General features: G+C 31.8%; 16 protein-coding genes across 32 annotated transcripts in view; 10 read left to right on the forward strand and 6 right to left on the reverse strand.

The window, feature by feature from the left end:
- The window catches only part of LOC137834930 (UPSTREAM OF FLC protein (DUF966)), a 7,708-nt gene extending 3,657 nt beyond the window's left edge, over positions 1-4,051 (reverse strand). The window contains exons 1-2 of the mRNA XM_090302770.1: positions 3,947-4,051; positions 1,679-1,829 (exon numbers count right to left, since the gene is read on the reverse strand). Coding sequence (XP_090158896.1) covers positions 1,679-1,740 — 62 coding nt within the window. The 5' untranslated portion in view covers positions 1,741-1,829; positions 3,947-4,051. The remainder of the gene's footprint in view (positions 1-1,678; positions 1,830-3,946) is intronic.
- A 16,333-nt stretch (positions 4,052-20,384) lies between these two features.
- Positions 20,385-22,576, reverse strand: LOC137834931 (hypothetical protein At1g04090). The gene is made up of 2 exons (XM_068643179.2): positions 22,268-22,576; positions 20,385-22,129 (listed from the first exon to the last, which is right to left on the reverse strand). The coding sequence occupies exons 1-2, from the start codon at positions 22,359-22,361 to the stop codon at positions 20,670-20,672; spliced, it is 1,554 nt and encodes a 517-aa protein (XP_068499280.1). The 5' UTR covers positions 22,362-22,576; the 3' UTR covers positions 20,385-20,669.
- Positions 22,577-23,867: 1,291 nt separating this feature from the next.
- Positions 23,868-28,846, reverse strand: LOC137834932 (hypothetical protein At1g04090). The gene is made up of 3 exons (XM_068643180.2): positions 28,331-28,846; positions 25,859-25,942; positions 23,868-25,624 (listed from the first exon to the last, which is right to left on the reverse strand). The coding sequence occupies exons 1-3, from the start codon at positions 28,449-28,451 to the stop codon at positions 24,087-24,089; spliced, it is 1,743 nt and encodes a 580-aa protein (XP_068499281.1). The 5' UTR covers positions 28,452-28,846; the 3' UTR covers positions 23,868-24,086.
- Positions 28,847-35,362: 6,516 nt separating this feature from the next.
- On the forward strand, positions 35,363-38,877 carry LOC137834933 (beta-hexosaminidase 2). The gene is made up of 2 exons (XM_068643181.2): positions 35,363-36,220; positions 37,787-38,877. Exons 1-2 carry the CDS (start codon positions 35,410-35,412, stop codon positions 38,731-38,733), a joined length of 1,758 nt encoding a protein of 585 aa, XP_068499282.1. The 5' UTR covers positions 35,363-35,409; the 3' UTR covers positions 38,734-38,877.
- A 2,137-nt stretch (positions 38,878-41,014) lies between these two features.
- PNT1 (mannosyltransferase family protein) lies at positions 41,015-47,395 on the reverse strand. Of its 5 annotated transcripts, none has more exons than XR_016521172.1 (7): positions 47,271-47,395; positions 46,489-46,761; positions 45,469-45,651; positions 43,894-44,426; positions 43,412-43,722; positions 41,884-42,607; positions 41,015-41,207 (listed from the first exon to the last, which is right to left on the reverse strand). XR_016521172.1 is itself a non-coding variant. In XM_090302756.1 (6 exons), the coding sequence occupies exons 2-6, from the start codon at positions 46,757-46,759 to the stop codon at positions 41,204-41,206; spliced, it is 1,302 nt and encodes a 433-aa protein (XP_090158882.1). In that variant the 5' UTR covers positions 46,760-46,761; positions 47,218-47,391; the 3' UTR covers positions 41,015-41,203. The 5 variants fall into 5 exon arrangements, 2 of the variants coding, with proteins under 2 accessions (XP_090158882.1, XP_090158881.1); XR_016521171.1 differs by having other exon boundaries at positions 47,218-47,392; XR_016521173.1 differs by lacking the exon at positions 47,271-47,395 and adding an exon at positions 46,849-46,888.
- Positions 47,396-55,813: 8,418 nt separating this feature from the next.
- Positions 55,814-58,572, forward strand: LOC137834935 (small ribosomal subunit protein uS2). The gene is made up of 5 exons (XM_068643183.2): positions 55,814-56,129; positions 56,917-57,179; positions 57,329-57,526; positions 57,685-57,901; positions 58,259-58,572. Exons 1-5 carry the CDS (start codon positions 55,976-55,978, stop codon positions 58,366-58,368), a joined length of 942 nt encoding a protein of 313 aa, XP_068499284.2. The 5' UTR covers positions 55,814-55,975; the 3' UTR covers positions 58,369-58,572.
- A 4,127-nt stretch (positions 58,573-62,699) lies between these two features.
- On the forward strand, positions 62,700-67,029 carry LOC137834938 (ATP-citrate synthase alpha chain protein 1). The gene is made up of 13 exons (XM_068643187.2): positions 62,700-62,991; positions 63,120-63,255; positions 64,158-64,334; positions 64,453-64,614; positions 64,721-64,801; positions 64,985-65,036; positions 65,159-65,273; positions 65,415-65,496; positions 65,760-65,855; positions 65,958-66,059; positions 66,230-66,346; positions 66,437-66,553; positions 66,666-67,029. The coding sequence occupies exons 2-13, from the start codon at positions 63,157-63,159 to the stop codon at positions 66,735-66,737; spliced, it is 1,272 nt and encodes a 423-aa protein (XP_068499288.2). The 5' UTR covers positions 62,700-62,991; positions 63,120-63,156; the 3' UTR covers positions 66,738-67,029.
- A 1,122-nt stretch (positions 67,030-68,151) lies between these two features.
- Positions 68,152-70,993, reverse strand: LOC137834936 (nitrobindin heme-binding domain protein). Of its 2 annotated transcripts, none has more exons than XM_068643184.2 (4): positions 70,673-70,993; positions 70,003-70,143; positions 69,271-69,339; positions 68,152-68,518 (listed from the first exon to the last, which is right to left on the reverse strand). In XM_068643184.2, exons 1-4 carry the CDS (start codon positions 70,847-70,849, stop codon positions 68,399-68,401), a joined length of 507 nt encoding a protein of 168 aa, XP_068499285.1. In that variant the 5' UTR covers positions 70,850-70,993; the 3' UTR covers positions 68,152-68,398. The 2 variants fall into 2 exon arrangements, with proteins under 2 accessions (XP_068499285.1, XP_068499286.1); XM_068643185.2 differs by having other exon boundaries at positions 68,152-68,458; positions 70,673-70,961.
- Positions 70,994-73,253: 2,260 nt separating this feature from the next.
- LOC137834937 (mediator of RNA polymerase II transcription subunit 22a) lies at positions 73,254-75,990 on the forward strand. The gene is made up of 3 exons (XM_068643186.2): positions 73,254-73,541; positions 75,063-75,128; positions 75,490-75,990. Exons 1-3 carry the CDS (start codon positions 73,371-73,373, stop codon positions 75,727-75,729), a joined length of 477 nt encoding a protein of 158 aa, XP_068499287.1. The 5' UTR covers positions 73,254-73,370; the 3' UTR covers positions 75,730-75,990.
- A 2,268-nt stretch (positions 75,991-78,258) lies between these two features.
- Positions 78,259-82,281, forward strand: AGC1.7 (AGC kinase 1.7). Of its 2 annotated transcripts, XM_068643189.2 has the most exons (4): positions 78,259-78,592; positions 79,092-79,170; positions 79,681-80,477; positions 80,884-82,281. In XM_068643189.2, exons 2-4 carry the CDS (start codon positions 79,150-79,152, stop codon positions 81,758-81,760), a joined length of 1,695 nt encoding a protein of 564 aa, XP_068499290.1. In that variant the 5' UTR covers positions 78,259-78,592; positions 79,092-79,149; the 3' UTR covers positions 81,761-82,281. The 2 variants fall into 2 exon arrangements, with proteins under 2 accessions (XP_068499290.1, XP_090158509.1); XM_090302383.1 differs by lacking the exon at positions 78,259-78,592 and having other exon boundaries at positions 79,083-79,170.
- Positions 82,242-87,249, reverse strand: LOC137834940 (isocitrate dehydrogenase [NADP]). Of its 2 annotated transcripts, none has more exons than XM_068643190.2 (15): positions 87,023-87,249; positions 86,385-86,428; positions 86,205-86,314; positions 85,221-85,258; positions 85,022-85,099; positions 84,876-84,929; positions 84,675-84,776; positions 84,397-84,488; positions 84,180-84,283; positions 83,984-84,052; positions 83,795-83,910; positions 83,639-83,673; positions 83,370-83,512; positions 82,660-82,782; positions 82,242-82,559 (listed from the first exon to the last, which is right to left on the reverse strand). In XM_068643190.2, exons 1-15 carry the CDS (start codon positions 87,069-87,071, stop codon positions 82,466-82,468), a joined length of 1,251 nt encoding a protein of 416 aa, XP_068499291.1. In that variant the 5' UTR covers positions 87,072-87,249; the 3' UTR covers positions 82,242-82,465. The 2 variants fall into 2 exon arrangements, with proteins under 2 accessions (XP_068499291.1, XP_090158510.1); XM_090302384.1 differs by having other exon boundaries at positions 84,413-84,488; positions 87,023-87,197.
- Positions 87,250-92,719: 5,470 nt separating this feature from the next.
- Positions 92,720-98,218, forward strand: LOC137834941 (uncharacterized). The gene is made up of 8 exons (XM_068643191.1): positions 92,720-93,065; positions 93,152-93,247; positions 94,708-94,818; positions 94,897-95,206; positions 95,617-95,707; positions 96,036-96,369; positions 96,868-97,016; positions 97,210-98,218. Exons 1-8 carry the CDS (start codon positions 92,820-92,822, stop codon positions 97,721-97,723), a joined length of 1,851 nt encoding a protein of 616 aa, XP_068499292.1. The 5' UTR covers positions 92,720-92,819; the 3' UTR covers positions 97,724-98,218.
- Positions 98,219-101,749: 3,531 nt separating this feature from the next.
- Positions 101,750-107,786, forward strand: LOC137834942 (Acid phosphatase/vanadium-dependent haloperoxidase-related protein). 4 transcript variants are annotated; one of them, XM_068643193.2, is made up of 5 exons: positions 101,750-102,055; positions 102,216-102,350; positions 102,482-102,519; positions 102,804-102,870; positions 107,311-107,786. In XM_068643193.2, exons 1-5 carry the CDS (start codon positions 101,861-101,863, stop codon positions 107,695-107,697), a joined length of 822 nt encoding a protein of 273 aa, XP_068499294.1. In that variant the 5' UTR covers positions 101,750-101,860; the 3' UTR covers positions 107,698-107,786. The 4 variants fall into 4 exon arrangements, with proteins under 4 accessions (XP_068499294.1, XP_090158513.1, XP_090158511.1 ...); XM_090302387.1 differs by having other exon boundaries at positions 101,794-102,055; positions 102,489-102,519; XM_090302385.1 differs by lacking the exon at positions 107,311-107,786 and adding an exon at positions 105,662-105,756 and having other exon boundaries at positions 101,794-102,055.
- Positions 107,787-109,286: 1,500 nt separating this feature from the next.
- LOC137834943 (seed maturation protein) lies at positions 109,287-109,746 on the forward strand. Its single transcript, XM_068643194.2, has one exon. It carries the CDS (start codon positions 109,337-109,339, stop codon positions 109,571-109,573), a length of 237 nt encoding a protein of 78 aa, XP_068499295.1. The 5' UTR covers positions 109,287-109,336; the 3' UTR covers positions 109,574-109,746.
- A 15,177-nt stretch (positions 109,747-124,923) lies between these two features.
- LOC137834944 (ABC transporter D family member 2, chloroplastic) lies at positions 124,924-130,845 on the forward strand. Of its 7 annotated transcripts, XM_090302630.1 has the most exons (11): positions 124,924-125,136; positions 125,625-125,856; positions 126,026-126,093; positions 126,498-126,824; positions 126,933-127,097; positions 127,505-127,733; positions 128,174-128,412; positions 128,533-128,629; positions 128,708-128,836; positions 129,741-130,009; positions 130,479-130,845. In XM_090302630.1, exons 1-11 carry the CDS (start codon positions 125,032-125,034, stop codon positions 130,662-130,664), a joined length of 2,046 nt encoding a protein of 681 aa, XP_090158756.1. In that variant the 5' UTR covers positions 124,924-125,031; the 3' UTR covers positions 130,665-130,845. The 7 variants fall into 7 exon arrangements, with proteins under 7 accessions (XP_090158756.1, XP_068499297.1, XP_068499296.1 ...); XM_068643196.2 differs by having other exon boundaries at positions 125,625-125,861; positions 126,031-126,093; positions 128,533-128,836; XM_068643195.2 differs by having other exon boundaries at positions 128,533-128,836.
- Positions 130,846-135,824: 4,979 nt separating this feature from the next.
- The window catches only part of LOC137834945 (ABC transporter D family member 2, chloroplastic), an 11,087-nt gene continuing 5,143 nt past the window's right edge, over positions 135,825-141,768 (forward strand). The window contains exons 1-9 of the mRNA XM_068643202.2: positions 135,825-136,374; positions 136,629-136,863; positions 137,349-137,416; positions 138,002-138,328; positions 138,457-138,621; positions 139,045-139,273; positions 139,755-139,993; positions 140,084-140,399; positions 141,366-141,634. Coding sequence (XP_068499303.2) covers positions 136,144-136,374; positions 136,629-136,863; positions 137,349-137,416; positions 138,002-138,328; positions 138,457-138,621; positions 139,045-139,273; positions 139,755-139,993; positions 140,084-140,399; positions 141,366-141,634 — 2,079 coding nt within the window. The 5' untranslated portion in view covers positions 135,825-136,143. The remainder of the gene's footprint in view (positions 136,375-136,628; positions 136,864-137,348; positions 137,417-138,001; positions 138,329-138,456; positions 138,622-139,044; positions 139,274-139,754; positions 139,994-140,083; positions 140,400-141,365; positions 141,635-141,768) is intronic.

Genomic DNA, 141,768 nt, shown 5'->3' on the forward strand with positions numbered 1-141,768 from the left:
TAATATAGACAATTTATTATTATTATTGTTGACTTTCTGAAATTCAACAAAATCAGGGGTAAACCAGTTGGAATTATCTTACTGCAATGTCCTAATCAATTCTTAAAATTATGAAGTCTTATGCTTATGATTAAGAAAACATACCACTTTGACTTGGTCAAAAAATTATATAAAATGATATATTGAATGCAGTGACCAAACTGAAACTGTTTGGACCTTTGCCCTTGCATCAAACACACACATTTATATATATAATATAATTAATTAAAAAATATTAGGATAATAATATTTTATTATTATTATTATTACCGTTTTTTTTATGTTTTTTTATAAAATACATTACTTTTTTTATAATTTTATTGTAAAGATGTAGCAACATGATTTGAAAACATTATTTTGTGAATAACTAAATTAATATTTTTACAGACTAATTAATAAGATTTCATTTAAAAATATACAGTTAACGGATACCAATGTTTATTATTGATTAATATAAATGGTTTATAATATGTAAAATTAATTGATTATCATATTAGCTATATTAACTCTCTAAAAGAAATATTTTTTTATCTATTATTCAATAATTTTTTAATACTTAAAAATTAATATAATTGTATATTTTTTTTACATGAAAATGACATTGCTAAATATTTTATTAAGAAAACGTAGAAAATATTTTAAGAATAATTTTAATCACACGTTATCAGTAAAAATTTTTATTTGATTATAAATTATTCATCATTATGAATTTTAAATAATTATTATAAATTAATATCCATATGTTATACATAATAGTTTGTGATTGTGTAACGGAATAAAAATATCATACTCTTTTAATTCTAGTAATATTTATTCTAAAAGAAATGGACATGAAAATTTATTTACAAAGATTTTTTTATTGCAAGAGATATATGATCATTAAATGATAAAATCAATGGATATTTTGACAATTTTATAATTTATTTCAAATATACTAAGCAATTATTAATTTATCCTAAGAACCCTGCATTGCAGGAGATTGGGATCTGTTTTTTCTCTTAACACATTTTTTTTTAGAAAGAAAAAAATATGTTCATTGCAAAAAAAAAGAAAAAAACACCCTATAACTTTAGATCTGATCAACATATATAATTACTGGTTACAATTTAAAAAACGTTTATGCTTTTCTACATATAAAATACTAGTTACAAAATACAATGAAAAGGATATAGAATAAATGAAGCTGTATTAGAAAAACTTTTTCATACTTTTTTTTGAAGAGAATTAAAATTAATTTATTCATTAGTTGTAATTTTTATACAAATTAACTTTTACTTAATGAGCTTTTTGTTTTCTAAAATTTTGTCTAGAAGAAATTTAAATTGTTTGTTTTGCTAACATCCTAACACAAAGATGCACCCAAATGCAACCAAAAAGAAAAGCAAACCACATGCTTAGAAAACCAGTTTGACTTAATTTGAAAACAAAAATTGTTGAAGACAAGTAGATGACAAGAAAGACACAACAAAGTGTTTTTGACAAATTGAAAATCCCAAATGGCAATCTTGGCCAGCAAGTAGTAGAACACTATACAGAATAATCACATAAAGTGAAAATGAAAAAAAAAATATAGAAAAAATGAAGAAAAATTGGAAACATAATGGTCCAAAAAACAAAGGATTTAGTTGAGATAATTGACCTTTTCATGATGTGTAGATCCTCCTTTGTGTAGTGTGGTGATTCCATTGCAATTGAATACATGACACACAAGTTTTGTTTTATCCCTTTTGTCTTCCTTCCTTCAACATCACATTGCAATTTTCATCACAAGATGGCTCATAAATAAGTACCTGCAAATACAAACTAGGAAACTAATAATTCTCTGAAAACCATTCAATTAGAGATTGTCACCTTCAATGACAAGGAATCATATTCCATCTTTATATCATCATCTCTAATATGGCAAATAATTTCTTTCATTGAAGATCAAAACCAAATATCAAACATTTTTTATTTTTTTATATTTCACACAGAAATTTGCAAAATATAAACGTATTTATTGTTCTCTGATTTTCTTCTCTTTCCCATGTGAAAGTTGGTGCCAAGTTACTAATAATTTAGTTTATGGAATATAGTTTTTCCCTTTCTTTTTTCTTTTTGACATTTATGACTAATTAGCTAGAGCACGATCTCTTATTTTTTTCCGAAAATAGAACATTGGGACCATGCTGTTTAATTAAATGAATTGGATGAGCAAGTTATAAGATAAGGTTAGAAAAGTAGTGACCAATATTTATTAAATCATGTGATGGTGAACCTAGCTTGCTAATTCGATTAAACTTTCACAAGGAGGGTCAGCTAAATAATGGAAAAATTTCTGCTTAAATAACAGACAATTCAACAACCTCAATTCATTAAAACATAAGTCAATTTAAAGGTCAATAATAAATTGTTTTTTATGACAAGCATTTAAACAAATAAATTAAACCTAAACCAAGTAGAAATGCCAATTATATATATATATATATATATATATATATATATATTTCACTTGTTGCCCATATATATAACCCAAAATAATGATATAATGAATACAAATACTATTAAAAAATAAATCAATGGACCTCCCTCTACAACTTTGCCAAACTTAATTAATATTTTGGTACTTAGATTGATTATTTTTAGTATAGTAAATTAGAATTTAGATAAAAAAATATAATTATCTAATTCAATAAAATTAATTCAGTCAAATGGTATATATAATAAAAAGATATGAATTATATATATATATATATATATATATAATTACAAGAAAATCATGAAATAAAAACCAATTTTTAGAGACAAAAAATAATTAGTTGCTATAGTGACTAAATTAAAGACCACACCGAACGAGATTCTTTTGTTCACATTTCTCTGCTATTTTGTTGCCACTCTTGTTGTCGCTCTTGCTGCCTCTGTCGCCGCCACATTGCCTCCATTGTCGCCATAGCTTCGTTCACGATCACGCTTCAGGTTAATTTTTTATTTTTAAATATTTTAATTTTAATTATTATTTGGTTTACAATTATTTATATAGATAATTAGTTTTATTATACTATATTTAGAATATAATGTATTATGTTTTAAATTAGGTAATTGTTATATGTTGAAAACACTTTGGTATTGGGTTTAGGATTTAGGATTTATGATTTAGTATGTGATTCTGGAGCACATATTTTTGAATATTTTATTCAGATTTTGGTACATATTATACCGGTTTTTATAACCGGTGTTATATGTAATTGACATTTTACATAGTTGAGATCTACGTCAGTGATGAAACCAGTATTATATGTCTCCTAGAAATGGTATTATATGTGTTTTTTGCACTAGTGAATTTTACCTCTTAATTACTAAAATGGATAAAATTTTAAGAAATTATTGAAATAGGTAAGTCGTGCCAAGTGACACGATTAGTGTATTTGAACTCAAGTCGTATAAAGCTGACACAATTTCAAAATAATCAAATTTTAACTAGTCGTATCAATGTAGCATAATGTAGCATGACTTATCCTTTTAATAATATTTAAAAAATTTACACATTTTTGATAATTAAAAGATAAAATTATATTTAGTAAAAGTTCCTATCATTACCCGAATAAGAGTTGAAATAACCCTTATCCATCTATACAATAAAAATCGATTGACTAAATGACGTTATTACTGTGAAAAATGGATGAGAAATATATCAATGTGGAAACATGCAAACTAAGTATAGAGATAAGATCTCCAAAATTTCAAAACCAGAGAAGAAACAAGTGGAGTTACTCTCAACTGTTTTTGAACCAAACCACTGGAAGTAAAGTGTAATCGAGCAAAGAAAAATGGTTTTTTATATGTGCATGCAAGTGCTACAAAACCATGACAGAAAAGATCAGAACACAGAAATGAATGAGGGAAATAAGGGAAGATATCTCATGCTCACCTGATGATGATACCTCAGTAGGAGGTTTTAGTGGCTGTGATTTTCCATTTTGTTGTAGTGCCTGTTGAATCTGTTTATAACAAGTTTCAACAATGTTATTTTATGAACATTTATATGGCCATTGCATAAAACCAAAGCAGTGAAGTTTGCATTATAAATTAGTAGTAACGTAGAAGGAAATTCTTAAAAAATTCTCCTCTTTGCCTTTCCTTATAAAGAAACTTTGCAGTAAGAGTGCCCCCACTGGCCACTAATTCTGAGCTTCTCTTACAAGAATGGAAATTTTTCTTTACCTTTCTAAATAAAATTCCCCTCATGATGCACTAATGACGAGGGATGACCAACAAAATAGTAATGCACAATCCTAAAAGCTTACAAAATAAAAATGTCTAACAACCATTTGAGTTTATTAATTTTCTAGCAGAACAAATTTTGCAACATGATCATACTTTTTTTATTCTATGAATTTCATAGAAGAGGGAGTTGATTTCTTGAAATCTATTAAGACTAAGCCATATGGCTTGTTAAGTTTATAGAGTAATATTTTTTTTGTATATCATATTATAGTTCTTTTAAATGTTAACTAATTTTGATTAATTTGATAAGAAGATTTTTCTTGTTTTTAATAATTTTTTATTATAATATTTAAATTCATATTTATTTAGATCAAGTGATTAAATCAAGAAACACTATAATTAACAAAATGGTGTTACCAGCAGTCAAATTCCATCACCAAATGAAAGTTATCATTTTTTTAAGAGAAACTTAAACCCAAATTTACTTACTATAACCACTAAACGAAGATTGTTTAGTTAACATATTATGATTTTCATTATTGCTATTAGTATTACAATATTACTATTATTACTAATTATTATCACTAATAATATTATTATTTTAATTATTAATATTATTGTAATTATTATTAATATTAAAATTATTATTATAGAATTTATTGATAAAATTTATTAAAAAAAATTACAAATCCATTGATAAAATCCGTCAATAACAATAAAACATCAATACATTTTTTAGAATAATATTTTTTATACTAGACCAGTCAACACTTAAAAGAGATAACTTGACCAAAATTTATTTTCATGACTTATAGTTTTATAAGTAATGAGATCTCAAGTTCAAATATTTATAAAAGTCAAAGATTCAATTAAAAAAGAAAAACTACATAAAATAATACTTGTACATATTTGGTTATGTGTCTAATTAGCTTAAACCAATGAGTGGTCTTGGAAGGAGAATCACAAATACAAATTCACGGTTAAGTCTACATATAAGTTGCTACAACATACCATCATTTGGGACGATGAAGACGAAGTAGCTACACTTGATAATCTATTTAAGAGAGGAGTCCTTGTCGCCAACCTTAGATGAGTAATGCATGATAATTTATATGAATCTATTAGTCATATATTCTTTATTTGTTGGGTAGCAAAACAAATTTGGAATATGTATGAAAGTGAAACAACCCAGAACCAACATCAATACTGGAAAACAAGGAATCAATAACAAAATTGGAAATGTTTATTTCAGTGAACTAAACATCCACCCCTATCTATTGGTAAGTGCCAAAGGTTCTAACAGAATTAAAGGAAACAAAACAAATGATTCCTATTCTATGCAGCCACAAGAATGAGGGTTCCCATTGATCATGATCTCAATCACCTGTGAAGAAGGTTAAGCAATTCAAAAACAGAGGAAGATACAAGTAAGGCAGAAAACTATTCAGAAAGAAGGAAGGGACTCACGTTTTGTCTGCCCTCTCTCTTACTCTCTACCCCTTATATTCACGTAGTCCTTTTTTCCTTTGGACTCCAACCGTTTCCTTTTGGATCTCCTCACTCCATCCACTTTTGAGAAGTTTATTACACCCTTTTGGCCCACCTATCTCTACTGATGTGTATTTTCATTTTGGGCATATTGTTTCATTGTATCATAACCCCCCTCCATGAAATGGACCTTGTCCTCAAGGTCCACTGATTGTGGCAACTGGTCATGCAATAGTTCGTCTGGTATCACCTGCTAATGTGGGTCTCCAATACATTTTTTTAAAAGTGAAATATAGGATGGATACGGGCAGTCACAGGGAAGCTGTAACTTATATGTCACAGGGCCTATGCGTTCCAGTATGGGAAAGGGGCCAAAATACTTCATACTCAACTTTTGATTTTTGCGTGAAGCCACAAAGATTTGGCGATATGGTTGGAGCTTGACAAAGACATGATCTCCCACCGCTAATTGCACCTCTTTCCTTTTACCATTTGCATAGGCTTTCATCCTTTCTTGGGAGCGGTGAAAATTATGTTTAAGTTGATGCAACAACATGTCACGCTCCTGTAACTGTTGGCTTACAATGACTTCATCATTTGGAGTAGGTGTATACCTTAAAATCTGTGGGGGGTCATGACCAAATACTGCACGATACGGGGTCATGCCTATTGCGAAATGAAAAGCAGTATTGTACCAATAGGCAGCCCATGGTAGAAGCTTATGTCAAGATTTAGGGGTGTGGTGAGTGAAGCACCAAAGATACATTTCCAAACATCTATTTAAGACTTCAGATTGACCATCTGTTGTGGATGGTAAGAATAACTCATAGCTAAGGTCGTTCCTTTAGATTTAAAAAGGTGTTTCCAAAAACTTACGAGTAAAATATTTGTCCCGATTTGAGACTATAAAATGTGGTATGCCATGAATTTTGATGATGTTTTGGACTAAAACATCAGCCATCATGTGGGCTGTATGCAAAGCCATAAGGGGTATGAAAAAGGAAAATTTTGAAAGTCTATCAATGATGACCGAGTACCCATGTGACAAAGGTAATCCTGAATCCATCGCTATATCTTGCCAAATTTGAGTAGGGATGGATAATGGTTGAAGAAGTCCAGCCAGGGGTTGAGTGACATATTTGGTTTGTTGACTTATGGAACAAGATCGAACATACTCCTTAACGTCATGATTGAGGCCCTTCCAAAAAAAAAAACAAGCAGAGATACGGGCTAAAGTACGTTGAATGCCAACATGATCGCCTATGGGTAAGTCGTGAAATTCTCTAAGGAGTAGTTGTTTAATATTTGACTGAGCTAGAATGAATAACCTGTCTTTCCAAAACCATAAATCATTGTGCTTAACCCAAAATTTGGGATCAATGGTGGCTACTGGAAATTCTTTCAAGGGATCATAGTGTTTTAGTTCGTGACGCAATTGGTGGAGAAAGTCAAATTGGAGACTAGAACCAGCAAAGAATGCTCGGGACAGGGCATTTGCTACTTGATTATCTTTACCCCGTTTGTATTCAATTGTAAAATCAAACCCCAATAGCTTTGTAAGCCATGCTTGCTGCTCTGGTGTTTGAATAACTTGAGCTTGCATTTCTTTGAGACTTTGATGATCCATTTTGATAACAAATTTTTGACCAAGTAAGTAATGACGAAACTTGGCAACAGCCTCTGTGATGGCATGCATTTATCTAGCATATGCAGATTTCTGTTGCATGCGAAGTGTCAATTTCTTGGAAAAAAATGCTATATAGGATGATTATTTTAAGCACAACTCCAATCCCAAGAGAAGAAACATTAGGTTTCCAATACAAATGACTGGTTGAAATTTGGTAAAACCAGCACAGATGCATGTGTCAATGATGTTCTGAGAGTAATGAAAGTTATTTCAGTATGTGTAGACCAGCGAAAAGCATCTTTCTTCAATAGATCTGTAAGCGATGCAACAATAATGGAAAAATTCTTAATAAACCTGTGATAATAGCTAGCGAGTCCCCGAAAAGCTCGAAGTTTTTTCACTATAGTGGGAATTGGCTATTGTTTCACAACTGTGTTTTAGATTCATCCACCTCGACACCTTCCTTTGTAACCACATGACCCAAATATTAAATTTTTTATGGCCAAAAGAACATTTGGATAGTTTGGCGACTAAGGAGTGTTGATGCAGCAATTTGAGAACCTGAGACAGATGATCAAGATGAGTAGTCCAGTTTAGACTATAAATCAAAATATCATCAAAGAAAACAAGTACAATTTTTTGCAGAAAATCAACAAAAATAGAATTCATGAGGGCTTGGAAGGTAGCTGGAGCATTTGTCAACCCAAATGGCATGACTAACCATTCATATAAACCGTGATGCGTTTGAAAGGCGGTCTTATGGCGATCGACAGGTTGCACCAATATTTGATGATAGCCAAAACGCAAATCTAATTTGGAGAAGAATTGAGCTCCAAAAAATTCACTCAATAATTCATCGACTGTGGGCATAGGAAACGAATCCTTGATGGTGAGTGCATTAAGGGCTTGATAATCTGTACAAAAGCGTCATGTACCATCTTTCTTTTTCACTAGTAGCATTGGTGAAAAGAAAGGACTAGAGTTGGGTTGGATGATACCTTCAGCAAACATCTCTGTGACCAATCGTTCAATCTCGATTTTCTAACTATGAGGATAGTGATAAGGGCGCACTCACACTGGGGCAGTATTGGGTAGTAAAGGAATGTTATGATCGTGCGTACGAGAAGGAGGTAATCCATGAGGTGGTTGAAAAACAACCTTGTATTTATGCAGCAACACCCTAATGTCGGGGTCTAATGCAGAAGGTAAATTGCACAAGAGAACTCACTTGTAACGTGTATAATTCTCCAATTGCACTAGTCACCTGCAAGCGTTTGAAGTGATGAAACTGAGCTAGACTAGCTTGGCTGCTAGTGTCGCCTTGTAATGTAATTACAACGCCATCCATATAAAATGTAATGAAACATTGATTATAGTTAACCAAATGTGTGTCTAACGTAAGCCATAGAGTGCCCAAAACCAATTCTGCAGCAGCAATTGGAAGTAAATAGGCTAAAACGCGTAAGCAATAACCTTGAATATGAATTGGAATGTTATGAACTTGACCTTCACAGGCCAAGTGTTCCCCATTCCCTACTACCACTTGAAACGGAGGTGCTAGATGAACTGTTAACTTGAGAAATTTGACAAGTCTAGGTTGTATGAAATTATCCGAGCTGCCTCCATCCAAAAGAATTTAGGTTTCTATCCCATTAATATACCCTGTAAAATGGATTGTTCCTCTGGTTGTTGTGCCCTTCAAAGCATGGTACGAGAGGTGATGATCGAAGCCATCATTTGGTGGATTGACTTCAGCTAATTGAGGGTAGTCTAACTCAGCAACAAGGTCGTCCACTTCTTCTGTCGTTTGTAGGAGGAAATAGTGTTTATTGGCACATTTATGAGTTGGAGAATATTTTCATCACATGTAATCCAAAAGCCCTTTTCTCTACGAAATTGTATATCCGCTGGTGATATTTTGTTAAGGTGACTAGGTTTTAGCGGTGTAGGCAAAAAAGGAGAAGTAAGGTTGGATGAGGGAGAAGGTATGAATGGTTTCTGTTGACTTTGGGATTGGGGAGTAGGGTGATAGGTTGATTTCGGGGAGTGGGTAACGAGGCCGAGGTGAAGGAAAAAGAGGAATCGATTTTTCCTCAAAACAATTTGGCTAACGCGACTGTCTGGGATATGGATTAAGGTATCCGGGCGATAACCTCTTTTCGCAGTGGCGGAATTAACCTGCCCACAAAACAATCCATGAACAGCAATTCATCCATATCAACAACTCGATTAACAAGCTCAATGAAAGTATCATAGTATGCACCCACTGAAGTATTTTGAGTAAATTTAAGTAACTCCGCTCGTGGATTGTCAAACTGTGAGGGACCAAATTGAAGGCGAATCGCTGCTGCTAACGAATACCAATTTGGAATCTGATTGGACCATTCCAACATTTGAAACCATGCCAGCTCCTTACCACTAAATTGGAACAATGCTATAGAAACCTTTTGATCGTCGGGGATGAAGTATACTCGAAAGAAACGTTCAACCTTATATAACCATTGGATGACATCATCGCTGGAAAATTTAGGAATATCCACAGTCATGTGAGGTTGGGGCTACAACACCAAAAAGAGCTGACGTGAAGCAGCGTTGGACTGGGAGTTCGACCCATCGGAGCAGAGAGACTAAGAAGTGGTTGCCTTGCCGCGTTGATGTAGCAGAGATAAAATAGAGTCCAGTGTTTGTTCAACTTTCACAAATCTATCATTGTGTCCTAGAAGAAGCGTCTACATCACCTCAAAGGTTTGATCGAATTTGAGAAACTGCGTAGAATGGTTCGTTAGGGCCTCTGTCACACGTTTAACATTTGCTTGAATGTCCTTCATCCGTGTGTTTTTCGCCATGATGGGTCAATGAAAGCACCAATGAAACAACCCAGAACCAACACCAATACTGGAAAAAAAGGAATCAATAACAAAACTGGAAATGTTTATTTCAGTGAACTAAACATCCACCCCTCTCTATTGATAAGTGCCAAAGGTTCCAACAGAATTAAAGGAAACAAAACAAGTGATTCCTATTCTATGCAACCGCAAGCATGAGAGTTCCCATTGATCATGATCTCAATCACTTGTGAAGAAGGTTAAGTAATTCAGAAACAGAGGAAGATAAAAGTAAGGCAGAAAACTATTCAGAAGGAAGGAAGGGACTCACGTTTTGCCTGCCCTCTCGCTTACTCCTCACCCTTTATATTCACGTAGTCCTTTTTTCCATTTGGGTTCCAACCGTTTCCTTCTGAATCTCCTCTCTCCATCCACTTTTGAGAAGTTTGTTACACTTCATCCATTTTCATTTTGGACATATTGTTTCGTCGTATCAGAAAGTTGGCTTAGACTTACCTTAGTGCACCACAATGTTGCTAAAGTACATTATCAAGGGTACAAAAATATTTTCATTGGTTCATAAAAACTTAGGATTGGATTATAAATAAATATCTTAAAGTTGTTTTTTCTTACTTTGTGTGCCCTATAATTTGCATCAAATCTCTGGGTTTTTGTCCTCTATTACACAAACTTTTGCTCCTGGTATGGGTTAACTTTTATCAGGCTTTCTAGTATAGATTTTGTTTCCTTGTATCTCAACTTCTATATCAGTAAAAAAAAGGCATCTCTTCAGTCGGCTATAGCCTCTATGCGACTCCTTCCTCTTGGTTCTACACATCTTTTATGTACCTGCAGCTTGAGGCCTTCCTTGTGGTATAGATTTCAAAATAATACAACTTATGGTCTATGTTGGTTGGAATAAAGGGAGATAATTACATAGGTACGAAGATAGGGGAGCAAATCAACAAGTTCATGGAACACAAAGTTCTGTCATTTTTTTTCCTACTCTTAAGTCTATGAATGTTAAAAAAAAAAACATATAATGGGAACAAGTGTACAATATTTGCTTTAATTCAACTTTTGTTTCATTGATTTGATTTTTGGGAGAGATTAGTTTAAGGAAATTAGCTCTATATACGGATTTTGTTTTCTGCTCAACCCTCACATCCTTTGCAAGCTGTTATGTTGGCCCAAACATCACTAATATGATGATGGATTCTTTGTCAGTAAGTATTATGTCTTTGTATCTTTTTATTTTCTCTAATTTGGTGTAGAGAAAGACTCTCCTTGTTTGTTATGTGTTTTGTTGTGAGGGAGGTGTCCCTAGAAGCGCTCTTGTTAACGTATTAGCCTGTAAAAATATAATATCTTTTATACAATTAAATTTGATATAAATTTTTTGTAAAGCTCCAAGTTAAGATCAATGGATTGAAATTTTTGTATTTAGACTATCCTTAATACTCTCATTCATTAATATTCTTTATTTTCAATAAAAAAAATTAAATCAAAATTCATAATCGATACACAATATACACAAGCACAATGTAAAAATACTTACAATAACTTTCTTTTTTACATTGAAAATGTGAATGAGACTAAAAACAATGCAGCACAACAAAATCAATATAATTACCTTCCTTGACTATTCAATTAGTTTTTCTGTGATATGTTTTTATAATAAAAAAATATCTATTTTTTTTAAAATTAAATAATTTTAAAAATTATTTTACACTATTTTTTCATCAAATAATTCCATATTTTCATCGTACTTTTCTTTCGTTATTTTTTTTTGTCTATTTTCTTTTTATTTCTTCAAAGTGTAACAAACACATTGGTACGTAATGTTGTCATGGTTAATGTAATCATCATAATTGGTTGAAGACTACAAAACAAAACATCCTAACAAAATGTACTAGACTACCAATTTCTTGAAAATAAGTTAGATCAAATTAAACTTTGAATTAAAAATGACCAAGTTTCTTTATCCATCTTAACTTAGAGTGAATATGGCAGATCATAGAATAAACTCCAAAAAATTAAAATATATTTATAAAATTAATTTAAATAAAAAAAATATTTTTTCATGACTAATCAAGCTAATTTCATAGTTTAACTCAATTACTTGACAAGTGGTTTAACTTCATGCTTGAAAATATTGAATTTTTATGTGCCAATAGTTACATATTCAACACAATTTCTATATAAGGATTGAGATAATCTTAAATTTTCTATAAATATATATATTTTCTGATAATTTTTTTTTCTCAAATAGTGTATGGTTGTATTGAAAATAAGAGTGATGGACATATGTATACAAAATCATATTTTACCTTTGAAAAACGGTTATTTACCATCAAACTTTGACAAGGAACTTAAAAAATTGAAAGAAAGAAATAACCTCAAAATTGAAACTCGTAATAGTCAAAGCCTAGGATTATTCCAAATGGACACCAACATGAACCTAGGATCTCATTTGCTCCAATAAACACTAGATAATATATCTTACCACTTATACTCCATCAAGTCAAAACAAGAAAACATAGGGTATATATAGTTTATAGTCCAATGCTGTCAAACTATTATTCAAGTCTTTATCTTGTCCCTTTTGTTTTGTCAACAAGAATCAAAATGCATGCAATATTACTATTCTAAACTGCATGCAGTCTATGATGCACCACAATTATTTTAAATTACTCTTTTTTTCATATTATTCTGCATCTTTCCTATTATATATTTTTATTCATCTTGTCAAACACAGGTGGAGGATTGGTGTGGCACCACAACATATTCCGACCAACACTGCCTTATACATACATGGAATGTGAAGTGGCTGACCATTTGATTATTATATTTTTCCTTCAATTTTTTAAGTAAAATTTGCATTTATTTTTGTCTATTATTTGATAAATATAAAATTTGTGTTGTCGGATAATAAATATATATGTATTTGTATTGTTTTAAATATTAATTAAATATTTTTTTTAAAATAAAAATTTTAATTAAGGAAATATGATATTATCAATGATTAATTATCAAAAGAATATATATATATATATATATATATATATATATTCAATTAAGAAATAATTATATTATATTAAATAATATATAATTGTATAAATGTTAAGTAATTTTAAAAAATTAACAATTGTATATAGTTAAAATTCTTTAACACAAGTATATATGTGTTCTATAAATGAGTTGTTTTGATGAAATGTATATAAAAGTGTGTTTTGTAATGAGTTAATTTTATGAAATTGAGTGGAATGTATGTCTCATATATAAATATGATATTTTAAAAAATATAGCTAATTATATATATATATATATATATATATATATTTTGGACAGATGTTCGGATACTCGGTGTACGAACATGCGTAGGTCAGCTCGGTTGTTGGGTCTAAAGGGTGGGTCACGAGTTTGACCCAGTTATATTGGTAAATAGTTAGAGGCTAATTAAAGTAATATTTTTGTTATATATTAAAATAAGGTTATTAGCACCTGAAGTGGTGTCCCGTTGGTTTTTCTGTTGTTATGTTGTGCTTTAAGTAGAGATAAGATTCTCATGAAAGAAAGTTGTTATAAAATTAGTTATAAAAGGGGCTTGAGTCCTCCGGTAAAAGTATGTTATTTTTTAGACTGAAACTGAATACTTATTTGTTTTTAATAACTCTCACTGACTTGATTGTCGGAGTGTGATCAATAGGTAGTGTCGTCTATATTTCAACGAAGTCACGTTCCAGTACAACAAGAAGACGTAGAACAGATTTCAAATGAGACAGATCGAAGGTGAAACTTCTCACCAGAATCAACCAGCGAGAAAGTCCACCAGCAAACATAGGAAGAAAAAACCTTAAAAAATCCTAAAACATTATACAAAGTGGGAGTAAATAATGGAGCTAGAAATGCATGTATTTGGTTTTATTCATACCGTACCGTTACCGTAAATGTCCTACACTCCTATTACACAAAACTCCATGAAAGTGAAGATGCATGAATGCAAAGTGAGGAGACATAACTAGACCCACTTGATTCTCTTATTTGGTTTCTTCTTCTTATCAATTCTCTTTATCCTTCATCAACAGCCTGTTTGACATTACAACTCAGTCTCACCATGCTCCACTTAGTGAACCACTTTCATGCATCCTTTCCCCCCTCTCAAAACATCATTAATATTCATCGACAATGATCACACCTATAATATATATGTTATTCCCTTCACATACTTATAAATTTTTCTAATCTTTTCTTATATTGTGTGAGAGTTTTTGTACTTTTCTATTAAGAAAAAATTTGAAAGATCAAGGAGAATTAAAAAAGGAAGAGTTGGGAACCAAGACCATCCTCATTCCCTCTTTTTTCGTCTAACTCATTACTATTAAGAATATTGGGTTTTAAAGAATGAGTCATTCTCTATATCTCATTCTTTTTCTCCAATGCATAAAAAATACGTGGGAACTCAAATCTATACGTCGAATTGTAAAGTGAATAATTTAAATAATTGATATAGAAATATTATTTTGTAGATGATCTAGTATTTCTTGATAGTGAAACTTATATGTAGGTTTAAAATTGAGAAGAAGTAAATTTTGTAACTTGTTTTAATGATGTGCCTTGTTTTCTTTTACTAGGTATGAGTAGTACATGCTATACTTCCAATATGTTTAATAGGCTATATGTTTTTCTTTCCTAACTAAATATTTTATTTTATTTTTAACTGTTTTGTAATACTCGCTTTTATTTCTTGTATGGCAGACAACTTGGTACCATTTCTATGTCAAAACATAATCCACGTATACTGGAGATACACCACTCATGTCACCATCAATTCACACAACTATGAAGGAATATTTCACAACCATGACTTCCTAACTTTTTATATATTGGCTAAAATAAAATCTTAATAACCAGTTTTTTAATATTCATTGTCAAAACATATTCATAGGTCAAAGCTTTTAAAAGGTAAAATAAAAAGTTGGAAAAATATTTCTTCCATTGCTTGGGTTCGAGTTCTAGAATTTGATTTTTCCTATTTCAACATTATACACGAATAATATAGTAAACAATATTTTTAATGAATTTAAGATAAAATGTGATTATATGATAGATTATAAATTTAGTTATAATTTGCGGAATGAAAGTTGTCCTTCACTTTTTTTGGACTCTATATCTCTAATAAAGTTAGACTTGGATATTTTCTGCTAATACACTTTGATCAATTGGTTATTTAATTTGGAGTAGGTTTCTTCACCAAAAAAGTCAAGGAATGCAGATAAGCAAAAACTCTAAACTTAATTATCAAGTAATTTCTACCATTTACGTGATCAAGTTTGCATAAGCATTTTCATCTTTCTCACTCAAATTCTATTTGAATTTTAATTGGAAGAACCTTTCACTATGATCGAACAGAGACAAGTTTCATTTTCAATGTATTCTAGATGAAGAAAAGCAAATTGGAAAGAGAGCATGGAAAAGATTATGAAATATCTCAGGAGGGTGTGAAAGAAACGAGTACCTTCTTTTTGCATAATGGAGGAACAAACTCTATCAGAAAGTGATGAACTACTACATATATATTATACTGCAAAAACCAAAAAAATAAAAACTGAGAAAACAAACAGCATTCAGCATTTAAAGTGCAATATCATCTCTAGAAAAAAGAAGGCAGAATGATATGAAAGTGAGTGTACTTGTCTATTGTGCGAAGAAGTTGAGCTCTTATTTGATGTTCTTCCACCAACTTAGGAAGCAGAAAAGGGAATGAGGAAAACAGCAGCAGAGTGTACAAATAACCCAAAAGTGGAGCTTTGTAAGGTCTACTTGTCTACCATGGTCAAAAATAATGAATTCACAACAATGCCCTTAATTTCAGAAGAATAAAGAAAAAAAAAACTTTAGTTAATGTTTTGTTTGTACGACTGAGGCAGTAGTAAAATGTATAAGTTAGATCGTTTAGATTAAGTTAAATAGAGTAAAAATGAAAAAAAAAATTATAAAAAATTTGTGAATAATGTGTTTGGTGTAATTAAAATTTTAATTTTTTTCAATTAGTAAAATATTTAATGTAAAAAATAATTTTTAAAAATGTAAACAAAATTAAAAAAAAATTATTATAAATTTTATATATAAAAAGTTATGTTTTAAAGTAATAATAAATTAATTTAAATTTTAATATCAAATAAAATAATTGATTTCAATATATTATTAAAATAATATAATAATATATGAATATTTATTTATTATTTTAATATTTGTTTTAATTATTTATTTTTAAAGATAATTTTTTCTTCATAAACTAAAATATCTGCCTATATAAGAGATCTCCTATTTGTAAATTCTTTTTGAAGATTGAATAAAATTATCTTTTGGGAGTCCAACCTTAAGAGATTTAAGAGTTCTCTACATTTATATTATATTGATTCTTGTTTTGAGAAACTTTTACAACACTTATTGTTTAAGATTCACCACCAAAATGATATGTTCTTCTTCATTTCTAAATCACAACCCCTTTTTCATTTTATTTTACAACTTATTCTTATTTTTTTTCTTTGTATGAAACATGCCGCAAGTTTTCATATAATAATATCATGTTTGCCCTATTTGTTGTTTCCTTTTCCATGAGTTTTTTAGTTTTCTACACCTTTCTTAATATCCTATTAACATTCTAAGGTTTACATCATAACTTGGTATCGTTCCTTAATTAGATGAAGAGTTTTGCTCGCTGGAATTGTTTTTGCTTTCTTTTTTCTATGTAAATGAGGATGTAGCTCAAAAGTGAGTATAAACCCCCTAAGTATAAGATCACATAGCAAATTAAGTGCATGAAAATTCAAAATTAAGAAATTGAGAGGAAGGTCACATGGCAAAAGAGAGTGAGAAAGGGTCCCACGGTTTTTTTAATCTTAAATGGGTACATGCATGTGTGGGACTCTTTCTTCCTACACCTCCATACCTTATTGCGTTACTCTCATACTAAATGTGAAAAATACTGTTTTATCATTTTTTGTGCCACCCTCATACATAATTCGAAAGATATTTTTGGATCTGGAAGTGTTCTTTAGATTTATAAACTTAGGAACTCTTTTTTGGATTTGAAATAAGCCTATAAATTATGTAATCCGAATATATTCCGGATTACATAATCTAAAAGTCAATTTCATATTTAGAAAAGACTTACAAATTATGTAATCCGAAAGCTAATCACCCATATGAAAAAAAAAGGCTTACGGATTACATAATTCGGAAGCTAATCTTATGTATAGAAAAAACTTCTGGATTATGTAATCCGGAAGCTAATCACAAAAGGCTTTCGGATTACTTGATCCGAAAGCTAATTCTGGATCTAGAAAAAGACTTCGAGATTATGTAATCTAGAATATTAAAAAGGGTATTTTTGAAATACAAAAAACTTATGAGGGTGGCACAAGAAGGTGTGGAAGTGCAGGAAGAAGGAGCCATGTGTGGGGCATCTTGGTTTGCATTTGTTTTTTTTACATCATTTGTATTTTGTTCCTACTAGGGAGATGTGACCTAGAGAACTATTGAAGTCTTCTTCTCCTTCCTTCGGTCGGTCAGGTTGATGGGTGATGAACTGAGGTTCTCCTTGTCCTCCTACTTCTCCTTCGACACTCGGTCTTAGGTGAACACCGCATGGGGGTACCTGCAAAGGCACTCCGATGCTCAAGTCAGTAAAGCGGGTGATCAGTGCTCTGGTAGGTGAACAGGAATAAATGACGTACCTTTCTCCTTGGGATGTGTGTTATTTATATTATTCTAATGGGCTTACCTTGTTGGACCTGATTAGCGGAGTGGGTCTTGCTTAGGGTTGTATTACCTAATTCTTAATAACGGATTAGCTTCACTGACATTGGTTTGAGCGTTAACGGTAGTATGGGTCGATCAGTCGGCCGTGGTGATTCTACTCGTCTCGACCAAGCTTGCCTAGCTTCGACCAAGTCTCTTAGGTCTCAGTCGCCTCGGCCAAGACTCTCAGGACACGGCCAAAAATCTCAGGACTCGACCAGAGTCCCCTGGTCTTGGTCAGGTAGATCAGGTCTCGGGCAGCCAAGTGGATCTCGGTCCAGGAGTTCACGTGTCGGCCTCGTCCATACCGGTACATATTTCAAGTATTGGACCTTGATATTTAGGCCCAATTTGTTTTATTTTTGTTATTTCCACTACCATGCTAATCATTTTATTAAAAATAAATACATTTAATTTCATTTCGTTTACATTGATTTATATAATGTAATCGTGTAATTTACATTACCTTTTTATACTAAAAGTCGTTTAGGTATCCGTATGACTGCACTCATCATCTTATACCTATTGCTTATTATTTAAAATATGTCGTTTGATAAATAAATAATTTTGTTCCACGAATTTTAGATATTCGTACGACCGCACGCATCAACTGTAATTTAATAAAAATAATTCATTTTTTAAAATAAAAATTTAAAAATATATTTTTTGGAAGAAAATTTACTCGAAAGTATGATTCTGTAAAGCGTCTTGAGCATGCCCGCTCGTCCTATCTCATATGTTAAACAACGTAAATCATAAAAAAAAATTACAAAAATACAAAAAAGTATAAATTTTTTTTAAAAAAATATTAACACAAACAGGAAAAATCTTTAACTGAAAATTACGTGATTCTTGTTTTTTCGTTGTTAACGAAAATACGTAGGAGCAAACTTAATATTTTTGGACTCACTTTTTCAAGAAGCCTAGCTCATACAGCTTCAATCCTTTTAAAAAAACATCTTTAATCTTCACAATGTAATTTCTGATTTTTTTTTTTAAATGGAAATACATTGTAGATCAAGTTTAATCCTTGTCGCACCTAAATAAAAAATTCAAAATATATTTTATTTATGTTTTTCGTTTCTATTTTTTGGAAAAATTAAACATTTTGAAACATTCATTTCACGTATTTAGTTAAGACTCTTTGGATGAGAGTTGTAAGGTGCTAATATATTTTCTATGTGTAACCGATTTCCAGAACCTTAATACGGTTTCACATACCATCTTTTTTTTTAGTTTTTTCGTAGTTTTCTATAATAAAGTAAGATGGTGAATCATTCTTTTTGTTTTTCAATTTTTTTTTGTCGTTTTGCTATCATGATCTCGGTTGCGACATTCTTTGCACAATTTCTTTGATAGTTGACAGTACTTATCTCTCCTGGTATGCATGATTTACTGTTATTCAGACTTGGTACTATGAGAGATATGACTACGAGTCTCTCTATAAGGAGTTCATTCTCCCATTATTTTATGTTTTCAAGGGTCATTGAGCTACCTACATGTGGTTGGTTTAGCACAAGTTGAGCTTTGAACTTTTTAGAGAAGGTTAGAAATGAATCAATTAAATTAGGTGGTAATTGTAATGCCACAATGTTATCCCTTTAAGTATTATTTGAAAAATCTTGCAAAAAACAACACAATCGCTACGAATATGTTCAAATAATCATGTAAGACCTGAAGTTCAACCTAACGTTACCTAATCTTGACCTAATGTTGTTGTCGAACAAGCTCCTAATCTTTGACATATTTAGTTTGAATGTTATTCTCATTTTTCTAGTAAACTATATTTGAGTACCGAATGGATTCCAGAATAATTTTTAGAAGAAAAAGAAATCTTGAAGATATTACATTGTGTTCAATTTTGTATCTTATTTTAGACATAATTGAACAATTGTTATTCATTGTTATCAACTTTGATTGTGAACCTATAAGATAATTATATATTAATTATTGTTCTAATTTTTTAGGAATAAGTATTTACATAAAAAATTAGAAATAAAAGACAATCAATACTTATATTTCATTAGAAAAAAAATCGGACTATATAAGTAAATTTGGATGTTATCAAAATAGAATTTGATGCAAATATAACAAGTGAATGTAAAATGTGACTTTCATTATATAACATATTATTGGTATATTATGAAATTTTTTAGTTGTTAGCTTACCCTTTGTGGTTTGTGTTGTATAGGACTATGTTCCTATGTATAGCACGTGAAAAAGTTTTGCTTAAATTTTTTAAATATTTTTTTTTTGTGATGTTTTTATTTAGTTATTAAATTAAATATAAGTTTGTTAATCTAATCGAACTAATATTTTATGATCCTCATTAGTTTTTGTTTTTGCTAAAACATTTACATTTTCTTTTAAAAAGTTTAAATATTTTACAGTAAATATTATTAAATAAAATAACATGTTATAAATTGTTCTATTAATTATTGTTATAAAACAATATTTACAAAATAATATTTAGGTTTATTGGTTGTAAAATAACTCTACAATACATATATTATATTTAAATATAATAAGTGATTCTAGTTTTTATTTTTGATCTAAAATCCTAACTAAGTGGATGAAGAAAAAAAAATAGATAAAAAAAAGAAAGAGAAGTTTCATTTGGATAGATTTTGATTTTGATAAATTTCTTTTATTGTGTTTTTGGAATAATTGGGTAACAATATTCACCTTTCATCTCCTTTCCAGCTATCCTTCTGCTTTGGACCCTTTGGTCCATTCTTTGGACCCCAATTCATCCAATAATTTAACCATGGTGGCTCCCTAATTTCTGACCCCAAATATTCAGCTCCAACTATTTCAAACCCATTTGCCATATCCATCACTGCATCACTTTTAGCAGCATCATTCCTTACACCAAACCTTCTCATCCCCTGCATCACAACCCCAGGTTTTGGGAACAAAGCATGCCCATGCAAGGAAGAATAAGCCACAACCCTATTGCCATTTTGGAACTCCAACTCACTTGCATCCACCCATTTACCCCTACTGTGCTGTGAAAAATAAACCTTCCATAGTTCTCCATTCAAGTTGCTTACCCTTAATGTCACATGCTCCCAATCCCCAACATGTTCCCCCTTTGTCCTTAGTGGAATGTTGGTGCATGCCACTTTTGCCTTTGCTCCCCCATTGAATGGGTAGAAGACCCACATGGCAATGTCTGTGAAAGTCCCACCCATCATTGGTTTAACATGAACATAAGCTTGTGAACTTGCCAAATCTCCTTGCTTTACTTTAACTCTCTTGGTTTCATCCAAAGGAAGGTCCAACCAATAGGTAACTTCCTCATCATTGGAACCACCTTGGGGAAGGTTTGACCCATTTGGTTCTATTGCACTCTCCCTTATGACACCCTTTCTTTTCTCAATTAGCACTGCCCCATTGGTGAAAAACCAATCCACAGAAGAAGGGAGGTACTCTTCCATAGGATGCAAGTACATGTATGGAGAATAGGCCTTGATCATTGCCTCAACTTGGGAGAAATTGGGCATGTAGGAAAATTTAGCCTTTGTGTTTTTCAAACAAACTATAGGTAAAGGTTTGGAGTTTGCCCCTCCTCCACTTTGAGCTAGGAAGGTTCCTACACTTACACCTTGAGCTTCAATGCTTCTCTTCATTGGTCTAACATCAAACACATTAAACCTCTTGTTTTGTGTTCTCCAAAGCTTCTTTGAATGGTATGTTGTGCATTCATCAGTGAGGTCTGATCTAACACACCTGATTTTGTCAAGAGAAGGCTTCTCTTGTGAGGTGGTGACAACATATCCCACAGGTTTGTACTCATCAGGGGCTATTGGTAACCAGATATAACCTTCTCCATCTTGCTTTATTTTCAAGGAGCTTGTGGTCCAAACCAGTTTGTAATCAACTGGTTTGGCTAAAGCTCCATTAGAGATTGAAGAGTTATCTTTCCCCACAAGAACCCAACCATGAAGAGGCATGTTGTTCGGTTGGCAGTAACATCCTAGCATAAAGAACCCTTGAGATAAACCTGTTGGTTCAAAAAAAGTGGCCCCAAGATTATTTGGTCCACCTTCAAAGGTAGTCCAAACTTTGTTGAATGTTGTGATTTGTGACACTAGCAACCCACCACCAAGGTCAATGATGCCACTTGCAAATCCACCACCTACGAAATCCATGACAAGCCAAACCCATCACAAAAAATTACCATAACCAAATGAATCAGAAATATTAGCCATCTTTCTGATCTTATTACAGAGTACATAGAAAAGAAATGAAGATATGCATTATTGAATAATGCTACCTGGTGGCCAAACTGGTATATCAGTAGGAAGGTTAAATGTGGTTTCAATAGGCAAACTTTTCTTTTTCTTGAATTGACCATGAGAACCCACCATTGCTGTGTTTTTAGAAGGTTGAATGTTCTGATATGTCACTTATGTCATCCAATGTGGCTATTCATTCGACATTAACAAAAGCTCTGCAGTTTGCAGCAAGAAAAACATATTCTTTTCGTGAAACTTAGCTACAAAAATATAGTTGTAAAATGGGCTTTAGTAGCAATGTAATGAAAAAAATTCTTCTAATATTACTCTTGGCGTGAAGAAACTAGCCAAGATATTGTGATCCATGCAAGATAGAAGTTATACTTTTGTGTATAGGTGCTAGCACCTTCTTTGCTTTTTCTTGGAGAGATACTTTATTTTCATGAAGAATGAGAGAATCTTCTTTTTCTTTGGAAAAAGTATTTCATCACCAATCAAGATTCTATAGATGCCATTTTTACGAGAAACAGCCAGAAAAATTAACTAAATAAAATGGTCAATGGATATTTATTAAAATAACAATAAATATAAACATGAGATGTAAATAGTCTCTTCATTTTTTTTACTCAATTTTTAGAATGATAAAAATTTAATAAACATACAAAAATAATTTTAGATAAGTCGAAATTGAAAAGAAAAAAAGGAAGTGTAAAGAATAATTAAAAGTAAATATTATTTTATTTGATATGTGAGATTTTGTGTAAAAATGTGAAAATATAAAATCACGTAGTAATTCATTCTATTAATAAAATGAGATATATTAAATAAGAGTCAAATTGAAAAAAAAAATTATGTAAACCAAAAATTAAATGAGATATATTAAATGAGAGCCAAATTAAAAAAAAAAAATTATGTAAACCAAAAATTATCGGTATAGATAAACAGGTTTGGTAGCGGTTCTCTATTTCAAATATTCATTGTCCTTTTGGAATGTTTTTGTTTTGTTATGCTAATAATAAGCATTATGTTATCTTTTTATTTTTTCTGTGATTAATATTTCTTGCTTCCTTATATATTATTCAATTAAAAAAATTATGTAATTTTTCCTTCTATGTTAGTTAGATTTTATTTTAGCTTTCTGTTTACTAGGATGTTACTTCTAATTTAAAAAAAATGACAAATCTTCATTTAACTTGTTTCATAATTATATAAAACATTTAATCTTTATTTCGATGGATTCAGTTAGTTAAAATTCACAAAATTGAATGTGTAAATTTTGTAAACATATAAAAGTGTAGTTGTAAAATATTCAATTAAACCCTTTTATTATTAATCTAGTGGGGACATGTCTAACAAACTAAATAAATATTTTAAATTAAACTAATTAAATTAATTTTATGTGTATAATTCAATTACATAATATATTTATTATTTTATACATAAAAGGAATAACTGCATATGAGTAATATTGAATTTTTTAATTTATTTTTAATTATAATATATTATGAACAATTATTTTTTATTTCTTTTAATATTCACACATTCTACTTATTAATTTACTTCAACATTTTATTTTAAAAAAATTTATAATTTTCTTAAACACATATACTTAATAAAATATTATATTTTATTAGAATATTTATACTAAAATAAATTATTCTTTTATTTTGTTAGAGATGGTAATGAAATCTCTTGTTTAATTTTTGTTATACTACAAAGTTCTCCCATTGTATACCTTAACTTAAGGTCACATTTGTTCAAACTTCAAAAGTAAACTTCCATTTTGCACACAGTAATTACCATTCTTCTAACCAATTTGAAGTTTACAAGATTCAATGGTTCTAAAGTCTAGAATCTTCACCTTTCATCTCCATTCCAATTATCCTTCTCCTTTGGCCCTGTTGGTCCTTCCTCTCCCAGCACTTCACTAGGCAACTTCTTCACAATATTTTCTATGACAGATCTTAGCCTTCCAGGAAAAAGCTTCTCAAGCTTCTTCAACTCATCATCTATGTCATAATCAATTTTAGGACCCCATTCCCTGTAATAGTTCAGCCATGGAGGCTCTACAACTTGAGAACCCAAATACTCAGCAGCAACCAACTGATATGCTATCAAATCCAAGACATTACCTTTATCAGTATCATTCCTTATGCCAACAGCATTTTGCCCTACAAGGTGAAGACCAGCATGAGGGTATGATGCATGGCCATGCAGGGAAGAATAAAACAGTGGTGTGTTGCCAGTTTGGTACTCAATCTGGGAGGCATCAAGCCACATACCCTTACTGTGTTGTGAGAAATACATCTGCTTTAGTTCACCATCAAAGTTGCTTATCCTTAGGGTAACATGCTCCCAATCACCAACATGTTCACCTATCTTCCCCAGGTTAAGGGTAATGAACTCAACTTTGGCTCTTGCAGGTCCATTGAATGGATAGAATGTCCATAGTACAACATCAGTGAATGTTCCTCCTAACATTGGCTTCACATGCACATAACTTAGGGCACTTTTGGAATCTCCTTTCTTGACAATCTCTTGTACTGCTGGATCAAGGGGCAGGTCTATCCAATAGGCACCATCATTGTGAGGATCCTGAGGTAGGTTAGAGCCATTCAGTGTTATAATCTCAGGAATGCCTCCCCCTTTCCTATACAACAGTGCCTCATTGGCGAAAAACCATTCCACAGAAGATGGAAAGTATTCTTCATCAGGATGCAAGAACATGACTGGAGAGTAAACTTCGAGTATTGCCTTGATTTGTTTCAAGTTAGGCATGTGATTTGGAATGGGATTGTTGTTTTTCAAACAAGAAATAGGTGGAGGGTTAGGATTTCCAGCTACAAATGTGCCTACTCTAACACCAGGAGCTTGAATTCCCCTATTGCTTGGTCTAACATCATAAACATTGGCTGTGTCCAAACCCCAAATTGATCCGTTTGTCTCACACTCATCAGTGAAGTCTGACCTCACACACATGACTTTGTCAAGGGAAGGCATACCTGAGGTGTTGGTGGCAACATTGCCTACAGCTTTATACCCATCAGGTGCAATTGGAAGCCAAATATAGATGGGACCATCTTGGTCAATTTTTGTATTTTCACTGCTCCATATGAGTGTGTAGTTAACTGGTTTCTTTAAAATGGGGTTGCTGGTGTTTGCAGACACATCTTTTGCCACAAGATTCCATCCAAAGAGAGGCTTGTTGTTGGGTTGGCAGTAGCTACCCAACATGAAGAAACCTTCAGGTATTCCTGTTGGTTCATACACGGAAAACCCATGATCATCAGCTCCACCCTGATAGCCACCCCAAACTTTGGTTAATGTTGATCTTGATGTTGATGCTTCATACACTTGCAACCCACCCAGATCAATTATTCCACTTGAAAAATTACCTGAATGTAGCAATTCACCACCACAAATAATCAGCATGCATTGAACTAGATTAATCTGTTTGATTAACTTAAAATAAGTATTTCTGGCATAAACAATTCTTAAAATAATCACTTGTTTAAGATGTAGATAGTTTTCTTTAAAGAAAGATAGAAAACTGTTGATTTAAAAAATAAGCAAATCGAACAAACACATAAGAAAAGTTGAAAGAATTTGACCATTCTCATTATGTTTACCTGGACCCCAAGAATTAGAAACATCTACAGGAATTCGGAATACGGTATCAATGGGAAGAGCTTGCCTTTTGCTGACGAATTTCTCTGCAGAGCAACATGAAGTAAGACAATATATGCAAAACATGATTACTATACAATAATAGAGGTTTTTTCAAGAGGTATAGTATATTCCTTAGGGGATAATTTTTGAAATTTTGAAGGTAGAAGGGTCTTCATATGAACATAAAATGCAAGGGTAGCTCCAAGAATGTGTCCAACTTTGCTAAATGGAGAAGATTCTAAACATTGTTCAACTTCACTTATACACCATCAAGATGTTCCTTGTACTAGAATTATCATTATTATTGTATCAGCTTCACTTTTTATAGACAGAGGGAGGAACTAATCAAAAACAGAGTACTCTGTTATGGATTTTTTACTGCATAGTTGTGTTCATTATATTCCGAACTATAATAATAATAATAATAATAATAAATAAAATCTCATATTTTAATCACGTCTTTAATTATTTTTAATCCCATCCTTAAATAATTATTTTTTATCACTATTCTCTCTTGTTCATTAGTTATTTAAGGTTGAATTTAAAATATATATTACAGTTATAAATAAAGTTAATACTATTACTACCTAAATTAATCAACTTTTGTAATCAGTGCAACAGTCATAAGTGACTTAAATTTATGGACAAAAATAGTAAAACACGTGCCTTTAAAATGATTTTCGATTAAATTTCCTACTAATTAATAATTTTTATGTCTCTAAATATAAGACATTGATAGTTAACTTACTCTTAATAAGAAAAGTTGGCTAATTTAGCTAGTAAAATTAAATTTGTCTATAATTGTAATTTTTTTTTTAAATTACTCTTAAATAATTAGCGCGTGAAGAAAGAATAAAAGTTATAAAATTAAATTAAATTCTTCAGTTACCAAATACAGAAAAGATACTTCATAGCATTTATTAAAAATGAAATAAAATAATTAAAGATATTTTGATCAAACAATAACTAAAGCAAATGGGAATTTGAAAATTGTCAGACCAAACTTTCAAAGCAATATCCTATAATTGAGAATAGAAGAAGTATGATTTATTATATAAATAAATAAAAATAAATCATACCTCTATTTCAGCCACACACAACAAGTGTACCAAAACTTTTTTATCTTATAATTTACTCTTTTATTTTTAAATAACATTTTGCTGTTTTGTATTAAAAGAAAATTTGTTAAAAAATAAAAATATCATTGCATTACAAATTAATATTGTTTGCTATAATTAAAATATTATTTATATATTTTCCTAATTTATTGTTTTAGAAGAGCAACTAAAATACTATTTTTTTGGTTGATTATACCATAATATTTGTAGTCTCAATATTCTACAACAAGGTTCTGCTAGATTGAAGAGAAAATACAGTGAAAAGAAATTGATGTAAAAAAAATTATTTTTTCTCAAATAAAAAAATATATTTACCATAAAAAACAAAATAGTATTTTTTATAAAGATTAAACAAGTGTAAAAGTGCATATAAAATATGTTATAGATGACACAATGATAAAAAAGTTAGCAGAGACTATATTTATGTATGGCTTCCTCGTGCCCACAGTCCCCAATTTATTCTCTTGGATGAATTTTTTATAAACTAAAAAGAATTTTAATAGAAACATATCATGAAAGGACAAAGAAAGGCTTTAAAAAAAAAGTTTGGCCATCTATACCCAACTAACACCAACTGTGGCTAATTAATACCATTTATCTATACATTTGAAAAAACTTTGCCATTAATAATAATTTGTCTCTAATTAAACTCCATCAAATAAAAAAAAAGTACTTATTAAAAATATATTATTTTAGTAAATTGACATATTTATTTTAAATTGTAAAAAAATAAACTGTAATATTTTAAAGTGGATAAAGTACTAAATTATACATGCATTAATACATATATTTGATTGTTTAAACCATGTATTACAAAGTGAACTTTAAACCTAAATTCAATCCAATAAAATTGGTTCGTATGATTGAGATTTGCACCCACTTAAATACAATTAAATATTCTTATCTCTAATCGATGTGAGATCTCTAATCGATGTGATTTGAACCGTCACTTAAATACAATTAAATATTCTCATATCTAATCGATGTGAGATCTCTAATCGATGTGAGATTTGAACCGTGAGTGTGAATTAGAAGCAGACCAAAGACATTATGGTTATATTATAAGCAATTTTGTTAAAATTAAAATTAAAATGTAATGTTTACTCAGATACATTAATTTCAAAACATGTTTTCCGTGCACATAGTGTTGATTTGTGAGAGCTATGTACTATGTTTTCTCCTATGCTCTTTCTTATGCAGAGAAATATCTGAACTAAAGAACAGAAAGAAGAAGAAAAGCAAATCCAAATAAGCAAGTAAAACAAGAAAAGAAGATAAGGCAGCAATGGCAGAGAAGAGAAGAGAAGAAAGTACCTTTAGAATGATGCTTCTTCCATGGCACATGCAGCTTCTTCCATGGTGCAACTGCAGGCACCCCCATTGCCTGTGTTAGCAGCAGAAAGACAGCACAGAAAATCCCCACATTGGCACCCATTTGTCACACTTTTCAACTGTTAGTCTCAGATCTCTGAGACTCTTTAGCAGAAGAAGCAAATAGTCAAAACTCACCCCAACTGCAGCAAAAAGAAATGTTTGGTTGTCGTTGGTTGCTACTTCACAATAATCAAATTAATATATGATCTAAAGATATATATATATATAATGGAGGTTTTGTTGGGTATGGGTTGGATTCACAAAAGTTCTTGCCTTTTGGTTGATTGAACCTCTTGTGGCTATGTCTCTTCCTCTTAAAAAAAATTATTTCCAAAAAGTTTAGCATTAATTTTTTCCCTTTTCCCACTTTTGGTTCTGATGATTTCTACTGTTTTTTAAAATCAAAACTTTTTGGTTTTTCTCCACTAGTGTTGTCCCTTCATCAAAGGGGCACTCACGGATAAAGGAAAGAGGCTAATCAATAAAGGATAGTGATAAATGAATTAATAAGTATTAATGTATTCAAATGTTTAAGATAAACCATGTAGTGTTTTTTATTTCACACTTTCATGGAAAATATTAAAAAGGGGATTTATCATAATAGAAATGAATGGATGGATATTTTACATAAGATGAATGAACATAATAGAGGTTGAACAAATTTAATTTTCTTACATAATACTTTCACCAAATCTCTTTTATTAAATAAAATATATTGTGTGCTTTTCAAATTTGTAAGAAATTAAATATATTTACTTTTTATTTAAAATTCTAAAAAAATATTAAAAGTCCATGTAAAGGATAAAAAAAGTCCACGAGTGGATATATACCAGGAAAAATAATAAATATGATTTAATATTCTACATAATAATAATAATGAAAATGGAAAGAATAATAAAGGTGGAATAATATTACCTTTTTAACAAAATATTTTATTACTCCTTTGTTTTACACGTCATAATACAATAAATTATCATAATTATAATAAAATATTAGTGGAATTTTACATTTATTATTTTCCATTTCCATCTCGAAATAATAAATGCATGTGTAAATTAATTAAAGATTAATTAATGAGATCTTAAAATGTTCAAATAATATATAAACAGAAGAAAAAAAATTCAAGAATCTAATTATTAAAAAAAAAGTCATACATTGGGTTATAAGATTAAAGCATCTGTATACATGACAAAAAAAATAATATTTGGATTATAAAAATAAAAAAATAAAACATTATTTTCATCTTATTTATATATATATATATAACCAAACAAAATAAAAATGTTAAATGAAAATTTGGGTTATAAAACCCTTATATTAGAATAAAAAAATAAAAATGATGTGATACAATGAAATTCATAAAAATTAAATTAAAACTTATTTTTCATAAAAACAAATTATTGAATGCTTTTGAAAATTTTAAGACATTAAATATGTCTATTTCTTAAAAACAATTCTTACAATATAAAAAATTTAAAAATTATAAATGAAAATATAATGTGCACACACATTATAAAATGGTTAGATTTTTTTTCTTTTTAACCATTAATATTATAAAGTAAAATACTAAACTATTTGATTTTAAGTTCTCACGTAAAATGACATGATTTGGGAAATTTCGCAGCACAATCATCCAATTAGTGACAGTTTTGCTGCGGAATTCGTAATAACACAAAATAATAAGGTTGCTTCTTGCACAAAATTCGTAATAACACAAAATAATAAGGTTGCTTATTCCCCAAAATTCGTAATTACTACTACTTGTATTTAATCTATGACGTCCCAGTTACACTTTATATTTAACCATCTTAATTCAAATTTGTCAGTATGTGAGAAAATTGTTGATATTTATCAAAATTTGTGTCCAATATTAATGTCATAAACAATAAATATTTATTAGTCTTTATTGCTACTTCTCTTTTTATATAAAAATGTGTCTGCCAGTTAACAACTTAGCTGCACATTTATTTGATTGATTTATAAGTTAATTTGAGTAATACAAAAAGTATAAATGCTTAAATTTAACTTATTTTGAAAATAAAATAAAAGTGTTTACAATTTATTTAATTTTATTTTGTTATTTTTTCTTATACTTTATAATCCAAGTTGCGCATCTCATATGTCATGGTTTGCCTGAACTCTCCCATCAGCTTCTCACCTCCTCATATCTCTTAATCTATGAGACTTAGATTATCAGTGAAGCTCGGCGATCTTTGTTACGGTATCAATACTTAATACACAAACAAACTTCAGTCCATACATTATTCTAAATGTATGAATTCAATTGCATAAATTTTTCATCATATCATTCAAAATGCATCCACAACATTTAAAATCTTATTTAACATAAAAAAAAATAACAAATAATAAGGGATCTTTAGAGTAAAAATGAACTTACTCGGTTTGAAAATCTGATCAGATAGAAATGTATCCTGACTCCTCAGTTACAACATGACATGATCAGATTTTGAAATAAAAGAGATATGGAGAGAAAAAGTACAAAGAATGAAGAGAGACCAATAAAGAAAGAAAATGTGAGTTGGAAAAAAAAGAAGAAAATAAATCTGTGAGTTTTGGGTCTTACATCACTTAACTTATAAACTTTTTTTCTTATATAAAATATTTACGGTATAATAATTAGTTAAATCAACTAGTTTAACTAGTTTTTGTGAAACAAAGCCATAATAATAAATTTTAAGAGGGATATATATTTTTTATCTATCATTTTTAAAATTTCAGATCATATATATTTTTTTTTCAATTATACTTTTATTCTCATTTCTATTATACATTGAAATTTTTTTTAAGAGAGAATACTATATAGCATAGATTACTTATTTAAATTACATTTAAAATAGAAGAATTAATATTTTTCGTAATTTGGGTGAAAACCTTTAAACATTATTTGGACGTTTTAGTTGTAGGGATCATACATAATATAAAATTTAACAGTCTGAGTCATAAAAAAATTGTATTAAAAATATCAATATTATACGAATTCTTGTGTAAAGAGCACAAAAAAAAAATGTTGCCATTATGAATATCATTATTATGGATATGTGATGCGACCAAGAACTATGATTTTTTATAGTCATAATCAAAGGTTATTGTGAAATAATTTGAAAGAAAAATTTCATTCCAATTTGAATTGTTTTCAACATTGTATAGGTGAAGGAAAATGGATTAAAATTGAAATATATGATCCAATCACGTTTGGTGTATCACCAATGCATGTTAAGAAAATTTTGTTATTATACTCATGCATAATTCACTATAGTTAGAATCTAATCGATTAAGTTAATCAATTTCGTTCCGAACTAAATACTGATTATGCGTGCACGCGTATGCATGAGACTGTTTCTTCCTGCACCTCTATATATTCTTTTCTCACCTTCATAAATTTTTAGTATTTTAAAAAATATTTCTATGTAATATTTTGGATTATGTAATCTGAAAGGTTTTTTTAAAATTCTTAACTAGCTTTCGGAATATATAATTTGGAATCTTTTTTTCATATGCATGATTAATTTTCGGATTATGTAATCTGGGAGTCATTTTTAGCTTCCAGATTATATCATCTGGAAGTTTTTTTTCAAACGCGTGTCTGGATTACGTAATCCGAAAGCTACTCATGAGAGTGACACAAGAAGAATAAAAAAGTATTTTTACATTTTGTATGAGGTGACAGAAGAACCTGAGGTGCAGGAAGAAACAATTACCAATAAGGAAGCAAGATGGTCCAATTGTTATGAGCCAAGTATTACATAATTTTGTATATGAGGATAACATTATATACACAAGGTTGGAAGAGTTTGTGTATGCACGTGAATGGCTCACCAATCATCCTTGCATGCATAAGTTAAAAATTTGACCACGTTTTTGCTCTGCCTACAACATGAATGAGAGAAATAGGTGTGTGGATCTAAAGAGAATGGATGAAATGGGCTTAATGAAATTAACCATAAAAGGCTTTATTTTGTACTCCTTCTTCCAGCATCTTCATTACTTCTTCTTCTTAGTTAACCTCATACTAAAATGATTTTACCATTATACCCTTCAATAAATAATATTAAAAAAATACTTTAGCTATCTTCTCAGTTTTCACTTTGTAAAACCCTTGCCTCCCAGTAGACGCACACACCTCCAAAAATCTCTTCCAAACCCTCTCTTCCGAGTATCACCTCCAAGCATTCACCACCAGTACCCTCTTCATTCTGGAACAACACTCCTCTTCATTCATCACAAATTTTCAAAATTTTCTTATTTGTACTTAAGTGTTTGAATTTGAATTTAAATTTCGGTAAAACTATTTTAAACCCGAACACTTAATCCGGTATTTTTCTTTTTAATTAATTTCTAGATTATGTAATTCGATAGTGTTATTTTATTAAAAAAAAAAATTCGACAAAAAATAAATGAATTAAAATGAAACACTTAAGGGGTGTCTCAACCTTTATATAAATATCATGTTGTTAACCACCACAGAGAGTAAACAAATAACTTCCTGCTTAGGCGTCTAACAAGATTTATCCAACTCAAAATAACAATTACAACAAAGCTTGATCAACGCTAGACCACCAACCAATGTCACTAAATACTTCCATCTAGCTAAACCATTAAACATCACAACTTTTGGATTCCTACAACAAAACAAACAACACTAAATTTGCACAGTAAGAATTATCTTACCAAGCACATTTGACTGCTACCTTGATCAGCATCTCCTCCACCAATCTTAATACTCCAAACTACACCATACTTATTGCTAACAACAACTAACACTGCAGAGTAGCACTCCTCATAAAATCCTTTCTTCCTTTCTCCATAATTTCCTCCATCCTTCCTCAAATAAGCCAATCAGGGTGCTCCTTCTTTTGCCTCTGCTTCCCACTTAACCAACAACCATTCCCAAGACTTAGTCTCTGCAGCTTCTTATGCATTGCACTACTATAGAAAAAACCTGCACCAAAAAAACTCAACCTTCCACACCTCTAAGCTAGCTCAAAGATATAAAACCAACCCATAACATTTGATAGTAAGAACATAAGCAACAAATTAATATTTCAATGCCAACAGCACCAAGCAAAGACTAATGAAATATGGAACAAATAGGGCTTTTATGCTATTATTTTGTTGCCATGTTAATACAAGTTAAGGGTAATTTGATTACGTAAACTGATTGTTTGGTTTTTAATTAGGTTTTGTCTTATGTAATTCGTTAGTTTTGTTTTCTTAAATAGGTTTTGGATTATGTAAACTGGAAGCGGTTTTTTTTTTTAATTGGGTTTTGGATTAGGTAATCCAAAAGTTAGTTTATATATATATATATATATATATTATATATCGGATTATATAATTTCAAAGCACTTTTTTATATTATATTAGCATGAGTTCAACTTGATGATTATGTTATCCCTTATCTTATTTGTAAATAATTGAAATTGACATGGTGTTGTGGACAAATATGACTAAAGTAAGAGGTACTGAATCTTAGGGTCACGATCCCACAAGTCTGACGATATCAGTTCGTAGAAGAGACCGAAATGATGTTGAGAAAAGGATTGGTGTTGATTCTGATATTGATAATGAGCTAAAAAAGGATTTTGTGATGATGACCTAGTGGACTATGGAGAAAGGTTTTTTGAAAGACCTTATAATATGTCGTTATTGGTAAAGGAATGGTATAGGAACATCTAGAAATTCATAAATATTTTCTTCGTTTTGTAAATATTTTTTAATTATATAAGTTTTAAATGTGTATAAGTAATATTTGTGAAAAAAAAACTATATGTCTTATTAGGTTCACAACATACTAGATAGTAAATATTGGAGTGTTACACTTATCATATTTGAATTAATAATTTATAAATATAAACTAATTTAGTTTTGCAAGTAAAAGGATCAGAGGAATAATGTATATTATAAAACATGCTTATAGCTTAAAATATGTTGTTCTTAAATGTATATACTGAAATATAATCCTATTTCCAATAAATTTGTGATACCCATATCCTTAACTTTAAAGCAAATATAATTTTTCACAATTTGATTAGGAAGTATGTTAAATTTAATTATTAAACTCCATAATGAATAATCAATTCACATATCCAAACTAAAAGAGCTGGAGTTTTTTTTTACTGAAATCGGAAAAGTAAAATTTGAAGAAATTTTAATTCTTAAATATGTAAAATGGTACTAATCTAATTACTCAGAAGACGAAAAATCAAATTCAACTCCTCGATATATAAAATATACAAATTAGTTCTTGAACATTATAGTTTAATGATAAAAATAGTTTTTAATTTAATTCCAAAAGAATTCTTAACATTATATTCTAGCAGAAAAATAATCTAATAAATAATAATAATAATAAGACATTATATTTACATAAAACGATTCAGATTCGTTTATTTTTCCAATAAAATTTGTTTGTTTCTAGCAACTTTCTTCCCAATGGATCAAGAGTGATACTAAAAAACAAAATGCACTCATTTGACATCACAAAAAGATAAAAAAATTAATTTATTTTTAATATAAAATCATAATATATATTACTATACTATTAAAATTATTTAAAAGTGTAAAATAATTTTTTGTGAGATCAATTGCTCTTAATGCCAATTTTTCCATTGACCAATCCAACCAGGCACACATTCCAAAAAATGGATAAGGTTTTTTTTTTTATCAGCAAAGTTTTCAGGGATAAGTTAGTTACAAAGTTAAAGTAAGTTGAAAACATTATATTATTAGATAAGGTAAAAATTCACATTCTCTTCTTGAACAAACATCTATATCATATCCTTCTTTATTTTCTCTTTATCATATTTTTTTTAAGTTTTATATCTTACAAATCTATCATTTCTCTTTCAACACAAATAGGTTTTTTGTAGATGATCCTTACACAAAATTATGTGTGCATAAATTTTAATAAATATTTTATACAAAAAAAAGTAAAATAAAATCTTTATTATATAAGAAATTCTACTCCCTGAAACTCAAAGGGATCACATTACAGTAACATGATGATGATGCAAGGAGAATCAACCTTGCTTCTAAGATTCTTTCAACTACTTTTACTTTTCTCATGCTTAAGGTTGAACAATAATGCAGAAGCATCAACCAGCAGCATCAATGTGTGGCCCAAACCAAGGAACCTCACATGGTCCCCACCATACCAAACCACCCTCCTCTCTTCTTCCTTCACCATCATCACCACCACCATCCACCACAACAAGCACCTCTCTGCCGCCATCTGTCACTACCACAGCCTCCTCAAATCCGAACACCACCACCCTCTTGTGCCTCTGGGAGTGAGCATCTCCAAGGACCTTCCACCACTGCAAAACCTGAGTATTACAGTGGTGGACCCTCATGCAGGACTTGTTAATGGTGTAAACGAGTCCTATACTCTCTCCATCCTTCCTTCTCATGCCACTCTCACTGCAAAGACTGTGTGGGGTGCCATGCGAGGTTTGGAGACTTTCTCCCAGCTTGCATGGGGTAACCCTACACAGATTACCGTGGGAGTGCAAGTGTGGGATTTTCCTCTGTTTGTTCATCGTGGACTCATGGTGGACACTGCAAGGAACTACTACCCCGTGAAGGACCTGTTGAGGACAGTAGAAGCCATGAGCATGAACAAGCTCAACGTGCTCCACTTGCATCTCACGGACGCAGAATCTTTCCCTTTGGTGCTGCCTTCAGAGCCTCGGTTGGCTGAAAAGGGAGCTTATGCACCTCACATGGTGTACACACCCCAGGATGTGAAAACACTTGTAGAGTTTGGCCTTGATCATGGAGTTCGTGTGATTCCTGAGATTGACACACCTGGTTAGAAACAATTTCTTTTACTTTGGAGGCTTTTCTTTAGAAAAATTTCCTAACTTGAAAACGGTGCTGAATTGATTAATTGGCTGATTACTTAGCTGTTCCTCCCCCCATGTTGGTCTTTTCTAGGAATCAAACCAGCTTTTGGTAAATTACAGTAATTAGAGTAACATGGTATGTTATTGTTGCTAGATAATCAAATTCCTTGTTCATATAGTTTTGCTCTATGTATACATAAGAGTATGGTTAGATGGTGTTACTATTTTAAATAAACTTTTGTATATAGTGAGTAATTGGTTGACTAATTAATCAATTGTAATTTCTTGCAGCACCATTTTCTTGGCATGTCATGTTTTAGCATCTGAAAGGTTATCTTCAAGTTTTGTGTCTGTATATCTGCACCATTTTAATGTCTAATCATGTATGTGGAAGCAGAGATATAGACACAAGGTTTGAACACTGAGAGGATTCATTCTACTTCTTTTCATTTTTCTTAAAATGCATGTTTCTATCAAATTCATGCTGACTTTTACTTTATGATGCTTGTGTGTTTGTAAAAACAACTGGCAAAGTGAGAAAATATTTCTCTCTGTCAGAGTTTCAAACAATTAGCAGTTGAGTTGATAGACACACCCTTAACAGTATAATGATGATACCAAAAATTTATGCATCTCATTCAAGGTTAGGAAGACACTTTCTTTTTAACCAAAAATGTTACAAGTTTAGGAAGATCAATCTCTTCATTCGGCACAACAGAGCAATTTTTGTTACTAATGTGTCTGAACCAGTTTGCAGAGTTTATGTCTGAATGGGGATCCCACTATAATGACTATTGGGTTACTTAAAAGACTCCTCCTTCTTCTATGATCCTTAGCTTCATTGCTGATAAGGCAGGAACTTTACTTTAGGAGTTAGTATTTTCTTTTTCTCATTTTATGATGTTTGGAGAAATGTCTTCATAAGTTCTTCTAGATAAGTAAAATAAGAATGAAAAGTGAAATCAGCTTCTCCAAAAGTTAAAATTAATTAATGCATGCAAATTATAGCCTATTAAAAACCTAATTTAATTTTTCCTTCTTATTTTTTTCTTTCCTAAAAGTGTGTATGGATAAAAATACCTTATATTAAACTAAAGAAGACTTCAAAACTCCTTTTCCTTATACTACAATGTTATGCTTCTAGGAACAGTGATTGAAATATAGTGTATATTAACAAAGCAAGAAGGATCTGAGGATACAACTCACCATAACAATGCTAATTCTCTGGCAAGCGATTGGTGATTAATTGAAGTATGAATTGGCAGAGCAGAAAGGATTTTGAAGTGCAGCTTACCATTAGAATGTCAAATTCTTCGCAGTTACAACCTCACTTAAAAATAATGTAACCATAAGGTCAATATAACTAGGCCTTTTTGTATGATTACCAAGTTTAGAACATTGTTTTAGCAGTGATACCATGTTGATTGAAAACCAAACATTTTCTTTTTCTCTTTTACATAATTTAGCTTCACAAGATAGAAGTTTTGAGAATTATGCTAATTACTGATTGATATGAACTGCATATCTGCAGGGCACACAGCATCTTGGGCATTAGCCCACCCTGACATTGTAACTTGTTCCAACATGTTCTGGTGGCCAGCTGGAAGTGATTGGTCTGACAGGCTAGCTTCACAACCAGGAACAGGACATTTGAACCCCTTAAACCCCAAGACCTACAAAGTCCTAAAGAATGTCATACATGACATAACCACATTGTTTCCAGAACCATTTTTCCACTCAGGTACTGATGAGATTGTACCAGGTTGCTGGAAAACTGACTCCACAATTCAGAAACATCTATCAAATGGTGGAACCCTCAACCAAGTTCTTGAGAAGTATATCAACAACACCCTCCCTTACATTGTTTCCCTCAACCGCACTGTTATCTATTGGGAAGATGTTTTGCTAGATGAAACAGTCCATGTGCCATCCACAATCCTACCAAAGGAGCATGTGATTTTGCAGACATGGCTCAAAGGACATAATCACACTAAGAAGATAGTTTCTGCAGGATACCGAACCATTGTGTCATCTGCAGATTTCTATTATCTGGATTGTGGACATGGCACCTATGTTGGAAACAATAGTGCTTATGACAAGCAAGATGGAAGCACAGGCAACGGTGGCTCTTGGTGTGCACCCTTCAAGACATGGCAAACCATATACAACTATGACATAACATATGGGCTGAATGAGGAAGAAGCAAAATTGGTTTTGGGTGGGGAGGTGGCACTGTGGTCAGAACAATCTGATGCAACTGTTTTGGATGCAAGAGTTTGGCCAAGAGCTTCTGCAATGGCTGAGTCACTGTGGTCAGGAAATAGGGATGAAAAGGGTGTGAAGAGATATGCAGAAGCCACAGATAGACTGAATGAATGGAGAAGCAGAATGGTAAGCAGAGGAATAGGGGCAGAGCCCATTCAGCCACTTTGGTGTGTTAAGAACCCTGGCATGTGTAACACACAGCATTCAGTCTAGTTCCATTCTTCCACTGTCACAAAATAAAAATAAGAATGAATTGAAAATATACTGATGAAAACAAGGCTCAATTCAAAGAAAATACTCATTACACTTAATATCTTTTTTATATGAAAAAATCTAAACTTTGGTTCTTACATGAAATAGTCCTTGCACTCAACAATAGTTTTTGTTTGAGTCCTCTTATGATACAAACTTACACTTCAGTTTGATAAACTTACATTAAAAGATCTCTATTCTTAACCATTTTTATAGGTAAAACTACTTTAACGTTGTTCTAATGTATAAATTCATGTCATATGATATGTACAATTCAAATTTTAAATTTAACCTAAAAATAAAAGTAGGGGCTATTATGGATAACCTTCTCCTAAACTTTATTGAAAGAATAATTGTTTGTTTGTTTGATCACTAAAATCAATTGGGCAGAGCATATGTTTCAATTCAAAAATGTATGGCTGAAATTAATCTAGATACACATCTCAATTATATTAAAGGATTGAAAAACAATTATACATGGATACTTTACAAATTATAAGTGAAGAGAAATCGAGAAATTTCAAAAGCTATCAAATTTTGTTTGCAAATTCTCCGTGCAACTCCATACTTTTTTTTTAATTCCAACAATATTTTAGTATGGTGTAGAGTTCAGTGTTTTTTTCTTTATTTTCAAGTGGTGGTAATTGCTAGTGGTGGCTAATGATAACCGTTGATGGTTGAGATAAGTTTTGTGGTATTTTTATTGGTGGTGGTTGTGTTTTCGTTCATTTTTTTTATAAGTCATAAAATCCAAAAAAACCACGTGCAAAAATGAAGTATAAAACTAAAAAAAAAAATTATCTTCGCACTCCAGAATGACAAATAAAACAAATGTTCTTGTTAATCCTGATGGAAGATGCCCAAGACCCATCAAACCCTCTCATACACGCTCAAATGATGGAATTGTTCCCTCAAACACTGATGCTAGAAGGAAAGTATGGTGATGTGGACGTGTAGCTGAAATTATTTAAAAAAGTAAGGTTATGCTTTAGTTATTTAAAAATATTAAAACTGACTTTTCCCACTTAAAGTTTAAATAGCTGAAGGTATTGAGGTGGAAAAAAATTGCCAAATTGTTTAACATCTAACAAGTTTTTTTACACAATGAGAATGGAACATGAGATCTTCTTTATATGGATCATCCCCATAAAATGAAAGTGTAAACTACCTAACCACATTGTCAACCCATTAGATCGATTCAACTAGAGTATATAAATGAAATATAAACTCATTGAATTAATTTATTAAATTATATCCAAAGTTAAATTCGAAATTTTTCAATGACTATGTAAATTGGATCCCAAATTGACAGAGTCATGAATTAGAATAAAGTAGTCAAGTATTATTGATGTTCTTAAAATATGAGTGTTATCTAATTGGTCTTTGAAATTATTTTAGCGGCACTAAGCACTAAAAGTTTTGAAGTGTTATAACAATCTAGGTCTGTCTCCAAAGAAATCCACGTCAACTTCAACTCCAAGACTAAACCAAATGTGAAGTACAAATATATTTCTTTTTTTTAATATGCCTGAAACTTATGGTCTTATCTTACTTCTTTTTTTTTAATTTAATATGAATATATTTATGAAGCTTACTTTGGTTGTAACGTGAACTATGATACCATATTTAAGTAAACTTTTTCCAAAATCAATTACCATTTATTCTGACTTTGAATACATTTTTAAGTAATTCATAATTTATTTATTGTAACTAACACCCTCAAGTTCAATTTCAACTTATACTCTCCAACAAAACTTCTAGATTCCACATAAATGATTAATTTAACTAAAATCACACTTATATTACTTTTCAAACCATGCTAGGAACAACATGTATGCTTTGTGATAACTTCTCTTCTTTTATTTTTTAAGGTTTTTAACTTAAATAATAAATCATGTTAACAAGACTTAAAAAATGTATCAACATAATATTTAAGAGAAAATATAAGTGAATTGAGAAAATTATTAATAGAATCACTAATTTATCTTTGAGAAACTTTAGTATTACTAAAATTCTTTATAAGATAAATGAGTAGATTATTTTTTTTACATTGTATTTGGATCCAACTATGTATTGTTTAAGCAAAAAAGGGTTCACGTGGGTTTGTGAATAAGGTATGGAGAAACTTTGCACTAAAAATATGTCAAAGCATGCAGTTATTGCATATTGTGTAATGCATCTATATTAAGTATGGTTGTTATAACTCTTAACAAATTTTAACAGATTTAAACAAAGTGATTAGTTATTCCTATATAGAAAACATTATATATTTGTATTGTTTGTTAAGATAATTGTTAATATAAATGTGTTTAGTATACATGATATAAACTATATAAAAAATTAAAAATAGTGACTACCCCTCTATAATTTATCCTGCTATAACGAGGTTGATTGCTACGTGTGGTATCCTCCTGTTCTATCTCCCTCTCCATCATCTAGAAAAAAAAATAAAGAAACCAAAAAAATTAGTCAATTACTGCTTAATCAAAGAATACACGCAAGTTCGTAAACAATATAAATAATAAAAAAGACCAATCGTACTGACAACTTAGTACAGGTTTCTCTCATTTCCGATAGTACACAAATCTAGTTGATTTCTTGTCTTCCTCTATAATAAGAATTGATTACAATGCAGTCCTGAACTTTTTCTATCTAGCTAGAATAGATGTAGTTATTTTAATTGAATATGCTATTTAAATTAGTCATTTTGATCAATGAACAAGCAATTCAACAGAAACACTTGAGATACATTTCATACTCAGTATGGATTATATATTGCCTGAAATTCCATTGTCACTAGATAGTTCGAGTTTTAAGGCCTGCTAATATTTAAGAACTTCTAGCCATCTTTCAAGCAACAAGATTATGCATCCAATAAAAACAAAAATTTCCGATACTTCAAGTTACCCATCAGCATATTTGTCTAAATTTCATCACAAGCATTCATATCAATCTCATCCCTCATTAGTTTATGCTAATATATAGTTAACTGACCATATAAATTAGGAACTACTAAGGTCATTTACACCAATTTGCTAAAACATACAAAATAAAAACATATTGATACCGATCAGTTGTTCCAAAAATGTGAAACTGCAGGAATCATGGTACCTTTTTGGCATTGGAGGTGATTGCCATTTGTCTGATATGACTTCGCTCCAATGGCCTCAGGACAACCTTAGTCTAACCATGCCTTAGGCCTCTAGGGTTTCAACATTAGAAAACTACAAGCTCATAGAAGCAGGTTCCCAACAAGTCCCTTGTTTGTAACCTCACCACATTCTGCCATACACAATCTGCAGCATCAGAAGGCTGGTGGAATATTTGTAGAACGAGCCCTGAAGTTTGGCCACTAATGTTTTCTGTGTGGCTTCATATCAATGTGTGGTCTCGTTTCAACTAAGAGCTTTGCCTGAGCTTGACAACGCTACGGACCAGTACACAAATTCCCAAATGAGAACATCCCTCACCTTTATTACAGGTTGTAGTTGACGAATCTCAGCTACCCTTTAAAGCAATAATAAATCCAAAGAGCAATGACTTGATGTTGTTTAGGTACACCATATCTCACATGGCATACCTCAGATACCATCCTCTTTTTTATCTTCATTTCATGACAATTCTCGTCTAGCATTATTGTTTGGGTAAAATTTCACCTTGTATTACATAGTCCAGTAATCAAGAAAATGTCGCAGCAGTATGAAATTGAAGCCTGAAGGGGTTTGATATGCATGTTTTTGCCATGCTTCCTATTAGCTTCTTTACTCTTAAAATCTGTATCTCTGTTATTCTAGAACTAATAATATATTCAGCAACTGCTCTATTTCCAACAATCCTGTCAATTTAACCATTAGGGATGTTCTGATGTTTTATGTAACAGTGGAGTGGAAATTGATTTTGTTGATGATTATAGCTTTTATACAATAGCGGAATACATTAATAATGTATATTACACGATTAAACTATAAAAAACTACTATCACCTTTTATGGTGGGAATAGTGCATAGAAATATGAGGGAATAAGTTTGCTCAAACTTTCAAGTCTAAATTGATGAGAAGATATATTTTTTATTTCAAGCAATGATGGGTATTGGGTAAGCTACAATTTTCCTTTCCTTCATAAAATAAATTACTCTTTCTCCTTGACTGCAGAGTCAGACAAACTGGCCCTACCATCTACATTTAGGGACAAAACCAGTGAACAAGTTTTGTCCCTTAAAACTCGTTCAGGTTCAGGGGTTACTTGACAGGAATTTTTACCCTTGATTAAACACAAATTTGTAACTGACATGTTTTCAAATACAGCGAAGGGAAAAAAGGAGAGTTTCCCAAAAGATCTTGAGGTCAATTCTACAAGTTCAGATCAAGAACATACAGCTGACAGTGATAAATATATATTCATTGATTAAGATTACGCTTCGAGAAAAAAACTACTGGGTTATCAAAACAAGAATGCATTGATTCACCAATTTGTTCACGTTTAAAATATAATAATCCACAATTTTTGACATGATTGTTGGTTCTCAACTTCTAGTGCAGTCATGAACTTGCATTGTTAACTTCCAAAAACAGAAGAGGGCAACATGTAACAAGCACAAGTATAAAAATTGAAATCATTTACAGTGTCAAGGTCACTCACTCAAGCTTAGCTGCCTTCTTGGAGTTAGCATATTCTAAAGCTTTGAAAACTGAAGCATATTTATGGTTACGAATAATCATGACGAGGATGTATATGTTGGCTGCTAGAAACAGTAAGCTTGCTGCCCAAAGCTGTAAGAAGACATTTTTACCCTTGAACTCAAGCAGGTAACCCCACATCAACCAATGGGTCTGAGCCCCAATCCACAAAAGAATGCAAGATAACCCATCCCATCTAAGTTTCATTTTACTCCAAGGAAGTATTAGGGGCAACAAGCAAAAGAACCAAACAAAATACTGGGCTGTAATCACCTGCAAAATATACAGATATCAGCTACGCTATAATATAAGGAAACATGCTAAAGAGGCCATTAACAAAAGGCCTCCAAGCCTCCAACTACAGATATGACCATGCTTGAAAATAAACAATCTGATTCGCTAAAGTCTACATGCAGGACTTTAATTAAATGTAACTTGACAAACCTTATTGAATGCCACAAAGGCCACGGTCTGCACAAATATGCAAAATGGCAAATCTTGTGCAAAACAGAAGATAAGAACCAGCTGAACCAAAAATTGGGGCAAAAAGGAGATAAGCTTTTCCACCACTGAAGTGTCATGCCCATAATGAAGATATATGTGATAGAAATAGATGGAGAAGTTATGTCTTGGATCAGTTCTAGTAAGATGGTACAACATAGCCTCATGTAGGAATTCCCACTCGTATAAACAGTAGAAAAGACCAGTACAAAAGAGGAAAACCAATCCTGAGACAAGTCCAAATATCAGCCTGTTCCACGTGAATATGCTTTTAAATAGATAGTGTAAATTATGCCAGCCACTCCTAGCTTTGGGTCTCTCTCCCTTAACAGCACTCCAGTTCCTTAAGACAGGTTTCTGATCAGATGGGAAGAAGTTCGGATCAAGAACCAGGATTATAGGAATAGAGTAAATTATAGGATAAATCCTGAAATGGACAACAAGTCCATACCAAAATGCTGACTGTAACACGTTACCTGCAAACCAGAGGGAAAAAGGCATACCATCAAAGCACCAAAAGATAGGCAAATATCTAATGCTTATACCTTTTACGAAAAAAGGTTTCATTGTTGTATCAACCAACAATGATAGAGCCAGAGATTTTAAGCTATGTAGCTCTAAAACTTAGCATACTACCATAGTAAGTATAAAATATACATCATAGTGAAACCATAGTGAAACTTAGCATACTACATATTGGATTGAATGCTTACCACTGGGCCAAAAACTATAGCTAATAGTTAGAGTGCAACTCTTTCTACTTAAGAGCATAGCAATCCAAGTGCCACAATTCGATAATGACTTGGCACACCTTGCCTACTACACCACAGAACAATTGATGTCACTTACAACAATCTCCTCCTCAGCATTTTTCATTTGGGAATCAAACTCATGACCTTGTCTATGATACCAATTGTTGGATCGAGTGTTTACCACTAGATCAAAAGCTAGAGTTGATAATCAGGATTCAATTTTTTCTACTTAAGAGTTAAGCAGGCCGAACACGACAATTCGATTGTGATGTGATTTTGCCAGTGTTATTGAAAATTCTTTATGCAGCACCATGGCAGAAACTAGTGGCGGATTTACAGCTTGCCGCCACAACATGGCTGATAGCATTCTCCTTCTATGGCTTGATTTTCTGCTAAAAGTTAGCAACTAGTTGCTAAAAACAGTGTACCAAAGAATCTCTAGTTTTTTTAGCTTTTAGAATATTTGGTAGAAGATAAAACTAATGAGCAAAGAATGAAATGAAAAGATTTTTCTTTTCAGTGGACAGAGTTTGGAAAAATGGGAAGATGGAAAACTATTTTGGATAGATTATCTATTGTACACTTCAATAAAGATTGTAAAATTTATTATTAAAAGTTCTTTCTTCTTTATGTTGCGGAGAAGGCCACCAGTTAATCATCTAAACTAGTATAGCTCTTAGAACTTAAGGAGTGTTACAGATTAAAAGATGACAAACTAAACAGTCCAACTACATCAATTTAAGCTAATACAGATGCAGAACCATACCTTTCAAAAGACAGATCACGATCCACAATATCAAGGCACAAACAATAGGCTCACAGTTCCCACGTGTTCCAATGGTGAAGGTAAATGGATTAAAGAGCCATGCCATGACAGAATAGTTGCACATATTTTCTGGAACCTTCCGTAGCTTTAGAATATAATATATGAAATATCCCACAAGTATATCTGCATTTTATAAGATGACATTGGGTTAGGAGTAATGACTGGAATATTCAGCATATTCATAATGTAACAGCATATTGATTTGAAATAATGCAAGTGGAATGGTCACTTAAATTCACAAATAATGGAAATTTCTAAATGTCCCAAGTCTAACAATTTTTTTAGACTTTCCCATTATTTTGGTTTTGTTGGAAATAACTTTTTTCTCTTTGACTACATAAGGCTACATTGGTTGCGGTCCAAACGAATGCCTCTGGGCAAGTTATCTCCGACTTTGGGAGTGACTTTGTTTGAAGCCTTAACTCAATTGATCATACTTTATCCAGTAACAATACTTGTCTTATTTTCCTGCCCTCCAACCATGGGTCAGTCACCAGGCTTAATGTTGACTAATAGTAAGCCATTACATTCAATACTTTAAACCCTTTATTGTATGTGTTCCCCATCCAACTCACTTGAACGTCATTACCCATTTGTCTGCATATTGAAGCATACTCCTTGGGTCAGGGAAGGAAGACAATTTGCTACCCTGTCAATAGGCTAGACAAAACTGCAAATTTGTGACTGTTGATTGGAAAACCAATGTCTGAGACTGTGATAACATTCATAGACATATAATATAACAAATCATAAAGTTGTTGAAGTTCACTTTGTTGATTTTTCAATTAACAGTATACCCACTCTAGTCTGCGCTTTTGTCCCTAAAGTGTACCCCCCATTCTTAAGGAGCCAAATTTGTATATCTAAAATATGCAAAATTACTGCCACATATAGTTCAATAATCTTGCTTGAACTAGGTAACTGAAAAACAGTTTAGCAGATTCAAAAGTCTGACCATACCTGAAGCTGAGAAAAGGAACTTTCCCCAGGAGCGATGAATATATGAATTTGGAATGAGAAGAAAAGCAAGCAAGGGGGAATAGCGATAAGTGGTTCTCTTATAGGGGGAGTCACCCACAGCCATTAAAGCAGCAGCATCCGAAAAGACAAGGTAATCAACATCAGTGTATCTAACCTCCATATGAGCATCTTGCCACTCTCCATACACAATCAAAATAACTCGAAAAATGGCTGAGAATACAAGCAGTGAACGAATATCTAAGGACGCCATTGCTGAAAGTTAACAACAAAACAAACATCAGAAAAAGAACCACAATTACCTCAATAAAGCATTACTAGAATATGATAAGAATACACTACTTAGATAACAAGTCTCTCTCGTCCTCCCCACTCTCTCAATAAGACATTTTCGATGTTATCTATAAATTAAACTTCATTAGTTTTTTTTAAAGAAAGTGTCAATAAATATAAATAACCTTGCAATGGTCAGATTAAACTACCAACAACAATGCAAAATATAAGAACATGAAATGAAAACTTCAATTGCAATCTGACGAGTACCCCAAGAAACGGCTATTGTATAACTAAGAATTGTATACAACTGAAAGGGCAAAACGAAGTCAGTTACTACTCGTATGAAACAGAACAAAAACATCTTATTATTCATCATTGATACAATCTAAGATCCAAGCCATAAAAATATAAAGGAGAAAACGCAAAATTACTCACAAATGGTGTTTGAAAACAGAACCAGTAGCTTCAGCGAGAATAGGACTCAAAACCTGAGATGACGAAGAACACTGTTGATCTGATCGGTTCGGTTCAACGGATAGCTTGACCCGGAAACAAAATCAAAAAAATTGCTTCACAGAACTAAACCAAAATTTGCAACCAAAGTACATGTGAAATGTGCTTTTGGTTGGAAAAGTTAAAAGCTAAAAAATTATTAAGTTCAATTATTATTGGACAGTATTTTACAAAGAACTTTTAAAATAAATAATTTTTTCCATGAATTACAATTAATTTATTGATAATCGAATTTGAGTGCTTTTACAGTTTGTCTTAAAGGTTTTTAAGAAAAAAATGAAAAATAAAAACTAAATTAATACTTTCATAAATTAAATTCATATGGTTATAAATTAATTTATAAAAAAAATATATAAATTTTTTCAATTTTTATTTTTAATGAATAAATTAGTAAAGAAAATAAACATTCATCTCTTGCACCATAAAAATAAAAAGGAGAAATTGAGAATTGGAAAGTGACCGTCAGTGCGACGCTTGAAGACGTAGCGTTCCATTTGGAAGTAACAATTTTTCGTGTCGAGTTGAACGTCGGCGACGAGCATCATCAAGATAACATTACCAAAGTCAATAACTTATGAATACATTTTAACTTTATTTATACATATTATCATCATAAGTTTGTCGATCAAGCACTAATATCTTATTTTAGTAAGAAATAATACACAAAAAGGTTAATGTCTTGTTAGGATTTTCACTTGAGCTAAAAAAAAATTCACATCAGCTAAAAATCTTGATGAAAAGAAAAAAAAATTAACTTGTCAGAAATTTCACTTAAACGAAAAATCATGCAGAAAAAAAGGAATTGGCCTCATTTTCATTCCCGCTTTGGTGAAAATCATGCAGAAAAAGAGGAACTTGTCTTGCTCATATTTTCACTTAAGCGAAAATTAGACAAAATCCAAACATGCAAAAGAGCATAAAACATATCCAAAGTTTGCCAAAGTAATTTTCTACCAATTCAACATTTTTCACAAGTTTAAACCAACAATAAACATCACTCTAATAAAGCATTCAAAACTTAGAACATTAATATAACTTAATATGATCATTCTTACCTCAAATTTACATCAGCAACTTCCATTCAAACATTCATTTCATTTTGTCATACATAGCAAATCTAATTGTTTCTATTTCAAGTGCACTCTACTATCAAAATAAATTTCAAGCCATAACTAAATACTACATTCATCTAAACATCTTTATTCTTTTGATTATAAATAACTCAAATACTACATTCATATTATTTTTTAGTTAATTGATTATCTTGATTGGTGGGGAAAGAGACCTAAAAATGAAGATAAAAGTGGTACAAAAATCAAAGTAGAACAACAAGTTGAATTAGCAGACAGAAGAGGAAGAATGTTTCATGTTAATGTTACACAGATTGGCGTAATGGAAACCGTAAGCACACCATTCTTATATGCAATCAAGAGTATTCTTGTTGGACTAACCACTAAATAATGACTAGAATTAGGGAAATGTTGAATACTCATAAAGCAAACTCGAATCAGAAGATGATGGATAAGTGTAGCACCATTTGATGGATAATTAACACTAAAATGTCTAATCATATGAGAATAAATTTGAAGAGTATGTATGAGTTACGTGGTATTCAACATTATTTTGTATGGACAATGCACTTTTACAACCAAAGAAAGGGATATTGTGCTTGATGAGGATCTAAAACTTGCAAATGTTCCCATGTTGAATTGCAACATCATATCATCTCACAACTATTGGATAAATTCATTTACATTTTCTAGTTCGGTAACAAAATATGTGTTATGCTAGACTACACTTCAATGCTGAGTGGAACGAGTGTATGGAAGAATGAGCTTTATTTTTTCATGGAATTTAGGGTGTAAGATGCTTTATCGTTGATGGTGTGAACAATGCAAATATTTAACATAGGGACATCCTTCATCGAAAATCACACACTTAGTTTTTGGTGTTGGTGGAAATAAAAATTGTGAATCTTTCAATAAGGCTTGAAATATGTCTTAAAGCTAAGAAAACTAGGGAAATGAGTATTAACACCTCTAGGTTACACCTTCTTAACCTTCCTTTTAAATTAAAAACGCTCTAAAGAAACAAAGAACACTATCAAAGAGAGTACAAAGAAATCTTACATGGTATAAATTCACAAAGTGAAGAATTACAATGGTTTTGCACTCAACCTAAAAGACTAAATGCTCTAATGGCTAGATTAGACGTTCACTACAACTCTGAGTATCTTTAGCAAAATTACTAGCATATCTTTTTGTTGCTTGGCTTGCCTTACTTTTGTTCTCCACCTTCAATCTCCTTACTTTGTCCTTGGGTACTTGAATTGGTTAAGTTTGTATATTACATTATCTTCATATCTGCTTCTTTTTCATGTTAGACACTCAAAACCAAAAGCTTGGATTTGTGCCAAACCATTGTAATTCTTCACTTTGTGAAGTTATACCCATGTAAGATTTCTTTGTGTTAGAATATATGGCTTTAAACAAGAGGGGAGTGAATTGTTTACAAAAGATTTTCAAAAAATTTTAAAGGTTTAATGAAACTTTGTGAAGAAATCCAGAAAAGGAATCAAGTTAGCCAAGAACACAATTTGTTTTAAAGTGAAACACAGAAAAACAATCGATTGTTTTTTCGAATCAATCGGTTGTTTATACTAGTTAAAACTTAAACAACTTAAAAACAGAACTTAAAGGAGTTCAGAGAAAGAGAAATGCACACAAGCAGTTTATACTGGTTCACTCTTACAACAAGAGCTACATCCAGTTCCCTGAAACCACTGGGTAATCCACTAAGCAATCAAATCGGATTACAAAACATCGCACACCAAAGTAGTGACCTTGAACCCCTCAAGAAACACACTACCTTTGGCAAACCACACCAAAAGTATTGATCTTGAACACCTCAAGAACACACAACACTCCTTGAAAATACAAAAGATTGAGAAAGGATTACACCTGATCAAAGTTCAACTGAAAATAATACAATTGCAATCCTATTTCACTCTCACTTGAAAATCCAAAGCTTGATGTGAATCTTGGAAAATTGAGGTCAAATATGTTAAACTGAATTTCTCAAAACTGTTTCTTACCCTCCAAAAACATATAACTAACTATTTATATTTTCCAAAGATTGGTCAAAACATTTAATGAATGAGTGTATTCAGTTAGAAATCATTTAAGACAAATTTACCATTCAAAACTGAATTCTGTTAGGATTTTCAAAGAAACAATGGGGTTGAAAACACGAAACAACCGATTGATTTGGTTTGACAGTTAAGTCAACCAACTCAAACAACTTTCAACCTTTTTCAAAACCTTTAAGAGCAAAACAACCGATTGATTCGACAAAACAACAGGTTGTTTTTCACTTAGTTGGAAAAACATTTAATTTAGAAAAAATCAATTCACATCAGTTTTAGATTCAACAAAAGAGTGTATCACACTTTATTCTACCCAGATCCCACCCACACAGAGTAACAACATCAGTCTTTCATCAAACACATTGGATTTGGATTCTTCAAAGCTCTTGATCACTCTTGATCAACACTTTGTACTCTCTTTGATAGTGTTCTTTGTTTCTTTAGAGCGTTCTTAATTTAAAAGGAAGGTTAAGAAGGTGTAACCTAGAGAGGTGTTAATACTCATTTTCCTTGTTTTCTTAGAGCTTTAAAACACATTACAAGCCTTATTGAAAGATTCACAATTTTTATTTCCACCAACACCAAAAACTAAGTGTGTGATTTTCCACGAAGGATGTCCCTATGTTAAATATTTGCATGGTTCACACCATCAACTATAAAAAATCTTACACCCCAAATTCCATGAAAAATAAAGCTCATTCTTACATACATTCGTTCTACTCAGCATTGAAGTGCATTCTAGCATAACACAAATTTTGTTACCGAGCTTGAAAATGCAAATGGATTTATCCAATAGTTGTGAGATGATACGAGGTTGCAATTCAACATGGGAACATTGAGAACATTTGCAAGTTTTAGATCCCCATCAAACACAATATCCATTTCTTTGGTTGTAAAAGTGTTTTGTCCATACAAAATAATGTTGAATACCATGTAACTGATACATACTCTTCAAATTTCTTCTCATATGATTGGACATTTTAGTGTTAATTATCCATCAAATAGTGCTACACTTACCCATCATCTTCTGATCCGAGTTTGCTTTATGAGTATTCAACATTTCCTTAATACTAATAATTATTTAGTGGTTAGTCCAACAATAATACTTTTGATTGCGTACGAGAAGAATGTGCTTATGGTTTCCACTGTGCCAATTTGTGTAACATTAACATGAAACATTTCTCCTCTTTTGCGTGCTAATTGAACTTGTTGCTTTGCTTTGCTTTTTTACCACTTTCCACTTTTATCTTCATTTTTAGGTCTCTTTCCCCACCAATCAAGATAATCCATTAACTAAAAATATTTAAATTATATAAGAATACATAATATTATATAATTATATAATAATTTATATTTAAATTATTTGAAAATATTAAAAAATAAATAAATTCAAAGTTACTATATCTTTATTTAGAATTACAATTATATAATTATATAATAAATTATATTTAAATTATTTGAAAATATTAAAATTTAAATAAAAAAATTAAATTCAAAGGTACTGTATCTTTATTCAGAATTACCATGCTCATTTAAATATTGAATAAAAAATAATCCTAATAAATATAATTATATAATAAATTATATGTAAATTATTTGAAAATATTAAAAATTCAATAAAAAAATTTAAATTCAAATTGACATTGTATTGTATGTAAATTATATGAAAAATAAAGTTGGTACTTTATTACAAAAGAAAAAGCATACGTTCCTCTGTGACAATGGCATGTATGGATTTAATGTCAGAGAAAAAAACTTTAACATTGGAACACTGGGAGTGCGAAGGGAAACATTGGGCAGTGCAAGTGATAATAATAAAACTAAGAACACGCGGTTACTTACTTATATGAAGGTCCTATTCTTTCTACTTCTTCTTCCTTTTTTTTTTCTTTTTCTTCTACGTTCAACAATCCTCACCACACCACACCATAGTGTTACGCCACGTTCCAACACAGATTTTAGTGGAGTAACTATTTTGTTCTTTATTTTTGTAATTTTTATATGATTTATAGAGTGTATTTTTCAAATTATGAATCCTTTAAAGGAAAAAATATAATATTTGTTCCTAATTTCTTCTTTTCTTTCTCTAAATTAAAATGGATTTTCTTAAGATTCTTGTATAATTTTTTATTTAACTTATTCGTTTGAGATTTTGTTTGAAATTTTGTGATTTTGTTTGAGATATTGTGTTTTTGTTTGACATTTTGTGTGGAAGAGGTGTTTAAAGAGTGGATCGCGTCCTCTTTGACGTGTCCAAGGAGTGGACCGCGTCCTCTCCGACGTGTCCAGAAACGGGATCGTGTCTGGCCCAAAAAGATGTGTCTGACAACGCATCGTGCACGCATCTGTCACGTGTCCGCGTTGGAGGTGTATCGGAAAAGCGGAAACGACACCATTCTGTTGTAGCCGAGCTTCATAGGGTGTTAATACTCATTTCCCTAGTTTTCTTAGCTTTAAGACACATTACAGACCTTATTGAAAGATTCACAATTTTTATTTCCACCAACGCCAAAAACTAAGTGTGTGATTTTCCACGAAGGATGTCCCTATGTTAAATATTTGCAAACTATAAAAAATCTTACACCCCAAATTCCATGAAAAAATAGAGCTCATTCTTCCATACACTCGTTCTACTCAGCATTGAAGTTCATTCTAGCATAACACATATTTTGTTACCGAACTTGAAAATGCAAATGGATTTATCCAATAGTTGTGAGATGATACGAGGTTGCAATTCAACATGGGAACATTGAGAACATTTGCAAGTTTAGATCCCCATCAAGCACAATATCCCTTTCTTTGGTTGTAAAAGTGCTTTGTCCATACAAAATAATGTTGAATACCACATAACTCATACATACTCTTTAAATTACTTCTCATATTATTAGACATTTTAGTGTTAATTATCCATCAAATAGTGTTACACTTACCCATCATCTTCTGATTCGAGTTTGCTTTATGAGTATTCAACATTTCCCTAATACTAGTTATTATTTAGTGGTTAGTCCAACAAGAATACTCTTGATTGCATATGAGAAGGGTGTGCTTATGGTTTTCACTACGCCAATTTGTGTAACATTAACATGAAACATTCCTCCTCTTCTGCGTGCTAATTCAACTTGTTGTTATGCTTTGCTTTTTGTACCACTTTTATCTTCATTTTTAGGTCTCTTTCCCCACCAATCAAGATAATCAATTAAATAAAAAATAATATGAATCTATTATTTGAGTTATTTTGGACACTGGGTAGTATTTGGATTTGGAGTTTATCAAAAGAATAAAGATGTTTAGATGTAGTATTTAGTTATGGCTTGAAATATATTTTGATAAAAGGGTGCACTTGAAATAGAAACAATTATATTTGTTATGTATGACAAAATGAAATGAATGTTTGAATGGAAGTTGTTGATGTAAATTTCAGGTAGGAATGATCATATTAAGTTATATAAATGTTCTAAGTTTTGAATGCTTTATTACAGTAATGCTTATTGTTGGTTTAAACTTGTGAAAAATGTTGAATTGGTAGAAAATTACTTTGGTAAACTTTGGACATGTTTTGTGCTCTTTTGCATGTTTGGGCTTTGTCTAATTTTCGCTTAAGCGAAAATATGAGCAAGACAAGTTCTTCTTTTTTGCATAATTTTCACTAAAGCGGGAATGAGAAGGAGGCCATATCCTTTTTTTTTCAGCATGATTTTCGTTTAAGTGAAATTTCTGACAAGTTAATTTCTTTTCATCAATATTTTAGCTGATGTGAAATTTTTTTAGCTCAAGCGAAAATCCTAACAAGACATTAACCTTTTTTGTGTATTATTTCTCACTAAAGCAAGATATTAATGCTTGACCGACAAACTTATGATGATAATATGTATAAATGAAATTAAAATGTATTCATAAGTTATTGATTTTGGTAATATTATGTATATGTGTAAGTAATAAATATTGTTAAGTAACAATGATGATTGAAATATTTATGAATTTAAATGATATGATTTAATTATATTAGTGTATAATATGAAGTTGTTGTATTATATAGACTAAATGAAATACTCGAGGATACACATACTTAATAATACAAGTCTTTTAGTATAGGAGACGTTTGTATATTATTGTCTATATCTATTGTTTAATTGTCCTTAGATTCGTTATAATTTTATAATGTACGAAGATAATTATCATATGACAATATATTCAGTAATAGATTGATTTAATTTTAATTTACTAATTTTTTTATATATTTTAATTTATTTTTATTATGATTGTATTTGATACAAGAAAAGATGTATGTTGAAATAAATATCTAAATTAGTTTGCTACAAGATATATTTTATAAGTTTTTGTTGGACATTTAGGTATGTTTAATTAAATGTAACTATATTTGAGCACAAATATGTTTAATAAACTCTATTAAATTTATACTAAAACTCTATTAGATTTATACTATAGCTTATAACAGTATTAAATTTTATATGTTGGGACTAGTGTTTTTAAAATAGGGTGGCAAATCATCATAACAACTTTACCATTTAGAAAATTTTAATCTTTGTTTCAATTTTCACTTTAACATCATCTTCCAAAAAAATAAATAACCATGCGTGTTCTTGTATTTAAGTAATAGTTAATAATTAACTAAATATTATATTTCAATAGTTACATAATACATCTTTATCATTAGTGGTAGTTATTTCTATTCTGTGAAAAAGAATAATTACCTTTAACTAGAAGATTAAGTTTTTTTTTTATATGAACTTAAAAAATAGGCAATAAATAAAATAAAATCGCAAAGGTAACAGAAAGATACCAATAAATAAGGAAGCCTTATATTATACTTAACAAAAATATATTTATCACTACTATAAAAGCAAAATTATAATATAAAATTTATATTTCAAATAATAACCATTGTTTAGAATATATATATTTTTCTTATCTTATAGATATAGATACTTATTTGGGTTGAAGTTGACCAGTACTACCTTTCTTGAAAATAGATTATTAATATTTATTTTATTTCTAAATTTTATTTTCATAAAAGATATTATCACTGCGTTAACCTTACACTAATTTTATTTCTACAATAAAAGTATTATAGTTATGTTTTTTCAAATTAATTTCTTTAAATGGGTTGTTGTAAATAATCTTTTTATCAATGCCAAATAATCCTAGAGAGATTGTATATTCAAATATTTATTTATGATGGAAAGTAAATATTTTAAATCTTTAGACTGTGAAATTCAAAAATTATTTTAAATTACACAGTTCAAAATATATATTTTAGAATTATTTAGCATAAAATATTTTTTAATTTTATGTTACATAATTCAGAAGAGATTTCTACATTATAAAATCTCGAATGATTTCGAAAATAAGGAAAGGGTATCAGCGTCATTTGCTATTATTAGGGTTTTTGTGTTTATTGTTCTCTTTCCCTAATCCATTTCAATAATATAGGAGAACATTCAGAAACCCTAATTACTCAAAATCCTCTGAGAGCACATCAACACCACCAACTCCGCCTCTCTCACTCGCGCAGCCATGGCCGCTGCCGACTCCTCCGCCGCCGCTCCTTTGCGCCAGCTCTCTCAGAAGGAGACGGACATCCAGATGATGCTCGCCGCCGACGTTCACCTCGGCACGAAAAACTGCGACTTCCAAATGGAACGCTACGTCTTCAAGCGCCGCACCGACGGTCACTTTTCAATTCTCAAATTCTCCTTTTTATTTTTATTCTTTGATTCATTCATCCATTTTTTTTAACATTGACCATTTACGTATTCTTTGTTTTTTTTATATAACATAATATGTCTGTGTAATATAACTAGGTTTCAGTTTGATACATAATCATCGTGTTCCAATTAAATTCATGTAGTTATGCATAATCACTAAAATGTAGAATTCTAGATACCTTTGAGAACTTTCTGAAAGGTCAGTGATTTTATGCCTTTTGATAATTGTATGGTCTTTTAATATTCAATTATGAAATATGTTTCCTTTGGTGTGTATGATTTAGGTCATTGAGTAAATTTCTCCTTAAGTATTTACGAAGGAAGAAAACAAGAATGTTAGAATTGAGTTTCTCCAAAAGTTAAATTCAACTAATGTGCTTAACTTTTATAGAAGCTCTTTCTTTTACTTTTCCAATAGTTGAGGTGTATAATTTGATTTTATATTATGGGAGAAACACAATTCATTTTGACTTCGTATTTTGTTCTCCACTATGTGTTTACAAACTAGTCTATCCAAACAAGGCATTAGTTTGACTCTTGTTTTTAAGTAATTGGATTGGATGTGAGCTGTGCATGACCCTGATATTTGTGTAAGGTGTTATTAAGCTGTAAGGTCTAATTTAATTTGCTGATTTGAATTTAATTTTTCTGATGGTTTCCTTTTTCTAGCACCGTTATAAAGTTTTTCTCTTGCTACTGAAATAAGATCATTTGGAGTTTTTGTTGATTTTTGGGGTTATGGTTTTTCAGGTATATACATAATTAACCTTGGCAAAACATGGGAGAAGCTCCATCAAGCTGCTAGGATTATTGTTGCCATTGAGAATCCACAGGATATCATTGTTCAGTCCGCCAGGCCTTATGGTCAGAGGGCAGTTCTTAAGTTTGCTCAGTACACCGGGGCTCATGCAATTGCAGGAAGGCACACTCCTGGAACATTCACCAATCAGATGCAGACATCCTACAATGAGCCTCGTCTTCTAGTTTTGACTGATCCAAGAACAGATCATCAGGTTATTTACCTCTTGTAGAAGTTAGAACCAGAGTAGAGTATTGCGGGCATATTGAGGATGTTTTGAATATCTGATAGTAATTGACATTGATATTGCTATACTGTGCGTAATCTGCCACAATTTCCCTTATGTTATTGATCTCTGTGCAGCCTATTAAGGAAGGTGCTCTTGGCAATATTCCCACTATTGCCTTTTGTGACACTGATTCTCCAATGCGGTACGTTGATGTTGGGATTCCGGCCAATAATAAGGGGAAGCATAGCATTGGTTGCCTTTTTTGGCTTTTAGCTCGGATGGTGCTGCAGATGCGGGGTACTATTCGTCCTGGTCACAAGTGGGATGTAATGGTAAAATACCTGTTGCTTTTCTGAATAGAATGGTGGCTGTTCCATAGCTCTATAGAAGTTTTAGTCCGTTCGTAGATATGTGTACTCTTGTAAGAAATAAGTTTTATTTGGGGGGTTTCCTGGATTAGTAACCAATTATCTCAATTTTTCTTATGCAGGTGGATTTATTCTTCTATAGAGAACCTGAAGAAGCTAAGCAACAAGAGGAAGATGAAGCAGCACCTGCCCAAGATTTTGCCATTGACTTCAATGATGCTGGCATTAGCAGCTTCCCTGCCAACAGACAATGGCCTGGTGCACTTGACCAAGCCTGGACTGAAGAAGCTCCACAACCAATCCCAGCAGTTCCTACTAACTGGACCCCAGAAACAGCTGGTACGATAATGAATTATTGAATTTATTTTGGATCCTTGCTTTATTATGATGATGTTATACTAAATTTTATCTGCGTTGATTGAGGATGAATAAGTTCAGCTTGGTCATTTAGCTTGTTTATTGGCCTAAAATCAATGTCTGGATTTTGAATTTGAGATAATGCAATCTGCGTCTACCCTTCTTTTATAAATTGTATGCAAAAATGGTATTGATCTCTGACTTTGCTATGATGCAACATTTCCTCTTCTCCTGCTGCAAAAGGACAAGAGAATCTTTGACTCTGCAGTGATAAGATGATGGGACATAGTTTTGAAATTTATGTAATCACAATATGTTTGACTAATGTTCTTTTTACAGCTGCAGGAGATTGGGGTGAGTCTGTTGCTGCACCGGTTCCCGCTGCCGCACCGGCTCCACAAGGCGCCGTGCCTCCAGCTCAAACTGTTCCTGCTACTGGCTGGGACTAAGACAAGAGATTTTGATACCATGGTGTTAAAACCATAGTTTTTCTTCCCCTCGGCTCAGAATTTTCCCTTCCGAGATTATCTTACAAAAGAAACATAATTTGCTTCTCAGTAAAATTTTGTTTATTGACATATTGTAGGAAACTTTATCGTTTAAATTCAATAATTATTTTTTTCATAATGGAATTATATACCGTTTGCTATAAATCTTGCATTATCAGTATAAAATTAACTAGAGCTGAAAATAGTTAATTTAACTTGTTATGTTGCATGTATTTGATGGAATTTCTTATCATAAGAATTTAGTATTTGAATGCCTCCCACTAATATATCATTTATTTTTTTATTTTTCAACCCACCATTTTTGTAAGAATTCAGTGTCTCTATTTAGGACCTGAGTTCTTAACTAGGCTTACAAAATATTTCACTTATTTGAGTTCATAAATAAAAAAATCATTTGTTAATTTATAATGATTTATTTTATAATTTTGGTAAAATATAAGAAATAAAAAACTTATTGGAGGTGTTGTAATAGGTGTAACTTAATAAATTTTGTTGATATAGTAATTTATGTCATATTTTATTTAGAAAAAAATATTAGAATATCAGATTAGATTATTTATATTTTTGTATTTTTAAAACACATTATATCCATTTTGATATGTATTGAAGAAATAAAATAAATTTAAGTTAATATAAAAATTTATATTAATAATTTATTTGAAATAAACTTTCAATGAATTTTGGAAAAAGATAGTATAAACATTGAATGTTGTAATACTTATAAAAAAAACTCTATTTATTGTATATGTTTACATTATACATAAAATATAATTTTGACTTTTAGAGAAATTAATTTTCTTTTTAATTTTTAATTTTTTCTAAAAATATCTATAGAATTTTTTTTTTTATATATTACAATAGTAAAACTATGATAGGTTGGCGCAATTTAATGGGTTTACATTGATATTTTAATCTATTACTTTACTTTAATTCGTTTTCTCTAACTTGATTTATATTTTTAACTAAAAATTGAAATAAAAGTAATTTAAAATTGTACCGGTATGGCCGAGAGGCCGAGAGGTCGAGACCTTAGAAGACTTGGCCGAGAGGCCGAGACCTGAGAAGACTTGGCCGAGAGGTCGAGACCTTGGAAGGCTTGGCCGAGAGGGCCGAGACCTTGGAAGGCTTGGCCGAGACGGCCGAGACCTGAGAAGACTTGGCCGAGAGGCCGAGACGTTAGAAGACTTGGCCGAGAGGCCGAGACCTTAGAAGACTTGGCCGAGACGACCGAAACCACTGGAACATGGCCGACCCATGCCATGATGATTTGGCCGATGGCCGACCCATGCCATGATGATTTGGTCGATGGCCGACCCCTATTACAGTTAACGCTCAAACCAAGATCAGTGAAGTTAATCTATCATTAAGAATTAGGTAATGCAAACCTAAGAGGTGTCCACCTCGATAAATGGGCCCAACAAGGTAGGCCCACTAGAATAATATAAATAGTACGCATCCCAAGGAGTAAGGTATGTCATTTATCACTCTGAAAGCTGACCACCCGCTTTACTGACTTGAGCGTCGGAGTGCCTTCGCAGGTACCCCCACCATCCGGTGTTCAGCCGAGGCCGAGGGCCGAAGGAGAAGCAGGAGGACGGAGAACCCCAGTTCACTACCCAGTCACCTGACCGACCGAAGGAAGGAGAAGAAGACTTCAATAGTTCTCTAGGTCCCATCTCCCTAGCAGGAACAAAAATATTCATATTTTTAGTATTTTATTTAAAGGATATAGATATATTAACGTTTCAAATAGTAATTATAATAAAATAATTCAATATATAAAGATAATAATTTAATCTATGAATTAATTAAATATTTATATTGTTAAGTATGTTTTAATATATTTTTTAGACTAAAACGAGGCTGACGTGTGCTGTCTTACTACTCGTAAAGAGAAATGAGAATAATAAATATTTCATACTATTTTGTTTCTTTATCAAATGTTATATTAGAGACAAAAGATAAAAAAAAATAGAGATGATGAACTAGAAAAATAGACATGAAGAACTCTCCATCTTTCGGAACTTAACTATCCACCTCTTCTAAGTCAAAACTCAACCCTTGAAATACTTGGAAAAAATGACTCACCATATGTTTTTCCCATTCAAAAAAACTTCTTCTCCAAACTAGTTGACACTTCCAAACACCATTAGCCCATACCTCAAGCTTGGTCACCTTAGGAGCTTTGAAAGAGCTCAGGGAGAAACCCCTCGAATAGACATTCTTTAAAGCCCCACAACCCGCCCAACTATCCTCGCAGAAGGAAATTTCCTCTCCATTGTCAGTCTTCCACTTGAAAGCATCTTCAAAATTCCTTCCCATCCCTCCTTAAAATCTTTCCACCAGAGAGAGATCTTACTATTTTTCACGCCCTCTCACAGGCTTCTCCAGCCTCTATATTTGGATTCAGGAACTTCCTTCCACAAACTGTCTGATAAATCCATTTTCCTAATAATGTCGTGTTAAATACCCTTAAGTCTAATATTCAGAGACCACCAACCTCGTGTGGCTCACAAAACTTACTCCAAGAAACCCAACGATCTTTCTCCCGTCAGAACCCCACCCCTATAGGAAATTCCTTTGAATCCTCACTATCTCGTTTGCCACCACGAAGGGCATTTTGAATAGAGATAGATAGAATAACATAATAGAAGAGAGTACAAACTTAATCAAACAGATCCTCCTAGCCAAGGAAAGGAACCTATCTTTCCAACTGCACAGTCTAGCCTCCAGCCTTTCAATCACTCCACCCCAGAACGCACCTCTCTTATGGCACCCCCTACCAACATACCCAAAGTAAACAAAAGGGGTTACCATCATGTCGCAATTAAGAATTGTCGCAAAATGTTGGAGCATTAATTGGTTAATCCCTAGTCCGCCAATCCTGCTTTTCAAAAATTCACCTTAAGCACAGAACAAAGTTCAAAATAGTTCGAAGTTGCCTTGATATTAAATACGCTTTTAGTGTTAGCTTCGGAAAAGAATAAGGTATCATCAACATACTGTAACATGTTTACCTTCACTTTCTTCCTTCGAATCTCCAAGCTATCAATCAAGTTTTTCTCAACTGCCATCCTTCACTTTCAAAAAATGAGCTAACGGGTCACCTTGATAAGGCCCCTTCTTAGGAAAAAACTCCTTAATTGGACTACCATTCATAAGCACTGACACTGAAGATGATTCTAAGCAACACTTAATCCAATGAATCCATTTGTCACAAAAACCAACCCTTTCTAACATATATAATATAAACTCCCAACTGACAGAGTCATAGGTCTTCTCATAATTAACTTTAAAGAAAACGCAACTTCATTAGCCACTAGTACACTATCCAACAAACCCCTCCCTTCAAGAAAAGTCGATGGTCTAACATCAATAACTTTGCTTATCACCTTTTTCAACCGTAACGACAACAATTTCAAAAATATCTTATATAAGCATCCAACAACTAAATAAATTTAAACTCGCCAAGTTACTAAGGATTTTCAACTTTTGAAATCAAACATAAAAACAACGTGTTTGATCCGTAGACCATTTACCACTAGCCGCGAAATCTTCTCAAAATCTTTTTTTTATCTCATACATAAACTATTTTTTCTTATAAGAATTTTTTTTTTCTATTGTAGAAAATTTCCTCTCAAACAGAACTTAATATTATTAGATTCATTTTAACTTTTTAAACTCCATAATAATGTCTAACTTAGAAAAAAATATATAATATAATTAACCACAAGATCTAAACTAAAATCTTGATAGAATTTTTCTTGAGCAAAATTTTCACCCACAAAAATGGAATTCTTTCTAGGAATTTGTAAGTAATTACACAAAATGCATTTAAACTCAAGTTTGGTTAAAAAAAAAATTCTGACAACTTTGATTCTTATTAGCACTACACGGTAAGAAAATCACTGTTGTAACTAACTTTTTTTCTTTTTAAATAATCATTGTTATCAAGTTTTAATAGCCATTTATTCTTTTAATTAAAATGGGAAATAAAATATAGTTTTTTCACATGGCCCATTCATCCCATGCGATCCACGAGTTAACAAACGTGACAAATTATTTGAAAATACAATGAGAGATGCACATTCTCCATGTAACCCAAAGTGATTTTTTTTAATCATATGATTTTCATCTAATTTCATAGTAGAATTTTGTAAAAAAATGAATAATATTGTACTTCTTGATTTATTAATAATATATTTGAGAAAAAAAAATAAAACAAATCAATTTTTTTTCTAAATAAATTTAAAAAACTCAAGTGTTGTTCTAATTTCATACTTGCCCCCATTCGTACAGTGAGATGCACGAGTTCTTGATTTAATAGTAAATAAATAAATGATTCAATGTTAAAATGAATTTTCATGGTACTTGTTTTTTTATGATTCCTTTGTTCTTTCTCCAAAGCTTGTGTCATATATATAACATGAAGCCACCAACATCACACTACCACAAAACTTTTCACCCTTTACTGGATCTACCATTCTCCAACCTTCTTTTCCATTGATCCTTCTCTCTCTCTAAAGGCACCTGCATCCCCTTTCTTTCTCTTCACCCACTTCAGTATGCTCTTCAGTTTCTCGTGTTTATTTTTTCTGTGTGATTCTTTTGCACCAAAAATTTGATTTTGATTGGAATTCTAAGGACCCTTAAGCTGATTTTATCTGGGTTTTTCTTGTTTTATGTTGAAGGGGAGACATTTGGTTTTGGCGGTGAGTTTGTTATGCAATGGCACGCAAGAAGATAAGAGAATATGACTCCAAGAGGTTGTTGAAGGAGCACTTTAAAAGAATATCTGGCCAAGACTTGCCCATCAAGTCTGCACAAGTAAGCATTATCTTATGGGTGTTTTTTTTTTTTTAATTTGAACTAGTATTTTAGTCCTTACATTGTACATTATGGATATTTATTTTTATAATATTAAAAATAGCAATGAATGAACACTTCTGAATATATATAAATTATGTTTCGAATTTATAGTGTAAAATTTAAATTGATATATAGGGTTATTTTTAATTATTGATAATTTATTTAGAAAACTATTGAAATTTAACTTAGACATAGAAGTTGAGAGAGTGAAAGCTTCACTCTCCATGTGTATTATAATTTATAATAAAGAAGTCAATTTCTGAAATAGTTTATGGTGGCTTGGCTGTGAATCTTATACCTTAAAAGTTCTGATGGGTTATAATCACATTGAAATCAAAGATTAAGTTTATTTGAAGCCACTGTAGTATCTCAAACACCTACTGAGTTATGTCTTAGATACTGATAGCTGGTAAATCTGGTGCATGCCTCACGAGATTGAACTTCCAACTAGTCTTACTTTGCCTATGGTCACCTCATTGTACTGCATTAATCTGATTAGAATCTTCAAATCTTACAGTAACTCATTGTAAACAATGTCATTATTGTATTACATTTGTTTCTTGAGATGAGTAAATTTAAACAGGATAGAGTATGATTGGTATTACCTCATGATATGCCTTTTGCAAATTATTTGTATAAGTTTATACCTGAATAGGTCTAATCTGAACCCTTGTCAACTAAAATTTGTTAATCCTGTTGATATGGTGTGTCTTCAATCTGAGAATTTAATCACTGTTTTAAGCTGAGTAAGACTATAAGATGTATAACTGATTTGTGGAAAAGAAATTTGTATTTTAATAGTCAGTCAGTGCAATGCATATTAAACATGAATAATAAATTTGTTGTGTTCTGTTCCTCAGGTTACAGAATCCACTGATTTCAGTGAACTACCAGAGAAGGAACCCTGGCTTTTATCTTCAAAATTGGTTGTGAAACCCGACATGCTATTTGGAAAGCGTGGCAAAAGTGGTTTGGTTGCCTTGAATTTGGATTTGGCAGAAGTTTCTTCTTTTGTGAAAGAGCTTCTAGGCAAAGAGGTGTTCTTTTTGCCTTCTGTCCTCCCAAACCTTAGTTTATTTTCCCTTTTCTTAATCACCTTTTCTTTGAACATTCTATCTCTTTAATTGTTTGTTCATATCTTTCTTGATGATCTAGGCTGAGATAAGTGGATGCAAAGGGCCCATAACAACTTTCATTGTTGAACCTTTTATCCCACACAATGAGGAGTTTTATCTTAACATTGTCTCGGAGAGACTAGGGAACAGTATAAGCTTTTCTGAATGTGGAGGAATTGAAATTGAGGAGAACTGGGATAAGGTACCAACAGTCATTTTTACCTTACATATAAATTACTTGAAGTAAATTCTTCTCACACCTTCCTTGAAATTCCCATAATCTACAAAGTGTTTTGTTCATATTTCAGGTCAAGACTGTATTTATGCCAACAGGACTGTCTCTTACATCTGAGAGTATCGCTCCACTTGTTGCAACCCTTCCCTTGGAGGTGTGTTAATCTTAGTAATTTGTTAGTTTTTTAAGAAGATAACTTTCTTACTTTTTTGGTTATTCAGTAGGACCATGGGATTGAATATCACATGCTATTTTGTTGCTGGACATTTTGTTTCAATTTTTCTTTTGATAAGAAATTTGTTTCAATTATTTATAAGTACTTCATTCATGCTTACAGATCAGGGGAGAAATTGAGGAATTCCTCAGGGTGATTTACACTCTATTCCAAGGTATATTACAAAATATGCTTTTACTAACATTAGATGTGCTTATGAAGAAAACTTAATTGTGGTTGTATTTAAAGTTACAGTTTTAAACATGTTCATTTCCTATTTTATTTGTCTTCTCTTAGACCTGGATTTCACTTTCTTGGAGATGAATCCTTTCACTTTGGTCAATGGAAAGCCGTATCCTCTGGACATGAGAGGCGAGCTTGATGACACTGCTGCTTTCAAGAACTTCAAGAAGTAAGTTTCTTTCCTCTAAAGAATATCGACTGTTATTTATAGGATGAATATCATATCTCTGGAGTCTAATTCATCTTGTATAATTGAATAATGTTTCATAGTAAAAAAAAAGTGAATCATGCATGTTATTATTATTTACAGATGGGGAAACATCGAATTTCCATTGCCATTTGGAAGGGTAATGAGTAGTACAGAGGCCTTCATTCATGGATTAGATGAAAAGGTGAACATATGAACTTTTCTTCTGTATCTTCAATCAGATTCAATTCATTCATAGCCTTGTCCATAAGCTTCAGTTCATAATCTTTTTTCTCCCTAGCAAGTACTGTTAACTATTAACACATGGTCATCAGATCTTTAGGTCAATTGAACTCCTTGTACTAATCTTTTATCATAGTATTATGACTTCTAGCAGTGATGAATTCATGGAACTACAAATTATTTTTCTTTACAATTTTATGTTGTTTGTTTATTTTCTGCTCCCAGACAAGTGCATCTTTAAAATTCACAGTACTAAACCCGAAGGGCCGAATTTGGACAATGGTAGCTGGGGGAGGTGCTAGTGTCATCTATGCTGATACGGTGTGTTTCTATTACTTTAAATGTTAAATTCAATGCTAATCTATATTATAATGTAACATTAAGCAAAAGACTTCTTTCTTACATACTAATTTATTAAAACAGGTAGGTGATCTTGGTTATGCTCCTGAGCTAGGAAACTATGCAGAATATAGTGGTGCACCCAAGGAAGATGAGGTCCTGCAGTATGCCAGGGTTGTGATTGATGTAATCAATTCTTATCTCAAACATTATTGATGTATATTTATCATCGATTTATGAATAGGATACATGATCATCCATTCCTTGTTTGGAGTGTGTGAAAATGGTTTATCAAATGGATGCTACTTTGTAACATGATACAGTGATTGTTTCTCTCTACGGAAATCTCTTTGCAGTGTGCAACTTCAAATCCTGATGACCAAAAGCGAGCTCTTGTGATAGGTGGTGGAATAGCTAACTTTACTGATGTTGCTGCTACATTCAGCGGCATAATCCGTGCTCTGAAGGAGAAGGTGAGGACATATATCATCATGAAGCTTTTCTCATGATATATTAATTTGCTCACGGTAGAGTTAATTGATTGCTGGCCTATTACAAACCAGGAACAAAAGCTAAAAGACGCAAAGATGCACATCTATGTGAGGAGGGGAGGTCCCAACTACCAGAGTGGTTTAGCAAAAATGAGGGCCCTTGGAGAGGAGATTGGCATTCCCATTGAGGTTATATAACTAAATGATTCCTTTATTAATTGCATTGAGAAACCATCTGAACTGTTGCTTATAGTTTTTCATAAAGGGAATTTTTCTTATCTATATTTTGGTATCTTTGCAGGTTTATGGACCTGAAGCAACAATGACTGGTATATGCAAACAGGCAATCCATTACATCACTGCTGCTGCTTAATTATCCATTCTTAGGCCTGTATGAACTTCTTTTACAAGTATTGTCATGGCTGGTTTGAAGAGATTGTTGATTCCTAGTTCTCTGTCCAACTTTAAGAAATGATTACTTTGGTGAGTTAAGAGTGTAGGCCGTTATAAATTAGTCATCTAATAAAGTGGGCAAGAGTGTTTTGTATCTTCTAGAATTCTGATAGTACATTAGTGACACCATGAAATGGTACAGGTGTAATTGTTTTATGTTATGTCATGGTTCTCCAGATTTACTTTCATTAACTAAATTGGTTTTCTTTCCACTTTTGCTAACTTCAATTTCCGCTTGAATCTCAGCAAGCTTGTTTACATATATGCAATTATGAGTAAAATGCAAGTCCCTCTTCAATTTTTAAGTAATTCAAACTCATATATAACATATTAGAATAATATTTTATCAATAAAGAAACTCATGAAAAATAGTTAAACAATTTCCAATGTGGATGATGTTGAAATTTGTCATTCTACTTTTTGTGTTTTACCATCAGTATAAAAGCTTATTCAAATTCTTTTGAAGAAAGAAAAATGCATGCTTGAGTTATTTCAGAAGAACAGTGGTTGACAATATACCCACCAACTCCTTATAACAAAGCTTTAAAAGAATCAAAACTAAAAATGTGTAAAAGAAATTTCAAACATGATAAACATTAATTTGGAGTAGTTTGTTTTTAGTCTACCACATGTGTCCCCACACTCAGTGGATGGGTACTACTTCTCTAGCTGGTATATCTTATGACCTAAACATTCCTTACACAAGGAAATGTTTAGTGCAATTTAAATCATATAACATAACAGCTTGTTAAGAACATATTTTGAAAATTTCTAAAAGAAAAAAAAATTGAATTTAGAGAAACCATATAATTTTTAAACAAATTAGTTTATGTATAAACTAATTTTAACTCATGAAAAAATTTCATTCCTTTTATATTTTACTCTTCTAAAAATTCTTTGTGCATAAGTTTCTCCAAAATTCTAACACTAATAAAATTAGCTTATGTATCTGACTAGTTTATAAAAATTATTTTCTACAATTTTTCAAAACTTTTGCTTTTAACTCATGTATAAACTAATTTTAACTTATGAAAAAAGTTATTTCATTTATTTTTCTCTCAAGCAAATAAATTGCCCAAATATAACTTATATCTATTATCATGCATGTAGATTCCCGAGTGATATAGAGAACTATAAATTTAATGCTGATGGTTGCACACCATTTGAACTAAACTAAAAAGTTTAGAAAAACCTACAGAAGTTTGGGGGTTAGAATGAGCAATTCCTTTTGCTGCTGGTTCATCAAATTCAGTAGAGTTTAAATCAGAAATATAGTTTCAATTTGAGGATAACATGTTATTAATTTAAGCATGACAATAGCTTCAAAAAAGAGATTAAAATCAAGCATAAATTATGATGTACATCCAATAAAATTAAGTGATGTCAGATTCTTCAAACTTTAGGTCTTGCAAATCTTGTGTACAAGAGTTTTGAACACCATGTGTGCAGGTAGTGAAAGAGCTCATTTTTCTAATTAACAGAGAATTACCAGGGTAGTCTAAATTGTTGTTAAAAAAAGATTTGGTGGTTTTACAATGCTAATGTGCATCCCTCTGCAAACAACTAGATGTGGTGACTGCTTTAGAGCTTCTTCAGTGTTGCTTTCAAGTGTGGTTGAAGAGTTACTGTGTTGGTAGCCATCTGAACATCATAACAAAGAACCCCATCAACCAGCTGAAAACATCTTCTTATCTCTTTAACCTGGGTAGAGTGGAATGAAGTATTTTAGATAGTGATGAGAAACATTTTAGTCCACTATTAAATGTTGTTTTAGTTGGGGTTAATAGCATAATGCATTGTTTAAGCATGAATTTTGAATAATTTTATTTGTTTTTTATTCATTTTGTCAAACATATTACACATTATGCATAAGCATAAGCATTTTTGGATGAAACATATATCTATTGAGGCCCCTGCACTCTACTTGCAAGTTCATATTCTATTGTTTTATTTTACTTTTTTAGGATTGGACCTAATGTTGTTGAGGCCATAGCTATAAATAAGATTTTTCTTTTGTTCTAAATAAGTATGAGAAATTTCCTTAACATTTTTTCTTTTATGTTCTCTTTAACTAAGTGAGTAATTTTCCCTCATTCTAAAATCGGGCCCAAGCCCTTGACAACTACTAATTTTTAATTTATTTATTTTTGTTCTTTTTAATTTTCCATTTGAACTATATTCCATGTTATAAGTCAATCCTTGTTCATCACATAAAAAGCATAATCCTCATAGATGATGTAAAAAAAATTCTTTAGAAACATTCCCAATACAATTTTTTTGACACATTCATAATATCAGAAGAAGCCCCACTAAAATGGTTGTTTTTTACATGTAACATAAAAGAAGCTATTCAATCATTGCTAGAATGTAATGTATGTGATGAACAATGCAAACATAAGCATGAGAGATCAACATTAGTATTATTGCAGTTGGGAAATACTAATTTAGATTACCTTAGAAGCATTCCCCACCATTTCACTCTGAAGTTGTATCACATTCTCTTCAAAGCTGTATATCCCTTTCTGGAAGCACAAAATCAAATGCCACGTTAATAGCAGAGAAAGGCAGCAGAAGGGAATAAAAAATGAAAAGCAGGAAAATAACTAACCTCGTGGACCTAGAAGCAATTTAATGATCAAGATCTTTTATGTTTAAACAATTAAATAAAGGAAAAAAACTATAAACCAGGCATATATTCGGAAGAATATCTCAGCATGACAACATAAACAGTATATAGATAACGCATTGCTTTACTTGTGCATCAATGCACATAGAAAGAACTTTATGCAATTGCAATATCACTCTTGCAAGCAGCTGGCTACAATGGATTGAATGCAATGTTAGGAAAATTGGGACTAAAAATGTAGCAGAAGAAGTGGACTGTTTTGCCATAGAGTTTATTTGGAGCAAAATACAAAATAATAAACATGTGCTTGTTATAGTTTGACAAGTAACAAATAAATTCAAGGATTTAGGTTGATCCAAAGGGTAATAATTTAGCAAAAATTAATCAAGTCACTAACTTTTTTATTCAAAATTTAAACTGAAGTTATGCAAATTAAGAGTCCATGGAGCTTCTAAACCCATCATTCCTAAAGCATACAGACTATACAGACACCAGTATGAAACCAATTGGTCAAACAGAGTATCCGTGACAAAAACCAAATCAAACTGAAAAATAGTACCTGAACTTCCACAAGACCATTGCTTTGGGCAATCACAACTTCAATGGTGCCATCAGGTTTAGGACGCCAGTATCCACTCTCACCGTGCATAGGCTCTCCAGAGCTGAGTTTCCATGTCTTCTGAGTGTACCCTATCACAGGCTACACCCATTTCAAACACAACCAAACCAAATAAACAAAATCAGTGCACAACCACACACAAAAAAGAGAGACAAGATGAGTTAAACTGAAGTCCTCAACACATATCATCATAAACGGTTAAAAAAAATGTAATTGAAAAACACAAATAATGTAATCCAATAGTTATTGCCATATAATTAAAAGTTAATTACTTTTCTGTAATAATCACTTTAAACATCATGTTTTGGATAACCTTTATATTTTCTTTGCTAGAGTCACCATTGTATTTTACAATAAACAATCTTACTAGTCAGATATAAAGGGCGAAATTCTTCCTGCATATTCAGGATCTGAACTAAGACAACTGGATAAACTGAAAAAACCTCGTACCAGTTGATTTACTTTGAGTGGTGGAAGAATTTTGAATTGATTGACCATGTAAACTATGGTGTATCAAAATGAAATTCTTAAAAAGGAAAAACAACCCAGTAAGAAAAAAGAGAACTTCAAGAGACCCAGATAGTGTTTATGGAGAAAGAGGCAGGAAAACCTTGTTGGGGGAATGGGAGAAGATAAGCTCTTCGCCATAGGAGAAGGAATTTATAGTGGGGAAGCCTCCTTCTCCTTGGCCCCTCCAAGTGCCCAGAAGGAAGGAGAGTGGTACCACCGCCGGGTGTATCACGGGCGGTGATGTTGCCGGCGCCGGAGACTCCTCTCTAGCATCCATTTTTGTTTTTCTTTGGAAAATGTGTATATGAACCTATTATTCTGGAAACCAACATGAGGCCATTTGGATTTATTGTTGTGATTTGACTTGTGTGTTATTTTGTTCTGTGTTTACGAAGACGATGATAGCTGTTCTAAACTTGGTAATTGCAAATTTGCAATTCGGAAGTAATTAAACTAAATCTATAATATATATTATTTTATTTTATAAAATAATAAGTTAAAATTTTATCATAAATATTATACACATTTTTTAAAATAAAATTAATTACTTATAAGTATTTAAATCTTCAAATTTAATTTGTGTCTACAAATAATTATATATTTCTTACTATTTTTATGAAGAAATTGAATCCTAAATTACTTTGTTCTTCTTTTCGCACACACGAAAAAATTTAAACCTTCTTGCTGTGTTTATAACGAAACCACGAAGTTTTTTTTCTGTTTTAAATAAAAAAACCATATTCCTTTACCTAATTCCTAGTTTTTCCAAGAAATGACAAAATTGTCCCTTAACCATGTCATCAAATAGTATCACGTAATTCGTTGTATATTGGCGTAAATCTATGATAGTTGTCAAGTAATTATTTCGATTTTCGGTAACAATACACAGACAACGGTCACGTGGCTGCGCCAAGTTTACAACCAATGATGTGGCATGTAAAATGATTTTTTTATTATACTGTGGGTGGGTCCATATGTTGCGGTGAACAAATTCGAAATATAATTCTAATTAGTGGTTCTATTTGTTTTTTTTTTTCATTCCATTCTGAAAAGTTGTTCTTAGGTTTTGGAAGATGGCGACTTGAATTCGAATTTTTGTGTAATTTAGAGTGTTGTTTGCGGTGTGATTTAGGACTTCAAAAGAGGTTTATTTTTGTTTGATTAGTTTGATTGAGTTTTGATTACGATTTCGTTTGGTTGTGATTGGGTGCCATTGATATCCGATTTTGTGATGTGTCACGAAATAAAAAATTAATGACACTCAATCGGAGATGCCAAAATTCTAAATATCAAAACCAAAATCCAATCAAACAAATGAAACAAAAATCAACCTCCGAATTTTATGAAAAAATTGAATCCTAAATTAGCTTGTTTTTTAAAAAAAAAAAACTTAAACATTCTCGTTAGTTTAGGATAAAATCACGAAAACCTTTCTATTTCAATTAAAAAAATTAATTTTATTTATCTAATTTTTATTTTTTCTAAAAAAATGATAAAATTGTCCTTGACTTATCAAATTGTATTACATAATTCGTTATATACTTACCAACACTTACTAATTCGTTATATATCAGCGCGACTCTATAATAGTTGTGAATAATAATTTCTCCTTCTTAAAAGACTTACAAATCTGTAATTTGCTTGTTATTGTTGATTGGCCATAGATTTGTGAATTTTTTTGAATATATAATTAAAACCTTCTTTATTTTTTCATATATGTAAGAAAAAAAATATTGAATACAACATATCTTAGACAACTATAAATAAAAACTAATTTTAGTTTACTATATAATTTAAAATATATTATAAATTTATATAATTATAAATTGTACATCATATATAAGTTACATAGTTATATACTAAATTTAAAATTATTATATAATAACTATATAAAATTATAAATTTCGTATACTAAATTTATTTTTTTAAAATTAACCAATAATAATAAAATTATTTCATAAATTGAAGTTATGATAAATTATATAAAATAATAAAATAATTTATTTAATTGTATAAATTTACAATCATCTACAAAATTATACATGTTTATTCGATGGTTTAGATTTTACATTTTGCCACGATATCTCAATGCACTCTCAATTTTATTTTTAAGTCTTTAGATACGATCTATATAGCACAGATACTCACGGACATTGATACGACACGGACATGGATACGGAGATAAGTAAAATTTTTAACATGTAGAATACGGGGACACAGATCTATATATTATATAATTATGAATTATATAAATTGACAATAAAGATTTATGTGCACAAGTATGTTTCAAATTACTTTTTGGAACAAAAAGATGTTTTTCATGACTAGTTCACAAGAATTTGTTTCTTATTTTTATGATCATAATAACAATTTATACAATAAAGTTTGAATTTTGAAAAAATTAATGTATTTTTCCTTTTTAAAATTGTGTTATAACCGTTCTAAAATTATTAGAAATCTAACAAATACTTTTTGAATTTGACACTTCACGTATACAATACGAGTATCGGTGTCCAATATAACACGTCATTTAGGAGGAGTGTCGGAACTTCATAGAATACAATACACTTATTAAATCTTATAATATCTATTTAAAAATCCCTATTTAAAAAACTAAAAATTTAAAAATATTAAATTAATAGACAATCTAAAAGAAATTGCAATAAAAAAATCTTAACCCTAGTTAGTTTGTGACCTTGTAGTGAGTGAGAAGCATCAGACACAGTTGGAGGGTTTTCCAACTTCCCAAATCTCAGGCATTTTTGCCACACTCAGAACTAAATACCAATTGAAAGAGAATGAACAAAGGTGGAGGAGCGGGGTTAGGAGGTGGCGCCGGTGCCGGAAGCGGACCCACTGCGGCAGCAGCCTCAGCCGCAGCGCAGAAGCAGAAGACTTTGTTGCAAAGAGTCGAAGGTGATATTGCCAATATCGTTGATAACTTTAGCCACCTCGTCAATGTTGCAAGGGTATTTGTTTTTTTTTTCCTACTTATTTTACTGTCTAAAAGCTCTTCTAAGAAGTTTTTCCAAACAAGATGTTCAATTCACGCTAACAAGATGTTCAATTCATCCAAAGAATTTAATTCATGTTAACTATGGAAAAAACAAATTTTTAGTTTTTCTTTTTAAAAAGTTATGTGTAGGATAAGTCTGAGATTTTAATTGTGTGTTACACCTTGGCATATGGATCAATAGCATAGATGATAAGCATAAAGGTTTTAAATTGATTGTATAGATTCCTTGTGTTACTTGATATTAAGGTTGCCCATGAGAATCACAATGTCATTAAAATTGCAGTAGTTTACTGTTGTAGAGAGTAGAAACACCTAGAAAGGTTGCAGATTTTCTTAATAACCTTGGTTAGAAATGAAGGAAAGAGTGATGGGTGACATTGAGGATGAGTGAAGCTGTTTGTCTAATGGCATGCAATTTAAGGTAAGAAATCGTTTGAATTTTTGTTTCAAAACCAATTATGGTGAGAGATTGTTTGATAGGTTTGGTCACCGTTATGTGAATGTGAATTCGGGTAAACATTTAGGGTGTCAATTTTTGATGATTTTAGTTTCACAAAATCGACTTTGGTTGAAAATGATTTTGAAGTAAAGTGATTTATGTTTAGAAACTTGTATGTTGAAATTGAGTTTGTTGCAAAACTTTCTCAACTCGAAGATGTGTTGTGTTGCTTCTAGGGTGTAGTTATGAGCAAGACAAGTTTGGTTTGAGACAATCAAATATTAATATTTTCCTTTTAGGGTAAATTGCATTTGGTACCCTCATTGCCAGTTTGGCTGTCTCAAACGCCTATCCGGACATATTCTTATTCATTTAGAGGCTGAAATAATGGGAAGTTGCACTTAAGGAATGACCAAAGGAGACCAAAACTTCATTATGGAAGAGTCTCCTGTTAAAAAACACTCTTAAAATAACTTGGGTGATGTCATTACTTGAGGATCTATTATGATTTTATTCTTTTTTTGTGCATACCATAGCCCAAGTAGGAGGCTTTTAGGAGGTTGGGATGGAGTTTAGTTATAAGATAAACATGATATATTGATAAGACAGTAACAAATTTATTCTAAGTTGGTTTACCTTTGGGATAGGAAATTGTGTATGTTTCAATTACAATTTCAAGAAAAAGATAACCGGACTGTAATTTTATGATTCCATGAACATGGTGAGCTGGTCTCTACCAATTGACTAGTTGCTTGTTTACATTTTCTCCTTTAGATGTTGGCAAAGATGATCTTTTTTTTTCTTTAATAGTCACTATTCATCCACTCTTTCCTAACGCACTGGTGTGTGCCAACAACCCTGTGCATACATGGGGTTACTTGGATTATGGATGATTTAGTTTTTAAGCTGACCTAAACCTGGTTCTAATCCCAGGGTAAACAATCAGGAATGTCTTCAATATGTTAACTTACTAAAATTATGAGCATAATTTTAAGTTTGTTCCTGTTATTTGTACTTAACAATGCAATCTTGCAGGTAAATGATCCACCAGTTAGAAACTCACAGGAAGCTTTTATGATGGAGATGCATTCTGCTAGGATGGTGAGAGTGCTTTTTCTGTTCATTCTTGTGCTTTTGAACAAGCATGGTTGTAAAGAATTTTTTTTTTTAACTTGAATTTCATACATCAAAATTTTAAGGATTACTGTGGAGAGAAGTTTGCTTGTGATAGATTGTGTCTGGGAACACTGGAAATATTACACGGTGCAGTTAGCTCTCTTATTATATATAATGCATAGTTAATTGAATTATAATTTGTGTTTTTGTTTTTCACCTTATTAAATTACTTCTTTCATTGTTCTGTTCTGAGATTTGTTAAGTATGGTTAAGTTGACAAGGTTTTGGAGTCACTGAAATCTTTTCTTTTTTTTCGGCTTATTTTTTATATTGATTTATCACACAGGTTCAGGCAGCTGATTCTCTGTTGAAGTTAGTATCAGAGCTAAAGCAGACTGCAATATTTTCAGGATTTGCCTCTCTTAATGATCATGTAGAACAAAGAAGGATTGAATTTAATCAGCTGGCCGAAAAAACAGATCATGCTTTATCCAGAGTTGGGGAGGAAGCGGCTGCTAACCTAAAAGAACTTGAATCTCATTATACTTCTTCTGCACAGAAGACCATGCAAAACCTGCAACCATAGTTAAGAATCTCTAAATGCAGTATGCGTATCATGCTTTATTCAGTATAGTAGTTTCTTAATTTTGGTTTCAAGTCTGTTCTTTCTTTACTGAGAACATGGAAGCAAATAGCAGCACTCATTTTGAGTGAATGTATGGATGTAATTAGCATACTAGAACTAGCAAAGGGTCAAAATCATTTTTCACTTCATATGATCAAGGAATCTCAGATGATGTGGTTGTTGTAACATGTTTCTGTCATATGAAATCATTTAGGATGGAAATATGATAACTTTTCTTTATTGAAATTAAAGAAACTGTATGTTAAAAATATGATGATAAAAAATTGTATATATAGATATAAACATTGATATTTCTATCATATCAAACTTTAAAGGCAAAGTAAATGGAGAGAGAGAGAGAAAGGAAGAATAACTATAGAGGATATAATGGTAATTATAGAAGATATAGTGTGTTGCTATTTTTGTCTTTTAGGTTTTTAAAATATTAAAACTTTAAATTTAAGAAAAAAACGAAAATGGATAAGCTGTGATCATGTCCTTTATAATTTAAGTTGTATTCTATATAATTAAGTTGTATCCCAATATGGTTTTAAACAAATTTGATAAGCACTAGGTGACAAGTTTGATGATTTAATCATTTGATTTTTCCTTATATAGTTATCTAAACTTTGTGTTTTAATATTTATATATTAGAAACTCCACATTTTAGATTGAAATAAGTTTTTCATATTGAAATAAGTTGTTCTGCATGTATGTGAAATGCATCTGTGTGAAATATGTGTTAGTATTTTTGAAAGATTGTAAGATTTTTTTAAAATTTGTTGTTGTAAATTAATGTCTAATAATTAATTCTAAATAAAGATAATTATTAGTATTTTTAAAGATTGTTATTTTTTTAAAAATTATTGTTATTTTTGTTGCAGATTGATGTCCATTATAATTATTTTTATTAAATTAATGAAGTGAAATCTCAAATTCAATACATGTTATAGTGTGAGGAGGAAAATTATATTTAACTTTTTTTTAATATTAATTAACTTTAATCAACATAGACTAATTTTAATATATCCATCTATACAATACAAATCTATTATTATAAAACCATTCAATATAAGTATAAATATTTAAAATAAATTAATTTAAGTACAATAAAATTTAAAATAAACAAGTTTCATTTTTTGTTATTATCATTGCTATTGAATGATTTCCTACTTCTAAATGTGTTGTTATTCTCAATAGTTAAGACATTTAGAACTGGTTAATGTTATCCTCATTTATCTATTATTAATGTATTTTTTAGAATAAATTCATGGTAGAGGATTTTATTACTATTATAAATCCCCCTATCATCATATTCTTTAGATTAATTTATTTTTGTTATCATTTATTTTTTAACATAAAAAATTTAATCAACATTTACTAATTTTAATCAGGTCAGGCTTATAAAAAATTAACCTGAAATTAAAATAAATTCATTCATACATATAATTTGATAGGAGGACACAATTTTTTTTCTCGAAGCACGAGTTAATGTGAAACTTATATACACAATTCTCCTAATTTTATAAGTTTACTTTATATGATTGATTCATTGAAATTTGTGACCATTGTTTTCTAATTTTCTCATACATAATATTGCTCAAAATATTAATATAAATATATATATATATATATATATATATATATATGAGATAAATATTTTTTGCATAGATGCGCACTTTTTTTTTTTTACTTAATTATTTTAAAACTATATAGAAGAACAAATTGATTTTATATCTAAAATAATAACAATACATTGTAGTCTAAATAATTTACAAAATTCTAAAAATATACTATTTTTTTGTACAATCTAAAAAATAAAGAAATGCAAGTGACTTTTATAAAATTTAATTCATTAAAATACATTATATTAATTAATATAATTATAACCAGTATAATTTTATGGATTCTAATTTTTTGTTTTAATATATTTTAGATATATTTTTTTAATATGGTTAGAGATTATAAAATCTGAAATGTATTTTTTATACACTTTAAAATAGATAACACTTTGTTATGTTTCTAACACAAGAATAATTTCAACTCTATCAAATCTGATAAAAATATTAAGAAAATTTGAAAGTGCTAAAAGAAATTGGCTTGTTTGTCTTTCAATAGATTGATATAAGTAAACTTATAACATTAACCAGCACAACATATTTGCTCAAATATGAATAATGTTATATATACTAATTAAAGTAATAACAGTAATGCTATATCTTTCTAATTTATAAAAAAAATCAAAGTATATACATTTCATATCTTTAGAATATTCAAAATTTATCATGCAAAAACACATAGAAAGATTTAAAAAACAGAAAATTATTCCTTTTATTTTGTAACAACATAACCTTATATTATATGTGTTGATGTGAATTTGTGGACAGTGTAAGAGTGGGCAGAGAGGGAGCATTTCCATTTGACAGAGAATATGACGCCTATCCATTCTTTTCCATAATCACATTGATTTTCATATACTTTTGATTTGCCATTTTTCTATATATAAATGTTGGTTTTTTCCTAATTGTGGTTATATTGCTATCTTCTACCTTAGTTCCACAATTTCCTCTCAAGATATCCCAGTGTTTTTGATGATGGGTGGTGGTCCAATCAAGAACTACCTCATTTTCAACACCCTCATGTCATTTCCTGTCTAAACCAACAACCTTCCCCTTTTCTCCCAATCATTTTTCTCTCTTCTTCTGCAAAGGGATCAAAACTGTTATATTATTCATTTGTCAATGCATATGAAACTTTCTTCACTTTGTTCTTGTTGTTGTAGCTCTTAGATAACCAGGGGAGTTATGTAATTTCTGACTTTCAGGTTTTATTTCCCTCAAATCTCTTTTCTCATGGATAATCCTGTCTCTCTCTTCATGTCAAATCAATCTTCAATGTATGTGCCAAATTTGGTTGTTCATGTGCCTTCTGATGTGTAATGATTTGGTTTCTGATCACTAAAAAATATTATTATTCTTCATTTCTGACTTTCAGAATGGTCACCATGTCCTGTGATCTGCATCACATTCCATTACGTGGATGCCATGAATTTAGTTTTTGGTTCTTTATTCTTTTGACTATGGCATCGTGCATGTTCAACAACTTCCCTATTAACTTATATGCATATTCTCTCACAAACACAATTATTTGAGTGGTTACATGGTTTCACAAGGAATTGAGTACCTTTTGTTTATGGAAAGACCAACAACTAGTTTCTTACATTTGATGTAGTTTTGTTTGAATTTTCATGTCATTTAGATTTGTTAATCTTCAATATATAACTAATTTGCATGAGTCTTCTTATTTCTCTTTCTCTTTTTCAGGAGTTCCTCTTGAAGGTTGTTATTGCGTTGCCTATTGATAAGATCAAATCCTGTGAAGATGCCTGATTTACCACCTGAGGTAAGAGTTTCAGCTTTATACATTCTCATAATTGCCTACAAAATGCAATCAGTGGATCCAAGGTCTTAAAAATGATCTTGGCCACAAACATTTCAATACTTCTTCAGAAAGGTCCTTTTTTGGAGTATTTTTATCCCAATTGTGATCACAGTTTTCTAAATTTATACAATGGGTATGCACTAACATGTGTAAAAACTTGAAGGGAGTAAAAAGTAAGAAGAAAAAATAAAATAAAATATTTAAAAAATAAAAGTAACTTGGGCATAAAATAAATAGAAACATTTAAAGGCACAAGAACTTCTATAAATTAGTGTATGTATAAATTAATTATAATTTATTTTTTTCTATTTTTCTCTCCGGAAAAGTCTCTCATGTGAAATATAATATCAAAGAACAAAATGAATCTTTGACCCTATTTATGGCATTGAAAGCATCCATTTTTGGAGAAAAAAAAGCATGACAAAACTGAGTGAGAATTGACCAAAACTTCTGGTTCATCCATAAACACAGATGAGCTACAATGTGTCAGAAGAGGCACACCCTAGTGCTCATAGCAGTTGTGCAAATTCAGGAAAGAACTCACCAACTCATCCCAATAATGTGAACCAAACAGAAAAAGAGACCTTTACAGCAAAAACTGTCCACAATTCAGGAAGTGAAACTGGACACTTAGACCATGTTTCAAAACCTGATAATGCAAAGTTGGAAGGTAGATCAAGGCCCCAGAGGCTAATCCCACCAAACAGGAACATTTCTGACTTCAACCAACACCAAAGTCCAAGGACAACAAAGAAGCCTAGTTCAAACCCTGATCACCATCATTCAAAGACAATGTCTGTATCAACCCCACATGCAAAGACCCCTGGGAGTGGTGCTAGTTCTCGCAGTGACAGCTTAGAGAGCACAAGTGCACCCATTAGGCCACACACTGGGGGTGATGTGAGGTGGGAAGCTATCAACATGGTTTCAAGGTGTGGCCCTCTCAATCTCAGCCACTTCAGGCTTCTCAAGCGCATTGGTTATGGAGACATTGGGAGTGTGTACCTTGTGGATCTCAAAGGGACCAGGACCTACTTTGCCATGAAAGTAATGGACAAGGCAGCCCTCATAAGCAGAAATAAGCTTCTGAGGGCGCAGACAGAAAGGGAGATTCTTGGACTCCTTGACCACCCCTTTCTCCCAACTTTGTATTCTTACTTTGAAACTGACAAGTTTTACTGTCTGGTGATGGAGTTTTGTAGTGGAGGTGATCTTCATTCTCTTCGACAGAAGCAACCTAACAAGTGTTTCCCTGAAGAAGCTGCCAGGTTAGTTAAAGCTCACTGTGTTCTGATCATAATTCATACTGAAAAACTTGTATGCAATTGATAAACAATATAGCAGTATCTTGTACAAGGTTCTTCTTAACAGTTTTAGAAGAAAAAAAAAGATGAAAAATGGAAATTAATTTTAAATTCTCTCTCATTGATGAGTTAATTAATATAAACTCTTGTGATTACTCTTAATTTTTATTTTTAACTTAAGTATAAATTTATTTTATTTTATAAAAAAAAATAATTATTTATTTATTCTTTCATTACCTTATCCAAGGCTGGGGACTCATTAGTATTTCCTGTTTAAATCATTTTGCCATTAACAGGGACTTGTGTTAACCATCTGATTTCAGTCTGTAGATCAATTTCAGTACTTATATGCTTAAAAATCTTGTGATAGGTTTTATGCTTCAGAGGTTTTGCTAGCTCTGGAGTACCTGCACATGCTGGGCATTGTATACAGAGACTTAAAACCAGAAAATCTTCTAGTGAGAGATGAAGGGCACATCATGCTCTCAGATTTTGACTTATCCCTTCGCTGCTCCGTCAGTCCTACACTAGTTAAGTCTTCATCTGCTCATGCAAGCAACAATAGTGGTGGCAACAATGACTCCAGTGGCGTACTAAGTGATGACCAAGCAGTGTCAAGCACTACTCAAGCATCAAGTTTTTTTCCGCGCATTTTGCCTTCAAAGAAAAACCGCAAGGCAAAGTCAGATTTTGGCCTATTGGTTGGCGGAGCACGCCTTCCTGAACTGATGGCAGAACCCACCAATGTGAGATCAATGTCATTTGTAGGAACACATGAGTATCTTGCTCCAGAGATAATCAAAGGAGAGGGTCATGGTAGTGCAGTAGATTGGTGGACTTTTGGGATCTTCTTGTATGAGCTGTTGCATGGAGCAACCCCTTTCAAGGGTGCAGGGTATAAAGCCACACTTTTTAATGTTGTTGGACAACCACTTAGGTTCCCAGAAACTCCCCAGGTCAGTGCAGTGGCTCGTGACCTTATTAGGGGATTGCTGGTGAAAGAGCCTCAGAAAAGAATTGCATATAAAAGAGGAGCTACAGAGATAAAACAACACCCATTTTTTGAGGGAATGAACTGGGCTCTAGTTAGAAGTGCCACACCTCCTCACATACCAGATGCTATAGACTTCTCCAAGTATGCTAGCAAAGAGTCAGCACCCCCAGTGGACAAGAAGATGGCAGATATTGCTAATGATAAAAACAGCACTAATGCTAATGATTCTTACATAGATTTTGAGTATTTTTAGCAGTAAAATTCCTATATGGATATAATACACTTCTTTGACAAGAATATATTGTACAAAGTGTCACCTCTCTTCCCCAAAAGAAAATTGAAGACTTCTATGAGAAACATACAATGTAAAAAAGAATGTAAATTTGTCCAAAAACATTCTTTTTCCCCCATTTTTTTGAAAATGTCTTTAATATTGTTGTAAGGACTTCCAAAGTAGCACTGTTTGCAAAATTCAGTGTTCAGAATATGTTTTGACAATGAAAAGATGTTTGTGGTACGTGACATGAGTTCTTCAATGTAGAATTCTGATGGCTCAAGCAAAATGTGATTTTGGTGATCTTACATAGATTTGGAGTATTTTTAGTAAAGTCATATATTTGGTTAAAAATGCAGTTTGACTGGAATACACTCTACAAACTGTCACCTCCACCTCCTTTCCCTATAGAAAATTGAAGACATTTCTGAGAAATATACATTGTAAAACACAAGGCGTGTAAATTCATTCGAGAAAGTTATTTTTCCCTATGTTGTTTTATTACTGTCTTCAATATTGTCATAAGGACTTCCAAAGTAGCAGTACTGTTTACAAAATTCAGTTTTCAGAATGTCATACACTCTAAAATGTTTAACTGAGAAGCAATAGAATTCCCTCCTTCAAGAAAGAGAAAGAAAAATTAAGGAAATGAAGAACATATAATGGACACATTCATCTTGAACTTTACAGCTTCGATTGTGAAGATAATCTTGTTCGCAGCTCCTCAGCTACAGCATCAATGAACTCTTCCGTATTCAAATACTTGGATCTAGAAACCCTACAGATTAGAAAAAAAGGCCAAGTTTTAATTTGTCATGCATTAAAAGTGAAAGCAATAGCTAGCATTTAGAAACAACAATTCAAATGCCAGAAACTACTTAGGCCCATGAACAAGAAGCGCAAGATCCTTTGTCATCTTTCCCAATTCAACTGTTCCAATGCAAGCTGCTTCCAGTTTCTCCGTAAACTCCAACAGTCTAGCATTTCCATCCAGCTTTGCCCTGTAAAAGTTAGCGTGCATTTGAATAAGCTGAGAAAAAACACATTTTTTTGTAGTTTTAAAATGTGTATGATGATAAGCTTTTAAAAGAAAATGCTCATGATATCTTTATTTAGTTTTTTCCTTTCAAGAAGATACAATTTTTTGTTTATGCTCACTAGTAAAATTAACTTTAGATACTCTACTAGTAAGAAAAGAACATAAGAACATCTTTATAGAAATCTATATCAGATTATAGAGAAATTTGTTTAATTTTTTTATGGGGAAATTTATTTCAATTTTCTTTCATTTTCTTCTCCTATAAGTGTTTATGTAGAAAGTTAATCAAATAGACCCCTAACTCGTAAAAAAAAAAAGCACTAGAAACTTTTGCTTTCGTTTCAAAAAGCCTTATCTAATAATTGTAAATAATTTTAGACAAGCTTTTTTGCTAAAAAAACATTTTTCCTTATAACAACCACCAAACAAGGGCCTCTTAAACCACTCAGCCTTACTTCAGTAATATGAAATCAAATGGAAAACGATCAACTTCTACAGATTCAGGCATAAAGAATAACTAATCAGACTAGTTTCCATTGCAATCCTTACCTGTGTGCAAGACCTCGTGACCAGGCAAAAATTGAAGCAATACTGTTTGTGCTGGTTTCACCACCTTCCTGATGCACCCGATAATGACGTGTTACAGTGCCATGGGCTGCCTCTGCTTCAATGGTTTTCCCATCTGGGCAAACCTGTTGCCAAATTTAGCTTCTTGAACATCATGCTAGAGATGCCATGTGGCAAAAAGAAGGTCCGAAGGAAATACATTATGCTTGAAGAGAAAAGAGAAATGGTACAAAAGGTTAGAAAAGCAATACCAGCACTGAAGTCATCAAGCCAAGAGAACCAAATCCTGTTCAATGGAAATTATTGTTATGAATTTCAAGAAACTTTGTCCCATCCATCAACAGAAGCAACAGAACAATGAATAACTAAAAAGCTAAGTGAAAGTCATGGGCATATAGATATCTCACCTTGAGCTAAGAAATCACTCTGCACATCACCATCATAATTCTTGCAGGCCCATACATAACCTCCATCACTTTTAAGAGCATAAGCAACCATATCATCTATAAGACGGTGTTCATACCTAAGAATTAAGAACATGAATTAGTAGTTATATTATAAAGGTTTCGATTATGCTGATTAGCAATTCAACTAACCATATGCCTGCAGCTTTGAACCTGTGGCTCCATTGAGCCTCAAAAACTTCCTGGAAAATGTCCTTGAATCTTTAACAAAAGAAAAAAGTTCAAAAGGTGCTTGAGGGTTTGATTAATAACTACTGCAATAGCATCTCACTTTAACAGAAGAGAAATTAAATACAAAGAAAGATGATCCAAAAATATACCAGCATACCTTCCATCATATTTCTTTAAAATGGTATTTTTAGTGCTAAGATACAGAGGCCATTTCTTCTGGTAAGCAAAGTTCATTGAGGCCTCAGCAAAAGCTCGAATGGACTGTTTCCAGATCAAATACAACATAAAATTATTATCATCCAAGCAGTAATAAATTATTTGAGAAGAATAATAAAAGAAGAAGAAGAAGAAGAAAATATCATCCAAATAAAAACCTCATCAGTATTATACATGGATAAAGCTATGCCTCCAGCGCCAGTAAAGTTGTAGACCTCTAGCTCTTTAGTTCCTTCACCTCCACTGGGAGCTGTAAACACACAACTGGACACCATAAGATTCTTTAATTTTATAGGCCTCTCTAACTCTTTTATCTATTAGGAATTGAAAGCAATCAAAGTCTCAGTTTTCATTGAGGAACTTTGCAACTTCATCAAGATTGTATCTTCAAACTACTTGAGCCATGAAAAAAAAGTTGACTGGGGAGTGAATTTACCAAACACCAATTTTAGCTTTCCTGGTCCTTTTATAACTGTATCTGTTGCCCGATATTGGTCTCCAAAAGCATGCCTTCCAATGCATATTGGCTTTGTCCAGCCTAGACAATAGACAGAAAGTAATTAACACTTGCTAAGTTGCAATCATAAAGTAAAATTCAAAATTTCAAATATGAAAGGATCTTTAGCATTTTATGAACCTGAAACAAGACGAGGGATGTTTTTACAGATAATTGGCTCTCTAAAAACTGTACCTGTAGAACATAAACATTGAATGTTCCCTGGATGTCAGCTAAAATTCAGAAAACAAAGCAAGGATATAACAACCATTAGAAAGTTTAGTTACCATTTAAAATGTTCCGGATCGTCCCATTTGGACTTCTCCACATTTGATTTAAGTTAAACTCCTTGACACGAGTTTCATCTATGACAAAGAAAACCTTTGCATGTGAATTTCATTTATCATGCATATCACGTTACTACACAACCATAAGTCATGACGTGGAAAAATATGCACCATTCCATCTTAGAAAAACTGTGAATACCTGGAGTTATAGTAGCACATTTGATAGCTACATTATACCTGCAATGAAAAAATTTCCCTGGCATGTCAGGAGGCCTCAGTGTGTAAAACAAGTTTCTCCAATAATTAACAAACAACAGAAAGGAAAGCTACTCTATTCCACAGAATTCAAAAAATGATCAAATCAAAACATAAATTACATTTGTTTATTTGAGTTGATAATATGTAAACATAAACCAAATACACCAAAGAACTATATCCTCTTACTATACTACAAGAATTATTTGTTTCCATTCTAACCTAACTTATTCAACAGTATCGTATTTACAGAATTGAGCATATTGAATATTTAGTCCTTGTCTCCATTTAAATCATATTTTTTCATCAAATTATAAAGGCAGTTTAGGATACACTACTGCCACAGGGACAGAGCATTGCACCCTTTTATACCATCAAACATGTCTGAAGGAATCTCCACACAGCCCCAATTTCCAGAATTGTATAACAAGGAATCTCTAAAGTGGAATTACCCAGGGGACACAACTATATCAGCAAGTCAAAGGGCTATAGGTAGGTAAGACCAATTTTAAGCTTATAGTGAGATGATTGAATGTTGAACCCACCAACAGCTTGGTGGCACTGAAACCTAAGTTCAGTTACCCTCTGCTGAGAATAGAAGCATAAGAGAGTGAAAAACAACATTTCAACCACTTGAGCAAAACATTCATATACACTATTCAGAATTTGATCACAATTTTGGCTAATAAAAGATCTAACTAAAATTTCTAGATTAATGAAATAGCTTAATCAAATCTAAATGAATGAAGAGTTAGCATGAGTACGCACCGAATCCGATTTTTGGCACTAGAACAAAAAAGACAGGTGTATATTTTCCTTTTAACACTATTGCAATTGCAAGTTTTATCTCAATAATAATCATGGAAGAAACAAAAGAGGCAGATAACAAAGACTAAAATTATAAATAATATCAAGAGTGAACACACACTTGAGTGTAGCTTCAGCACTTTCAATGGTAACTCTATCAGCAGTGGCATCCCGATGAGGAAGGCCAAGGTCAAAATACTTAATATTCAGCTCCAAATAAGGAAGAATAAGCTGCAAAAGTAAAAAATGTAAAAGTAAGGATAACTTGATTCCCAAAGATAACTCAAAAAGATAAAATTACCTTATCTTTTATCATTTTCCAAATCACTCGGGTCATTTCATCCCCTACATGCGAAGAAAACGAAAGACTGATTATTCAGATTGAGACACTGAAAGTCAATAAAATTTTAAGCATCTATGGAAAAATCATATGATTCCGAAGACAAATTCTATGAGGATGAGACCCCCAATTTAACTGAATCTCCAATAATGATTAAATCATATGAATAGAAACACTTCATTCAAATATTTTAAATTATTATGAAGTATAAAATTTTCTATCATAATTGTGCTTCAATTTCACAACTTGCTATAACTTTTCATCTGGTTCTAGACAAGTTTTTCATGTTATTTCAATAGTTAGTTTTGCCTAATTAAACGTTTCAACCAAGAAAAGGCATCAAATTTAAGAAAGTAGGAGACCCCCATATGATCTCAGGTCCCAAAATCGCTTGAGGCATAACAGAAAATGAAAAAGGGTGACTGTAATTGACAGCCCAGATGAAAAAAAATGATTAAAAAAGACAACTTTCTCACCCTGATAGAGAACTAAGCACTCACACACTATTATTAACATTCGCCAGAATCGAAAGCAGAAATATCACACACACACAATAAAGAGATAAGTGTGAGAGATGCATAAAGTGATGCGTAGAATACCATCCATTTCGACGATGGGGTTGTCAACTCTTATCTTCTGAAACCCCATTTTGCTGTTAGTTTGGTTGAGGTGAAAGTGGGAACTCAGAGAGGATCAACAAAATTCAAACTCTCTCGCACACACTGAAAGGGAGAATTGGGTTGTGTTTGTGACTATGTGATCATGTGATTAGTTGCTACTAGACAAAGACATCATGGTTGCTTTGTACCTTCCCCACTTCATCCACTTCCGACAAAAATAACATATTCTGAATTAATTACAAGACAAAAAATTTAATTTTATAATTTTATTTCAATTTTACTAATGATTAAGGTTATTAAATATATATTTAATATTTAGTAATTATCATATATGTTAGTTTGAAGAAAAAGAAAAAAAATAACATTAAATAAAGTATATTAACATATTTTTTTAATAAACAAGTAATAATTACCAAATTAATATGTGTGAAGAAACATTAATAATAGAATTCATTAAAATTACAATTCTTTTTATTATACCAAAAATAGATATATCAATATTGAATAAATCAACTGTTTATTCTATTATCAAAGATTTATATTAACTAAAAGCTTAATTAATTTCAATTTTATTATTAATTAATATTCAATTAAGTTGTTTAATTTAAAAATATAACAGCATAATTATTTTTTATCCAATTAACATTAAAATCGTTAACAAATAAATTTCTTTTATAAGATTAACATGTAAAATAACACAATGTGCTATCTAACGTTCTAAAATTTTGAAACTACTTTCTATATCATTATGTAAATAAAAAAATATTTATTTTGTTATAATTACATGACACATAATGTTAATGAACTTATATAAAAATTATTCAGCAAGTTATTAAAAAAAAGATATATTGGTTTTATGAAAATCGATATTTATTGAACATTGTTATCTACACACTATATAATAGATAAAAATTATGATGTCATATAATTAATGTACGCCATCTAAATATAGTTTCATGATAAAAGAATTACAAAATATAATCCCAAAATTATCAGAATAAAGTTATTGTGCTAAAATCTAAACCCAAAAATTATCAGAATATTTTTAATAAAACTTGTAATAATTAAAATTAGTAATAATATATCAAGATTAGTAAATAAAAAAATAATATAGTTAATAAAATTTGAAAGATTAATAAATCAAATTATGATAAATAAATCTCTTATTAATTATCAAAATTTAGGTTCATTAACTTCATTAAGAAATAATTAGGAGACACAACCTTGTGTTTTGGATTAAGAATTTCATTAATGGTCTTAGTTTTGAATTATGAATAGTTCTTTAGATAATAAAAACTGATTAAGAATGTAACAAACTCACTATTACCATCATTACTTTTAGAAGTAAAAGAAATAAATATTCACATAACTACGTATTCAATATTTACGTACATAAAATAAATATAAGGATTTATACATGTGTTTTACACAAACAAATTACAAAAATACATAATTTCACACAAAAAAATTAAAAACACTAAATAATTTTGTTAATGTAAAAGTTCAACATCCTACCATTTTGATTTAGTGTTTAAATCAACAAAATATAAAATTGAGTTTATTAAAGCGAAGATCAAATCATACTAGCGCATCGTTTAAGTAATTGTTGATCAACAACAATGTTTGTCCATTGGAGAAGCAAACCTTCCACTTTGTCTAATAAGCATTTATAAAAAAACAACTAAAATGTTTGATAAAGAAGAGAGCATGAGATGATACACTAAATGAATATTTTAAGCCAACATAAGATCAAAAAATATTCATGAAGCTTAAGTTTAATAGTCAGATATTATCTTTTACATCTGCTCTCGAGAAGACTCACGCCAAATATCAACGTTCAAATGTTTCTTAAGACATGAGGTAAAGTTGCAAGGTCTAACAACTTTCCTGATATAACTGCTTTCAAATTTTTGGCTCAATTACTTATCATTGATGGTGTGCACTTTTACCATGTTAGGGTATAAAAGACTCTACTACCGAGGGAAACATACATGGTTAGTCAACAAGGAGGTTACATAAAGAATAAGAGAATTTAAATATGCATAAGGTGCATTAAATGCAATGGTCTAGTTGAAGCTCATCGAATGCAAGGAAGACACAAAAGAAGTGTTAGAAAAATAAGACGATTTCAAAAGGGGGTGATTGAACTTTGAAAACTTTTTCAAAGACTTAAGCAAAATTATAATGAGTCACTTAATGAATTAGTTTATTAAAATACAAAAATTAACAAATCAAAAAACTCAATTACAACAAGAATAATTTACACTAAGACTTATAAATAAAGAGAAAGGGGGAAAGAAGATTACAGAGTAACTTTTATACCGGTCCACTCTTAAACAAGAGTTACATTTAGTCACTCAGCTAAACAAGATAAGTTAAACATTATAACAATTGTTTATAAGAACAAGACCCACAAATAACACTTTTCTTGAACCATACAAGAGCGTTATTTGACCCCTGTAACACCCTATTACAAAATTACAATTGGAAATCATATCTAGTTAATATCAAACACCACAAAAAAAACTAAACAAAAGAACAATATCACCTTAATACAATAAGACCAAGCTTAATCTGAAAAACTCAGGTGAAAACACATCTTAATCGAAGAGATTGATCTCAAGAACATCACAAGAAATCTCAAAGAAAACACTTTATAATTCAACTGGATAACTCTCTCAGAATGTAACATGTTTTCAAAAACTCAAATTTCAAAACACACTAAAAAAAATCTATAAATGAGAGTTATATAGAATTTATTCAACTAGTTTTAATAGTTTGAAAACACGTTTTAATCTGTTGATTTCACTTACTAGTGAAAATAATGGATTAAATCACTATTTCAATATGTTAAAATAGACTAATAAAGACTCTTATGAAAACAATGGAAATTTCAATATATTAAAAACTTGTTGTAACATTGTTGAAAAAAAAAACTTGTTGTAAGAGATTAAAATATTCACTATAGTCTTTTAGGATTTTAGATAAAAACATTTTAATGGATTAAACTACCTTTTAACAAGTTAGAATTATCCTCTAACCACAAAAAGTTTTAACAACAAAAATAAATCATCTTTCTTAAATATTTATGAAGATCAACCTAATCACCCAAAGGAAAGACATAAAAAAAGTGCAACACACATACACACTCTACAAAACTAACTTTTCAATACTTAAAGTTTCTATTGTCTTTAGAAGTGGATTCATCAAATATAGTATCATCAAATAAGATAGAAAACACAAAATGCAATTTAACGATTACAAACCATGAAGATTTTAGGAAATAAAAACAACATAAAAAATGAAATGCAAATCCCAATTGTCCTTGTCAAACTAAAGTTCATCAATCATGTCTTGAACTACTCTCATATGATAATCTATATAGCACAAAACTTATAGTGATTTTTTTTTATGGTGGTCATGGTGTTAATCCTTGTCAACAACAACTTCTCAAATATGGAATACCATGATCAATAGGTGGAATGTAAGGAATCATCATATTGTCATTGGTTTAATGTCTTGATTGGTTCCAGTGTTGCTAGGTCCAACTTCATCACCATTGTCAGTTTCTAGTGTAGCAATTCCATCTTCATCATCTTTCCACACCTAGTGATCATCCACTTTGATAAAACTCATTTTATGAAGTGTGACATAGGTGATTTCATTTGTGCTTTTAATGATCTTATACAACTCCCCCTCAAGATAAACTCCAAAATGAATAAAAAACTTAGAGACTAACACATCATAGGGGAACTTGTAATATGATAGTCTTTTGGATTTGAGCATGTGATCTTTGATGACATATATTTAGTTAACCTTAATCCTATTTTGGATGCAATATATTAAAACTAGATCCTCTTCATTCAACATAGATCAGTGACCATGGTATCAAACCTTGTGAGCAACATCTTCTCAAATATGGAATACCACGATCAACATGTGGAATTTAAGAAATTATTTTATTGGCATTGGGTTAGTGTATTGATTGGTTCCATTAATGCTAGGTCCAACTTCATCAACATTGTCAGTTTTTGGTGCCACAATTCCATTTTCATCATCTTTGTACACCCAATGATCACCCACTTTGATAAAAATACATTTTATGAAGCGTGACATTGATGATTTAATTTGTGCTTTTAATCAATTCTAACAACTCCTCGTCCAAAATGAATAAGAAACTTATAGACTAACTCAACATAGGGAAACTTGTAAGTTGATAATCTTTTGGATTTGAGCATGAGATATTTGATTACATAGATCCAATTAACCTTAATCCTAATTTGGATGTAGTACATTAAAACTAAATCCTCTTCATACAACATAGCATGATTACTCCCTTGATGTAATTTGCCAAGCAATAATGAAGGTTGACAGTCTCTTTTCAAGTTTCAGTCTTCTAGCATGAAAAACTTAATTGAAGTAAAAGAAATATTCTAACAAATTTTAAAATATTGCACTTTGTTGAAGCTTTTAACACATCCTTCATACTTTAGTCCATAAATTTCTTTCCATATATACTAGGAGTGATTTCAAGATCAACTTTGACTTGAGATCTCAAAACAACTTTTAAAGGTCACGTTGGTGAAAAACTTGTCCTCTTTCGACCATGAAAATTTTAAAGGTGTGTTTGGATTAGAAAGTGAATTTTAGGAAGTAGAAAAGGAAAGAAATAGAGTGAAAAGTGAGGTTGTTTGGATTAAGGAAAAAAATGAAAAATAGAAAGAAAGTTTGTGAATAATTTAAGTGATGTAATATAATTTTTTCGATTATATTTATAAATTAATTTGATAAAAAAGTAGAAGTTAGAATTAAAATAAAATTTAAATCAAATATTTTTTATTTATTTCAAATATAAATATATATATATATATATTTTAAATATTAACCTAAAAAAATTAATTATAAATAAAATGATAATTTATGTAATCAATTCTAATTTCCTCCAAATCCCTTATAGATGCACTTTCCATTCAAATACTCCCTTATAGATGCACTTTCCATTCAAATACTCTTTTTTATGTAAAGAAAATATGAAACAAGGTTTTGTTTAGATTAGAAAGTGAATATGAGGAGTAGAAAAAGAAAGAAATAAAATAAAAAGTGGGATTTTCTGGATTAAGGGAAAGAAAAAAGAAAGTACTGAGAAAATTTGTGAATAATTTGATTGATGTAATATAATTTTTTCTATGATAATTAAAAATAATTTGATAAAAAGTACAAATTGGAATTAAAATAAAATTTAAATTAAATAATTATTTTATTTCAAATATAAAAAAATATTTTATTATTTTAAATATTAACCTAAAAAAAGTTAATTATAAATAAAATGATAATTTATGTAATCAATTATAATTCTCCTCCAAATCCATTATACATGCACTTTCCATTCAAATACTCTCATAGAAAGAAAATATGAACCAATGTTTTGTTTCGTATTTCGTGAATAATTAATTTCCTATTAGTAAAAAATTTGACACTAAAAATCCTCAGTTCCAAGGAAGGATTATTAGTGGTGAGACCGGGATAATTCTCCCATTTAAATTTACATATTTAAAAATTACAATAAATTTTAATTACAGTATATTTTTAAATATAATTCCTATTTTATAAATAAACATTAATTTGATGTAATGTAGAATAATATTTAAATTATAATTTTTAAGAAGATATATTATTAAAATGAGTGTGGTAAGGTTCGAAAAGTTGTTTCCTTAAACCTACACGGCGACCCTTAAACCCTACGCAGCGGGTTTCTTCTTTCTTCTTCATTCCTTCAATGGCTTTCAAAACCTACGCATCGGCCATAGCCGCCGCCGCTGCAAGTGCTGCATTACTGAATCCGAGCAACGCTTACGCAGATGGGATTTCACCGCCGAATCCTTCTGAGAATCAACCTTCTCCGGCGCCGCCAAAGGTGCGAAACGATCATCCGAGGACCACTTCTGCTGGGTTTGATCCTGAGGCTCTGGAGAGAGGGGTTAAGGCTCTCAAGGAAATTTCCACTTCACCCCACGGCAAAAAGGTTTCAGCTTTATGCTCATTTGCCCCTTTCCATTCAACCCCACCATTCCTCTTCTCTGTCGTCTTAACCTGGCTCTTATAGTACAGGTCTTTGAAACTATCAAAAAACAAGAGGAGACAAAACAAGCTGAGCTTGCTGCGAAGGTTGCTGAGTTTAGGCAGATGAAAGCGCTGCATGAGACTGTAAGTTAGTATGATTCTCTTCGTTTTAGTGCACTGGCGAGTGTTGAATTTTGTTATGTTTTTATTTTACTCTCAAGTGTGTTCTGCGAGCTCATTGGAGTTCCTGGAATGCCTATTACTCGAGGGACTGTAACAGCTGCTATCATCTGTCACATTCCTGAGAGAAATGGAGGAACGGTTTGAAAATTGCATTTCGGATAAGATTGAAGTGAAAATTGTGCAATTGGCAGGTGCAATGCCAAAGACATTACATGAATCCTTGAAAGGCACCGTCATTGAACCACTCCAAAAAGTTTTATATCAGAAACCACTGATTAGAGTTAAAACCCTTTTGAAAATGTATAGGAGAAGGGAAGAAAAATAGGATTTAAACCTATTCTATATTTTGGCCTGTTGGTTAGGATTTCTGTTTTGCGTCGGTGTCTGTTTAAGGGTTATAGGTGGATGTTAGTTTATAACAGATGGTTCCCCAACCTGTTATAAACAGGACTTCTGTTATAGAAGTAGAGGTCTATTTCTTTGTTAGCTACATTCTCAAGTCCCTGAACTTTTGAAGTCGTATTCTTGTAGTATACCAGGGTTTTGGTAGTATATATACCAATTGGCTAACATACCGCTGAGCCATTTTTTATTAACATGATGAAACTGATCTCTTAATGCAGCCCACGCTACTGAATCAACCTTTCTTTTGTACTAATAATTAAGATTTGTTTTTCCCCCATTTTCTGCATGGAAAACTAAATCACAATCTTCTGATAATAACCAAGCAGTTCTAATAAGATTTGTAATATGAATACACTTATGCTTTGTATTGTAGATATATAAGGTGACATTTTAGGATTCCATTTTCTAGTACCGTGGCCAAAATGGACTCCAGCTTCCATTATTTCTTCCAAAATTATGTTTGGACAGATTGCAGTTTGAAAGGAGAAATATCTTTTGGCCTGTTAGTCAGGATATCTGTTTTGAGCTAGTGTCTGTTTCAGGGGTTATGGGTGGATGTTAGTTTATAAGAGAAAATGGTTCCCCAACATCTTATAAATAGGACTTCTGTTATAGAAGTAGAGGGCGCTTATTTCTTTTTATGTTACAAAACTGGATATATTCCAGTGTGAAAGGAGAAATATCCTTTGTGTGCTTGTCTTGTTTTCAAAAGACGATAAGAATCATATAGGAACATTTTTTTTTCTATCTCTGTCATCACAGAAATCCTAACTATTCCTGAAGATTCAGAAAAGTCACTACACGCTTAAAATTCACAGTCCATATCTGTCCATTTTGCTTGGGATTGTCAATATTTGAATATTTTAAATCTCTGTTGTTTATAGTCCATTTTGCTTGCTTGGTAAGTTTTAGCTATTGCAGGACGAAATTCATGCAATCAAAGTTCTCTTTCATTGTACTCCAGGATGTTGTGTCTTGCAATTTATTTCTGATATATCAGTTGGTTCATCTTGCAGGAAAGACAAAAAATTATATATGATGAGCAAAAAAAGCTGGCTCAGCATCAGGCACAAACAAAATCTCAAATGGCCAAATATGAGGATGAGTTGGCGAGGAAGAGGATGCAGGTGTTAAACCTTTTGGAACTCAGGATTTCTGTTGCCATTTATTGAGCATTTCTCAATGTTGCATTTTTTTCTTGACAGGCAGAAAATGAATACCAGAGGGGCAGGAACCAAGAACTTGTAAAAATGCAAGAAGAATCATCAATCAGACAGGAGCAAGCTCGACGTGCAACAGAGGAACAAATCCAAGCACAAAGAAGGCAAACAGAAAGAGAGAAGGCTGAGATTGAACGTGAAACAATCAGAGTAAGAGCTATGGCAGAAGCAGAAGGCAGAGCACATGAAGCAAAGCTGGCAGAAGATGTTAACAGGCGAATGCTGGTTGACCGTGCTAATGCTGAACGAGAAAAATGGGTTGCTGCCATAAATACCACTTTTGAGCATATTGGAGGTACATTTCTACCAGATTCACAAAATTCAAAGGCTTGTATTGACAGTCTGATAAGTAGCAATTGTCATTACATATGTGTTTATGGTTTTTAGTGTATGGAGTGAATCATTCCATACATACCCTACTGATTTTGAAAAAAGCCCTTCAACATTAATTTGTCGGGTAACATGTTATTTTATCTTATTTTACCTTCATAATTGGGTTTGCACAGTGAACCATAGCCTATAAATTCCATTATTAATGAAAATATTGTAATTTGAGGGATGCTCTTTTCATTCACTTTTTTCTTCAGCATCTGATGTATTTTAGCATAATATTGATGAACTCCATCAGTATCATTGCCTTACTGGGTTTGGCAAATTGCATTCCATACCGACCTGAGTTAAAAAAACTCTATCCATATGTTGCAGGGGGTATACGAGCCATTCTAACGGATCAAAATAAGTTGGTTGTTGCAGTTGGTGGAGTGACTGCTCTGGCAGCAGGGGTCTATACTACGAGGTAACTAGCAATTATTGGCTATTGATTATATTATTTTTATCATGCCTTTGATTTAAAATTGAGGACTGAGGGGCAATGTAGTAATGAGCTATATACCATGTACTATTTTCCCAGCAATACTCACTTCTGGGAATATTGAACTTGAAGAGCCATGTTTTCCCCCTTTCTACATTGTACATTTCTTATTCCATGTCACTTTGGTATTATTTGCATTCTAGGGTTGCATAGTTTTGTTCATACTGGACCTTTGGTATTATGCACATCAGATGCTGTCAGTGCATGGGTTGTGCAGTTTTATATTCACATCAATTGTTTTGGTCTAACCCAGGGAAGGTGCACGAGTAATTTGGGGGTATATTGATAGAATATTGGGTCAACCATCATTGATTCGAGAGTCCTCCAGAGGGAAATACCCCTGGTCTGGCATGTTTTCTCGTGCCATGAGCTCCCTATCTCGACGTAATGATTCAGGATCTGCTTCTAAAACTGGAAATGGTTTTGGTGATGTGATTTTGCATCCTTCTCTTCAGAAAAGAATTGAACAGCTGTCATCTGCAACTGCAAATACAAAAGCACATCAAGCACCATTCAGAAACATGCTTTTTTATGGTCCTCCTGGAACGGGAAAGACAATGGCTGCAAGGGAGTTGGCTCGTAAATCTGTATGATTCTTCACTAATCTGTTGATCTACTTATTCTAATTTTCAAGTATTTCATACAATTTACGTTCTTCTTGGTTAAAATAAGTAGGTGTATTGTTCAAACTTTGGTTTTTTCCTTTTAATGGGGTAAATTTCATTGTATGTTATTATTCTGTATTAATTGGTGAGAATACATCAGCATACAGCAAACTATCCATACAATTTTACGATTTTGGTCTGTTTAATAATTTCTTCTGGCTATTTAGGGCCTACAATTAATAAATCCCAAAGTATGTTTTAACAGATCTACAAATTTATGCTCCCATACTAACTAAATTCAGTGGTTCAAATATATATTGAGTGCCATGTTTCTTGTTATAGCATGTTTTATGAAACAATAAACTTTATTCTCATCAGTTGACTCTTTATGCTTATCAATTTTATTTTATTTTTTAACACAATCTATACCTTTCAGATAAGTTTTTATTTTATTGAAATTGGGTTTTCAATTTAATGCAGGGATTAGATTATGCATTAATGACTGGAGGAGACGTTGCTCCACTGGGATCACAGGCTGTAACAAAGATACACCAGTTGTTTGATTGGGCTAAGAAATCAAATAAGGGTTTATTGCTTTTCATTGATGAAGCTGATGCATTTCTGTGCGAGTAAGCAATACTTCTTCCACGTTTTTCATTTATTTTCTTTTTGTTCTCTTTGCTCATGACAACATAAGATGATAAAATAACAGCTAGATGCTGCTTGCTCAGGATCACGTTTGTTTGTTAAAAATGAATCTGACAACATTCTTTTTGAGAAAATTGTTTGAAATGGATTCATTGCATTTGATGAATTTTACAGGCGGAACAAGACTTATATGAGTGAAGCACAAAGAAGTGCTTTAAATGCCCTTCTCTTCCGAACTGGTGACCAGTCCAAGGACATAGTCCTTGCTCTTGCTACAAATCGTCCCGGTGATCTTGATTCGGCTGTTGCAGACCGAATTGATGAGGTTCTAGAATTTCCCTTGCCCGGGGAAGGGGAGCGCTTCAAACTTCTTAAGCTTTATCTAGATAAGTACATAGCCCAAGCTGGATCAGGAAAATCTGGTTTTGTTAAAGATTTGTTCAAAGGAAAGCCGCAACAAATAGAAATTAAAGGATTGACTGATGATATTGTAAAGGAAGCTGCGGCTAAAACTGAGGGATTTTCTGGAAGAGAAATAGCCAAACTGATGGCAAGTGTCCAAGCTGCTGTATATGGAAGTGAGAATTGTGTGCTCGATCCAAGCTTGTTCCGTGAAGTGGTAGATTATAAAGTTGCAGAGCATCAGCAGAGAAGAAAATTGGCAGGTACTGATAAACCTATGGCATGAGGAGTTTTAGAGACTGAGGAACCATTGTATAATGTAGGTCTGATCCATTGCATTCTGTTATGGGCATGCTGCTATTTATTGGTTCCCCTCATTGATGAGAAGATTTTGGAATAATTTTTTAGTGTTTCATTTGCGGCTGATAATCACTATTCAATATTCATCACTAAATGTAGCAGCAGCTAACCAGGGTTTGATATCACGTTGAATATTCCTTTTCCCCCTTCACTGGCCAAAAACTAAGTTTCATGCTATCATTGGAACTTACAATGTATTTCCTGAAAAACCATCAGTCTACCCTATTGTGATCGAGTGGAGGCTCTATTTTCCTTTGTAATTTTTTTATATAGTATTAATTACAATAAAAATATATTGTGGGTTTCAATATTTTTGTTAGTATTTAATTGGTGATGATCATGTACACATACACCTGAGTTAGAGAATGAGAATACACAGTTCAGTGGAGGATTAACCACCAATTTTCCTCATTTGCTTCAATCCTGTTACTTTTAGTTTAACTACACTGTTTGATTCCGATATTTTAGTCCATGTACAGTTTTTATCCTTAATTCTAATTTTTTATATATACTGCTCATAATTTTTAATTATTAAAAATAAATCATAGAGATGTGGCAAAATGTGACATGATTATTACTTATCTGAAATGACAAGGGAAAAAAGTTGTAAAAACTGGTTAAATAAAATCTTTTTTGAAGTTTTTTATGTTTATATAAATAACTTGTGTATTTCATTCTTCTTCCATTCTTGTATATATAGAAATCAATGCCACATGCCTTATAATATTTCCGTTATAGCATGTTTAACTCGTTGGTCACCCTCAAAGGTATGCCACTGCAGCATAAAACTGCTTGAATACATTGTCACTTGGTTAAATTGTTTGAAACTAGCACCACTGTTCAATCATTAGAAGTTGCCAATGTTACTTGATCACTGTTCAAAATTTCTGTGGTGAAACTATACTTGAATTTTTTTCAATCAAGCTGGGTGGGTTCTCATTTATTATCTTGGTGTTCTTGCCATTCACATCATTGACATGCATTTCTACTAATCGGCCCCACATTCCTGGTCATTCATTTAGTCTTACTAGGAACCCATCAAGCAAGCAAATGGCTGTGTATTTTCAGCACTTTTTTCAGTGTTGCTGCATTATAGTTGCCATTCAATCTAATATCTACTCTTGAAAAAGTGTTTGTATCATGTTTTATGGGTTGAACAAAATAAAACATGGATAACCAAAATAAGACCGTTTCTGCCTACACCTCCCGTTCTTCTGACATTCCATTCAAAACATTGAAATACTTTTTTACGTGTCACCCCTATATTCTGGATTACATAATATGAAAATTAATCTTGGATTCATAAATAGTTTACAGATGTAATCCATAATATATTTAAAAAAAATGGTATTTTGGATTATATAATCTAAAAGTCTGAATTTGAGGGTGACTTCCAGATTATTTCGGACATGCATTTGGAATTTTTTTTGGATTATATTTTCTGGAAGTTAATCTCATATTAAAAAATACTTCCAGATTATGAATCCAGAAACTAATCATGTATATGAAAAGATGCTTTTAAATTACATAATTCGAAAGTTAATTATGAATTTGAAAAAATATTTATGGATTATATAATTTGGAATATTAAAGAAGCACATTTTTAGAAATATGAAAATTTATGGTTGTGAGAGAAGAATATATGGAGGTGCAGGAAGAAACAATCCCAAAATAAACTGGAACTGTTTGTCTTCTAGCTGATGTAGTTGATGATCCAAGTTTAAATAAGCTAGTGATTTTGATGTGTTTTATGACATGAAATGATTTGAGTGGAAAGGGAAAAGAAACTAGGGTAAATAGAGTGGAAAAGAAAGAAATTATCTTTATCAGTGTAGACTTTGACAAAAGTCTTTTAGGATCCGCATCAAATCCAAAAGTATTGAATGAAGATTAAGCGAGGATGAAAAACAAAGGTTACAGATTTGTTTACCAAATCACTTCTGGCTAACAAGTTTGAATCAGAAAATTGGAGTTTGCAGTTCAAAAAATCAAGAAAAAGTGTTAATTATTGTGTTTTTGTAACTACACATAAATGCATGTAACTGCATAAGACTCTTTATTTTTTCCTGATTCAATTGTTGAATAAATATTTCTAAGTAAGTACTCATAATAAGTAATAAGTAATTAGGAGACACTTACTGCAAATATTATAAATGTAATTGTTAACAAAGATAATAAAATATTTTGCTTTTTTTTTCTTCTATAATGTTTTTGAGACACTAGTTACAAATGGGAAATTGCTCACCAAATTGGAAAAATCTGTACACCTAATTGAGAATCTAAGTGTCTAAAAAGGACAATAAATCAACTTTGAAGTATGACTTATTTTTTGACCATGGTTTTGTTTGATTGCTGGTGTAGTGGACAACTTTCTTGGTTTGTGTCTTCTCTAGAGTCATTCAGCAATAGCCACATGGGAGCAATAAAAAGAAGGTTGTGAATTAACATTAATATCAGTGTGATTTGGAGTTTGATTCCACAATATATTTATTACCTAAGTTTGGTCCCAGAATAAAAGCACTCCACTCTTCTCTGGTCCTTTACCCCTCTCAAAAAGACACTTTGTTTCCTCAGTCATTCATCTTGTCTTGTTTCTAACATATTTGTACCTTTTGTTTCATGTACATATATATAGTTTTGTTATGAAGTACAAGGCACACTAAATTAGTGTTCAATTAATAAAGACAAACGCATTATAAATTTTATTCAAAATTGATAAGAATATTTTTTTGTAATAAATAAAGCTTTTGACTATATTTATACTATTAAAATATAAAAAATGTGATATATATTTCATTGTATAAATAAATATGTTTAGAATTAAAAAAATTGTCATTCAAGTAGTTTAAAAAAATTCACTAAACATCAAATATATATATTTATTTTTTAAATTTTTTTAATATTTTAAAATTAAAATTTAATTTATCATTCTCTTTAATTCAAATGTAATAATATTTTATACAATACTAAATATTTTAAAATTGATAATGTATTTTAATACACAATTTTAAAAACTAAGTATAAATATAAAAATGAATAATTTAAAAAAAATCGTGCATTAGCACGGGTTTAGAACTTATTTGAAAAGCATTACAAACTTAAAAAAAAAGGTAGAACGGAAAATGAAGAGTGCACGATTAAATTAACAAATAGTGATAAACTATCTAATAATTATTACAATCAATACATTTTAATAGATAAGTTTAAATCTTGGCAAAGATAAAAGGTATTTTTATTTTTTTTTAAAATATTCAATATTCAGTGTCATTACTTTTATTTCTATTTTTCCCAAGTAAAAGCTATTTTCATCCTCTATAATTTATTTTAATTTTAGTTTTGATCTTAATAATTAAAAAAATACTATTAATATGTCAAAACTTTTGTCTGCATGCAATACATGTAAATTATGAAATGTTATCAGACATGTCGATAATTAACTTTTATTAGAAAAATTAGTTAATCATTTTTATTGAAAGTTTTATTAATATATCTTTTAAGACGTTATAGGTTCTACTTTGTGCTATTGGTTTAAGAAACGTGTATTATTTATACTATTTAATATATTAAAATATTAAATCTTAAAAGCAAAATAAAATTACATACAAATTTGCAATAAAATAGTAAACACCAAAAAGTTAAACTTATACAAAATCAATGTGAAGATAAATGATTGATATATTTATGTTTTTAGAATACGAAGTTTATGATAATTTTAATTTTATTTTTTCATATTTTTAAAAATACTTCTTCAAATTTGAAAAATATAATTACTCAATTTGACCATTTAGATCTAAAAACAATATTAATAAATCATTTTAATTTCTTAAGTATAGTGTGTAATTTTTTTTAATTTAAAAAATAAAAATATTGATTTTTAAACAATTTGGAGAGAAAAACCAAATTCACTGCAAATTTCAGAAGAGAAAAACATAATTGTTAGAAAAGAAAATTTAAATCTTCTATTACAGAATTTCTGTTGTTTTTTTGACACATATATCAGAATAGAACATGTTTCATGGTTGGAAGTGCAGAACAAGATAGATAGATACCCATAAGATACATAATGTTGCTGCAGCATTCCATGTTCTGTGCTATTCCTCCCTCTCACACTTTTTCTCTCTTCACCCCATCACTGAAACAAAGGAACCCATTTCTTCACCATCTCTCTTTTCCTAGAAAGCCCAAAACTTCCACCTTCAGAATTTCTTCTCTTGGCCCTGGTTTCCTTGATGACATCGTTCAAATTGCTCATAACAAGGTACCCATTTCAAAGTTCAAAGTTTAGATGTCTCACAAATTCTTGGTTCCTTTCAAATTTTGATTTTTTCTTTCTTTTCCAGCAAAACCACTTCGTGTTTTGCCGTTCTATGTGCTGATCTGGCTCTTATTTTCTCTTTCTTTGTTCTTCTTCTTCCAAGGTTCTGATTGCAGCTGGTGTTTCTTTGGCGATTGGTCAGCTTTCTAAGCTGTTCACTTCTGTTTTTCTTTATGGCAAAGAGTTTGATATCAGGGTAATTGTTCAAGCTGGAGGGTTCCCATCTTCACACTCTTCTGTATGGCTTTGCAACCCTTAATCAGTTAATCCTATTTTGATGATGGCATTTGAATTGTTGATTTTTCACCCAGTGGGGTTTCATTTTCAATCTCAGTATCTCACCAAGTTGTTTGTATTTTCCTGGCATAGGCAACAGTGGCTTGTGCAACATTATTTGGCCTTGAGAGGTAAGATATTCATTCGGTTGCCATCTTGGTGTTTGGTTCATAAGAATAATAAATATATACTATTGGATTATATTTGAATGGTCAAGACTAAAAGGTAAACGCACATGACTTTTTTAATGGTCGTGTGCTCACTAAAACATTTTTAATCTTGATCATCCATTTATAATTGTATGGATAGCATTCATAGGTTTTATTTCTCACCATAACCAAGAATTTCACTTGATTTATACGTTTTTATGTATGTGTTCGTCTGATATCTGTAATTTTATAATTTGCAAATGCAGAGGCTTCTCTGATCCTATTTTTGGGCTTGCTGTTGTGTATGCTGGTCTCATTATGTATGATGCTCAGGTATGATCTTCTATCAAATATGGTGCTTTCTATCTAGTCTTTATTTAGAATTATTTACTTTCCTTTATGTATTTGTATTGGATCACGTGAATGTCTTTTGTTATGTTCTTTTAACTGTGTAACATTTCAACTTCGCTTAGAAAAAAGCCACAATTTGTGTGGTTTATTTTACCAACACCGTGGTGGTCCATGGGCTATTTATTTCAAACTTATTTGACAAGTCTTAAGCCGGATTAAATTAAGATCTTGTAAGATATTGGGTATTGTTGTTATGTGATTAATGTAATGTAATCTCTAATGAATGATAAAACTATTTGTGGAATTCTTACCATGGTGGTATTGGTAAACACTACACATGAACAGATTTAATTCCGTATTTTTCTTATGATTTGTTGTTTTATGTGGGATGTGTTGCTTCTAGAACTACGTATGTTGGGAAAGCAATTGGCATAAGCTGATGTGCAGCTGAAACCTAGAACAGAAAATTCTTTGTGACCAATGAAGATTTTGAGGAGTGGTCACAAAAGTTGAACTCTAATTCCAATATATACCCAAATGTAAAAGATATTATAAGATGATCTAATTGCTGAACAAGCAATGTATATATAACAGCTGCTTACCAGCACTGATAATCTATGCATTTACATTTAGGCTTGAAATCTTCTTCTTTTTCTTTTGTTGATAACTGATTTAGTAAAACAGTAGTTTGATTCTGCGCTGAGAATCTTACATATATGGTTAATAAAACTGGAGTTAGAGAAACTTTACATTTCTGAATAGTTGTTGAAATAAAAAAGAGTCGCTATTAGGATTTGCAATAGAACAAGGAAGTGGTAACCCCTGTGTCAGGGGAGGAAACTTGTTGCATCTCGAAGTTACTGACTCAAATTAGGCTTATACAAAAATAAAACAAGACTACCTTTCTTTGAAGACAGTTCTTGTTGGTCAAGCCAAGGATGCAAGGAGGCATCTTTATGTTGTGGCGGTCGATGGAAATCTGAGACTAACTCATGCTCCACTGTATCATGCCATGTGATAAGTGCCTAATCATAGCTTAGGATTTTGGCATTCTATCTACAAAAGTCCCAAAAAATAGAAAATGCAGAAGAAAATAGAAGATGTAGAAGACAAAAAAATCAAGAGATTGATTGACAAGTTGAGGAAGATTCGCCATTCTAAATTTGAAATTCAAAGATAAGAAATTAAAGTATTTTCATAAAAACCTTGGGAGAATTTTTCTCCAAAAGTATAAAGCTTCACACACAAATTAGTCGAAACTAATTACAAAATTCAACAAATACCAATGCTATGGACCAAAGATACTAGGTTCATTCAAGTAATTTGGTTCACCCAACAAGCTATTTAAAATCCTAATAGCCATTAATGTCCAAAGAGAGTTTCTAATTACAAAATAATAGAAACAATTACAAAAGGCTCATCAAAGACCCAATACAAAATTACACAATTCCTAATCTACAATGTAACCCCTCCTTCTTAACCCTTCATCATGTTCCTATTTGTGCACTCATCACACTCTTCTGCTTCGAGAGAATTCTACATCGTACTTGACTCTTTATTACTTAGATTGAATGGCTCAAATTTGAAGTAGTCTAAAATAATACAAGAAAATTTATCTATATGAGATTTGAATACCTTGAAAAGAAAATTTCTTATTGCTTTTAGATTTTCCTTCGGGATCAAATATGAACCTATAGAAAACATCAAACGACACCAAAATCAGAAGATTAATCTCATATTTCATAACTAAGTAAATTTAATGCAAAATATAAGCAATTATATCATTTTCAAATGAAAGATAAAAATTCTGTCAAACAACCCTTTTTGTTTCATACTTTCTATAATCAACACATTGTGGAACACCTAAAACAATATTATGCATACCAAAAGCAACATGCAATCTGAATTAGTAGTTCAAAGATAAGAATCAAAATATCTTCACAAAATCCTACAGAGAATTTCTCTTAGAAATCATAGAGCTTCATATACAAATTAGTCAAAACAAATTACAAAAGTCAACAAATACATCCAACAAGTTATCTAGTAATTTTAATAGCAATTAATGTTCAAACGTCCGATACAAAAAGTCCATCAAGGTCCAAAAACATAGAAATAAATACAAAAAGTTCATCAAAGGTCCAATACAAAATTACACAACGCCTAATCCACAATGTAGTCTCTAGTGTTCTTCATCCCTCGTCATGTTCCTATCCATGTACACATCACCATGCTCTATTGATTTTCAATCTTTCTTTTTATTTCGAACTTTAGATTGCTATTAAACATTGCTCAAAGGTTAAAACATAATGTGTTTCAACTTTCAAGGCTGCTTGTTACTTGGGGTTCATTTCTTGGATTAGGAAGATGATTAAATAGATAGATTTGGTCATTTTTCTTTCCTGTCTCTCTCCCAAAAGTAATAAATAACTATGTGGAAGGGCCATAGAGGATCCAATCCATTTAATGTATCAATCCGCAGAAGCAATTCAAAATCTAAGGAAGGAAGGACTGATGTAACAGATTGCCAATATAGTAAAAGGGTATTTAGGAGGGGTGGTTTAACTGTGTAGATTATTAAAAGAGGAGAGGGCTGTAAAGCAGAAAAGGCAAGAGGATGGTAAAGAGAAAGGTAGAGTGCAGTGTCTCTCTCTTCAATACCCTTTTTTGTTTTTGTTTCAGTATTTACATTGTAAATTCACACCCAGTGGTACTACTGATAGTCTGTTGAAGAATTATACAGAGGGCTTACTAAATATTTTTTATACATTGGTAGCAATGAAGTCTGAAACTTTGATGCAAACTACTCAAATCCCTTACTACTAGCCCAATCCCAATGGATTTGCTGTGTGTCACATTGCAAGGAACATGGTAAAATGTTTAGTTGGACTATGCTAGTCCCTTACTTTGATGGCATCTAAAATATTTTCTTAATTTGGTTTGTTTCATACTTAAGTTAGATTGCAGCGGATACTTCTTTTGTTCTTATTCATATCGGCTCCACTTTGAACTGGGCACTTCATTAACCTTGTAACCTGCAGAATGAGAAGGAATTTAACGAATGTATAAGGAAAATAGAAAAAGGATGCTTGCAATTGGGAGAAAAAATGACTAGGAGATTATTATCAGCCTCAACCTAAGGAAACTTGTTAAATGTATTTTTAGTTTATTGTTTCAGATGCCAAATGATAAGATAGATATCCTACACCAAGCCTGAACTAGTCTATATTGATCATATATTCTAGTCACGTGGCTTATACTTACTGCATGCTTGATTCATCCTATTTTGAGGAAATAATTTTTCAATTTTGCCTACATTTTTTAGATTTGTTTGAAAAAGAAGTTCCCTCAAAATAATCTCAACCAAACATGCACACACTTCACACAAGGAAAAATTGCCTGTTTGCACTTAAAATACGTGGCCACACCTTGTCTTCGTCATTGCATTATCCATAATGTACTTATTTCTTCTCAAAGTTTGTAAGTCTTAGTTTTTTCATCTCTCCCATAATTGTCCTCACTATGACAAAAGTTAGCTGAAATGCGAGTTGCTTAGGCTCACCAGAACGAACATTTGTATAAGATAAATATCTGTCTCAGGTGAAAAACTGACCAGTATGTGTTAATATTTTTCAGTAAAACCTTTTTTCATTTTACAATTTGTTAATATCAACCTTAGTTTAATTTTAGGGAGTCAAAAGTAAAAGGGTTTTATTAGAAGGAAAGAAAATAACTATCTTTTTTTATGTCTGACATAGTAAATGCTTTCTTTTCCAAGTAAAAAAGTGATATACTATAGTAACACAATCTCTAGCACTCTGATACAATTTTTTCCAGTATCGGAAACTCATGTGTTTTCTATTAAGTGTTAAAGATCCTACGTCAGATAAGATTAATTTTACAGTATATAAATAGGAGACAATCTTCAACTTACAAGTTAGTTTTTTCGAAATTAGACTTAAATTCACGATATTTGAGTTTGTCCTAACAAAGTTTATTGAGTATATCGTGTCATTCACTATAAGATATTATCGGACCAACTACCAATATCTAGTCCTACACATGAGATGTCAATATCTCATATGAAAGATTGTGTTAGAAATCTTACATCGATTAAAGATAAAAAATTTACAGAATATAAATGAAGACAATTCTCATCAAAGGCAATTCTCATCTAACAAGCAGATTTTGTAAGAATGAATTAAGTTTAAACCCACTTCCTGGTAATAGGTATTTATGTGAATTTCAACCAATAGGGGTGAGTGATAGAAAATGTGTTCTTCGTACCGTACTCTTGTTTTATTTTCTTAAAGTGGGCCCAAGAAAAACTTTCAGCTTTTTTTTTTATTTGTCCCTTTAACTTGTTTTTGTTATGATTATGACCTTATATAGCTAACAAATGGGAATTTGGCTTGTGATTTTCAGGGTGTAAGAAGAGAAGTAGGTACTCATGCTAGAGTGTTGAACAAATTACTTCTCCAAATGCAAGCCAACTCTTTACATTCCAAAGATGGAGATAGTTTAATCAACTCTCAATCAGGACTATCAAAGCAACTAAAGATAGAAGACTTTGAGAAGTCTCTTTTGTCCCAAGAAGCCACTTTGGAACCACAACAAGCAAATGGAGGTCTATTGGTCAAATCAGGAAGCAAAATAAGTCAAACAGAAGAAGAAGAAGAAGGAATCTCAAAATTGGCTGTTGATGGCATACCCCCATTAAAAGAATCTATTGGCCATACGGAGATTGAAGTCATAGCTGGTGCTTTACTTGGTTTTTTGGTGGCTTTGGTTGTGTATAATAATATCATGTAAAATTCTTTTTTGATGAATGATTTCATAATATATCTTACCTCAAATATATTATTATACTAATCAAAAGAAACCAAGTTGGTACCAGGTTAGTTTATCTTTATCTTTCAGGAAAATATTCCAAATTGGGATATGTTCAGAGAGAACATGACATTGATAAAGATAGAATACCCTTTCAAAAGGGATTTGATTTGTTGGGATGAATAGGAGATTTTTCTTCTTATTTCAAATATAATTTTTAAAATAAAATCTGTTTGATAAAAATGAAGCTCAAATGAATCTATTTCAATTTTGAAACACTCAGGTTTGTCTAATGGAAGAAAAGATATTTATATTTATCTTAATTATAAGTAAAATTTACTATTACTAATAATTGGTTATCCATAATAAATTTTAAAACTTATTAGTTATGAATTTAAATAAGTTTTAAGTTATACCTACTCGTTTTTGTTTGTTTTTATCATTTCCAAACTTTAACATTTGTTTGTGTTTCCATTTTTTAATTTCAGTTTAAGTTATTTATTCATTATTTTAATTTTATTACATAGATATTTATCTTGGATTTAAAAAATGTTTTAACTCTAGTTACTAGTGCAAATTCAGATGTTGTTGTATCTATATCTGTATTTTTCAATATGTCGTCTTATAACTTTTTTATAAATAAAAGTATATGACCTTTTTATAAATAATATATATATATATATATATATATTTATTTTATATGATTTTTTATTATATAAAAATAAGATAATTAAATTTATCATTTATTATATTAAGCGTAAGTTGTAATAAAAAAATTAATTATGCAGAATAATTATTTAAAAAATTACATTATGTAAAATGTGGATAACTATTTTTGTAATCTATGTTTGGAAGTTTAAAGTATCTTAACAAAGCTCAAACATTCCTCTAAAATGGTGTATCGGTGTCCGATATTCGTATCGGATACTGACACTCGTATGACACATGTAGGACACATATCCGTGAAACGTCTAATTAAAAAAGTATGTGTTAAATTTATGACAATTCTAGGACGGTTCTAACACAATTTTAAAAATAAAAAATACATTAATTTTATTAAAATTTTAAACTTTATTGTATAAATTGTTATGATTATAAAAATAATAAAGAAATCGTTGTGAATCAGTCATGAAAAACATTTTTCTGCTCCAAAATATAATCTCGAACATATTTGTGCACATAAATCTTTATTATCAATTTATATAATTTATAATTATATAATATATAGATTTGTGTTCCCATATCCTACATTTTAGAAATTTTACGTATCTTCGTATCCATATCAGTGTCAGAGTCTCAGCTAGGTAGCTTAGTTTGTTTTTTTCCATTATATTTTAATTTCTTTTATTTTTTAACATAATACTTTCTAGGTACTAAAAAGCCAGAAAACGTGGCAGACAACAAGAGTGAAAGTACCATGCATTTGGTACAAGGTTAACACACGTGTAGCTTCATGGCATGTTTGCATGCTACGTGGGTTGATTTTGGTAGACAGTTACATTATCCATATCTTCTCGTTATCTGTGTGTGTCTATATATATATATATGTATATGAAGCCGAAAATAAGCATAGAAAAGATCAAAAGAGTGTAATCATATAGAGATATTAGCATATAGGAAGATGTCTGGGGCACAAGGAGCACAACCAAAAGAGTCAAAGACAGCAACAACATATGAGTCAATAGAAGGAGGAGAGAACAGGACAAAGACTGACCTGCGTTCAAGGGAGGATCAAGGTTGCATTCAGGTCGAAAAGTTGCAGGAGAAGGTCAGTGATCCTGCTGGAAAAGGTGGTCCTGTCTTTGGTGCTGGTAAAGATGAAGACAAGCAAGACCTTGGAGTTACAGGCACAGGCTAAATCATAAACTATGCACAAAACCAAAGGCTATATATAGTGTCTTGTGATAATGGTTCTGCTTCAAAATCTTTGTTTTGGGTGTGAGTGTTTGTGTATGGAACTGATTTGAGTCTTCCTTGTCATGCTTGTACTTTGTGTTCTATGGAATAAAAAGGAAGAAGAGGTTTTTTATATATACTTGTTTCAACTTTCATATATTCCATCCTTCTTCTTTTTATGACTTTATTGTTTTGTCTTGACACTTGAGCAAGGAGTAAATTTTACTGTGATATTTCATCTTCATCTTCATATCTTCATTTAGTTTTGGTACATGTTTCTTTTCTTTATTTGATTGCTAACAGTTGTGAATTAATCTATATTATTTATGTTAATATATATTCATGAAACAGATTTACAGAATTGACTGATTGTTGCAAGTTATGGATGTTAACTAGAACTGGATTCAAATTTATAATTTATCCTTGATGAATACTAAGTATTTATTTATTCCAAGGGTTAAAGTTAATTTATAATTTGTACTTTCTAGGCCGAAAGGTCAACTGAAAGTCTCGACCGACCGAAAGGTTGTACAGCCGAAAGGTCAACCGAAAGTCTCGACGCCGAAAGGTCAACTGAAAGTCTCGACGGACCGGGAGGCTCTGACGCCGAAAGGTCAACTGAAAGTCTCGACCGACCTAGAGGTTGTGCGGCCGAAAGGTCAACCGAAAGTCTCGATCAACCGAAAGGTTGTGCGTAAAATTAAATTAGTGATTATAGCAAAGCCCATAAGATGGACCCAAATATACAGGTGTGTGTTCTCAAAATGTTAGGTGCAAAAAGAAAAAACCTAAGTAACTCGAGGTTCAACTCAAAAGGTAAGGAGAATTTCAATTGATCTGATAAGCAAAAAACTATATCTGACTTTGGCATCGGAGCGCCTTGCAGGTACACACACCCACCTGTGAGGAGAAGAAGCCGAGAGCCCAACCCGAGAAGAAGCCGAGAGCACCTAGGTGAAGGAGAAGCCGAGAGCACCTAGGTGAAGGAGAAGCCGAGAGCACCTAGGTGAAGGAGAAGCCGAGAGCTCTTAGCCGAAGGAGAAGCCGAGAGCACTTAGCCGAAAGAGAAGCCGAGAGCATCTACCTTGAGGAGAAGTCTAGAGCACCCAATGTGAGAAGAGACCGAGAGAGTCCAGCCCAAAGTTCGGAAGATTTGTATAAGAGTTAATCTTGTCAACCTAATTTTAGTGTTCTTGGTCCTTGTTGTAAGAACATTTTGGCGCCCACCGTGGGGCCGAGAAGTAGCTGAAAAAGGTTGAAGACAAGATGAATCAAATGAGAAGAACAAGGTGGAGAGCAATCTGGGGAGCAGAGAGATAATCAAAATTCCATATCAATGGCTATGCTCATGCAGTTACAAAGAGAGTTCGAAACACTAAAGAGAAGCAATGAAGAAAAGTTAAGTATGCTAAAGGCGGAGAATGCGTACATGAAAAGGAAGTTGAATGAAGAGACGAATTTAAACACATCATTTGAAACTGTTCAACCAAGAACACATGTCCACCAAAGGGTACATAATGAGAAAAGATTTGAAACTACAAGGGAGAGAATACCAGAGACTTCTGGTATCTTTGTAGGAATATTTGTCAGGAGGCATCCATTTTTTGAAGCCGTTATAGAAACCTCACTGCCCGAAAAATGGGAAGAATTTTACCATGGAGAAATATGATGGAGGTACAGATCCTGATTAACACATTGCAGTATACACAACGTAGATAAGTTTGTATACGTGGAATGATGCCATTTTGTGCCGAGTATTCCCAACAACTTTGAAGGGAGGGGCTGAGTTGGCATACTCGGTTGCCACCGTTATCCATTGATTGTTTCAACACTTTAGTAAAAAAGTTTGTAGCTCATTTTGCTACAAGCCGACCACATCATCTGACATCAATTGCCTTAGTGAATATAAGGTAAGAAAAGGGAGAATCCCTAAGAACATTTATGCAGTGCTTTGGAAAGGTAGCACTAAGTATCCGCAATCTCAGTCTGAAAGTCACAATGCATCATATGATTACAACACTGAAACCGAGACCATTTGCCGACAGTCTTTGCAAAAAACCGGCAACCAATCTTGACGATTATCATCGCAAGTAATGGCCGGCCGCTCACTACGCTTGCTCGATTAACATCGCAAGTGCCGGCCGAGCGCTCACCAAACTTGCTTGAGAAACATCGCAAGTATTGGCCCAATGATTGCTCGCTTGCTCGATTAACATCGCAAGTGCCGGCCGAACGCTCACCAAACTTGCTTGATTAACATCGCAAGTATTGGCCCAATGATTGCCCGCTTGCTCGATTAACATCGCAAGTGCCGGCCGAACGCTCACCAAACTTGCTTGAGAAACATCGCAAGTATTGGCCCAATGATTGCTCGCTTGCTCGATTAACACCGCAAGTGCCGGCCGAACGCTCACCAAACTTGCTTGATTAACATCGCAAGTATTGGCCCAATGATTGCCCGCTTGCTCGATTAACATCGCAAGTGCCGGCCGAACGCTCACCAAACTTGCTTGAGTAACATCGCAAGTATTGGCCGAATGATTGTCCGCTTGCTCGATTAACATCGCAAGTGCCGGCCGAACGCTCACCAAACTTGCTTGAGTAACATCGCAAGTATTGGCCCAATGATTGCCCGCTTGCTCGATTAACATCGCAAGTGCCGGCCGAACGCTCACCAAACTTGCTTGAGTAACATCGCAAGTATTGGCCGAATGATTGCCCGCTTGCTCGATTAACATCGCAAGTGCCGGCCGAACGCTCACCAAACTTGCTTGAGTAACATCGCAAGTATTGGCCCAATGATTGCCCGCTTGCTCGATTAACATCGCAAGTGCCGGCCGAACGCTCACCAAACTTGCTTGAGTAACATCGCAAGTATTGGCCCAATGATTGCCCGCTTGCTCGATTAACATCGCAAGTGCCGGCCGAACGCTCACCAAACTTGCTTGAGTAACATCGCAAGTATTGGCCCAATGATTGCCCGCTTGCTCGATTAACATCGCAAGTGCCGGCCGAACGCTCACCAAACTTGCTTGAGTAACATCGCAAGTATTGGCCGAATGATTGCCCGCTTGCTCGATTAACATCGCAAGTGCCGGCCGAACACTCACCAAACTTGCTTGAGTAACATCGCAAGTGTTGGCCGAACGATTGCCCGCTTGCTCGATTAACATCTCAAGTGCCGGCCGAACGCTCACAAAACTTGCTTGAGTAACATCGCAAGTATTGGCCGAATGATTGCCCGCTTGCTCGATTAACATCGCAAGTGCCGGCCGAACACTCACCAAACTTGCTTGAGTAACATCGCAAGTGTTGGCCGAACGATTGCCCGCTTGCTTGATTAACATCGCAAGTGCCGGCCGAACGCTCACCAAACTTGCTCGATTATCATCGCAAGTACCGGCCGCTCACTACTCTTTGATAGAGATGGAATTGAAAGATACCACAAGAATCATGGTCGTCATACACGAAGAATGTAGCTTTGAAAGATAGAATTGAAGAATTGATTCAAGTTGGGCAGTCGAAACGCTTTGATAGAGATGGAGGGATAAGGAGCAGACAAAGTCCAAGGCAGTTAAACACTCATCCTTGTATGTAAAACCTTTCGGTCAAGGATGATTTTTCATGTATAAAGAGAGTCTTATTCAAGATTGAAACACTTAATGAAGAAGTTATTCATATGAAGAGTCAAATTGTTAAATCCATCAATGCTTCGCATACTTCAAACCTCTCGGTCCTGGATGCTTTCACTTCAAGTGAAATCCCTCCCGAGAGTGTATCTCGTACTTCAAACCTCTCGGTCCAAGATGTTTTCACTCCAGGTGAAATCCCTCCCGAGAGTGTATCTCGTTCTTCAAACCTCTCGGTCCTGGATGCTTTCACTTCAAGTGAAATCCCTCCCGAGAGTGTATCTCGTACTTCAAACCTCTCGGTCCAGGATGTTTTCACTCCAGGTGAAATCCCTCCCGAGAGTGTGTCTCGATCTTCAAGCCTCTCGGATCAAGATGCTTTCACTCCAGGTGAAATCCCTCTCTCGAGTGTGTTTCAAAAAATCGAAAGGTTCCAATAGAAATCCGAGAGCTCTTATCAAAAAACCGAAAGGTTCCAATACAAAACCGAAAGGTCTTATAAAAAACCGAAAGGTTTTAATACAAAAACCGAGAGGTCTCATTTTTTGCATGGCAGAAAACAAAAACCGAAAGGTTCCAATACAAAACCGAAAGGTCTTATAAAAAACCGAAAGGTTTTAATACAAAAACCGAGAGGTCTCATTTTTTGCATGGCAGAAAACAAAAACCGAGAGGTTTTATAAAAAACCGAAAGGTTCCAATACAAAACCGAAAGGTCTTATAAAAACCGAAAGGTTTTAATACAAAAACCGAGAGGTCTCATTTTTTGCATGGCAGAAAACAAAAACCGAGAGGTTTTATAAAAAAACCGAAAGGTTCCAATACAAAACCGAAAGGTTTTATAAAAAACCGAAAGGTTCCAATACAAAACCGAAAGGTCTTATAAAAAACCGAAAGGTTTTAATACAAAAACCGAGAGGTCTCATTTTTTGCATGGCAGAAAACAAAAACCGAGAGGTTTTATAAAAAACCGAAAGGTTCCAATACAAAACCGAAAGGTCTTATAAAAACCGAAAGGTTTTAATACAAAAACCGAGAGGTCTCATTTTTTGCATGGCAGAAAACAAAAACCGAGAGGTTTTATAAAAAAAACTGAAAGGTTCCAATACAAAACCGAAAGGTTTTATAAAAAACCAAAAGGTTCCAATAAAAACCGAAAGGTCTTATAAAAAACCGAAAGGTTCCAATACAAAACTGAAAGGTTTTATAAAAAACCGAAAGGTTCTAATACAAAAACCGAGAGGTCTCATTTTTTGCATGACATAAAACAAAAACCGAGAGGTTTTATCGAAAAACCGAAAGGTTCTAATGCAAAACCGAGAGGTCTCAAGACAAAACCGAGAAGTCTAAATAAACATTGGCGTATCAGTATCAAGTCCAAAAGTTCAAGCCTATAAAAATAGTCAAAATTGGTCTCTAACTCAAAAATTAGAAAGTTCATAGACAATTAGTTTCGGTTCAAACTCAAAAATTGAAAGTGGACAATCACATCTTCACTTTATCTTTCATGCACATTTGTGATAAATAAAGATTATTCACTAGCAAATAATTGGGATACGTGTAAAGTAAATAGAATATTATATATAACTTGATGTTATACATCCAAAATAACCATCAAGTGGCTGGGACAAAACATGTTACATCCTCAGTGCCACCCTGGAACTTTACTTGGGAGTTCTTACAAATCAACTAAAACAAGCTATTCGGCGCCGACACGTCTAACATCATCAGTGCCACCATCTTCATCTTCATCTTCATCATAAGGAATTTCACTGATGGGCATCAGTTCGTCATTATAAAAATCTTTGCCCATGTCGAAATTTCCAGCATCCAATGGAATCTTGCAAAAATACTCGGCTTGCTGGAGAGGTTTTACAAAACCCAACTTGTGTTGCTGAACAACATAACCCTCAGCTCGAGTAACCCTTGAATTCAACTGGTTTATCACAGATTCTAAACGAAGATTATTATCAGCTTCAGCGAAGTTTCCTTTCAAATGTTGAATCTCATTATTGGCCGACCACTTACCAAATTTGCTCGATTGTCATCCCAAGTAAAGGCCGGCCGCTCACTACGCTCGTTTGATTATGATCGCAAGTAATGGCCGGCCGCTCACTACGCTCGCTCGAAAGGTAAACGGCTCCAAACAATTGTTATCATTTTTCAATGTTATAGGCCGAAAGGTTGACCGAAAGGAGAAAGGTAAACACATCTTCAAACAAAGAAAAAATTATGTTATTCAAGACTCTTGCTGGATTCAACCAACTCTTTATTCAGCTTCAAGATCTATAGCTTCTTCACTTAAACTCATCACTACTAACTTGCTCGATGACATTGCAAGTATTAGCTGAACGCCCGCTTACTCGATTATCATCGCAAGTGCCGGCCGACCGCCCACCAAACTTGCTCGATGACATTACAAGTATTGGCCGAACGCCCGCTCGCTCTATTATCATCGCGAGTGCCGGCCGACCGCTCTCCAAATTTGCTCGATTCATCTCAATTACTTTCCTGATAGCCTCGTTACTCATGTCCAAGAATTCTGTAAATTCATCAGAAATCGAAACAGCTTGAAGAAGACATTATACCTTTTGAGAGTATTCGGTTCAATCTTTCTGAATCAATAAAAACAAAAAACCCTTCCAACCGAAGCGTTACGATATCACAATTATAACTCGTCATGTTAATCGACATAATCAAGAAAAGTACACGAAACAAGGCAATACTTTGATACGGAAGGTATTAAATACAAAATTTGTCCTTTTCATTAGGCATAACATCTTTTTCAAATCCTCATGCCTGGGGGGCTAGTGTACTGTCTAGGCCGAAAGGTCAACTGAAAGTCTCGACCGACCGAAAGGTTGTACAGCCGAAAGGTCAACCGAAAGTCTCGACGCCGAAAGGTCAACTGAAAGTCTCGACCGACCGGGAGGCTCTGACGCCGAAAGGTGAACTGAAAGTATCGACCGACCTAGGGGTTGTGCGGCCGAAAGGTCAACCGAAAGTCTCGACCGACCGAAAGGTTGTGCGTAAAATTAAATTAGTGATTATAGCAAAGCCCATAAGATGGGCCCAAATATACAGGTGTGTGTTCTCAAAATGTTAGGTGCAAAAAGAAAAGACCTAAGTAACTCTTAAGCCCAATAAGAGAGCCTTATAAATAGAGGTTCAACTCAAAAGGTAAGGAGAATTTCAATTGATCTGATAAGCAAAAAATTATATCTGACTTTGGCATCGGAGCGCCTTGCAGGTACACACACCCACCTGTGAGGAGAAGAAGCCGAGAGCCCAACCCGAGAAGAAGCCGAGATCACCTAGCTGAAGGAAAAGCCGAGAGCACCTAGGTGAAGGAGAAGCCGAGAGCACCTAGGTGAAGGAGAAGCCGAGAGCACCTAGCTGAAGGAGAAGCCGAGAGCTCTTAGCCGAAGGAGAAGCCGAGAGCACTTAGCCGAAAGAGAAGCCGAGAGCATCTACCTTGAGGAGAAGTCTAGAGCACCCAATGTGAGAAGAGACCGAGAGAGTCCAGCCCAAAGTTCGGAAGATTTGTATAAGAGTTAATCTTGTCAACCTAATTTTAGTGTTCTTGGTCCTTGTTGTAAGAACATAATTACTCATAAAATACTGCATGAATATTCACCATTTTCTGTGTACAAGAAACTAACCAATTTGCACCATATTATGGAATAACAAAATGTAGTAGTCTAAAAGACAAAATAAAGGGAAAAGTTCAAACGAAAAAAAGTGATGCACTCTTTTTATCTTTTAGGGCTTGTTTGCTTTCAGGGTCGGGATTGTGGTACTGTTGTCGTCGACGGAAGTCACAATACCACCCCGTTTGCATTCATGTCGACGACGGAAGTCACAATACCACCCCGTTTGGATCCATGCATTGTTGCGGATGAGAGTGGAAGGAAAATGAAAGGTAAGTGAATTGTGCTTCTCCTTTCAGACGAAGAGGTGCACTCTGGATAGTAAGTGCCAAGTCATCCACACGAACTTACAATCTTGTCCTTGTTTTTGTCCTGGAATCAAGGAGAACAGTGGCCCTGCATGCATGTCACATGAAAGCATCAGATTCCTGACTTGGTTCAGGAATCGTTTGACCATGTGAAAGTTTGAAAGGTCATCAATGAAGTGGGTGAGGTAGGTGTGGAACCCGGTTTCTTTATAAAACGATGAAGCTGGTTCCTCCATTCACAGATAAGCAAAGAAACTGAAGCCATAGAGTGTGTAATTGGAGAGATTCGTAAGTCATAGTGTGTGGTAGGGGCTTGAGTTACGTATAGATTGTTCATCTCAAAGTGTTGTGTTCATCTATGGGTTCATCTCTGGCTTCATCTGGATTCATTTCTGGGTTGATCTGAGGTGAGTTTATGTGTTTGAATGTTGCTTAATCGATTATGGCTCAAATAACACAGGTGAAATAATCGATTAAGTTAAGTCAGTAACCGATTATCTGTAAAAATTTCGACCCATAATCGATTATCTGAAATGTGTAAAAGGGATCTTAATTGATTATGTATTGTCATAATCGATTATGTTTGTTTTTTGCCTACTAACATAATCGATTATACGTTGATAATCGATTATCCTGTGTATACAAGTGATGGGATAATTAATTATGTTCTAAAATTTGTGAAATAGAAATGTTTTTTAATTTGTTTTATGTTGTTTTCAGGTGTGTTTTTCATCTATAAGTCATCCCTATTGCTGTTCTTGAGTGTTTATCTTCAGATTTTTAAATTTTTTATGTAAAGTTATTTTTTTTTAATTTCTGTTTTATATTTATGTTTGAATAATTATAGTTTTTAATATAATTTGTTTATAATTTATTTTAGTTTATTATGTTAAGGCGTTAGTAAATTAATGTTGGTTGTTTAGCCTTTAGCTTGATTAATTATGTTAAGAAGTTAGTAGATAGTTAATTAAATATGTTAAGAAGTTTAATTAATTAAATTAATTTTTTATTTGATTTATTATTTTAATTTTTTAGATAGTTATTATTTTTTAACATTTAAAAAAAATATTTATTTGTATGAAATGAATGATTTATAGAATGGAAACAGAAATTTGTAAAGTTTAGGTTTTTTATTATATTAAACATAAATTATTAATGTTATAATTAAATTAAATAAAAAATGTTGTTGTGATTAAAGAAAACTGAAAAAGTTTCGATAAATATTGTTTATATTTATAATAATAAATATACAAAGTTAAATTTTTTTTAATATTTAATTATTTATAAAAAAATAGATTTATTTATTTTAAATGAATATTAATATTTTTTTAGATTGGACAAAAATTATTAATGTTGTCACTTGAAAAGATTAAAAAAGATGTTTTTTTAATTTTTTTTATAAGATTTAATTGTTTATAAGAAAAAATAAATATATTTAAAATGAATATTTTTTACAAGTGAAAATAGAAATTTGTAATTTGTAGATTTTTTAAAAAGTAATTGATATTTTAGGAGTGCTATTTTTAATTGATATTTTAATTATAAAAGTAGAAAGTAATTATTTATTTAAAAATAAATTGTTTATGAAACAGATTTAAAAAAATTTATTTTGACAGAATGGAATTCAAAATTTTAAAAATATTTTTATAGGGTTTTTATTTTTATAAATTAAACATAATATATTAATGTTATAATTAAAAACATTATAAAAATCTTGTAGTAATTAAAAGAAACAGTAAAAATTTAGAGTAGAAATATGATTTTCACTTAATTTTTTTTAATTTGTATTTCACATAAATTATTGGTGTTAGAATTAAATATTAAAAAAAGGTATAGTAATTTAAAAAGTCAGAAAAAATTTACATAAGAAATTTGAATTTGTAATAATAATTGTAGATAGTTATTAGTGTTTAAAAATTAAATTGTTTATAAGAAATAATATTTTATTTGTAAATAATATTTTTACAGAATCCAAATAAAATTTGATAATCTGTAGTTTATATTATTTTAGATTGTACATAAATTATTAGAAAATAAATTTATGTATTTAAAATGAATATTTTAGAAGTAGAAATAGAAATTTTAGGTTTTTATTTTATTTTATTTGTTTATATTTATTTGTTGTTTGATTAAATTATGTTATTGAATGGTATAGTAACTTTTATTAATTTTTTTATTAAAATTAATTAAAAGTACGTTTTAGGGTAACTGTATTGGTGTACTTCGATAACCGCGTTCGGTATGAATTCGGAAAGAAATTATGACGAGACAGAGATGGTACACTTTGAGGAAACAGTTGCAATTTATGACGATCTTGTTGCGGCGAACATGAATTTAATTTCATAAATCGAGGAACAAATAAAAAAAAATAATCAAGGTGCATCAGTCATGATTCTTTGTATGATTGCTTTTGGATTGAAATTGTTACGCACAATGCCTACTACAAGCAACTGTATCAGTGATTCCCAACCACAAAAAGAGCGCCGCAGACAAGAATTGATGGAGTACTTGGTTCACACTGAACAATCTCGTCACATTATTCGCATGAGAACGAAAGCTTTCATTAAATTATGTGAACGAATACGGGGAACTGGACTTGTTAAAGATGCATATCGATCAACCGTGGAAGAACAAGTAGTGAAATTTCTGCACATTATTGGGCATAATGTGAAGAATCGAAGTGTGTCATTCTTTTTCCATCGGTCTGGAGAAACAGTTTCCTGTCACTTTCATAATGTTTTGAGTGCAATTTTAAGGTTGGAGGGGGAATTCTTAATTCAACCAAATGGAACGGTTGTAGAACCACACATCCTTAACAACAGTCGATTTTTCCCCTACTTTAAGGTTTGTTGATAATAACATTACTTGAAATTATGTGTAATGTCTTCTTTAGTTTGTGGTTAATTAAAGTTATGAATTTTTGTTTACATTAGGATTATTTAGGGGCCATAGATGGGAGTCATGTACGTGCTGATGCGCCTCGTTTTCGAGGGAGAAAAGATTGGCCAACCCAAAACATATTTGCAGCCTGTGACTTTGACATGAAGTTCACATATGTCTTAGCCGGTTGGGAAGGAATTGCCTCCGATTCAAGGATATTGAAAGATGCTTTGGTACGAGGCGATCCTTTGGTTATTCCAGAAGGTTAGTTATAGGGGATTGGGTGTGCAGAAGAATTAAAAGGTTGTACTAATATATACTAACCCAACTTTCCACAATCTTTGTAGGAAAATACTATCTTGGTGATGCAGGTTTTATATTAAAACGAAATATAATAACACCTTATCGCGGGGTGAGATACCATTTGAAAGAATATTCGCGAAGAGGGCCACAAAATGCAAAAGAGTTGTTTAATCATCGACATTCATCACTTAGGAACGTAATTGAGAGAACCTTTGGGGTGCTTAAAAAACGTTTTCCAATTATAGCCAGTGGGACTGAGCCACATTATGATGTGGATACTATGACAAAAATTGTTTTAGCTTGTTGTATTGTGCATAACTTTCTACGTGGGATCGACAATGATGAGTTTTTGCTTGAAGAAGTAGATAATAAATTGTAAGAACAAGATGTCCAACCAAGCACCACCCATGCTCGTGAACATGATTACAGGATAGGGTGTGATATTAGCAAACGAAATGTGGCAAGATTATGTAAACAATTAATTTCATGAAATAATATATTTTCTACCATTTTTCAATGTTTGCCATCCTAACTTTATTTAAGTTAATTAGATGGATCGTGGAAAAAATGTGGCTTCAAATTCATCAGGTTCTTATCGAGAGTTCACCAAGTGAACAGCGGAGATGGACCTAATTTTGCTCAATGCAATGATTGACGAGGTACGAAAAGGGTGTAGAATTGATGGTAGCTGGACCACTCAAGGATACACTAACATAGTTATAGCTTTAAATTAACTTAAATAAAAAATAATTTTTAATTAATAAAATATTAAATAATAAAATTATACTTTAATTTAAAATTATAATTAACTAAAATATGAAATAGGATTAATCATTATTTATTCTTTTTTTATATAAAGAGTAAAATTGTAATCTTACAAACTTTACTATTCAAAATAATTTATAATATTCTTACAACTATCACATCACTCACAAATTTCAATAAACTTTCCTCACACATCCACTCTAACATACCCCAATCCAAACAACCTCAATTTTCTTCACACTTCCACTCCCACTCACCCTCAATTTTCCACTCCCCACACCCTCTAATCCAAACACATCCTTAAAAAAAAATACAAAATTTTTGTGATAAAAAAGCTTTCAGTGGAATTTTATGATTAAGTACTAACCCTTCAGTAAAGTTTTTTCACGAACATTTTCTGAATTTTTTTAACTTGTTCATTTACTTTATAAATTTTAAGTTTATTTTTTTTTCTTCTAGGTTAAATTTTGGATATATCTACTTAAGTCATCAACAAATAAAAAGGAAAGCTAAGTTGATAGAGGGACTTGTGGAGGAAAAAAATTCATGAAGATAATTTCCAAGCACTTGGTTTAGGATTCTCCACACACTTTCACACATGTTATTCTGACCTGAAACTTCTGTATATATTTTTTTATCGTTTATGTTCTCAATCATTCTGAATTTTCATGTCATAACTGCATACTATATATATGTCAACTAAAGAAAACCAATAAAAAATAAAAATTGATAATAATTCACAAAATAAAAAAGTATATTATTTGAAGTATCTATTCAATATATAGCCCAACATAAGATTACTCATTAGAAGTTGTCTTTTGACATGCAAACTCATTTCATATATATATTCACAAAATAAATGACTCAATATTTTATCCTCTTAGGCAAAGAAATTAAAACTAACTTTAAGCTACATGGGGAATAGAGTACAAAGTTAGTGCACCCTCTTTTCACCTTTTCCTATGGAGTGTTCATTCATGTGAATTTACAAAATTAACCTTGGAGTTTTTAAAAATTCCAAAGCTAGTGCATATCATCCCCATTTCTTCTCTGCATTTTCAGGAACACTGATGAGAGCAAGAATCGATGGTGAGATTTTTCCGACGAGGGGTAGTTGGATGTTTTTGGAAGCATGGTTCATAGAAGAAGGTAAGTCTATTTTTTATTTTATTTTAGAATTGGTAATCCATTTGTGGAAATAATGATTCCGAAATGAGATGGGGAAGGAATTATATTTCAGAACGAAGGAATTACATGCATATTATATTCTATTCTGAAAAAGACAATCCATAACCTCTTTTTTGAAATGACAGTCGATAACCATTTCGAAATACCAGAACAATTTTTTAAATTCCGGATTTACCACTCCTATTATGAAATTTATAAATTTTGGATTTACCAGAGAAAGAATATATATTATATACAAGTAGTAGAAATTTATAAATTTTGGATTTACCAGAGAGAATATATATTATATACAAGTAGGAGCTAAATTTCCTATCTAGCACTATTTACACTTTTATTTCTCTAACTAACATTTTTTGTTTTTATTTTTATATCTAACATTCTTTTGTTTTTATTTTTCTATCTAGCACTCTTTTATTTTTTATTTCCTTATCTAACACCATTTCAAAAATAAATAAATAAATAATAAATTATAATTTTTTTATAATTTTAATTTTAAATGTATTAAAAAAATAAGTATTTTTAATGTTTAAAATAGTTAAAAATATAATTAACGAATAAATAAATGAGTTTTTACAAAACAAAAATAAAAAATATTTAATTTAAAAATATTTTTTTTAAGAATAAAGAAAATAAGAAATTAAACTTTACAACAACATAAAAATTAAATCTATAAACATAAATTAGTATTTATTTTTATTATTATTCATGATGTAATCATGTTAATTTTAAGTAAAAAATACAGGATATAATTATAAAAAATACAGGACATAATTATAAAAAAATCAAATTCAGTTAGTATAGTTAGTATTAATTAATAGTGGACACATAAATAATATTGAAATCTCTATCCTAAATGTAAAATTCTAAAAAAAAAACTAATGCAAATGTTACACTAATGCTTAAAAATGAGAAGAAAAAATACAAAAATAAATAAGTATAGAAAATAAAAACAACAATAATAAAATAAAATAAAAAATAATGGCAGAAAAAAATAATAACTAAACATATATAAGATATAAAATAAAGACAAAACAAAATAAGATAAATATACAAGATATAAAAATAAATAAAAATCTAAACAAGATAAAAATAAGAGATATAAAATTATATTAAATAAGTAAATGTTGATCATAAAAAGAAAAATAAGTGAAAGATGATCATTGATTTAATATTTTCTTCAATGGTACATTAAATAGTTTGTGCGAAATGAAACATAACATAATTAATGACGAGAATTGCACAATCCAATAATGTTGGAACATGTTCTTTTTGTGTGTCCTGGTGTTTGACAATATGAACATTTTTTTGTTCGATCATGTTGTTCTCTTATGTTTATATCAGTCCTTATTCAACTTGACTTAGGTCTCCCCTTTGAAATTATTTTCATGTCAGGACTTGGGCATAATATTTGACCAGTGTATGCAGGTCAATATTCTTCATTTTTTAGTTCCATCAAATAGTCTTTAGTAACATGAAATATCTGTTGCAATGTTGTTGTTTTTATTTTCTATATTTATTAATTTTTACATTTTTTTTAATTTTTTTTTATTTTTAAGCATTAAGTGTAACAATTGCATTAGTTTTTTTTGGGATTTTGCATTTAGGTAGATATACACTTCAATATTACTTGTGCGTTCAATATTAATTAATACTAATTGATTTTAATTTTTTTATAATTATGTCTTGTATTTTTTACTTGAAATTAACATGATTACATTATCAATAATAATAAAAATAAATATTAATTTATGTTTATAGATTCAACTTTTATGTTGTTATAGAGTTTAATCTTTTATTTTCTTCATTCTTAAAAAAAAATTTAAACTAAACATTTTTAAGTTATTACTTTTTTATTTTTATTTTATAAAAATTCATTTATTTATTCATTAATTATATTTCTAACTATTTTAAACATTAAAAATACTTATTTTTTAATATATTCAAAATTAAAATTATAAAAAAAATTAATATATTCTTTTTTATTTATTTTTAAAATGGTGCTAGATAGAAAAATAAAAAATAAAATGGTATTAGATAGGGAAATAAAAACAAAAGGATGCTAAATAGGAAAATAAAAACAAAAGGATGTTAGATAGGGAAATAAAAGTGTAAATTGTGGTAGTTAAGGAATTGAGCCACAAGTAGTACATTTATTCTAGGTTTAACTAAAAAGAGAAAAAAATCAATAATTACGTATAAAATAAAAGTTATTTACTTCTACTAAAAAAATTATTAAATATAAAATAAAGGTTATTTATCTCTATTAAGAGAAACAATAACTGATAATCAAAGAGAAATTGATAACTAAAGAAAAACAACTGATAGTTAGAAATTTTTTTCAATAAATTCTCAATTAATATTAAAATTCTTCAATTATAACTCTGGTATCTTGTACTTCAATAATTTCAAAAGTAAAAAGATGTGTTCTAGAAAAGGTATTATTGAAAGATTTTTTTTGCCATCTGGATTCATATTTCAGAAACACCTTTTACACGCTAAACACTCCCTATTCGAGAGCCATACAAAACTTTCAAGGATAATTTGGATATTTCGAAAAATATAATGGTATAGAAGAAAAATGTAGGGTGCTAGAAGAAACACCCTTACCTCTGCCTATAAGTCAAACCCTCCATTGCATGGCCATGTAACTTAAAGTTGGTTTTAGTGTGCTCACTCCAATTTTGCCACTTGACCACAATGCCCATGTCCAAAGGAAGGCCTTACAGGAGGAGGAGGAACTTGAGCAGGTGTCCCTCTTCATCTGCTGCAACACAGACTCCATTGCCACCCGACCCAGATAAGGTTTGCTCGTGTTGTTCGTTGTTACCTACGATGCACAAAATGTGTTTTTTTTTTATTTGATACATGTCCGGCACTATAATTGTAATTCTGCAATTTTTTTTTCTGGACTCAGTCCTTTTTTTTTGTAAATCTAAATTAAGAACATGTTTCCTGGAGATTTCAGAAAACAAGCAAAATTATAAACCATTGTTATGATAAATTACTTTTTATTATTTATAAATAAGAATTGTACTATGAATCTCATTCTTTGTTGAAATCATCGGGACAATTTTCATTTTGTTTCATCAATAGACAATGCTTCCCTGCTTCTATATTTTTTACATGCATACATTATATGTCTTGAAGCTTAATTGGATTTTAGTAATCTTTCTAAAAGCATGGGTGTTGTATCCAAGAGAATCAATATATACTACATGGTGACGTGATACACATAAATTTTGTGAAGGGTTTGGTTGATGAATAGTTTGAAAATTGTGTTGAAAGTGCAGGGAAATAGGGAAGTGGGGGAAGAGAGTAGTGTAGTTGCTGCACAGGGTCGGAGTCCTGATCTGCAGACACTTTTTAGGAGGTTCTGGAAGGTGGCAGCTCCTTACTGGAATTCAGATGACAAGGTGCAAGCAAGGTTGCAGCTTGCTGGCGTTTTTGCTCTCACTTTGGTTACTACTGGAATCAGTGTTGGCTTCAATTTCTTGGGGAGAGACTTCTTCAATGCACTTGCCAGTAAGGTCATGTCTATATGTGGACGTAGCTGATTTTGTTTATCTTCCATTTACCATCTATCTGGTCATATAATGTTTGCTTGTATTTGAATTTGAGATTTTGTTTTACTTTTTACTTTAGTATGTAGTGGCAACAAGAAACTGAACTGTTTTAAGTTTATTAATGCAAGACAAGGATCAAGAGCAATTCACGAAGCAACTACTGTACTACTTGGTTGGCTTTGCTGGAGGAATCCCGGTGAGCACATTGCTGCACTTTCTTAGGTATATCTCTGCTATACTTTGCTTTAGTTCTTAGAGCAATGTGTAATGTCATCTGATCTAGTGTCTTAGTTGGAAAGAAAAGAGTGAAAATGAGGACTAGATGTGAATTTGGAAGTTACACCTTTTCATGTTTTGGGCTTTATCTGTCATATGAGGACTTAGACAATAGACATCAGAATTGTATTCCTCTTTTGATCCTTTTGGAAGTAGTTTCCTTTCTTAATTGTGTTGCAGCTTTTCTTCTTAATCATTAATTGATATTGAAATGAATGAACTTTTGAATTTAATAAAATCACATGCCCGATTCTTGTTGCTTTGTCATAACCATTTTCAAATCTTCTGAACATGTTTCTAACCTTGCTCATCACTACATTGCAGTTTTTTGTATTGAGAGATTATGCAAAAGAAACTCTTTCCTTGAGATGGAGGTCTTGGATGACAAGCTATTACATGGATCGCTATCTGAAGAATCAAACTTTCTATAAAATTCAGTCACAGTCAATTATTGATAATCCAGACCAGCGAATTGTTGATGATATAAGTTCTTTCACTAGAACATCCCTTGCTTTCTCTCTAACACTCTTTAATGCTGCTGTAGACTTAATCTCATTCAGTAATATCTTGTATGGAATCTATCCTCCACTTTTTGTTCTTCTTCTTGTATACTCGATAGGTGGGACAACTATCAGTGTTTTACTTGGAAGGGTAATGACTATTTCTTTGATAGTTCAAATTGTGATGGTAAACTACCACCTGTCTCCCTAATAACAAAAAGTTCCCTTTTTACTAACTGGGAAGTTGTGAAAATATTAGGGACTGGTGAATTTAAATTTCCTGCAAGAGAAAAAGGAAGCAGACTTTCGTTATGGGCTTGTACGTGTACGGGAAAATGCTGAATCAATTGCTTTCTATAGTGGTGAAGAAAGCGAAATGCAACTTCTTCTGCAGCGCTTCAAAAGCGCTTATGAAAATCTGACTGTGAGATATTTCTTCTTTGTGCTTACCTTTTTTTTCACTTTGAAAACTAATTTTGTACATTATATTGCCAGTATCTATGTTCAAGTTAATTGATTTCTTGAGTTTTACTGCATATACTGCTAGATTTGTATAATCAACATAAAGTGAGCAGCCTTTAAATGCTGCTCTGTCTGTTTTCTTTTTCTTGATTGAAAAACTAGATTTATATATTTATTAACTTGAACATATTTGAAAGCTATATAGCCATGTTCACTGACTAGATTTGTGAATTAAGAAACTTCATCAAATACCAATCTAACCTTGTTGCAGCATCACTTTGGTTTTCTTTATTGAGTTATGTAATGCAGTTTTATCCTCTACCTTGTCATAACATAATGATGCATGGTGTTACTTATTATTTTTTACAGCAATTGTTGATGGCTTCTAGAAATCTGGAGTTCTTCACCAGTGGCTACCGCTATATAATTCAAGTTCTTCCTGCTGCTGTTGTTGCCCCCATGTATTTCTCAGGAAAAATCGGCTTTGGTGTCATCAATCAGTCACGTTCTGCTTTTAATCATATCCTTGCCGACTTTTCTCTTGTTGTATACCAGTTTCAATCTATAAGTGCTTTTTCTGCTGTTATTAATCGGTTAGGTACAATATTTTTCCCTTATCATTCCTATCAGTTTTTAATATGTGCTAATCTGTGAAAGATAATGAGCATGAGTGACTGAGTTATGAATTATACTCTGTACAAAAAAAGGGGATCCATTTTGATAATCTGTGCTTATGTTGGCATAAACACAAATAATAGGTCCCAAAGAAAAAAAGAAGGTATTACAATGTTTTAAAGATGTTATTTTGTAAGTTAACCAACCTTAACTTATTCATGTTACTTTCCGCCTTCCCTCTTTCCTTTCTTTTTTCTCTCTTTCAACATTTTCTGCACTGCAGTTCATATTGCAAGTAGTTATACTCTCCAGTCTGTGATATTTATCTGTCCCACCTGTTGTCTTATATATGCTTGGCAGGCTAGCTTTGTTGCTTTTAATGTAATGAGCTACTGACTAATATGCATTGCATTGCATGCGCAGGTGAGTTTGATGATGTTTTGGACAGAAGCAGCTCTAACTCTCCCTCTGATACTTTGGAAGACATACAAATTATATACAAATATTTTAGAAGTTCATCTGCATTGGAATCTAATGGATCCACTCCACTAGAAAAATACGCAACATTACTAGAGATAGAAGATTTGACTCTGAATACACCAAATGCATCTACACTTGTTAGAGACTTGTCACTGATGATCAAGGAAAAAGATAATTTACTGGTAAGACATCCATTGGCCCCTCACTTACCGACAACATATTAAGAAGTTAGGTTTGTAATTTTATGTTCACAAGACCATAGGATTATACAAATGCTCTTCTTAATATAGCCAAATGAACAGGTTATTGGACCAAGTGGAAGTGGTAAGACTTCTCTCTTAAGGGCTTTGGCTGGTCTGTGGAAAACTGGAACTGGAAAGATTACATACTATGTAAAAGGTGGAGAATATCCTGAACAACTCATTTGTTTAGATGTGAATGCTCCAGTAAATAATGCTCCTGACACATATGAAGCAGATGGAAAATCCGTAAGCAGAATTTTTTTCCTTCCACAAAGACCATATATGGTTTTGGGTACTCTTCGTCAACAATTACTTTATCCAACTTGGGTCGATGATGTAGTTCCTATGTCAGATAAACAAACAAGTATGTGATTTCTAGTTTCTTTTCCCCCCATGCTTAAATATTTTACTTTTATTTCTTATGCAAACTCATTTTTTTAATTAAAAATGGAAGTCTTTTATTGTTCTCTATCTGTCTCGTGTCATGGGCTCAATTGTAATTTTTGGAGTTGTGAGTCTAACAGAGATAATGCTCAAATGTTGATTTATTTCTTCAGCAGGAATACTAAAAACGCCCTTGTAGTTTTTTGTAGCAGCCTGACATGATTTATAAAAGAAATGATTAATTTAATAGGAAATATGATATTATTTGATTGTTACACATAAGTATTATTACTAAAGTTCTTTAAGCTTGCAACTCTAAAGAGACTTTTAGAATAATTGATATATTTTTTTGCAGACTCTGCCTTCAGAAGATAATATAATAAGCAAGCCTAACCAACAGCTTTTGAATCTTCATCCTATTAAAGAAACAACTCTTGAAAAATGAATTTTCATTGCCCTCAGTGAAATGAATCTGTAGCAGTCTAGAATCTTGAAAACGTTTTTAGTTGAATGTTAGCTGTTAGTCAGACAGTTTGATCTTGGTTGTGATCTGAAAAATTAATCCCTTTTTTTTAGGATCATCAACCCAGGTTACAGAGTTCTTATGTATGTGTTTTCCTTTCATGTAGAGTCCTGACTTTATAATCAAGTGAACAAATACAATCAAAATTATCAATTTTGAGCATTGATTTGTAAGGTGCAACAGGTTCTATCTGCATAACAATTGTTACCACGTTGTTATGAATGAGCTGATTTGATCAGATGATGCTGAAAATAGACACTTTTATTTAATGTGATTAAATAGAAAAATCCCTGTTATTGTTTAGTAGTTTGGCTGAAATTGTTTAAGCTTTGCTGATTGAGTGTTAAAAATTGTTATGCAGATGTGCTTCCTTTCTTGTCAAACTTGACAAACTCTGATAACACAATTGATAAGCCTATGAAGCCAACAACAGATGAACTGATAAAGGTATTAGAGGATGTGCGCCTTGGAGATTTATTGGCTCGTTTCAGTTTAGATTCCACACTTGAATGGTCTAGTGTCCTTTCTTTGGGAGAACAGCAACGTCTTGCATTTGCCCGTCTTTTGCTTTCAAAGCCTCAATTGGCTTTACTAGATGAAGCTACAAGTGCACTTGATGAGGCCAATGAGGTACTGTTGAATTCCTAAGTACATATAATAATCTATGGATATTTGATTCGAAACATATGCCTAAATAGAAAAATACATACCCCTCAAGTAAAAAAAGAAAAAAGCAGGAGCTTTTACCACATTCTCACTCTTGCCTCACTTGACAGTGACATATTATTTCTGATACATGAGCTTTTACTCTTTTCCCTGCAAAAAGAAAAATTTGTGCATATGCAGACAATGTTTGCAGTATAAGAATTTGAATAGTTATATCTTGTCTTCTTTTAAGTTCTTATACTCTTAACTAATTTAAGTGTTCTTATATTTTTGTACGGAAATTCTTTCTAGTATAAATGTGTGATTTATGTTAATTTAGGCATCCATTTTGTTGTATCAGTGACAATGATAATATATACAAATTTTGAGTGTATTGTTTTGACTCCTCCAAAATTATTGGTTAAGATGTGCAAGTGCTGGCTTTTGCTTACAGGTTCATTTGTATCAAAAGATTGCAGCAGCAAACATAACATATGTCAGTGTTGGCCACCGGTCATCCTTGTATGATTACCACAACAGGATCTTACGCATATCTACATATGATTCTAACGATGAACAACTAAATTGGTGCATTGGAGCTACTAGGCCTAATTCCTATCTAAAATTTACAAATCTCTGATTGCATGGGGCTTCAGAATTTCTTGCAATGTGCTACTTACCATCTGAAGAGACACATGGTTCAATTTCTTTGAGCAATAATTTTGACATATATGATGCTAATCTATAGATTTTCCCCTGCTACAGCATGTTAGAATCACTCCATTTTCTAATATGATCTATTAAAAATGTTATTGATTTAATTTCATTACTTTAGAACAAGTTCAAGCTTGGTCGTGCCATTTCGGTTGCACTTGCGCAGGGTAAGATTAAAGATAGAAACAAGAACACAATTTTTAAACTGGTTGGATTCTTCTTGATTTACACAGTTCAATACAATTAGTCTAAAATGGATTGTTTCACTGTTCTTGAAAATTCAACATAGTTACATACACACCAAGTAATATGTAGCACATTCAAGAATATAATTTTGTTTAAAATCTATCACAAAAGTAGTAAGAGTGGAGATCTATTACACCAAGACACCAGTTCTAAGTGTGAAAATTAAACAATGAATGATGCCATGAGTTAGAAAGATATAACGTGAATGTAACTGTTTTCAAGAATTAACTTGTTCCAAAATATTTAACTTATTGATGAAACACAAAAGGTATTTTAGAGAGAGACAATTTTTTATATCATGTGATTTTGTAGTTTTAATTTTTATTTGTTTGATTTTAAAAACACCACTACAACAAATAGTGCATTAGGCAACCACATAAAATTGGACATAAAAATCGGGACTTAAAAGTTTAGGCAACTTGTTTATGAGTCGTGGTCTAGGTGAATGCCGTTTGTAATAGACAACTGTTTTTAAAAATGTAATAATTTTAAAAGAGTTGTTTAAAGTATTGACAAAGAATAAATATTCTTATTTATGTCTTTAAACCCAACATTACATAATTAATGTTACATATCTCCAAGTGAGGAAAATATTTTGTACATAGACCAAAATAAATATAATTGAGAGTCCATAATAATATTATATATAGATGTGTTGAAAGTACATAATAAAAAAATTTGTCTTGAAGGATAATGATAAGGATTAAACCTTCATAACTAAACCTACAAACTTGGTTAATAAAAATATCATATACTATTTCTTTATTACATAAGAATAATTTCACTATTATTTAAGATTGTCTTCTGTAAAACGTACAAAAAATATAGTGTTAAATGTTCTAAACATCTTATAAATACAATGAAGTACACACAATACTTTCAATCTCTACAGGTTCACCAACTATTCTAATCTCCCTAAGTACACAGTTATAATCCCCCCGAGATCAAAGACTTCTCAATATAATGAGAAAACAAGGCTCACTATGTATACTTCAGTGAATGATTTACAATGATCCAATTCTAACATGTTGCTCTCTATTAGTAAATAAAATTTTTTAAGCACAATTCTAAACACAACTTTACACTGTTTTTCTTTACACATTGTTGTGTTTTTCACACGTTGCAACTTTAGGATTTCTTCAAATCTTCATGTAGTAGTTGGACGCTCAATATAGAAATTGTTGCTATAAATGATCTTTGCATTAAGGCTTTTCAAAAACATTTTTTTATCTTCCTCAAATATGAATGTTGGCACTTGAATCTTCATAACTTCAATATTTGCTCAATCTGCCATGTTGTCCTTCATCTTTAATGTGTTAGACGTTGTATATGGAAACTTTTGTTCTTGTGTAATTTGTGCTTTTCAAATCTTATAAAACATTTCAAAATATTTCTTTAATCGTATTTAATGTGAACATTGAGGCTTGAATTACTTTTTTCTTTGGATATTTTATTTTTGGTTCTATTCATCATTTCTACGTGTTAGATGCTCAATATGGAAATGTTTGCTTCTGTATGATCTTCATGTCTTTAAGTTGTATTTGAATTTCAAATACTTTCTTCATTTATATGAACTCTGTTCTTGATTGTCTCTGAACTTGGATATATCCAATTATGCACTATTCATCTTCTCTTGTGTGTTAGATGCTTATTCATCTTCTCTTATGTGTTAGACGCTGAATTGGGAAACTTCAGGTATGTGATTTCTTCTCTTGAATCTTCTTCAAAGAACTTCACTTTGTGTATTCCTTTGTTCAAATTCTCTCGATGTTGCTTGACTCTTGATTGATGCAAATCTCATTTGTCAGCTTCATTATTCTCCTATCAGACACCGAGAAACTTTACTTTCGACTTTATGCACGTCTTGAACTCCCTTTGATAGTTCATAGGAACAAATCAAGTATCAATGAACAATATAATTTACAATTTAAATCATGGATATCACTGAAAAATATCTTTCAATATTTGTTCTCAGATATTTCACAGTTAATTCTTCGTTCAAAAGCTTTAGAAAGTTTGAAGCATAATTACTTTTAATATGGATATTAGCCCATTAATTATATATCGAAAAATATTTTATATACAAATAATTTAATTCTATTTTTCGAAAGCTTCATAGTCACGTACTATTTATTTAAATCCTTTCTAAAACATTTAATCCAATAATCTTATTTGAAAATAATGTTTTCTATAATTTAGAAATGTCAAATAAGATTTGGAAAACGTACACACGGTGTTATAAAATATTCTAAGAATATAAAGATCAAATATGGAAACTTCTCTGTTGTCGTGTTTCGTCTAACACTTGGACAATGCTTATATTGTCTGATAAGTAAGTTCCAATCTTATGCTTGTGAACTTGTGCATCTAATTTGTGTTGTCCAAGGGGTTTCATTTGATATTTTATTTTAAAGAGTTATCAACACTAATATTGTCTTATTTAATTATTCTTAACTACATCATTTGATCCTTCATCTGATGTGTTGTTTCTACGAGCTTCGTCTGATACATCCTTTGTTATACGAGAGCTTCGTCTTATGTGATGTTTTTACATGCACAACACTATTTTCTTTTAATCTTCTATTTGAATATCTTATTCATTTAAAGAATGAACTTGAAGACTAGATGAATGTGTATCATTATTTCATCTAATAACTTTTATCTTGTTGTATCATCTATAGATTCTTGCTCTTTTACTCTTATTGTTTTTTGTCTAACTTGTTCTACACATGAGTAAACTTTGTCATATCATAATACACCTTTTAGTATTTGTTATCATCAAAACATATAAATGATCATATGAGATCGTCTGATGGGTATTAGTTTGTCTAACTAAAACTAAAACTATAAGTCAAATAAACAATCATACAACATTATCAGAGTATTTATCAATATATGCACAAGTGGAATCAAGTATTTATTGTAAATAAATCCTTTATTTATTTTAAAAAAATTATTACAATTAATGTTTTCAAAACAACAAGAAAAACTTAAAGAAAAATTATTCAAAGACAAGAAAACTTCAAAAATAGAAACAACAAAACACCTTCGAACCAAAAACATCACTGTTACGGAGGACGAGAAGAATGACTAAAAAAGCAACAAGGACAGTTTGGCACTAACATGTTGAAACACTGGTTAATTTTTTGTGCCCATCCAAAGCTTCATAATAGAACACTGTTTGTGTTCAATCAGAGAACTAAGAGAAAGAGAGAGAGTGATTAAATTTTATATAGATCTTTAAATGATTAACTTTTTTTAGCAAGCTTCAACATGATCAACTTTACACAACTTATACATCTTAGCCAAAAGTAGTTGTTTGAGAAAAAAATACTTGTTTTATTAGTCAGGAGTGATTGTTGTTCAAAGAATACTTATAAGTGACCATGAGCATAAGGAATACTCAATTAAGCTAGGAGTTGGCTGGTTAAGAGCGACTACGAGTATAAAAAATACTCACTATGTACTTCGTAACAATAGTTCGTCCAGTAAAACTTCATGATTTGTTTGAGAACTGGACGTAGTCTATGTGGTCAGACAAACTAGTATAAAAAATACCTTTTGCATTTTATCTTTCTATTATCTTTGTATATTGTACTTTAATTACTATACTAACTTGGGAAGGATAACTATTGTGAGAATGTGCTTTGAAAACATTTTGTTCAGGACAATAAGTCAAATCATAAATCTGCGTTTGTTGTAGTTCATGAGACGCAAACGTCATTAAGTGACATATTGAGCAAACAAAATCATAATATAAATACTCATAATCAGACAATATTCACAAAATATTTAAAAATAATTAAAACACTATTCAATCATCTTTTCTTATGTTTTTTTTTCTATTTTCACAATTTCGATGTTTGATTGAAAATAAGTTAACTAGACCGGTTGTAGCGTGGAAGGATTATAAAGAAACATAGGGTGGTATTATTTTCTAGAAAAAATGTGTATAGCTAGAAAAAGAGATGTGGTGATGGGTGAGGAAATCCTTAAAGAAATCTTAGTAATTAAAGTCATTTTCTTCATGTGGTTGTTTTTCCTGCAAGTTAGAATGTGCATATATACATGGATAAGTTGTTTATGTCTTTTTGCTTTTCATACTACTTTTTCTATTTTGAACGAGCTTTCTAGAACATAATTTTGGGAACAAACTTTCTAAAATATATACAAGACCTTTTAAAATAAATTTTCTTAAACAAGTTTTTCAGAATACACTAAATGAGTGACAATTGCTTCCTGCACCATATCACTGCACCCGATTTCAGCAGAAAAGACGAAACTGTCCTTAAATTTTTTTTCCGATAATCCAGAACGAAATTTTATATTACGAATTTTTTTATCCAGAATGGATTTTTCATTTTTGTTTCTGGATTTTCATTTTCAAAACACAATAATTTCTTTTCTGGATTTTTTTCCGAAATGTATTATTTTTCAATTCTGGATTTTTTGTTCGAAATAGAATTTTAATTTTTGTTTCTGTATTTTTATTTCTGAAACTCAATAATCACTTCCAGATTTATTTTTTCAGAATATATTATTTTCAATTTCGGATTTTTATTTCCAAAATTAAGGACATTTTTGGAAATTAAAAAAATATGTTGGGTGCAGGTTAAAAATATTGGGTGTAGGAAACATTTGCCTAAATGAGTTTGAGAACGGATTTTTGAAATAAAATTTTAGAACAAATTTTATAGAATGTAAATGATAAATCCGAGGTGACATAGTGCAGTAAAGAAGGGTAATTTAGTATTTTTCGATAATAAGAGATGTGGTTAATGATAATGGGGTGGAGGAAGTAAAAACCTTAATTTGTCTGCAAATTTTTCTCTATGGCTTTATTGCTGCCCCCATTCCTCGTTCTGTGCGTGGCAACATGTGCATCACAAGAAATCCTACCGTACGGATAATTCCCCATAATAGTAATAATCTATGCGGCTCCAAATTTTTCTCTTCAATCATCGTAACAAAGAGAACAAAATCCTATATACTGTGACATACCAACACGACAAATTAGTAAGCTACTTCATTTTAAGAAGCCATGGAATCCCAGAATGTCGTGTAACTATTGGATTTCAAGAATAAACATGGAGACCAAGCATTGATTATGCACATATAATTGTTTTGGGCCAAATTAAGAATACCCAGAAAGGAAAAAAATGATCTTGCTGGCTCAACAAGCATGCCCCCTTTTCACCTTTTCCTCTACCTATAAGTCCAAGCCTCCATTATCAAATCATAATGTTCAACTCCATGTTGGTTTTGGTGTGTTTACCCCATTTTCTCAATTGCCCATTTGCAGGGGGGTGCCTTACATGAGGAGGAATTGGGGCAAGTGTTCCTCTTCTTCTTCTGCAGCACAGGCTCCATTGCCACCTGATCCTGATAAGGTATACTTGTTTTGTTGTTACTTTTTTCTTTGGATAAACAGTACACTGTTTTGATTATTTCTGTATCATAGGTTGAAATTTATTGGAAGTTAGAAAATATTAAATGGGTCTAAATGGTGATATTGTAATTTCTATATATTTTAACCATTAGTAGGTAGAAAGAATGTGTTACCGTTATCTCATCTTTGGATTTTGTAAAGGGTTTTGGTCGACGAATAGTGTTGAAAAGTTTGAAAATTGTGTTGGAAGTGCAGGAATACAAGCAAGAGGAAAAAGAGAATGATGTTGTCGTTGCTGCACAGGGTGAGAGTCCTGATCTGCAGACACTTTTCAGGAGGTTCTGGAAGGTGGCAGCTCCTTACTGGACTTCAGATGACAAAGTGCCAGCTAGGTTGCAGCTTGCTGGTGTTTTTGCTCTCACTTTGGCTACTACTGGAATCAGTGTTGGCTTCAGTTTCTTGGGGAGAGACTTCTTCAATGCACTTGCTAGTAAGTTCATGTGTGCTGGAAGTATGGCAGAAAAATAAGACAGAGAAGAAGGAGAAACATAATACATTGGAATATTTTGAACTGAAAGCAATGAATATGATATTTTATTAATCAATAACATTTACATTTATAATAATTGAAAGACCAAAACAAACTAACAAATTTAGTGATATAATTATTAGTGACTAAGATACGCGCTCCTCAAGTAAAAGTAGAAGTGTCAATAACGGACTATTGGAAAACATATAGGAAACTTAAACAGAAATATGGAGTCACATGCAATTAAGTGAAGTACATTAAGCAAATATTTAACAATGTCTATATATGGACTCAGCTACCTTTGTTTATCTTCCATTTACCATCTATTTGGGCATGTGGTATTTGCTTGTGTGTGAGATTTTCTGCTGTTTTTTGTTTAGTTATCTGTTTACTGCTGTATGAAGTGTCAACAAGGAACTGAACGTTTTTATGTTTATTAATGTAAGACAAGGATCAAGAGCAATTCTCGAAGCAATTACTTTACTACTTGGGTGCCTTTGCTGGAGGAATCCCGGTGAGCACAATGCTGCACTTTCTTAGGTATAGCTCTGCTATACTTTGCTTTAATTCTTAGACTGATGTATACATTGTCGTCTGTCTGATCCATCTTAAATGGAAAGAAACTAGAATGAATAAGAAAACCAACTCACGCATTGCATGGAATATGGATTGCCTAGACGTGGTTTTGAAAGTTGCACCTTTCATGTTTTTATTTGTCATATGACAACTTGGACAATACACATAAGTAGTTTTCCTTCTTTGATTCTTTTAGAAGTAGTTTCCTTTCTTAATCTGTGTCATTTCTTCCGAGTCTGTATTTGTTATTGAAATGAATGTGTTTCTGGATATAGTAAAGCGTACATGAATATTTTAGCTCAAATAAAGAGGAAAATTAAGGGAAATAAATGACACTATTATTTTATAACAATTTTGATAAGGTTTTACTAAATCCACAGTTACCTTGACATTCCATGTCCTTCTGTTTCTCTTGTGAATGGGAACAAGATTTATGCATGTCTTCTGTATTGTATTTTGTTTGTCATCCCATTTTTCCAATATTCTGTACATATTTCTAACCATGATTGTCATCACATTGCAGTTTTTTGTATTGAGAGATTATGCAAGAGAAACTCTTTCTTTGAGATGGAGATCTTGGATGACGAGCTATTACATGGATCGCTATCTGAATAATCAGACTTTCTATAAAATTCAATCACAGTCAATCATTGATAATCCAGACCAGCGAATTGTCGATGATCTAAGTTCTTTCACTGGGACATCCCTTGCTTTCTCCCTGACACTCTTTAATGCTGCTGTAGACTTAATCTCATTTAGTAACATCTTGTTTGGAATCTATCCTCCACTTTTTGTTGTTCTTCTCGTATACTCAATTGGTGGGACAGCTATCAGTGTTTTCCTTGGAAGGGTAATGAAGTTTTGTATATTTTTAGTGATAGATTAAATTTTCAGGGAAATTACCATCTATCCCCCTAATAAGTGAATGGCCTTTAAGATGGTTCCCCTTTTATTAACTAGGAGTTGTGTTAATGTCAGGGACTGGTGAATTTAAATTTCTTGCAAGAGAAAAAGGAAGCAGACTTTCGGTATGGACTTGTCCGAGTCCGGGAAAATGCTGAATCAATTGCATTCTATAGTGGTGAAGAAAGTGAAATGCAACTTCTTCTGCAGCGCTTTAAAAGCGCTTTCGAAAATCTGACTGTGAGATATTTATTCTTTATATTTACCATTTTTACTTTTAAAACTATTTTTGTACATTATGCTATCAATGTCTATGTTCGGGCCAATGAATTTCTAAGTTATGTTGCATATATTTCTCACTCTCAACATAACATAATCAGCATTTAATGTAAAGAATGCTTCTCTGTATGTGTTATTTTTCTTGATTTGAAAAACTAGATCCCTATAATTATCTTGGCTTCAGTATATAGGTAGCTGACAGAATCATTTGAAAGCTATAACCATATGAGCAGACCAGATTTTGGGAATTAGGAAACTCTATTAAATACCAACTTAACCTTGTTGCAGCATCACTTATTTTTCTTTATTAAGTTTTGAATGCAGTTTTATCCTCTAACTTGTCATACCTTAGTGATGAATGACGTTACTTTTATTTCTGTACAGAAATTGTTGATTGCTTCTAGAAATCTGGAGTTCTTCACCAATGGCTACCGCTATGTTATTCAAGTCCTTCCTGCAGCTGTTGTTGCCCCCATGTATTTCTCAGGAAAAATTGAGTTTGGTGTCATCAATCAGTCAGTTTCTGCTTTTAATCACATCCTTGGTGACTTTTCTCTCATTGTGTATCAGTTTCAAGCTATAAGTGCTTTTTCTGCGGTTATTAATCGGTTAGGTACAGCATCTTTTTCCCCTTGTCTTTCCTGTTACATTTTAGAATATGCAAATATCATGAAGGATATGAGCATAAGTGAATGAGCTATGAAATTTTACTCTTCAGAAAAAAGGGAGAGCCATTTTGATAGAATTTATGGTTATGTTTGAATAAACACAAATAAAAAATCCCAGAAAAGAAAAAAGAGAGTATTACAATGTATTAAAGATTTTATTTGTGAATCAACCAATGCCCTTGTCTCTGTTACTTTGCACCCTTCATTTTTACTTTCTCTCTCCCTCTCATCCTTTTTTGTGCTGCAGCTCATTTTGCAAGTAGATATACTTTACTTTCTTTTTGGGATTTATCTGTTCCATCTGTTGTTTTATTTATGCATCTGAAGCTCTCTTTTACTCATTTATGTGTATGCCTGACAGGCTAGCTCTGTTCCTTTGTATGTAATGAACACTACCAACTAGTATATATTGTATTGCTTATGCAGGTGAATTCGATGATGTTTTGGACAGAAGCAGCTCCAACTCTCTTACTGATACGTTGGAAGACATACAAATTACATACAAAGATTTTAGGAGTTCATCTGTTTTGGAATCTAATGGCTCCACTCCACCAGAAAAATGTGGCACATTACTGGAGGTAGAAGATTTGATTCTGAAGACACCAAGTGAATCTACACTTATTAGAGACTTGTCATTGACGATCAAGGAAAAGGATAATTTACTGGTAAGACATCCGCTGAGCCCGCTGATTGCAATTCTGGCCAAACGGTTGTAGGGATATACAAATGCACTTTTAATATAATCAATTTAACAGGTAATGGGACCAAGTGGAAGTGGCAAGACTTCTTTATTAAGAGCTATGGCTGGTCTCTGGAAAACTGGAACTGGAAAGATCACATACTATGTAAAAGGTGAAGAATATCCAGAGCAATCCCTTTTTTCAGATGTGAATACTCCAAACAATGCTCATGACACGTATGTAGCACATGGAAAATCCATAAGCAGAAAGTCTGGAATCTTTTTCCTTCCTCAAAGACCGTATATGGTTTTGGGTACTCTTCGTCAACAATTACTTTATCCAACTTGGGCCAATGATGCAGTTCCTATGTCAGATAGTACAAAAGCAACAGGTATGACTTTCTTCCTCCCACACCTAAATGTATTGTTTTTGGTTCTTATTCAAACTCAAGTATTTCTTAGTATTAAGGACAAATGTCCTTTTTCGTGCTCTTAGTGTCTACATCTCATTTACTCTATTGCAATTCAGGATACTTCAGACAAACAATACTACCGTAGTTGTTGTGGGCCTAACATATGTGGTTTTGAAATGATGAAGAAATATTTTTCCTGCAGGAATGCCAGAATTACTCTTGTAGTTTATTGGTGTAAGCTTTATAAAAGGAAGGCTTAATTTAAAAGATAATTTACATATAGGCAATATGGAAATTATATGATTTTTAGCATGAGGTATTATTAACTATGTTCTTTTGAATATGTAACCGATTGACTTTTAGACAAGATAGTTATTGATATATCTTTTGTAAAGTCTGCATGCCCAAAAGTTGATCTAACAGTTAAGCAAGCCTATCAAAGAAACATCTCTTGAAACTGAACTTTCATTAGCCTCACTAAAGGGAGCTGTAGCTGTCCAGAATCTTGCAAACATCATCCCTTTTAATTCCATGTTAGCTGTTAGTAAGACAGTTGATCTTGGTTGTTCTCCAGAAAATTAATCCCTTTTTTCATTAGGATCAACCCAGGTCCATCTACTTATGTTATGTATGTGTTTACCCTTTTGAATAGAATCCAGACTTTATAATCAAGTAAAAAAACACAATAAAAATGATCAATTCTGAGCATGAACTTATAGGTTGCAACAAGTTCCATTTGTGAAATTATAGTTCATCTTTTTTTCTCAGGAGTATTTTTTTCCAAACTAACTGCATTGAAGAGCTGAGTTAATCAGATAATAATACTATTATCTAATCTGATTAAATAGAAAAGTCCTTCCTAATTTATACTGATGTTATTTTATTAGTAGTCTTGCTGGAAATTGTGTAAGCTTTGTTCATTGAATGTTAAATATTGGTCTACAGATGCACTTCCTTTCTTGACAAACTTGCCAAACTCAAAGGATGCAAATGATAGGCCTACGAAGCCTACAACAGAGGAGCTGATAAAGGTCTTGGAGGATGTCCGCCTTGGATATTTATTGGCTCGTTTCAGTTTGGATTCAACACATGAATGGTCTAGTGTTCTTTCGTTGGGAGAGCAGCAACGCCTTGCATTTGCTCGTCTTTTGCTTTCAAAGCCTCAATTGGCTTTACTCGATGAATCTACGAGTGCACTTGATGAAGCCAATGAGGTAATGTTGGATTCCAAGTTTACTTGAAGTATGATATGGAAGGTTTTCTTATTCAATAAATTGAGCATACTTCCCTGTATTACATGTTTATTATATTTCATATAATATGGACATTTGACTTCATATACATACAT

The sequence above is a fragment of the Phaseolus vulgaris genome, chromosome 5 (genome assembly GCF_051622355.1).
Source record: "Phaseolus vulgaris cultivar YP4 chromosome 5, ASM5162235v1, whole genome shotgun sequence".
NCBI classification, from domain to species: Eukaryota; Viridiplantae; Streptophyta; class Magnoliopsida; order Fabales; family Fabaceae; genus Phaseolus; species Phaseolus vulgaris.

What these genes read in the sequence shown, in the direction of transcription:
- LOC137834931 (XM_068643179.2), bottom strand. Translation starts at nt 22,361, where the DNA reads ATGGTGGGTTCTCATGGTCAATTCAAGAAAAAGAAAAGTTTGCCTATT. An exon ending in TATACCAGTTTGGCCACCAG is followed by an intron (nt 22,130 to 22,267) that starts GTAGCATTATTC and finishes TGGATTTCGTAG; the next exon opens with GTGGTGGATTTGCAAGTGGC.
- LOC137834932 (XM_068643180.2), bottom strand. Translation starts at nt 28,451, where the DNA reads ATGGGTGCCAATGTGGGGATTTTCTGTGCTGTCTTTCTGCTGCTAACA. An exon ending in GAAGAAGCATCATTCTAAAG is followed by an intron (nt 25,943 to 28,330) that starts GTACTTTCTTCT and finishes GTTGCTCTGCAG; the next exon opens with AGAAATTCGTCAGCAAAAGG. An exon ending in TTCTAATTCTTGGGGTCCAG is followed by an intron (nt 25,625 to 25,858) that starts GTAAACATAATG and finishes TGCTACATTCAG; the next exon opens with GTAATTTTTCAAGTGGAATA.
- LOC137834933 (XM_068643181.2), top strand. Translation starts at nt 35,410, where the DNA reads ATGATGATGATGCAAGGAGAATCAACCTTGCTTCTAAGATTCTTTCAA. An exon ending in TCCTGAGATTGACACACCTG is followed by an intron (nt 36,221 to 37,786) that starts GTTAGAAACAAT and finishes GCATATCTGCAG; the next exon opens with GGCACACAGCATCTTGGGCA.
- PNT1 (XM_090302756.1), bottom strand. Translation starts at nt 46,759, where the DNA reads ATGGCGTCCTTAGATATTCGTTCACTGCTTGTATTCTCAGCCATTTTT. An exon ending in GTTCCTTTTCTCAGCTTCAG is followed by an intron (nt 45,652 to 46,488) that starts GTATGGTCAGAC and finishes TATAAAATGCAG; the next exon opens with ATATACTTGTGGGATATTTC. An exon ending in CCTTTGTGGCATTCAATAAG is followed by an intron (nt 43,723 to 43,893) that starts GTTTGTCAAGTT and finishes TATATTTTGCAG; the next exon opens with GTGATTACAGCCCAGTATTT.
- LOC137834935 (XM_068643183.2), top strand. Translation starts at nt 55,976, where the DNA reads ATGGCCGCTGCCGACTCCTCCGCCGCCGCTCCTTTGCGCCAGCTCTCT. An exon ending in ATCCAAGAACAGATCATCAG is followed by an intron (nt 57,180 to 57,328) that starts GTTATTTACCTC and finishes ATCTCTGTGCAG; the next exon opens with CCTATTAAGGAAGGTGCTCT. An exon ending in GTCACAAGTGGGATGTAATG is followed by an intron (nt 57,527 to 57,684) that starts GTAAAATACCTG and finishes TTTCTTATGCAG; the next exon opens with GTGGATTTATTCTTCTATAG.
- LOC137834938 (XM_068643187.2), top strand. Translation starts at nt 63,157, where the DNA reads ATGGCACGCAAGAAGATAAGAGAATATGACTCCAAGAGGTTGTTGAAG. An exon ending in TTCATGGATTAGATGAAAAG is followed by an intron (nt 65,497 to 65,759) that starts GTGAACATATGA and finishes TTCTGCTCCCAG; the next exon opens with ACAAGTGCATCTTTAAAATT. An exon ending in TCCGTGCTCTGAAGGAGAAG is followed by an intron (nt 66,347 to 66,436) that starts GTGAGGACATAT and finishes ATTACAAACCAG; the next exon opens with GAACAAAAGCTAAAAGACGC.
- LOC137834936 (XM_068643184.2), bottom strand. Translation starts at nt 70,849, where the DNA reads ATGGATGCTAGAGAGGAGTCTCCGGCGCCGGCAACATCACCGCCCGTG. An exon ending in TCTCCCATTCCCCCAACAAG is followed by an intron (nt 70,144 to 70,672) that starts GTTTTCCTGCCT and finishes AAATGGGTGTAG; the next exon opens with CCTGTGATAGGGTACACTCA. An exon ending in TGGTGGGGAATGCTTCTAAG is followed by an intron (nt 68,519 to 69,270) that starts GTAATCTAAATT and finishes CACTCTACCCAG; the next exon opens with GTTAAAGAGATAAGAAGATG.
- LOC137834937 (XM_068643186.2), top strand. Translation starts at nt 73,371, where the DNA reads ATGAACAAAGGTGGAGGAGCGGGGTTAGGAGGTGGCGCCGGTGCCGGA. An exon ending in ACCTCGTCAATGTTGCAAGG is followed by an intron (nt 73,542 to 75,062) that starts GTATTTGTTTTT and finishes GCAATCTTGCAG; the next exon opens with GTAAATGATCCACCAGTTAG. An exon ending in AGATGCATTCTGCTAGGATG is followed by an intron (nt 75,129 to 75,489) that starts GTGAGAGTGCTT and finishes TTTATCACACAG; the next exon opens with GTTCAGGCAGCTGATTCTCT.
- AGC1.7 (XM_068643189.2), top strand. Translation starts at nt 79,150, where the DNA reads ATGCCTGATTTACCACCTGAG. An exon ending in TGCCTGATTTACCACCTGAG is followed by an intron (nt 79,171 to 79,680) that starts GTAAGAGTTTCA and finishes CCATAAACACAG; the next exon opens with ATGAGCTACAATGTGTCAGA. An exon ending in TTCCCTGAAGAAGCTGCCAG is followed by an intron (nt 80,478 to 80,883) that starts GTTAGTTAAAGC and finishes ATCTTGTGATAG; the next exon opens with GTTTTATGCTTCAGAGGTTT.
- LOC137834940 (XM_068643190.2), bottom strand. Translation starts at nt 87,071, where the DNA reads ATGGGGTTTCAGAAGATAAGAGTTGACAACCCCATCGTCGAAATGGAT. An exon ending in CCATGTATAATACTGATGAG is followed by an intron (nt 84,284 to 84,396) that starts GTTTTTATTTGG and finishes ATCTGGAAACAG; the next exon opens with TCCATTCGAGCTTTTGCTGA. An exon ending in CTTCTTGTTCATGGGCCTAA is followed by an intron (nt 82,560 to 82,659) that starts GTAGTTTCTGGC and finishes TCTAATCTGTAG; the next exon opens with GGTTTCTAGATCCAAGTATT.
- LOC137834941 (XM_068643191.1), top strand. Translation starts at nt 92,820, where the DNA reads ATGGCTTTCAAAACCTACGCATCGGCCATAGCCGCCGCCGCTGCAAGT. An exon ending in CTTCACCCCACGGCAAAAAG is followed by an intron (nt 93,066 to 93,151) that starts GTTTCAGCTTTA and finishes CTTATAGTACAG; the next exon opens with GTCTTTGAAACTATCAAAAA. An exon ending in TGGCGAGGAAGAGGATGCAG is followed by an intron (nt 94,819 to 94,896) that starts GTGTTAAACCTT and finishes TTTTCTTGACAG; the next exon opens with GCAGAAAATGAATACCAGAG.
- LOC137834942 (XM_068643193.2), top strand. Translation starts at nt 101,861, where the DNA reads ATGTTGCTGCAGCATTCCATGTTCTGTGCTATTCCTCCCTCTCACACT. An exon ending in TTCAAATTGCTCATAACAAG is followed by an intron (nt 102,056 to 102,215) that starts GTACCCATTTCA and finishes TCTTCTTCCAAG; the next exon opens with GTTCTGATTGCAGCTGGTGT. An exon ending in ACATTATTTGGCCTTGAGAG is followed by an intron (nt 102,520 to 102,803) that starts GTAAGATATTCA and finishes TTGCAAATGCAG; the next exon opens with AGGCTTCTCTGATCCTATTT.
- LOC137834943 (XM_068643194.2), top strand. Translation starts at nt 109,337, where the DNA reads ATGTCTGGGGCACAAGGAGCACAACCAAAAGAGTCAAAGACAGCAACA.
- LOC137834944 (XM_068643196.2), top strand. Translation starts at nt 125,032, where the DNA reads ATGCCCATGTCCAAAGGAAGGCCTTACAGGAGGAGGAGGAACTTGAGC. An exon ending in TCAGTGTTTTACTTGGAAGG is followed by an intron (nt 126,825 to 126,932) that starts GTAATGACTATT and finishes TGAAAATATTAG; the next exon opens with GGACTGGTGAATTTAAATTT. An exon ending in TATGTCAGATAAACAAACAA is followed by an intron (nt 128,837 to 129,740) that starts GTATGTGATTTC and finishes ATTGTTATGCAG; the next exon opens with ATGTGCTTCCTTTCTTGTCA.